Here is a 142431-nt window from a genome sequence, read left to right on the forward strand (position 1 = left end):
TCCTCGGCTGCACTGGCTCTTGGAGAGAATGGATTACACTTGCTTAATTACACCTGCTACCCATAAGTCCTCTTTGCAAATGTACATTTCTATACTCATCTTTAGATTTGTTATTTGCACCGGCACTTTTGGGGCTGATTTATAGTTTTATTCATATTTTATTCAGAGAGTCAAATACAATGAAATTTCGTTCTTATGTGCACTGTTGACGGTGTGGATTTGAATATCAATAGTATCCATAATAATAATAATAATAATAATAATAATAATAATAATAATAATAATAATAGTAAGTCATTTTATTCGGCAGAATCAGGCAAAGTGGTAATACACAGTGCAACACTCAACTTTAGTCACACTTGCAGAACTGAGCTTCCATATTCAAAATCTAGTCGTTCACCAGCAGCGTATCATCTTGGTGCACACACACTCTTTGACAGAGGCAGCCCGCAGCTGCGTGGGGGGAAACCAAGACAGAGCAGTAGGTGTGTCAGTATCACTTTTGCCGTTTCTTCCAGGAAGTAAACTTTTTGTCTTGAATTGAAGTATTTGTCAGGTGCAGTGTAGCAGAGTCTCCGGTCTGATAGAGACGTGTCGATGGTAAAGTTCTGCTGCTGGCCGCCATGTCGGATACTTTGGAGCGGTCCACGAAGATCAACTTGTTGAAGGAGCCGGTGGTGAAGAAACTCTGTGAGGTGTTGGACAAATCCAGTAATAAAGGATGGCGAAAACTGGGAGAGATAGTCGGCAATGAGAAGCGGTTTAAAGTCAGGTAGGCTGAAAGTCTGAATACAGACTGTAGAGTGTATAAAATGTAATTTATATATAATGTCGTGTTTCTGATTCCCAGCACTTTCTATTTTATGTTATAACGTGAAATGCTCTAAGACCATACTTCATTATATGTATTGAATATAATGTTACTGTCCATTTTAGAATTAAAATGCCTAGTTATTACTGTACTTAAATAGTGCAAGTCAAGTAGATGATGCCATGCATTGAATGGCAAGGTGCTGCACTGCGTTTGGAGCCTTGAAATAACTTTATTCAAAGTGTATACTCACAGATAGGAGTATGATATAATATAAGAGATACACAAAGGACACTCTAGATAATAAGAATACTTTATACTAGTCCATACCCATTGAGTGCACAGTTGCCCACGTACAGTTTCACATGGTGTGTTTTTGAGATACAGGTTATAGGAAATTAGAGACTAAATAGTCAACTGAACCCTTTAAGAAGAGCAATGTATTCAGACAGAGCTTTTGTGAATTTGATAGTACGATTGCTTTAGTACCATTGCCACATAGTGGGATAGTTAGTGGGCTAAAACTGTACATTAGTAGTTGAGGTAGCATGTTGAAAGGCAGATAGTTAAAGTGTTTATATGTTGTATTGACTTAAAAGTGGGGCACACTGGTAGTTCACATGGGACAGGTGCGGCTAGCCCTTGTTGCAGCAGCATACCATACCATGACTTAGTGATAACAAAAATTAGACAAAAAAACCCAACATTGGGCCACAGGGGGAGCCACAGCGACCGGTCGCATTTTAGCCATTTTTAAGCATTTTTTTGTTGTTATAGCGCCACCCAGTTGCCAATTAGAGTTAAATTTCTCCAGTCACCTTGAGGCGTCCTGTTCTACATATCTACCAAGTTTAGTAAAAATCCATATGGCGGTTAGGCCTAGATAAGAAATGAGCTCTCTAGCGCCCCCATTTTGTTTGATGGGGTCAGTAATGGAGGGGTCCCCTCAGATTATGTGTGGTCATATGCCTACAAAGTTGCGTGGTGATGGGTGAAACCCTTGAGATGTTATACACCTTTATGTGATGAGCCACGCCCTCCGCAATATTCATTGCCTTATAGAAGCTCAGTTTTAGTAAGTTTTCCAACTTTTGCCAAGAGGGAACTTTAGATATTGGTCCCTAGATTATGTTCACCCAGTTTCATGCAGATCAGTCAAACTTCCTAGGAAGAGATCGATTTTAAGTGTTTTTCAAAAAATTCAAAATGGAGGAAAATCTATATAACCGGAAGTTATGGGTTCTTGAGGCAAATTTCTTCCTCATGAGGAGAGGCATCTCTGTGCGACGTTTCACGTCTCTACGACATACAGGGCATGAGATATGCCCATTCAAAGTTTGACATTTCAGTTGGTTGCTATAGCGCCCCCCTTTGGCCAATTGATGTAATATTGCTTCATTCGCAGAATGACACACCCACGCACAGAGTTTTTGTCACTATATAGTAAGATAAGATTGTGTATGTATGTACACCTACAGATGAGTCAGTGATGTAGTAGATTATAATGATGTAATAAAACTATCACGTTCAAGTGATGCAGTCTGCTCCCGGGGTCATGCAGTTCAGTGGCACAAATTAAAGGACTAATCTGTAGGTTTTTGACAGGTTTAATATCACATATATAATTGAGAAATTAGAGATGCAGAGAGAGAGAGCGGCTTGGTCTTGGCAAGGTTCTGGAAACATCCATAAGCCCAAATCGGTAGAAAAAGATTTCCGCAGACTTACATCTACGCAGTAGTTCACTTTATTGATGAGTTTTTGGTCTCTTTGGCCTTCATCAGAGCGTACATAAGCATACATATTTTTTTTTTTTAAATCCTCTACCACCAGGGGTAGTGCACAGGTGTATGTTACACACTGCCAATGATGACACTAAGATTGGTTACTTTTACCTTTTGTTGCCTTATGTACGCTCTGATGAAGGTCAAATAGACCAAAAGCTCAACAATAAAGTGGAACACTGCACAGATGTAAGTGTGCGGAAATCTTTTCCTACCAATCAATTTAAGCATTTTTTCAGTCCTGTGTTTTGAAATTGTGTGCTTGAGATAATACGCTATCTTTCACATTTAGAGCACAATTATACCGCCAATCGTACTTACAAGATGTAAAGGAAAATAACATTTAAAGGTCCAAAGGATTTAGTGGCATCTCGCAGTGAGGTCGCAGAGCTAAAACTTCTCCTGTGTGCCAAGCTTGTACGACAACTATGGTGGCTGGCTGACACAAAGTAATTTTAGTATAATACTAAAATAGAAGGAAAAGACCACAATACCCTAAAGGACATAAAGTGTACAGTGACGTCCCTACTGCAGGTGTTTTATAGGAGTGAGACGTATTTGACCACTGTTGTTCGGATTATGAAAATACAATGGCACTTCTGTCATGTAGCGGCCCATCTCGACATGAGCCTGTTAAACAGTCCTAAGTGAGAGAAATGCTGCTGTAGGAACGACAACAAGAGACCAGTAATCTCAAGGAAAGTGAAATGAGATGATGGCGACATTAAGACCGTGACCAAGTGGTAGAATGGCACTGTCTGGAGCCAGTGTTTGGTTTGTCCCTTCTGGGCTACTGTAGAAACAACATGGCGGACTCCATGGAAAAGGTGACGCTCTGTATGTAGATATAAACAGCTCATTCTGAGGTAACAAAACACATTTACTCTTACTTTTGGGTGATTATAAACGAATGATTTTTTTTTTTTTTTTAGAAATATTATATACAACTTCTCTTAATAGATACCCCTGAATCCTCTTATTTTCATCAAAGACGTACCACTTGTGATGTACAGACATATCTATCTGGATCAGTATATTGATTAGATGAGCAATGATCCAGTATCATCAATGCAAAGTGAAAACATCAATACATTTCACCATCTTGAAGATGTGCCCTTCTTGTTTAATTCCCATGGCACGTTTGTGGCACTATTTCTGTTCGAGCACACTTCCTTCCTAAACATTTAAACAGTGCTAACAGCCTGGCACCAGATAACGTGAGAAACCAAGATAAAGACAATGAGGATATTTACTGATATTGTCACATATCGATCGCAGGTCCCTGAATTGAAATCGTATTGAGGCAGACTTTCTGATACCAGCAAACATGGTACTGTTGTCCAAAGAACTGATATATTGTATTGTGATGAAACTTGTGATTTACACCCTTAATCACCATTCAGTTTCACATTATTGTACGATCACCTAGTCTAGATACTGTACACTTTCAGTCCAGCTTGCCTTTATATAGTAATTACATGTTTATGCTACCTTTTGTGAAGCTGTATGTCCACATCTGCATCTTCTAAATTTGTGCAAATACACAGAGCTACGTACTACTGCATGACAGGGCTCCCACAGTCATGGAAAACCTGGAAAAGTCATGAAATTACATAATTCCCAGGCCTGGTAAACTCATGGAATTAGTAAAATCCTTTAAGGTTTTGGAAAAGTGAAGGAAGTTTGTTGTGTGTAATGAAACTGTTACAGGAAACTTCAGTGGAAAACACTGCATGTAATGTAACAGCAAATTTGTTTTCTGCCGCTGCTGACGTAACGTAGCTGTGAAATGCATCGATGTGTGACGTGTTGTTTACCTTCACATACGTCTCTTCATTTTCTCTGCGTTCAGTCTCTCCTTCCATGTGTGCCAGTTAGTTGGAATTATGTTTGAATAGGGTTTGAATCTGATATGACTGAGGGAAAATAACATTGTGACAGTGTCCCAAAGGTGCCATACCTGTACTACTACTTTTAAATTGTGGAAAGGGTCATGAAAGTGTTATAATGGATCCTTGTAAAGTCATGGAAAAGTTCTGAAATTTTGTCCATGAAAATGTGTAGGAGCAAATTCCTTGTTTCTGTCAACATATTTGTCCAATAGATTTGATTCTGATATCTGAAATGTGACATGCTGTCGTTCTCCAGCTCAGACGACATGGAGATGTGCTCTCTGAAGGTGCTGGAGCTGGAGGGAAGTCCAAGCCGCATGCTGCTGAGGCTGATGGGAGAGCGAGGCTGCACCACGGGTCACCTGGTTGACTACCTCCAAACTCTGGGTAACTCGGAGGCCCTGCAGTGCCTGAAACCATCAGGTACAGTAAATACGCCTCCAGACTGGCTATCATGTTGTCAGGTATCCAAAGTAGGCTGATGTTTGTTCTGTGTGTTGAATTTATGACTCACTTTATGGTGCAGACACTTATAGTACACTGCCAGGCAGGTTACAGTCAGTGCAACACTAGACAAGCATGCATTCAAGTATCAGTTTGGGTTTTTGAAACAGGAAACACGTTTATTCCAACATTACAATATTGGTAGTGTGGTAAGTAAAGTGAAACTGCATGTGCACTTTTGGGAAACCACAACGCCGTATAAACCCAGTTTGGTGATTTTGATACATGACATTAAATGTTCTTTGCTACAGATACATGAAACCAATTGAAAATCAGAGTGACAATTTAAAACAAAGTGTGAATTCAAAGTAAAAGTCTCCTAAATCTACAGCCCTGCAGATCCTCATTCAGCCCCAGTCGGTGGCTCTCATATCTGGACATAATCTGCGCCTGAGCTGTCACGCTGTGGGCAAATCTCCAGTACAGTACCAGTGGTTCAAGAGCAAGGAAGAGGTGAGCTTTTATCGCTGTACATCAGTATTGTCTAGTTCAGGATTCAAAGGAAATTTAGAGATAAAACAATCACAAACTGCAGTTCGAGTGTCAGATGAACAGGCCTGGGCCTGAAATCTGCTTCACTACAGCCTCTCCATTCTCCTGGCTTGAATGCCCAGAACAAAACATTTTGCAGCTATAATACTGCAGCTTTATGAACTCATGGTCCCTTTTTTGTTTGTTTGTTTTTCATTTAAAGTAGTTAAAGAAGCTGAAATAAAGATTAAAAAAACATGATATGATGTTACACAGCAAACACAGTGAGACACTCCTCTGGCAGCTCTGCATTCCCAGATTGAGAAACATATGTATATTATGTCTTTATTAGTCCATAATGTTGACATGAATAGCATACTGTAGGTTGTTTTACATATTGTGTGTCTGAAACTTTGCTGTAAAGGAAACATTTAATACTTACTGGTTCTATAAATCAAAAAGGTGAAGGTGGAAGAGGGATGTCGTCTGTTAGGTTGGTCTGGGAGGATGTATTAAAGATCGGGCAGAGGGAGACTCAGTGTGAGGTTTCAGTCTCAGGTGTTTTTCTGCCCGAGCTGATCACAGGCCTCCGGACGGTACCTAGAATGAGACATGGGAGAGGTATGCACCAGACTGAATAACAAGAGATGCGGGAAGAGGGGAAGAGAGGATGAAGGAATGTTGGTACGGATGAGGTAGGGAAGGGTAGGATGATGGATGAAGGGAGGGTGGGTTGAGAAATTGAAGACAAACAGCAGGATGGGTTGACGAGGGATAAGTTGGCTGGGTAGGTAAGCAGAGGCGTGGCCCTGCTCCCAAACCTAAGTTAACAAAACAATTTCTTTAATACAGTCTTCAAGCTTTCCAGGAGGTGTACTTGAATTTAATTGCAGTGGACAATATGTTAAATGCACAAACTCTTAACTGCAAAACCTTTCAGATACTCATCCATCCTTCCTTCCTACAGGTGTCAAAAGAGGCTCTTAAGGTTTTACTATACAGGATTTTCCCTTAATAAACATTATGTACAGACGTATACAGAAGTAATCCCTCTCAATCATCACTTATGACCCACTAGAATTGTGTGGACATATATTTTTCTGCACAGACTCTGCTTCTTTGCTGTGTTCAGGACGTTTCTGGGCGTGTACCCCCACAGTGCTCAGGTGAGGTCAGGGCTTTATTAGCTGAAAAAAAAAAAAAAAACAGCGAGGTGAAACAACAAATGAGAGTGAATCTGGGATTGGCTTTTGCATCTTATCCCAAACTACAGGCACAATCTTTGACAATTACAACCTTCAGTTGTGCTGTGTGTGTTGGACCACTAAAAGTGAAGTGGTCAAATTACTCACTGTTTCTCTTTTCCACCACAACCCAAAACAAGTTATTCAGAGCTGGTTAATTTCAAGAGGAAATGTTACATATACAGCACTTTACTTCAGCATGGCTCTCACCCTCCCCACAACGCTCTGGTCGAACAAAGGAGCACCTTCAGCCTGAGACTGATTGCTCCTAAATGCACCACTGAGCGCAACAGGAAGTCATTCTTACCTGTGGCCATTAAACTGTACAACTCCTCCCTCTGATGATCGGACTCATTTGGCTATTTATAAAACAAAACAAACAATATAACTACTCATTCGCATTTCATTTATAACGCTACAACCATTTCATTGTATATTGTATATATTTCAGATTGTCTACTTTACGATTTTATTATTTATTTTTATTTTATTGTCTACTTTAATATTTATTTTATTTTAATGTCTACTTTAATATTTTATTTTATTTATTTTCATTGTCTATTATAGTATTTTATTTATAACTTCATCTTTATCTCTTGTTTCCATTCATGCTGTATTTCTATTTCTACTTTGCACGGAGCACTGGAACAAAAACAATTTCCCCCCGGGGATTAATAAAGTATTCTGAATCTGAATCTGAATCTGAATCTTAAATCCATCCACATACTTTTACCTTTTATTTATCTGAAACTAGAGTTCGACTGCTGCTTTTGTAAAGGATGGCACTTTGTTTTGCCAGCATTCTGTCTTTAAATTCGATATTTTCTTACACAAATATTGGGCTTGGATTGCTTGCTTCTGCATAGTTTTCTTCACAACTAAAACTAAAACCCTAACAGGCATCTTATGCATTCAGTAGGATACACTCAGATACACGTATTGGACAAGATAACATTTTAAAGAGTTACTAGAGTGAGGGAAGGAGAGCTAATATGAAGAAGGGCGTAAGGAGATAAGACGTAAGCCTGCAGATGGGGAACGCTGTTTCTCTTCTGGACTGTAATAATGTTACACTTTGCTTTTTGGTAAATATGATTCATATCTTTACACATCCTCAGGTGCCAAACTGCTCCTTTCCAGACCTGGTGATAAGTCCAGTCCATCTGAAGGATGCCGGCTTTTACATCTGCAGGGTCAACAGTGGAGACACGTTTGAATTCAGCCAGTGGGCTCAGGTGGACGTCCTGAATGTCACCATGTCATGCGGTGAGATATTCAATGTGTTTAAAGGGACAGTTCACCCCCAAATCAATACATATTTTTCCTCTTACCTGTAGCGCTGTTTATCAGTCTAGATTGGTTAAGTGTGAGTTGCAGAATGTTGGAGATATCTGCCGTAGAGTTGTGAGCAGTTTAGTGTAGGAACTATTTTCTTTCTACCAAACTACACCCGCCAACTGTATCACCACGCAGAAGGAAGCTAGCTTGTTGCTAGCTCACTGAGCACCACTGAACTAAATAACGTTACAGCTTAGCCGGGGGGGACGCCATTAATGTTGAGCCTCTCATCCATAAGTAGATGCACGCTTCCTTCTGCGTGGTGATACAGTTGGCAGGTGTAGCTTGGTAGAAAGAAAATAGTTCCTACATGAAACTGCTCACAACAAGGTCTGTTGATTATCTTGAGTAACCAGGTCATGATTTCTGGAAAGAGACATTGCTGTGGAGTTTTTCAAATCTATTTTTTGGCGCTTTGAGCACCACAAGCTGAGTGCCATCTACTGTAGTTTCATTATATTCAAGAGAAGGCAGACATTTCTATGGCTGGTAAAACATGTGTTTTTCATTTATAAATGCCTTTTGTCTCTTTTGATGTGAACTACTTCAATTGTTTTACATATTTTAAAGTGTCTGCATTAGTTTAAGGACATGAAATGTTTATGTTTAGAATAAGTGACTCCTGTAGCAACTGGACCTCTCTCTGGACCCTAACTCTTATATATCCTGTGAGAATTACTAGCTGAAGCAGGAATCTTTTAACTAGATACAGTAGATAATGTACTTATGATGTGTTCTCTCCCTCCGCTACCAGGGCAGAGTTATCATTCCTTGGAGGGTCGGCTGAAGTTGGTGATCCAGCCTCAGTCCCAGCGGCTACATGTTGGGGAAAACCTGCAGCTGGAGTGTGGAGCCGTGGGACGACCGATCCCTCGGTACCAGTGGCACAGAAATGGAGTCCCGGTCCCTAACGCCACAAAGAGGAAACTCACGGTTAGGAGACATTGTATAAGTAGTACTGATACAAAAATGTAACCCTTAACTTCTTGTTTGGACTCTTTCTCCGATTATAGTTCTCAGACATCACAACGTGCAAGCGTTTTACTTACTTACTAAGGGGACGGAGTCTTAATAAAAACATCTGTGCATTTCAGATTCCTCACTCGATGCAGGATCACCACGGCAGGTATCGCTGTGAGATCAGCAGCAGCACTGAGAGAATGTGGACCAATGAGGTTAACGTCGTGATTGGTATGTCACACTTCAGTAAATTTATTGATACTGTTATTACAGCGCTGTGAGACCCGCTCTGTTGTGGTTACATCTGAGTGATTATTTGCTCTGCTCTTGACCAAAAGAACCAGGGATATCTGTCCAGATTTCAGAGGCAATGGAGTGCTCTGAAGGTAGAGTTGAAAGCAGCGGTGTATCAAATGGCAGTAGGGTAACGACAAGAGGGTTTTAACTGCATGCAAGTGTTAATTATAACTCTGTAACTGCACGTGGGTCCTGATTATTGTCACATAAACACTAACCAGTACAGTACTCACAGGGTTTGATCTACAAGGTTTCACATGCATGATTTTTTTGATTTTACTAAAATCATTACTTTTAATCAGTTGTACTCTAAATGATGGCTGTGTTCTATGTTTATCTTACTGTCAACAAATGAAATGAAAAGACCAAAACCAGAGGAACTGATCCTGTCAGCCTGTAGTATTATCTGTGTATCAAAGTGAGATGTAGCTTATTCGTCTGTGCCATTGTTGTCTGAAAAACACTATTAACTATAAACCACATATTGTTGAGTCACACTGTTGCACAGGTGACATGTTTTTTTCTTAGAATTAATACATGTACCATCCTGCCACAGCTGTAATACTCACCAGAGCAGCAAATGTGTCTGAAAATAGTCCCCAATAAATGCATGTATTGCTCTTGTTTGAGCAACATTAGCTAAACAACTACAGTGACCAGCTGTGACTGTTGAATTCTAAGTTAGTACTGATCTTTAAAATAATAATTTGGCCAATAGCCGATGCTGATACAGACAATTTTTGTTGTTGTTGTTTATTTAGCATGTCTGCCTTGATGTAGCTAGATGTGAGATGCAGAGCAACATGACAACAAACCACACACGTGCACGGCACCTGTTAACCTCTTGCGGCATGCCAGAGTCAGAACTGGCTAGTGGCTTGTCTTCCGAATCAGCAGCTTATCGTGCCTCTGCAGCTACTGTCATCTGAGTCTGACCACAAATAACTGACATAACATTTAGCCGGCAAAAAACTGATGTGACACCACAGATAAACATCTGCCAGTGCCACTGGTGAGTGACATCTTAATTGCTGACAGGCTGATGGCAGTCAACAAGGCGAATATCGGCCACGGATAAAGCAGTGCATCCCTATTGAGCTTATGTCAGAAATAAAACCATCTTTTAGTGACCTGTGGTTTTGGTTAGTTTGGTTTTGGATTCGCTGACAATAAGAAAAACATAGAATAACACCAGCCTTAATCTCTATGTTTAATTCTAATTAGTTGATTCAACTGCATGAATATTAGACACCTACTGTACATACTAATCATTTTTTCCTGAATCAGTAGAATATTTTTTATAACACCTACCTAGAAATGCTCAGCTTATGTGATGGTAATGTATTTGTATTTTTGATTCCTAGATGACATTTATGCCATTGGAGGAGGTAAGACTTATCATATCCATGAAGTATTCATACATACCTATTTGAACAGTTATTTTCCACATACAGAACTTTCTTTATAATCCTCTAATTGTGACATTGTAATTTTAGGTTCCAGTGATTTATTCCTGAATAGTATTCCAGAACAACTTTATGGTAAGTGTCTTTCAACACACTTCTTTATGTTAGTGAATTATCAGTATGACTACACTAGTTCTTCTGCTGTATCTTAGTGAATAATACATCTGATGCACAGTTCCTCTATATGTGAACTAAGCTGCTGTCGTGTCTGATATGATCTGGATCTTTGTCCTGACCTGCCGTCAGTTCCTCTGTCAATATGAAACCAAAATACAGATATGAAACTTGTAGCTTTCTTGTAACATATGATGTCGGCAGCCACACAGGTGGACACAATAACACTTTAAAGCAAAATGACGTCCAACAGCACCTCAAAAAACACATCCAGAGTTTCATCAATGTCTCTGACACCAGAAAAGAAGAATTAAAAGCAGACTGGTGACATGACATCAAACAGCTATTAATGTCATTGTATTCAAAGACAGATGACCCACTTCCTGCCTACATTTCTTTGGAAGTTTGATTTTTATCACTACCTGAAATACTGATGTAAAGATGAATCTTTTTATAGATCTTCTTCTGAAAGGGGAATTTGTTTCTCGCTTCTGTCATAAAAAAGAGGATATAGAGTAAAAGCAAGACACAAAAACACACTAACCTTTATTACAAGACTCTGCTTTGACACACATTGAGATGGATCAACCAGTGAGAAAAATCTAAGCAAACTAAACTGGCATGAAGGCAAGATTATTTTTCAGCTATAATCTTGATAAGATAAGCTATATCTTGCTTTGTACTGTACATATCTCGGTCACAATTCTTTCATAACCCAATTTTAAGGATCCTTATTAAAACATATTTGCTTATGTAATGTGTAAATAAGGAATATTAAGCGATGTAATAATGATAATGAAGTTTATTTATAGAGCACCTTTCATACAAGAAATGCAGCACAAATGTCTTTCATATAAGGGCATTATAAGCACTGAGTGCTTCACATGAAAACAGGCATAAAGGACATTTAAAACAGTTTAAAACGTGGATTAACTGGTTCATAAAGTCATAGAGTTGTAAAACAATACAACTCTATGTATATATTTACTTTATGAAGCCGACAGTAAAAAAGTTTGCAACTATAATATCAGTGGTAACTGTGTGCCGCTTTTTTTAAGCAATACTTGTGTAGCTGAGCATCCTGGGTTCACCTAACCGAATAATTAAAAGAACAATAAGTGGGACAAAAGAAAGTGTAACAGCTCCAACAGCAACCGCTGCCCATTTATTATCCTTCACATCAGTAAAGTCTCACACATGCCTGAGTCCCCTAAAACAGCAGAACGTCACCCCACAACTTTCTCTGCCCTACGGCAACTCAACAGGGACACACAATATAGAACAGTCTGTTACATTTGTATTGTTATGCCTCTGCACCAGCGACAGATGGGGCCAGAGGCATAATGTTGTCATGTCATCAGTCTGTCCTGTTCTTGTGGACATGACATTCCAAGAATACCTGAAGGCAATATCTCCAAATTTGACACAACGATTCACTTTGACTCAGCGATTAACTAATTAGATTTTGGTGGTCAAAGGTCACTGTGACCTCACAAAACATGTTTTTTACCATAACTCAAGAATTCACACGCTAATTATGACAAAATTTCAAAAATGATGAAGTGATGACATCTTATATTCAAAAGGTCAAAGGTCAAGAATAGTGTGAATCACATTTATCACTTGAACTTGTACAGTTTGCAGCATTTTTCATCTCGAGTTCTAAAAGATGTTTCATTGATGCGTCCAAGTTGTTTCCCCTCCCATAGTTTAACAGTATGGTTTTCGTCCTCTCTTGTGTCTCCTCTCAGCGACTGACAAAGTTGCCCTGCTGATCGGCAACCTGTCTTACAAGAACCACCCGCAGCTCAAGGCTCCCATGGTGGACGTGTACGACCTCACCAACCTCCTGCGGCAGCTGAACTTCCAGGTGGTTTCACTGCTGGACCTCACAGAGTCGGAGATGAGGAACGCTGTGGACGAGTTCCTGTTGCTGCTTCACAAGGGAGTCTACGGTGAGTTTAGAAACCTGTGGACGGTTCTAGATGTGATCATAGATCCGGACATATTCACTCCCCAAAACTGTAATTCAATGAATTATGTTTTTGTTAACTGAAATCCACACTTACCTCTTCAGGTCTGCTGTACTACGCTGGTCACGGATATGAGAACTACGGCAACAGTTTCATGGTGCCGGTCGACGCACCAAACCCGTACCGCTCAGCCAACTGTTTGTGTGTGCAGAGCATCCTCAAACTGATGCAGGAGAAGGAGACAGGCCTCAATGTTTTCCTGCTGGACATGTGCAGGAAGAGGTGAGTCAGTAGGTCAGTGGCTCAATTCTGTCAAATTTATTAAATATAACTGATGCTCTTATTCAGAGCCTTTTAAAATACATGTAGATAAAAAGAGTATAATTACTACTGTACATCAACAGAACACTGCATCCAAAGCTTTACTAAATATTAATATTACCACAATATGAGAATACATTAGAGTGATTATTGCACCTTTCAATCTTGTGTTTTTTAATCATTTTCCAGGAATATTCACGATGACAGCGCTCCAAACATTGTCCTCAGAGTCACAGCCAACATTGTCTTTGGATACGCTACGTAAGTTTGAAACGTCAAAGCATTCAAAACTACATTTACACACTTTATGTTTTTAGGAAATTATAAAATGTTGTATTCTTTGTGTTTTGGCTGCTCAGGTGCCAAGACGCAGAGGCCTTCGAGCTGAGCTCCAGCGGCTTCACCAATGGCGTGTTTGTCAAGTTTTTGAAGAAGCGGCTGCTGGACGATGAGAAGATCACCGTGGTGCTGGACAGAGTCGCTGAGGGTGAGAGAGGAGCACAAACACAATACATAAGAAGAACTGGTTTTAAAATGGCAGCACTTTCTTCTTAAATGAATTTGTGCCTGAGAATATCATCAGGTCACCATGGAGAACTGTGATAAAAGAATTAAAAGACCACTTTTCAGTGTTTGTTTATGAAGTCGATTGCTTTACAGTTGCAGCCACAGGAAATTAAATGTTGCTTGCTTTGCATTATTGATGTGAAATTTGTATCCGCTTGCTTGTGGGCTAATGGAGTTTCCCTTAGATCCAGGGTTATTGAAGGAAACTGACTTGAGGTTACTGTAAGATGCACTTACCATTAAACGACGTTGAGGATGTGGACAGGTCTTTAACATGAGCTCAGGGTGGGTTAATTAAATGTGCTAACATAATGAGAGTCTCACAGTGCTCGTTGCCTGGTTGGATCCAGTTTCAACTCATGTAAAGATATTTTTTGAGCTTTACAGTCCAGACAAGCTGTTGTTGAACATGTGATTTGTAACTTCTTGTGTCCAGACATGGGTCAGTTTGATGCTACGAAGGGGAAGCAGGCTCTGGAGATCCGCAGCAGTCTGTCAGAGAGGAGAGCGCTGACCGATCCTATTATGCCTGGTGACAGCGCTGATGTGGCTCACGCTCGCAGCCTCCAGTGGGCAAAGGCTCACGGTGAGCATAAAACACAAACTTAATTTTTACTTTCAGTTCGTTTGCCTGGTTGTCAGCAGGATTAAAGAAAAACGACCAGCTTGAATTTAATGAAACTTAGTGTAAGGTTGTAGCATGGACCAAGGAAGAATCCAAGAAATTTTTGATCACGCAGTGGATGCACGACTTATTTTTCACTTTTGTTAACACTGCAAGATAGCATTTGGTCTTGGTGGAATAACTGCCATCTTAAAAGCCAGCATATGGTAGTAAAGTTTAACAGTGACAAAACATCACCAACGGTAGAAGTGTAAGTAAACTGGCTCTGGGGTAGCTTATGTAACTGGTGGACTCAAGTGTTGTCTGCGTTGTGTTGATATGAAGAGGCCAGACCATGGATTTCTTTGGAGGCAATCTCTGTTTATTCCTGACAACTCTGACAGCAAGAGGTAAAAAGCAAAATCCTCCATCAATTCCGACCATATAACTCAAGCCACTACACATATTAGGTGACACAGGAATATGTCAGCATAACATACAATAAGGTTAGGCTGAAAAATGAACTTAAACATAGCTTAACAGCACTAAAACACAACACGAAAGCAATGTCACTCACCTCTCCCATGGAGTACAACAGCAAAAAGGAAGAGGTAAGGTGGGAGACACCCCTTTATAGGTGGGGCACCCCCAAAGTTATAGTATAGTTATAGTATCAAACGTTCCACATATTGACTATGAAGGCACTAAGCGTGTCAGGTGATAACAATGGAAACACATTTTGTGTAATAATAATACTTAATATTACACATATTACTGCTGTATAACTGAGCTTGTTACACCTTTACATGTAGCTGCTATGATTTGGTTTTGGAAATATATCCAGACATACATGGTGGCTGCACTTGCAGATTTACATATCATAAAGGACTTTACTTTTGACCTCTGTGAAGGTCTGCGCTCATCGAGTGCCCTTCCAGTCGAAAATTTGTTTAGTGGCCACTGGGGAGCCCCAGTACTGCACACTAAGTCAAATGTTGACTCTGGTAATTGGTGATTAAACACACAGAGCTCACACTGTTATAATCACACCTGCACTCACGGGGGCTTCCCGAGGCAACCACACTGCTGATGGAAACAAGGTTGGAAGAGCGAGAAACACCTGATGACAACATTATCACCTCTGTCGTCAGCTCAGAAATATTTGCCTATGTATATATGCGTGGGTGGGTGGGTGGGGCATCCATGTTGTAACCTCCATCACCACTTTTTTCTAACGGCTGAGTGGGAGTTTCCATTTGAAAAACATGGATAAAATCGCCAATGAACCTGAACCCGCCCTCTAATCATCTTGTGACACCTCTTCTTGGGGACACTGGGGGTATCCCGGTCCTCAGGTTGGGAATCGCTGCTGTACACGAATTTAAGATTCTAACACTTTCATTTTTCCTTTTCTTCTGGTGATTTTTGTGCCTAGTAGTAATGTCAAACTCTCCAATTCTGAGCCAAGGATTTAAGATAGAGACAACATTTTTCTGTTGTAATGTAATGTGTTGACTATGCAGAAAAGCTTTAGTATATTTTCTGAAGGAAGGTGATCCAGGCACTCTGAAAAAATATAGAAAAACCAGGAAGTAGGTATTAAAAAGCCTTCACTGTTGTAGCTAAATCATTAAAAGAGCCCACATGTTTCGACCATTGCAGGTCTTTGTCAGGGCTTTCCTGCAGTGGTCGACATATGTTGGCTCTTTTAATGATTTAACTACTACAAATAAAGGGTGTTTAATATTTCCTTCCTTGTTATATGTGCCTGGATCGCCTTACTGTCAATCCTGTTGTTTCCTTTTCTCCACAAGATTTTGATCTACTTTTGTATATACAGTGCAACCGGTCGTCTCTCTTATTTTATCACATATTTGCTGTTACATTTTTTTAATGAGAACTTGTTTTGTTTTCTGTGTGTTACTGTAGAGCTTCCTGAGAGTATGTGTCTCAACTTCGACTGCGGCGCTCAGATCAAGTTGGGCTTTGCAGCAGAGTTCTCCAATGTGCTTGTCATTTACACTCACATCGTCAAGAAGCCAGACGACATGTCATTCTGCCAGGCGCACGTCACCGACTTCTCACAGGTAAGTGTGAGTGAGGTCATGAACACTGGTCATTAAGAAAGAGCAGAGAATTTCTCATCTTTCTGACTGACAGGTGCTTTTTCCCTTCAGATTTGAGGAACTAACAGACACAAAATGCATGAGTTATAAATGCACTTGAATCTATCTTCTTGAGTGTGGGTGTGTGCATGACACCTCACACTCTGCACCAGTTATTCTGTTTTCTCACTTTTTGCTCAAGACTAGAACATCTCGCTTCAACAAAAGCACGCATTCTGAAATAATCCACATCCTAAATGCCTCACAGGTTGCACTTTAACTTATCACTTAAAGGTCATGAGCCATATGGTTGCACTATTGTATGTAATGTATTGTTATTGCATTATCGTCGCGGCAGTGTGTTTTCCAAATCAACTGTGGTTGATATGGCAATTAATTACTGATTATGAGACATGTGTTTGTGCCTTCATACTGCACACTGCCACCTGCTTTTTCTCCTCACTGCAGGACCTTGATGTGGATCCCAAAGAGATGAACAGAGAGACTCCAGAGGAGACAGGGATCTACCTTCTGTCCAGCAACCTGCCACAGCACTGTCTTTACACCAGAGTCAGCTCACTGCAGAAACTCAAGGTAAAAATACAGTGAAACTCAGACAAGTTATTCTCTTAAATTCCTATAATGTCACCAAGAAATGTGCACGGAAAAAAAACGTCTTCGTTCTGATCACAATACTTAAATGTGAAGACCAACTTTCTGTGACTTAAAAACTCAGCTAGAAAACCTAAATTTGTCAATATAACTAAGCAACCAATGAAATCTTGCCGACTAATAACCTTTCTGGTTTGGTAATATTAATACTACCATTTCTCCTCTAACCCAACATTAACAGGAGGAGTTGGTCTTCACCGTGTGCCTTCAGGGCACCTTCACCGCCATGGATGACGAATCTGTCCACTGGACCAAAAGCATCAACATTGGCAAGCCGCTGATCGCCCGCCTGGACCTGCACCGTGCCATGAGGCGAAATAGCTGCCTGCAGACGTGCATGATGCCCCACAGCCCGTCCCACAGCCCCTGCCACAGCCCGGGGCCCGAACACCGCCTCCACCTCCACCACGGGTCGCACCAGGCCCAAGACTACAGCCGCCTGTCACCACAACACCTCTACCTGGACATGTACGAGCACCACCAGGGCGCAGTGGGAGGCTGTGGGGATTCCTACTACGACAACCTCAGCCAACCTCGCTACGATGCTGCGTACGACTCAGCTGGTGGACTTTCAACCTCGCCGGAGAGGTTCAGCATCCCCATAGAGACCACTGACGACATCAACGAGCTGCAGACTGTGTTCATCAACAGTCTGCAGCTTCAACAGCCTTGAAGCTGCTGCTCAGAAGAAAAGCTTTAAATATCTGACATTGTATCTGGAACACTGCTGCTCTTCCTGTTACATGTTGTTTAGAATATTATATTCCTCCAAATATAAGCATTATTTGCCTCGACAAGCTGTATACTGACTTTTCTACTTAAAAGAGTTTTGTAAATAAATGGAAGACTGAAACAGTGTATGATTGCTGCAGTCATGTTTTGTAAATGTCTATTTACCAATAATTAACTGAAGAAAAGTAAAAGGCACTGGATGGTAATCGTCAAGATCTGACAATCTGATATTTTTTTCAGAGCTGTACCTCTTAGAAACGTTTGTTTAAAAGTATGAGCCACATGCACAAATTAAAGAGGCATTAAGATTAATAAAATAAAGGATGAAGCAATCTGCCTTCACTGCAAGAACAGCATTGTAAACATTCCTTCATGTAACTAGTCTAAAAGAAAACTTGTCAGGAAGGTGAGGCTGGAGGAGCTCCCCCTGCTGTACAGTTACAGTAAATATCTTCAGGCATTTTATAATATACAGTGGGGGAAATTAGTATCCAACACGTCAACTTACTTTTCATTAAATGTATTTCCAATGCAGCTATTCACATTAAATTAAAACCAGACCTTGATTTTAATTCAAGGTCTGGCTCCGTTCATCTTCCCTCTGATAATATAGATTCTGCTGATACTATGAGAAGAGACACAGCCCCGTATCATGATGCTTCCACCTACGAGCCTCACTGTAGGTACAGTATTTTAGGTTCATAAACAGAACTATTTCTCCTCCACACATGGTGCATCATATTGTTGATGAAAAGCTCGTTTAAAATTTGCTACACAACATTCGGAGTAGTCTGTGTGGTTAGACAAGACAAATATTGAACTTTTCAACAAAAATGTAACGTAAATAAATTAACATATTAATAAATACAGGAATATATAGTTAAAGAACAATAAATGCAGATAAAGTATAATAACTCATTAACTTACAGAAAAAAAATATATGTAGGCTAGATGTACAAAATGTAGAAATAAATTTGACGTTTTCTTTTATTTGTCCTGTTTATCATTTTTGTTTTTTATGCATTAATCTATTTCCATAGTTATTTTTAACATTTATTTATTCTTTTATTTCTGTATTTATTTATTCCTGTGTATTTCTACATTTATTCCTGTACTTCTTCATGCTTTCATGTATTTCCCTATTAATTTATACATTTATTTATTTATTCGTTTTTTTATGTACTTATTGGTTCCTTATTTATTTATTGATACGCAAGTCATTTTTCATCTTCCGCAGCCTTTCTTTATTTGTGCAGTTTTATTTAGTAAATATCAGTGTCTGGTCCCCTCAGGATGGCAGTAGAGGGCCTCTCTATCAGGACTTCCCTCTCCTCCTCCAGCTCCCTCTGATACTCTTCTCCCAACTGCTCTCTTATGTCATCTCCATGGTGGATATTTTCAACACTCTGCATCTCACACCAAAATAATATAGACTGATAAATAGCACTACAGGTAAAAGGACAAAAATGTATTTTTAATTCGGGGGTGAACTGTCCCTTTAATTGAAGGAGCATATCAAATGTAGCATGAACTGAATGTGCCTGAGGGTGAGGGTGTTGAACTGGGTGTTATTATAAATATTGCATATATGGATTGTTTCTAGGAGTGGAAAGAAGGCTGGAGTACCCTACACAAGCAGAAGCATTCTGAAAACTCTCTTTTTTGGGCCCTCTCTTTTGCCTTTATAAATGTAGAGTATAATATCTAAAATCTAGTTAAAATAGATGTCTGGATTAAGAGTATGTTCAAACAAAGCAACGATGTAAGAACACAAATCAGCTACAGTATTTAGTTTCCACCCCTGGCTGTTTTCACAATGGCTGTCAGGTCATGTCCTCTCCCATATTATGAAAGGGCACCTTGCAAGAGGCTGCACGGTAGCAACACAACAGCATCATGTTTTTAGCATACAGATCAACATTTCGTTTTTAAAGAACACGAGTGTTTATGGCGTACATGTTATGCCCATGCATAGCCATGGCCACTGCAGCACAGCAGATAGGAACCCTGTCCGATTGAATAATGGATGGAGTCAGCCACCCACAGGCTGCAGGGTGATATCATGGCTGCGTCACTTGTGCAGCTGAGGGAGGAGGGGCCGGTGGTGGTTTTTAGACGATGCAGCAGGCAGAGACAGGAGAGAGAACGCGTGAGAAACCTGGCGGCAGAGAGAGGACACAGGGACAATAATCATGTCAGCCTCCTGGAAGCATCTCTTTTTACAGATCCTCCTGCTTCTCGTCTCCTGCAGACACATCAATACAAGTAAATGACTGTTTGGGTTTAATTTTGACTCTGTGGATGTCTTGAAATGTTGTTCTACCTTCTCTGTTCCCCACACTGTGGGGTGTAACCTTGTGAGGTGTAGAAGAAAAATGTCACAGGGTTCCCACACCGTCACATTCTACTGTATCTGCCATATTTTTGATTTGAATTTCTTTACTATGTCAGGGTCAAAAATACTCTGAGACAGCAACTGCATCATCACGAGACACTGAGACTCATCATTAAAACCAAGAGCAATTACTTAGTTAAGGATTTAAAAATAAATGCCAATGTGTAAAAAAAGGTCTGATTTAAAATACTTTTTATATTAAAGAACTGTGATCATGGATATCACAGGGATTTTAACTGAGGTAAACTGATCAGTTTAATGCATTAAGTTTTATACTTGCCATTCATTTACCATCTGCTGTGGCTACGTGCTACGGAAGCCCTGAGAGGAAAGTGAGACAGTGTATTTTTGTAGTAATACATTTTCTAAATGTTCTCTCCTAAATGTATTACTTGCCAAGATAATCCTTCCTTAAAGAATATGTCAATCATGTGGAAAAAGCTATTTTTTTTTTTTTTTTTTTTTTTGGATCTATGAAAGCCAGGGGCCAGTTACACAACACACCTTGAGGTGAGATTTCCCTTGAAGTCCATGTTATGGCTTTCTTAAAATAAAATCAGCTGCACAAAACAGGTCTTCTCCTTCATGTTTCCTTAAAATGTTTGCTTAATTATGGTCTTATACTTAAGGAATCCCTTAAAGTTAGTTTAACCATTGCACAGAAGACTTAAGGTAACACAAGCTTGAGCACAAGCAAAAAAATGGTTACCTTGGAAACTGTAGTAATTTACCATTATAAAAACTTTCAATGCAGTAAATGCCTTAACAGTTTTACTGGATTCTGAGCAGCTACCTTAAGTAAGCCCCTCAGCTTAGGAAAAATTAACTCTTAGCCTAAGTGTCAGGATTAAATCATTTTTTCGCCATTCAAGTTAAAAGAGTGCTGAATTGGAAGTAGCTGGCCTGGCCGGCAGAAGTCTCTGGTGCACCTGCACTATGGTCGGCACAGTGCGGAGGCAGTGCTGACCATCTGGGTATTTTTATAAATGTCAGTTGATCATTTTAGGCTTCATGCACCACTGTACAACTTCCATAGGAATGAATGGGGCCCCGCCTCCAACGCTATATCCAGGTCTCTTTCCACATCCATTGGGTGGAGGGTGGAGAAAAAAAGTTGAAAAAAATTGTATATCACAACTTGTTTCTGCTAAAGAGCTCAGTGGCCAAAGAAAAAAAATCTTACCTTATGTAACACCGACAGCCAATTGCGGACTCACCATCTTGAATCAGCAAAAAAAGAAAGCAAATGAGGGCCAATGGTGTGGGACACAACACACCAACTATAGGGCAACAGATGCTCACTGACAGCCCCACACTGACCAACAGCTGACCATCGACTTATGTTGTGTTCTTACCAACATGCAATGCAGATTTTCTTATTCTATTACTAATGCAAGTTTGAACACTCAGACTGAGAACCTGTATACAGATAATGTTCCTGTAGAAAACAGGAGAAAAATACGACACAGGCGACAGATACTTCAGTTCAATGCAGCTTTGCTCCGTGGAATTTATTTGCCAACATGCAAAAATACCAGAAATAACACTAAATACCTAAGCTGATTACAGGTTTTTTCCCGTTTACAAGCACACATTATCTCCTTACAACAAAAACAATGGAGCCCAACCAGTTTCCTACTCTATTAATTCATCCTCATTGAGTTTATAGACTGACCTGTGTTTACATTTAGTCCACAATACTCAAGAAAACAATATGAAGAAATGTAGAATTTGCCAGTTTTTACATGTTCCCTTATTTAAACTCACACTTAGTGTAAAATTAAAAAATAAAACAGTTGCTTGTAATGACAATTGCATGTTAGTTTAGAAAAAATATATGAGCTCAAAACTTGCAAGGTAGCTTAACCTTTTAGTGAGCTAAACACATTACATTATTACATATACAGTAATTTAAAACAAGCTGTGACATCAATTTAATATTAGTTAATCCAAATTAAATGTGCTGCAGCCAAAATCCAGACCACGTTTGCGTCTTACATTGATCAATTACAAGTTTGCCACACCTGTGCAACACCGGCGCCATCTTAGGTCACATTCAAAGAACAACTGGTCTACTGGTCAGAAACCCCATATAAATACACTAATTACCCTCACAAAGTCGTCCTAACACACATATTAGACGTTTGACAACATGTGTATGTAGTATTGCAAGTTTAACATTTCACACACCTGTAGAAAACAGGAGAAAAGATAGACACAGGCGACCAACACTTTGTATCAATGCAACTTCGTTCCGTGGAGAAGCAGGAGACCGCTGAGAAGAAGAGGGTCAGCGGCGGAAGCACAGCGCCACACTGCCTCCTGCTGGTGACATTGATATGCAACTGCAAGTGTTTTTCTCACAGAAATAATATCCTGAAAATAAAAACATAAATAAACTATTTTGTATACACTATAAAACATAAAAACATTTCCAGAAAACATGACCATACATTTATTGTGCGTCACACTGACTTGCTTCATAGGCACGAATATATAAGCTGAATCATTGGATGAAGTTCCGCCAGTACGTCCTCAGCTTCACACGTCCCGGAGGATCTCAATGCTGATTGGCTATGGCGGTGCGAATCAGTTGGTCAGTGTTATCAACTCTCGCGAGAAAGCGTGTTGCGCGAAATCGCGTTACCGGCTTTGTGCCGCATAGGTGTACAGAGAGAGAGGAGGCATCCAGAAGTCCATTCATTCCAGTGGGAATCTCCGTGATATCCGACATACTCCTCCCCTCTGTAATATTTCGGTCCTGACTTTGCCTCAATACTAAAAAAAAAAGAACTTTTGTGGTGGATTTTGGAGAGACTGTATGACAGTGTGCTAGCTTAGTCAACAGGCTGCTAACTGGCTAACAGACTGTTTCAATTCAATTCAGCTTTATTTAAAGTGTAAAATCCCCATAAACATGGTCTCGAAACACTTTACAATTATACATTAGAAAAATACAAATTACAAATAAAAAATACAAATTACAAATAAGCACAATTATTTACAATAACAATTAAAATAAATAAAAGTAGGCCTATGCAAAAGTGCTATTAAGTTGTACCATATGCTTGGGAAAATAAATAGGTTTTTAGTCTAGATTTAAAGATGTCAATGGAGCCTGCCCTAACTGATTGGGGGAGCCGGGTCCAGAGAAGTAGGGGCACGGTAGGAAAATGCTCTACCACCTGCTGATTTTTTAACTTTGGGGACTGTGAGGTAGGCTAGTTAGCATTCTGTGAGCAGAGAGCACATGTTGGAAAGTATGGGATGATTAGCACAGATAAGTATGGGGGTGCTAGGCCATGTAGAGATTTGTAGGTGAGTAAAAGCAGCTTGAAGTCTGATCTGGACTGGATCGGTGAACGTCATTGTGACATTATGGCCATAATTTAACGCCATAACTCAGGGACAGAAGGAGAGACATTTGGTCAGATACTAAAACTGGTGGTGACACTAATTTTGGGTACCCACCCTGAAACTGCTGATTTTAAAGATCTTGCTGCTGGGTTGAAGATGTGTGTGGATGATGTTTTAGAATTTGTAGCTATCCATTTTGAAGCATAGTGTCATGGCTACATATGAGTCTGGACAGACATGGATGTAAACTGTAACTTGACAGGTTGGAGGGATAAATGTAGCCTGTTCTTACTGTATACTGTCAGCATTACATTTTAAGTTTGTGTGTGTTTGTTTTCCTGTCAGAGACACCTGGTCCAACGTCCCCTCCACTGGTTCCAATAAGCCCCCTGCCAACAGATGTCAGAAGTGTTGTTCTCAAAGGTAAACCTCAAATATTTTCACTGTAAACGTGGTGTTACTGCAGAGATGGGTGTTTTGTCCGCTTGTGTGTGATCAAAGCTTACACGTTCTGATTTTCCATTGCGTCTGTGCTTCAACTCTCCATGCAGGTAAAAGTCACGTGGAGAAGGTTGAACTGTTGAACCCTGTCAATCTGGCACTGGAGTGTACCTGGACAGGTGATCAGAGCAAACTACCAAACATAACTGGGTTCTGGAGAAAAGATGGGGACGAGGTTAACAACAGCCGTGTCACGACGCAGCTGGAGAACGAGCAGTATAATCTCAAACGAGTGTGAGTATGTGTTCATAATTTCATCCATTAGCTCCAGAGAATGCATTTACTGTAAAACTTCAATTAATAGCCCGGGCTATTATTTGCTTAAATCACTGAAATTAATGAGCCTATATTTGGGACAGGCCTTTAAATCCTTTCACACAAAACTGTTGCTGGATTAAAAATTAGGCTTCAGATAACATATCAGTTATGAATCAGTCATGTATCTAGCACCGACAGACATCAGAGAGGAATACGGCAGAATCACAAATTATTTACAGACATTTAAAAAAAAACAAAAAACACTTATCCTAAATTTAACATGGGATGTTTTGGTATAGAATTATATTAAGATTTATTTTTGCTTTACAGGTTCAGCATTGTCAATGAAGAAACCCTCGGGAATTACACCTGCATGTTTGGAAATGAAGCCAAAATAGACTTTGTTTTGGCAGGTACAGATCACATCCTTTCATGAGTTATATGTAGGCTGTCACATTTTACATTTCACAGCCAGTATTTGTGAATATGATTCGTGATTTATGAATATCAGTATTTACACTTTGTTTAAAGGGTATAAAATGCAGGATATAGAGATTCATTTTTATCATTACTGTTCTTTTTCCTTGTTGTCCACCAGCTCCAAAGATCGGTGAGGTGAGAGATAAGCCGATAGTCGGTTATATGGGGGACTTTACTGTGATCACGTGTAAAATGGAGGACACTAAGCCAAAGCCAAATACCTGGAACTGGTATAAAGCAAATGGCACAGAGAAGGTAGGTGTGCTGTGTTTTTTGTGTGAGATTTCTGTCACTGGTGACGTTTGAATTGCCACCAATTCAACATATGTTTTACCATCAACTTTTGTTTGTGGGGTCAGTGGAATATAGATGAACGTGTGGTTAAATCCCCTACACACTCATGGTGTAAACACAGGTGTTTTTACTTGACTCTAAGTCTAAATGAAAACACCTGAGCATGTGTGCAGAGCCTTTACATTTAACAACCCAAACCTGCCAAGTTGTATTGTCCCTACACCAAATGACTTTTTACATCTCCAGTGTTGAGTTTTACCTCAAGTTATCATGGCTCTCTTGCTCTGTGGATAAGGAGGCAAAACTGGTTGAGTGAACAAGCGTCCTTATTCAGCATGTATCTAATCTTGTGTTTCTCGGGTTCTATGTTTTTGCAGACACATAAGGAATTATTTCATATTTCTTAGATGAAGTTTGGTGTAGTATTTTCTACTACGAGCAGGTAGTCTTGCAAATAATGACTCTGCAGGATCCCCAGTCTTTGCAAAATCTTCTAGTTTGTGACTAAAAACTCACATTGTTGTCAGATGTGAGAGGTTGTCAGACTTTACTCTTTTCCAAGTATTTTCAAAGTCCCGAGTAAGGATGGCAGAGGGGATACCCACACACCAATGCAACTGGGCTGGACAGCCACAAAAAAGGTCCACAGGCTGAGATCAATGCAATTTATTTAAGACATCCATGCACAAAAGAAAGGTGCTCAAAGTGCAGGAAAAAAAAACAGCATCAAACATTTCAGTGCTACTGACAGGAATGCTTCACAGAACATATATAGACACAGACAGATTACTACCAGGTGTGATGAATCAGTCAGCAGGTGCCACTAATTAGATCAGATCCACTCTGAGGAGCAGAAGCCTGACCTATGACTATTGTACTATTTACAACATCTTTAAACACTGATGTATGATAGCAGAACAAATGTACAAAAAACACAACTATACACAGAATAAAAAGGAAAAGGACAAAGCATGTCCAAAAGAGCCATGCTGGTACATGCAGATGTCTATGAAAAGCAGGACAGGTTAAGTATTTCATTCAGGCCTAAAGGCTGCTCAGTTTTAAGAAGAAAGGTCCATCTACTTTCACACTACATGTAAGACATAAGTTAAAACTGAACATCACAGAGGACGTCAGTCATAATCTTGCCATGTCAAAAAATCCTGCAGAAATCACTTTAAAACAACTGGAAATAAACTCAACATGTATTAATATAAAATAATCTTAATTTAAAAACCCTCACATGTACTTTGTCGTTTTACTTTGACAGATTATCAAAGCCAACACCTCATGAAAAAAATACATGGTGTTTAAACAGTCATTTGATGTGTGTTCAGGAGCAGATCTTTGCTGCTGCAGAGCCTCACCGCTATGAGATTAAAAACAAAGACTGGAAGACCAGACTGGTGGTGCACAACCTGACAAAAGCTGATGGAGGCTTGTATTACTGCGGTGCGGTGTACGCCATCAGCACCTCAATGAGCCACGTGGAGCTGAAGGTCAGATATGGAAAGAACATTTACACAAATACTGTGCTCGACTTGAGTGTTTCTAGTTTAAGGGTATTTAGGCTATACGTTTACTTATATATCGAACATTTAAATTACTTGTTACCTTTTTAAGATTTTACTTAAATAAACAAATTGCAAAACATAAATCACTGTCAAAGATTAAACATTCTTGGTTTGTGACTTGCAGTTTAACAAAAACTACTCAAGGCCACTTGTCACATTTCAGTGTCTATGAGTAGTTAGCAGTTTAACCAAAAACACACTCCCCCTTTTAACTTCTCACATGGTTTCAAGATTCAAAGCCTTAAAACTCTCTCACAAGAAAAACAACCCAAAGATTAGCAATGATCACAAATTTGTGTAGCAGCCAACTTTGTTTTTATTTTTTCTTACCTAATTAATCATTTTCTGACCACTCAGATTTATCTTGTGACCCACTGGAGGACCCAGACCTCGAGGTTAGAATGGGAAAATACACTGTACAAAGTATACTGAACAAAAATATAAATGAAACACTCATGTTTTTGCTCTTGGTTTTCATAAGCTGAAATGAAATATCTAACACTTTCTCTTCGCACACTCAAGGCTTAGTTCCAACTGTAATAATCATACTGTTAAATAATATGCCACATCTGTCAGGTAGATTTAAACTAATTAGAGAGAAATAAGCCTATTGTGTGCATAGAAAATTCAAAAACAAAAGTATTGTGTTTATATTTACACTGTAGTTAAAGGTCCAGTGTGTAGGATTTAGAGGGATATATACTGGCAGAGGAGGAATATATCAACAGTTTTCTTAAGTGTATAATCACCTGAAAATAAGAATCATTATGTCTTTGTTACCTCAGAATGAGTCGTTTACATCTACATGGGAGTGGGTTCTCGTTGATGGAGATTGCGCTGCCATGTTTCTGCAGTAGTCCAGAATGGGCAAACCAAACACTGGCTCTAGATAAGGCCATTCACGTTTTCCCATTGTCATGTTGGCCTTTGTGATTATACGCTCATCTCCAACATTTATTCACTGTTTTCACCTATTTAAATCACTGGGTCCAATTATGTTGAAGAGGAAGAGACCTCTGCGAATAATTCAGCTGTCGGTAAAAACCTCCTGAATGCCTACATCTCAAGTAATCAGAGAAAAAAGGTGAGCACACATTAGCATGTGGTGGGCATGCCAAACAGCATGAACCCATTTTATTCAGTGTTCTACCGGTTTAAGTCACCTGGGGTCTCATTAATGAAACCATGCTTAGGATGTACACTAAAAAGTATGTATGGACAGCAGCCAAAAATGGTGTGTGCCAAAAAATATTCAGCAGTTTCTACATTCAGGCTTTCACCTCACTGTCTGCGTTGCCAATTTCCTGTCTCCAAAATGTTCGTAAGTAAGGGTCAAAGTTTCTCCCATCCAGTCTATTTTTATAGATCACAACTTCAGGCCTCGTTTCGTGTGTATGCAATGTTTATGAATGAGACCCCTGGTCTGTTCGTTTTGGAAAGGAAGAGACCTCTGCGAATAATTTGGTTCCCAGTTAAAACCTCCTGAATAATGAGCACTGAAGGAATTCTAACCAGGAGAAGTTTCAGCTGGTTGGTATGTGCGTTCCTCACTGCTAGACACCACTAAATCCCCCTAAATCTTACACACTGGACCTTTAAGTATACATTTCACTGACGATACTCCTGTAAGGTTTTGAATGCAGGACTTATTTTTGTAATGGAGTATTTTTACAGTCTTGTACTGTTACTGTTTCTTGAGTAAAACATCTGAACATTGTTTCCACGGCTGCTGAAGGTCATCAGTTTCTTTGAGCCTCTGAAGCCTTTCATTGCCATCATGATCGAAGTGGTCATCCTGGTCGTTGCCATTCTGCTCTACGAGAAAACTCAGGCCAAGAAAAACAACACCGCAGGTATTCAGATAGCAGGGGGATGCTCTGGATTATGTCTATCAGTGTACTGTGTGTTGTATTCACTTATAATTATCTGGCTTGTTCACAGAGAATGAGACGACTGACCAAACGAACACACTGTGAGTACTACAGGAATGATGCAAGAGATGTAAATGTTTTGAAGTTTGATGTAGTTTTTCATGATGTATATTTTGTATGTCCCCACCAGGACTCAGGGAGAAAATAACGGACCGGAGGAAAGCTCTTCAGTGAGACAGCGGAAAGTTTAAAGACCTCAAATCCAACAGATCCAACAGATCTAAGCTTCTCACAAACATGTTTTCCTTATTTACAAATGTGAAGGATTGAGCTCACGAGCAATATCTCAGCAACTATTTTATGAGTGAGTTCACCAAACAAAGTGCAATAACCACCACTCAATAATTATTCCTTTAATTACCACACAAAGTATCACTGGAAGATTTTTATTTTCAGTCTGTCGTGATGGTTTAAAGATCAAAGCATTTACCTTCTGTGTTTATAGCCTTGTGTGCACCCACTTCCTGTGGAAAAACTCACACACTCACTATGCCTTTGATACCTTATTCTCAAAAAGGAAGTGCGTTTTCTCATTTTTGGCAATAACTTGAACTTCAGCTCCTCTTTACTTCTGGTATTTATGCACCATTGTTTGTGAGCAGTGCCTTACACTCCTAAGAAGCACTTAACTAACCTGTCATACTGTGCTTGCATCAAGAGTTTGTCTTTGCAGTAACGTGTGCCTAACCTGCTCTGTGTAGAGATACATCTTTATATATGCAGACGCTTGTGTGTCTTTTTCCTGTTAATGTATCAGACGAAGGTTGGAAGGGTCATATTTTCTTGTAATCGTGTCTATCTGTGTGTCTTATGTCACTTAAACCTAACAGGTGTGTCACTCTGTGTGTAAACAAGCAAATTAAAATGACACAAACCACTGGAATATCTGTCAAAGCTGTTGTGTTAGCTGATATATAGTTAAAGAGGAAGTCCACCAATTTCACACATCAGAGTGTGTTGATGGGAGTTGGGAAGAACTGCAAATGTGAGAGTTGTGTAAGTGCTCCAGAGAGTTAAAGAAGAAGAATACTTGGAATAAAAGATGTTGTCTCTGGTTCTGCTGCATCGATTTTATCCTTTTTTTAAAAAAAGCTTTAGCTGGTAGCTTTGATCGAAAAGTAATTTTTTGTCATATTTGCTGAAACTGTCACTGCATTCACAAGAAATATTATTCCTCTGCTAACTCTATTGCCTTGTAGCGCTGCTCAGGGCATTGTCACACATGAGCGTAACTCACATTGGTTAATACTTGTGGAGACGTCCCTACATAATATAATTTAATGTGGAAGCAACATCAAACAACTTTTTAACCATCTACTTATGAACTCTTGATCTAGACGGAATATGGTAACTTTCACCACTGCTCATTTTAGAAAGAACACCACAAGGAAACATGTTCTTTGTTTAGATTATTAAAATGGATGATAGATCATAGATGTTTGTTCTCACCTGTTAGCAATCAGCCATAGCTGTTAGCTACATCGCTAACATTGGCGTGCCTTTCATTTTCCCTGCCTGGATGCAGATGGGAACCGATCTAAGCGCACATTATAGTCTTTACGCTGACATAAACATAAACTTTTTTACAGAACGTGGGTGTATGAGTTAAAACATGTCTTACAAACGTTCAAACTTCAGTTGAAAAACACAGATGACTGTATAAAGATGGACAATGCATCACCACTTCCTCCCACTGTACAAAAATGAAGTCAAAATATTCAGGATACGGTCGCTGCCATCTTGCACAGGTGATGTCATTTGGAGCCAGAGTCTGTGCAGTAGTGATCTCCCTGTTACAGTTCCCGCCAATATACACGTGCAACTGATCACAAGCACACACAGCTGTCAGTCATGATGTCAATCATCAGAAAAACCAACACCTGAAGAAAATTCAGCGTGATAAGAACAACATAAAATAACACGTACTTTCATTTTTTAAAGGGAAATTTCGGTTTATTCCAACCCGTCTCCTATTGTAGCCTAGATACAGCCGGGGCGCATAGTAGCGTCAGACCTGTTGGAAAGCAGAGCTAGATGGTAAACAAACATGGCAGCACACCGGTAAAGTAAGACAACACGTTTACATGTCGTCTTCTATATGTTCTCTGACATTTATCCTAACGATATGAGGCAGTCTTTGTGGAAAAAAAGCTTGTTTAGTGGACTAACTTTGCCCCTGAAGTATGCCCGTTCACTTACGTTTTAACAGGTCTGACGCTACTATGCGCCCTGGCTGTATCTAGGCTAACAGCTAACATGCTAACTATTATCTTTATGTCACTAGTCACTTGAAACAAATTTAGGACGATAGGAGACAGGTTGAAATAAACCGAAATTTCCCTTTAAGTTTGGCCCATGTCTCATCCGCTAACATGCAGGGGGCTGAGTTTATGAGCTATATTGCAGCCAGCCACCAGGGGGCAATAGAGATGTTTTGGCTTCGTATAAAGGGAGCTGTCATGTCTTTTTATAGTCTTTGGTAAGTACTGACAAACACACTGGTATCATTTTGAGACATATGATTTTATTTTTGCATAAATACAGTATGCACAATAATAATAATACTCATTAACGTGTATTTTTCAGTACTTTAAGTTGTTATACCCATAAGCCTGTTTACCACAGCTGCTTTCTTGAACAATACATTTTATACAATCTGACAAACCTCCTCATGTCCTCCACGTTGGGCTCTTCAAAGGCTCTTTCTCTTGATTTCTTGCGTCTTTCAACGCCTCAGATAACACACTATCTCCCATGAGATGTATTTCAAAGACAGAAACCTGAAGATCCTCTATGGCTGGTTCATGAGGAACTGAACCAGGAGCTTGATGACGCCGTCGTTCAGACCCACCACTTCTCCGTCCTGCACTTTCTCATACAGCCGCAAGCTCTCTGTGCCCCACAGCAGGTTCTTCCTGGGGTTGTTGGCGTCCGTCTCCACAGAGAGGGCCACTGTGTTGAGCTGGTAGCAGAAGAAGGAGAAGAAATGGCCGTCTGTGATCACAGCCTGGGACACGAACGGCCTGGTGACATCCTCGTGGTTCCAGAAACCTACAGAGGTGACAGAGTATGAACACCAGCAATATACATAAATGTAGACGGTGAAAGGCTCATTTGATGGCCCTACTTTGCTCTAACAGCCGTCATAAGCTGTAAAATCAACTCTGCTGCAGTGGAAGATGTTTTCTGTGTTGATGACTCACCCTGATACATGGCCTGAGCTCCCGTCCAAGCGAAGAGGCTGGCGAGCCCATTGGCTCTGAGGAAGACCTCCACCTGATCGGACTGCTGCAGCCGAGCCATCCGGTCTCTGTGGTATCGATCAGGCACCACGTGGAACTGAGTGTGACCGTAGCATGCCGGGTCTGGTAGCTTGGCACCTGTTGATGAGAACAAGAGGACGGGGTTAATGACAAAAATCATCATGCTTTTCATTTTTCTTCAATACTCTCTGTCTCTGATTGATACTAAATCATGAAAACGGTTCTGTGTAACTGACCAGGATGGACGGTGTTTTCCAGAAGAGGTCTGAGCTGCAACGGCTAGTCAGTCAAAGGGAATTAATCAGCAGGTTCAGAACGATTTCAAGTAAAATGCCAAATGTTTGATGGTTTCAGCTTTGGCTTTTTGTCTTTATTAGATAAAACAGATAGATATGACAGGCAGGAGACAAAGAGAGGACGACAAGCAACAGAGTTGATTGTTCTTTTGTCATTTTTTTACTTGGGCAAAACCCCTGACAATCTCAGGACCCAGGACAAATACCTTCACAAAGCCCCCCTTAAAAGGGCAACTGAGTTGAAATTATTCACGAAAATCATCTTTTCTTTGCGACTGCAACTTGATCAATATACAAACCATTGAAAAAAATGGACCATATACACAAAGGGATGTAACCTAGTGACTCGTTATTCTGTACCATTGTGTGGCGCTTTCCAACCCCTGTACCCAACCTTCCCATTTTCTTTCCTCCTTCAACTCAAAAACATCAACAACAATAAAGTTGTTTAAAAATTAAAAAAAGGAAATAATAATATTAATAGTAAGATAACACCAAACTAATGTGTGTTTTTAATAACAGTATCGCTAAAGACAAGAAAAAAAAACAACCATCTGACCACGACTATCGAAAATTACAGCACTGCAGGTTTGATGTTGGATTTGACTGGCTCAACAGCTGCATGTTGGCACCCCCTAGCAGCCACAACAGGTAACTGTATAATAAGGATTTAACTCAGTTACTGCAACATGTAACCAGTATACTATATGCCCAATTTTATTGCTCTGGCTGCTCTAACATGGATGAAGGGAGACACAGTGGATCATGTATCTGGTCTCACCTGTAAAGATGTTGTTGTCATACTGTCGTCTGAACAGAGGCATCAGGTTGGGAGCGAGTGTGACCTCTGGGATTTCTGCTGCGTACGAGGCCTCCAGCGGAGTGAACTACGAGGATTAATACAACAGAACAAAACAAATATGATATTTGAAGTCTCTGGTGTGTAACAGAAGTTTAGTGACATTTCATAAGATCTTTCAGTGTCTGTATGTTTGTTGAATTATTTCTATCCTTCAGTGCTGTGCAGTGATGCAGTGATTTGTTTTGAAATGCCTTTGCTGCAGTTTGGTGGGTTTGTCATTATACAGAACCCAGCAGAGGAATTTAACATATAAAACGTTTTTTTTAACACATAAACCCCAAAGTCTGAGAATGAGGTCTACCTGTGGCAGTTGTTGGGTAATCCTGATCTGACTGTGCGGGCGGTCGTCGATCTGGAACCTGGTCGGCTCCAGGTGGCGTCTGCGATGCCCCTTTGGGATGATTCTCTGTCCTCTCCTCCAGTAAAAGTTTACCTGGGGATCAATATCTGACAGAGACACACAGAAAATAAATGACTTGCAGAGGTCAAACAGTCTGTGGAATGATAATTTATGGATGCACAGTAATACTGCTGTTGGGATCTGAAACTAGACACTGTGCAGGATTTTGGTTTATGTATCCTGTTTTGGTAGATTTTGGAAATAAAGCTGGTTCTGACTGTCCACTCAGATTTGTTTTCTTGATATCTTTTTCTCTGGTCAGATATTTCTTTATTTAAATAATAAATTTGCCACTTTCAGTCTGTATTTCATTTGTACAAAGCTCTCAGCTGCTTGTGTTCAGTTTTCAAAATTAAGCAAAGTTTGGCTTTCTGTCAAACTGAAAAACATGTTTTTATTCCTCAAAGTGAGATACTGTTTGGTGAAAAAGTATTTCTATGGTATTGTTTACATAACTCAGGTACCATATTAAACAATAGTGGAAAAATGTCAGAGAAACTCTAGAATGACCAAGAATTTTTTTTGCGTCTGACCAAAAGTCTAAAATTCAATATTCAATATTATTTATACGATGTTATAAAAACAGAAGGAAGCAGCAAATCCTCACATTTTAAAAAGCCTGCACAAGAAAATATTTGCCATTTTTGCTTCAGAAAATTCAACTAGTTGTAATTTCTACTGGCGGTCAAGCCCATTAATGAACCAATCACTTCAGCACCAAAATGAAATACTACAACCAACAGCTCTGATGAACACTTAACATCAGTCGTAGCGTCAATAACCAAACATTATGGAAACATGATAATATCTGCAAATATGCATGCATAATATGATGTTAATTCCACTACAGAAGAGACTTGATGATCACTAGAATTGATATCTGTATCGGTTATTTGTCAAATAAGTTGTTACATACTGGATATCAGCAGAAACATCCATCATCATGCTGCCCTCCCAAACATCCTCTGCACTTCACTGTGCTTGTAAATTGTATATTTATATAGTTTACATACTTTAACATGTAAATATCATCACTTTCAATGTGAATGTAACCACGCTGTAAATAATGATAATAATCCAACTACATCATGTATGTGAAGCAACCTGTTGCGTTAATAATTCCATATCTATTCAAAAATGTTTTGCACTATTGTCTACAAATAGCAGTGTTTTTGTTTATATAATACCTTTTTATGTATATTTATATCTGTTTGCAGTGAGCAAATGTTCATGTTCACCTTGTTTAATTTTGTCGTCCTTGTTTTTAGCTGTACACTGTCAAATCCTATTTATGTATACATACTTACTTGGCCAATAAAGCTGATTCACATTCTGACATGTTAAGTGTTAAAGTGTGGAGGCGAAAAATATGATGTTTCTGCTCTTTTTGTTCAGTAAAAATAAGGATTAACTCCCTACATATTAAAATTCTCCAGCAACATTCACTGTACTCCTAAATATGCAGTTTTTAAAAGACACATGTGCCTGGAAATTACAATTTAAAAGGTGCTAAAGTTGGTGGCAAAGCAGCTGAATCCACCCCAGTTTGACAGGTGTGGGATTAATGGTCCGTACCCAGACTGGAGAGGCGGAACAGTGGGTTGTATTTGGCCAGACTGAAGGTGAGTCCAGTCACCAGGTTTCTCAGTAAAGGTCCAACACTCTGCTCCTGCTCTCTGTACAGGAAAAGTTTCCGCTTCTTCATGTGCCAGTGCTCCTTCAAAATCACACGGGTGACCAAGGAGCGGATGTCCGCGAACGCCTCATTATCAATGCCCGGTACTGTGGTCTGAGCTGCGGCTGGCGGCGAGCTCTCCTCCCCTTCTTCACCCCCGGTCGTCTTCTCCGGGCTCAGGGTGAATTTCTCCGGTAGACCAGGGATAATTGCGGTCTTGGTGAAGTGCTGGTACCATGTGTCTGCGTTCCGTGCGAAAGTCTGAGGGTAAACGACAAATTTCTTTCGCTGGATGCGAGTGATGAGGGGGATCTTCTCCTCCACCGGAGAGGCACATATCTTCTTCACCTGCTCCTGAGCCTGTCGCACCCGGGCGGATTTACTTTTAGCCGTGAGAGAGGTGACGATGGGGGGATACGCAGGCTCCTTAACCGCAGCCTCTGTGTGGGAAAGCCTTTGGTTTCTAAACGGAGGCAGGTTTTTAGGGAACAGCAAGGGCAGCCGTGTGCGGGAGGCCGCCATGTTTCTTTCGTGACCTCAAGTTGTACTTCCGGTGACATATGCGCTAACGGTCCCCCAGCGCCCCCTATTGCACAAAAAAAATCATACATTAAATACCATATTACACAGTGTTTTAACTGTCTAAACATATACCCCTATATATAAACTGAGAAACGTAACACTAACCATTACAGTTTATTAACATATAAGGCCTTATTATATGATTTACATTCATATTGTAGCTAATGCTAGCGTCAAAGTTAACGTTAGAGAACGTTGACGCTCTTGAAGCGACCCTTGTACTGATAAATATGTCTCCTTCAAACGCACTTAAAAATGTCGTTTATTTAAGTTAAACAGCATTATCAAAGACATTTCCAAACTTTAGACACCAGAATGTACGCAGTCAAGTGTAAGAATTGACTGAGCAATGAGCAATTAAATTCTGCCTCACAAATGATGCGATGAAGGCGCATTTTTTGGCCAGTTAATGACTTTTTATGTGAGTTTGGCATTACAGTCGTAATTTTACGCTCGATTACAACAATGTTAATAAAATGGACCATACGTAAATACCTCTATTAATCCAACAATATTATATAAATTGATATCCGGTAAAATAACAACTTTATACCTCTCTCACTTTTTGTAGCCTAGTGCAAACGGAGACCAGTCGTATTGAAAACATGATATACACCAGGTATAATGAGGTACCTGAAGGCAACACCAACGTACAGTACAGAGTTTTCGTCTGTGAGCAATATTTCTTGAGTATGTAGTGTCGTGTCAGAAAATTAAGATAAATCCCGAAATATTGACGTCGGGGCGTATAACTTTACTTTAAATATTAATATAACAATAATAGCTAGTTAGCTAGCTATGTATTTCCGTCAATTTTTGCGGACTCAGTTCGTCTGGACCCGGACGGCTCACCTCAGCCGTTTGCACCGTGTTTGTCAAGCCGAGGTAGCTGCTCTAAAAATAACCCGTCTGATTCTCATATATTTTTTCTTTTCGTTAACTTCTGCTGAGCATTTTGACAACAACTGTCCTACCAGGCCTGGTGGTGGCTGTGGGAAACCTGCAGTGCGCCACCACCAAGAGGTTTGGTATATTGTCCCCCTTATAAGTCGTTTGTTTGTATGCTGCCAGCAGTTTTCAGCTCAGAGCTTTTATTATGTTTCCTCTGTGTCATGTGTTTGTGTCTGACCCACAGAGACCACTGTGCACCAAAAGTGACGAGGTGAGACTGGCAGAGGAGGCCAGCAAGAAATATGGCTCCCCAGCTCCGACCATCTTCTCCAAAGTGATTGACAAAAGTATCCCTGCTGATATCATCTATGAGGATGACAAGGTAAACAGCCAACCTCTTTAAAACATGTTATCTCCATTGGCCTTTTCCACGTGGCGCTCAGAGATAAATCCACATTTGACTGTTGAAGTAAAGTTGTGCAATTCATATATGTTGTTTTTGTGTGTTTATCAGTGTTTGGCATTCAGGGATGTCAACCCACAGGCCCCTGTTCACTTCCTGGTTATTCCAAGAGTCCCTATTCCCAGAATAAGTGAGGTCAAAGATGATGACGCTGAGGTAAGTGTGTCCATCCATAATCTTACACTCACAGAGCCTTCCAAAACCATTGGCGTTAAAGGTCTAGGGTGTAAGCTTTAGTGGCACCTAGAGGTGAGGCTGCAACACTGAAACTTCTCCTGTGTACAAAGTGTAAAGGAGAACTACACTGGCAGACATGAAAATGTGAATGACCCTGGCTGAATCCAAATATCCAGACTTCACCGCACTTGCATACTCCTGGACTTTGCTGGCATGTCCCTTGAAAGTCTAAGAGTGCAGAGGGCTGTCCAAATCCACAGTTCAACCAGTCCACAGGGGGCCTCAAGCCGACTTTCTGCAGACTTCCAGAGAGTCTGCTTGGCGTACAGACTTCAGCAGACTTCACTGATTTAATATCTCACATTTCATTGGCATACAGACGTGACGTTTTGGGTTTTTCAACTGCCAAAAAAAAACCATGAATGTGTTAAATCATTTTTGATAGTTTGGCCTATTAAATGCTACTTGGATTTTGTAGGTCAGAAATAATATCCAACCACATCATTATACAGAAATATGTAGTAAAGGCTGTAGAGGGACTGAAAATGTATTTAATTATTGCAGCCTATCAGACTGTGCAGTGCAATAGGCTAAAAAAGATGCCAAAAAACATGAAAAGAAGGTTTCTAATGTAAATAATACCCAATTTATTGAGTTATAGTCCTGTTCGTATATACAAACATTTCTGTTTTTGAACATGTGTAGCCTGTTATATAGAGATGTATTAATACATTTTTGTTCAGTCACACAAAAAGCTACACATGGGATTTATATCTTGTTATCGGCAGAGACAGATGAGTAGGCACTATTCATCAACTTACAGGACATATACATATATGAATATGACAGCAGAGACAGTTGAATGTTGCCACGGCAACAAGTAAAACAGTCTCGAGTGTCCGTACTTTCAGACTTCACGTGATGACAGTAAATACATTACACTACAAGCAACTGAAGTCTGCAAGGGCTCAGTCTGCAAATCAAGAGATTGGACATTTGGTTGCAGCCCCATATTCCAATCCGATCGTGCATCTGTGGGACGTGCTGGTCCCCCACTTCACAGCACACAGGACTCAAAGGATCCACCGCCAACGCCCTGGTGCCAGACACCATTGAACAATCCCAGAGGTCTTGTATCCATGCCTTGAAAAGTCAGAGCCAAGTCCGATCCAAAGAAACCCAGCCATGGATTAGGGGTACCTCTGGGGTACCAGTGTGTCCCATGAATGCTCGATCAGAGTGGGATCTGGGAAATTTTGAGGCCAGGTTGATGCTTTGAGCCCTACGTCATCCTCCTCTGGCTATTCCTGAGCAGTTTTTCAGTGTGGTATGACCCTTAAATTTCCCTTAATTGAGCTACCTGGCCCAAAATATCAAGAATATACTCCCTGACCAGAAGCAAACAAGCATGTGCGTTAGGAATGTAAACATACTTTAGGGCATTTAGTGATGTATACCTGCAACACTTTTTATTGTTCGCCCAACCTTTGTTGCTGTGAACAGCGTGAACAGCTGAAAATCTTCAAACAAACACTTGGCAGACATACAGACTTTACAAAGTAAGCTTCCTGCTTGCCCTCAGGACCAGATGTGTGCATAAAATCTGTTTGCTGTCACTGTTGCAGCACGCAGCCTTAAGGGCACGTAACACTAAGCAGAGGAACAGGACGGCATCTGGTTGCCACAACAAGGAATCAACCAAACTCACCAGTAGTTAAAATTTAATGTTGGTGTTTTCAGAGAGGAGTTGTCGTACTGGAAGTCACTGACATGCCTCTAACATTAAAGTGTAGCAAGACAGTTTTATTTATATAGCACATTTCATTAAAGGTAGATTCTACACACCTTATATCAAAATACATATGTTATAAAGCAATTAAAACCAGTGTTTCTGTGATACAGCCTGAACACTTTTTGCTGCAACCACATGTTTTTTCCCCACAAAATATCTTCTATATCTAGTCACACTCTTTTTTCCCCCAACTTTCAGCTCTTAGGACATTTATTGGTTGTTGCCAAGAATGTGGCGAAGCAAGAATCTCTAAAAGAAGGATACAGAGTGGGTAAGTTACAGCAATGGCCCTACAGTCATATATGTGAAAATACAGGTGGTTTAGTTTCTTGCACATTAAATTCTCAATATGTTTCCTCCTTCTGCAGTGATCAATGATGGAAAACACGGTGCTCAGTCAGTTTACCACCTTCACATCCACGTGCTGGGGGGAAGACAGATGAAGTGGCCACCAGGATAATGGTTTCTTCTCCTTTTTAATGTGTGCGTCAGTCTTTTCAGGCTACTTTTATGTGTTTAATCCCAACAGGCATGACTTAATTATATTATGGGTGTAGTTCACATTCTCGTCCCATCATTCTGTACAAAAACTCGCTTCACCACTCAAAAAATATGACATGTAAATAATGTTGATCTCGACAAATGTAAAAATTAAATGTAAAAATAAAGATATTACGTTTGATATGCCTGCAAATAAAGACACTATTTTTGAAATGGAAAACGTAAAACTCATCTTAGTTCTTTAAGGTGATGTTGTGTAGCCTCGATAGTGAGTAAAAACGACGGCTTGATATTTGATATTATATTTGATATTTATTTCAATCGTGTAAAAATCTGACATGAACATACAAACAAGCAGACAAACAGAACACATTTACACATTCGAAAAGGAGTAGGAGGAAGTATAAACTTATTTTCCGTAGGTCTTTGGGTGAAATGAAACAGACAGCTTCCTTATATAGTATTATGACATTGTTGTCAATACATAATACTACTTCTAGCTACAAAATACGATGAGACGTTTAATGTAGACAGGCATAGTCAAAGAATATCAAGGAGTTTTTATCAGTTTTACATCTTATTTTTATGCACATGGTGCATTCGATTTTCTACTCAAATTATGGTGAGAAAAAAAGATGAATTCAAACCCACAGTAAACTCTGAGTTTATTAGAGGTTATGTTTATGTTGTAGACCTTTTGTCAGGCATCATTTATATGCAGTGTAAAACAATAACTCTGTTAGATAAGATTAGATTAGATTCAACTTTTTTATCATTGCACACGTCACAAGTGCAGAGCAACGAAATGCAGATTGCATCTAACCAGAAGTGCATAAGCAATAATTAAATAACATATGTACAGGCTGATATACAAAGCCACAGGTTGTAACAACTGATCAAGATGTAGAGTAAAATCTTAAATCACCTGAAACATATAGATTGATTACAGCATCAAAAACTGATAATAACATCATCAATATGTGACAAACTGAATAAAAATGTAAACATTTACACACATACTAAACACATAAAATAATATATTTGTATATAAAATAACTTGTGGAATACACTTTTATTTAGAGAAATAATACCCCTGTATTATTAAATATTTATATTTTTTCAAGATACATTTTTTAAATCCTGCTCTACTGAATGATGTCCCAGTATTTTGTAAAATTATAAATTAAAAATCGCTTTTTAAAATTATTTATTTTAACATTAAACAAATGGTGACTAAAAATATGCATCACAAACAAACTTAACTATATACATTACAACAGTCATAATGCATATATAGATATATACACACACTGTACATACATACATGTATGTATGCATCAGGTACAATATGTAATTGTAGTACAACAATGAACACCTCATCCTTGCAGGAAATACAAGAAAAGCAAGACAAGTTATGATATCATAGAATAATCTTAACTCAGTATCCCAATTTTTCGATACTGTCGGGAGCCCATTTATTTATATTTGATCTTTGTTCTCTACTTTTCATTATTATCTTTTCCTGCATATATTAATGTTTGAGGAATGAAATGAGACAACACAACAGTATTCAATAATATATTTTGATCGTCTTGAAATCGCAGAATAATATTAAGAGTAAAAAGTTTTTAGGAACTGTTTGTTATGTGTGAGATGGGATGGGGTGGTGCAAAAAGGGGTAGGCATGTCAAATAATTCTTTGAGCATGAGGGAGGGACTTATTTTCTAATTTTGGCTGAGAGGAGGGGCATATGAATTTGAATGGATGTATTTGGTGTTTATTTTACCACTGATTTTTAAAGAAGCTTTTCAAGTTTCCTTTAAAAATCGCCAAAATTCCACTTTTTATCACAGCCAGAAACTGTAAAAACAGAAAATATCATTTGATTTTCAAATTTCCAACAGTCCTTGAACACACAACATGCGACAAACTCTTCCATCAGAAAAAAATCAAATCAAATCTCAGTTTAAAATAGTTACGTTTCATCAAAATCAATTTATTCTACATGGGTCATTTAAAATTTTTGCCAAAACTGGGGCGTCAGTGGCTTAGTGGTAGAGCAGGCGCCCCATGTACAAGGCTGTTGCCGCAGCGGCCCGGGTTCGACTCCAGCCTGTGGCCCTTTGCTGCATGTCACTCCCCCTCTCTCTCCCCCTTCACGCTCATCTGTCCTGTCCATTAAAGGCTTAAAAATGCCCAGAAAAATATCTTTAAAAAAAAAAAAAAAATTTTGCCAAAACTATCCTTCATACAGGACAAGAGTGAAAAACCAAAGCTTTTTTTCAACTTCATCCATCTTCAACTTTTAACTTTTAGATGTCAAAGGGTACATTTTAAAAATCTTATAAATAATTCATGGTGGATGGAGGGTCATGCATTTTCCCCTAGGGAGTTCCTTATTTCTTATAGTTTTATAATTATTTAAACTATGTATTTTAGTATGAAATAACCCTGTTTAAAACACTAATATATAATAATTATATAATAATTAATAATATATAATAATTATGTAATGTTACCTGCACTACATCTCAAATGTCATTGTGTGTTGTTTGGTTTCCTATGACCTCCTCTACGCATGTCAGGCACTCATTAATCCCTGTACAATTCATTCACCACCTTCACAGATGGCATGTACCCAGATAGTAGCAGTGAGGGTCGGAGTTTGGACAGATGTGGTGTGACTGGGTGGTACGATACAGTGACCTTGGTGACCATGAGAAGGTAACTGTAGTTCGTGTGAGAACCTGGGGGGGATGGGGCTGAACTTTCCTCTATATTTACCTATTAAACAAGGTTCGCCTCCTTGAATGCAGCGCTCAGACAAATAGAAACACACAGGTCAGCAGAAAAAAAGGAAACAAGGCCTGTGCTGACACGCAAAATGACATTTTAAACTGCTTCAATCAAGTAGAAATCATTGTTTCTTACTGATTTCCCTCATGCACTTTATACATATCACAAATAATTAGACGTAGAAAGAGAAGTGGAATTATTAAATGAGTTTTTAAGAAAATTGAGTCTACCAAAGGTGTATATTTTGTGCATTATAGCACACACTGCCATCATTTTGACATGTCCATCTTGATGTGCCAATCTTGTAGAAAAAGTCAAGAGTTGCACAAGTTTTCTTCAGCTGTTGAATAACTCTTTTTATGGTCCAAAGTCTCATCTATCCTCATAAACCTGAGAGAACTTATCTAGCTTTATCATTATTTCCCCTGACAGGTCTCCTCATGCCTATCTGATAATGACTTGTCTTCATTCAGTCGATTTGGGATGATAAAAGTCTCAATAACAACCCCACACACCTGCTCGAGCTTTAAATGTTTTGGACCGTCACCAACACCAACAGGCAGTCAGCTTTTGTTGATACAAACACAACAGGCTCTGCTGCAGACTGTTTGTGTATCAGGTTCCAGGTCTTCTTCACCTCCAGGAGCCATAACCTTTGGTCAAGTTTGTTGGTGGATCTTTAACTGGTCGACACAACCTCAGGGTTGCGCAAGTCTGTAAAGCTCTGGACGTCAGGTGTGAGGACAGGGGAAGTCAGTATACATTCACACAAGTCACCTATAGGTGAGCAAAAGTCAAGCACCTGCGCCGGGTGAAGGTTGATCCAGGTCTGTCCTGCACCTGACGACTACTGTCAATCAGCTCCGTCTCCGAACAAGGTAGGAAAAGCTTTCTGATGTTACAGTGTGTGGAAAGACTTTTGTTGTAACTTGCTATGGCAACTGCTTGAGTATTTCCACATCTTTGACAGCTGTTTTTCTGCTTCAGCTGCTTTTTAATTTCACAGTAAACGACTTTGATGATTTCATTTTGAGATTTTAAGGCAGAGAAAATGAGACTGTAATCTTGTTGACAGAAGCAAACTGAACACGCCAGCCTTCAGGGAACGTACGTTTAAGACAAATACATGACTAAGAGATAGAAATAGCCACCATCTGATGTGAGCAGACTCCTTGGCTTTTTTTGTTTAGTCAACAAAGTCATTAAACCTGCCATCCACAATGATTGGCCTTAAATAAACAGCTACAAGCATGAGCTGTCTTCTCCTGATCTTTAACAAACAGCTACAAGCATGAGCTCTCCGGGATGTCACCTTTATATACCGAGATCTGTAACGTCTGTGGATTTTCAGTTTTTCAGATGGGACTGTACGACTTCTATTAATCATTTTTTACTATAAGATTCAATTTAATTTCTCAAAAGGTAACATCTGCTTTCTGGGTAATGTACAAATCCAAGTCTTGAATCTTCTTTTCATGCTTTACAGGGCACTTTCATTGATATTTGCATAATCCAGAGCAAAGACTTCACGTTGCCACACTGCAGTGTTGTAAGTCGTATGAACTTTGGTCCTGAAAAATTTTGACCAAAGTTATCTTAATAACTGGAAGTCAGACTGAGAGTGTGCTGGGTCCACAGATCTTTATCTGACACCATTGTATTACAAATGTGTCTTGAGACATGTCAGGAAATGTGCCACTTATTTTCAGTGATGGAAAGTAACTAAGTAGATTTTTCTTAAGTGTATTTCAGTACAATATTGAGATATATTTACTCACGTTTCAATGCTATGCTCCTTTGTACATCTACTCAACTATGTGGCAGAGAGAAATATTGTACTTTTTACTCCACTACATTTCTCTGACAGCTGGTGTTACTTACAGATTTTACAAACAAAACTTGATATTGTGCTATAGATTAAACAATCTAACAGCATATAAAGAAGTTAAAATGTGCTCCACCTGCACCAGCTGCAATATTAAAATGCTGCTTAAAGCATCAGTAGATATATAATATGAAATATATCAGTATAAACCTTTATTTAGTTAGGTAACTCGGTGAGATCGATATCTCATTTTCAGGAGAGACCTGAGTACATAGATAACGACACGTGTGAATGTGACGTCAAATATGAGGGCAATTTTTGAAGAAGTCCTTTATGAATAAACAAAAACAAATGCCAGTCTCTTCTAATAGAAAGAGAAGGCGAACCCACTGTTTGATAAAGAAAACAAGAATGAGAGCTATAACTGTCTCCAGTTATAATCCAAGGGCTGAATGGTAGACAGCAGTTAGGGGGATGAGAGTGGAGGCTGCCACATGGCAATAAAATACATCACTATAGTCTAGCACTGACGGAAAGATTGCTTCCACAATCTTCTTTCTACAAGATAGGACTGGTTTCTGTATAAAAAGTTTAATTCGTACTTATTTCGTGGCTTGAAGATGAATTTGTCATCAATCTAGATGCCTAAGTATTTATAATGTGTAAACTTGTTTAATGGCCGTACCACTGCCCAGTGGTGTAATGTAATAAAAGTAATAATACTTTGCTTAGGTATTTTTTGGGAGTTATATTTCTGTGAACTTCCACTCTTACCCCACTAAATTTTTAATAAAATGTATACTTTTACTCCGAGACATTTTGCCTCAGCATCTTAGTTACTTACAACAAAATAGGGACGGTAGGGAGGAAGGAAGGGACGGATGGACGGACGAATGATAACGATAATAATGTTTGAGAAATAAAATGAAAAAGCTCAAAATCTGCTTTTTGTGAGTATCAAATATAAACTTTGCCAAGGAATGAGAGAGAAGGAAAAACTCAAAGAAGACCTTGTTTTATATACGCTGCATTTTTAGGATAGTGTACATGTTACAAAGAAATAACTTCTTTTAAAATTAACAAAATTGTACTTGTACTTTTGCTACTTAAGTACATTTTGTTCATCATAAAATTACATTTGACACTGAAGTACGGTAAATATCAAATACTTAAAGACTTTTACTGACCTTAACTTCAACCAAAGTCATTTTCCTGGCAATAAAATCTGTACTTTTACTCAAGTATGGCCTTCAGATACGTCATCCTCTACTGGTGAGTGCAGTACTACTAGTTTTACTTAAGTTAAAGGTATGAGTACCTCTTCCACCACTGCCTATTTGTTTTTAACTCTTATCTCTATAGATATGGTGAACTGATTGGTTACTTTAGGCACTGTCATCATTTGAAGGTACATCTTGTGACCATAATACACAGCAGTTGAATCATTTGCACACTAGATGGCATTACCTCACTCTCTATAGTACGCACTGTACACTGGAGAGTGGAGGAAGCCCTCAATGATGATGATCTTGTGTGTTTGACAATATTTACATTTCATGTGACACTTTAAACCTTGGTTCGTCACTTAACCATGAATAACTGACATGATAGAGTGCACTGGGCTTCTGAGCGTGATTATTAAGGTGAAAGGGTTTCAATAGCGAATACGTGCTGATGTCCTGAAATGTTGTCTGGCACAATATGAAAAGTTTCGACATGTAGTGATTGCACAGGCTCTGACCTGTTGCAATGACTTTGGTGAATGTCAGTTTTGTATAAATGACGAGAGAGCGCTGCTGTTTCATAATAGATAGTCTTATCTGTGTGGAGGGTCCTCACTGAAGGAAGGGCCAGATTTTACTTCGTGTCCATTTAAGATAGTTTTCTCTGTTATTCCAGCAAATACAAGATGAGTGAACAAGAGGATTCGGTTAAAAGCAATGGTGGTGTTGCAGTCCTGGATGTTACAGATGAGAGGTATTGATACATGATCCAACACATCTTTATTATCATGTAGATTTGATCCACTTAGGACTTTTTGATTTCAAACTGTGTATCTAAAAATGTATTTTTTTCCACAGCATCTCGACCCAAAAGGAACAGACCCTGTCAGACTCCACAAACTTAAACAACCACTCCCCTCTTATCCTCAACGGCCACGCAACTAAAGCTGAGCTCAGCTCAACGTCTGAGCTGGAGGAAGCCACTGACAGACTTTCACTAGGTAAGTGTAGACACTAATCTGATGTGGGAAAAGCACCTCAAAAATGAAAAATTCTAATAACGTTCATACTGTTGGGCTGCTGATTGTAGACCAGAGTAGTTCTCAAAGGCTCTAAGACAAATCTGAGTGAGATTAACAAGACAAGAAATAAGAAAAAAGAACGTAGCTGTTCCACAAATTCTGTTTCTTTTTTCTGCCTTTGTCTTTTATTGTGAAATTCTTTGATTAGTTTTACCTTTAAAGACCTTTAAAAACTATTTAAATCATGTCTAAGAAGGCAGCATCACTCTTTGTTTTTACATGTAAAAACATATAAAACCAGGGGGCGGAGCCAGACATTGTAAACATTCAGGGCTGTTTCAGGGTCATGCTTCACTTGAAAGTTTTTTCCAACACATTCTCACTCCGACCTCGTCACTTATTGATATTTTGTCGTGGACATCCTCATACGACGTGCAGGTATCCTTGGTGCGTTGGTTGTTGACGTTCTGGGACACTGTGTCAAGTTCTGCCGGTCACATTCATTATCCTCTTTCAAAATACACTTCTGTTTTCACAGGAAATTTAACATTTACATACAGTCTCTTTCAAAATAAAGGCACTATGTCAGCAGCACGCAAATTGATGTTTTTCGTTCAACAACAAAGACACATGGTTGGGTTTAGGAAAAAAGAACAGGGTTTGGCTTAAGAATCTTATGGGACGCGAACACTGCTCTCTCAAGTGAGAGTTGGTGTTTGTTTGACACATCCAACACCCCTCTGGCCCACCCTACTCAGACTTTCGCCACCTTAAGTTTCGTCCTTGTCCCACTGCATTTCCCCCTGACGCCACCAGGAGCCATTAAACTGTAACGGCAACCAGCCACGTGTCATGCCGCATTAAAGGATGCCTTTTTTCGTCAGTTTCTAATGCCGCAAGTCACTGCCCATGCCACAGATTTCGACGACTTCAGAGTGTTTTCTATTTAATTTTTCCCAGACTGTCTTCATCATTCTGAAACTGTAACACAGCACATGTTGAGGACAATGAATTTTCACTCTTGCCACCTAAGAAGAGGCAAAAATTGTCAAATGTTACTAGATTTAAGGCCCCAGAAACCCCCACAGCTCTGCCCCTGAATGCAACCTGTGAGAAAGGGCTGTGAAATAACAACAAAAAGAACATTTGGGAAGCTCTTTGCAATGATAAAGTACATCACATTAAAAAATAGATGTAAATTACATGTATATTTTTTTAAATAAAGCAAGGTTTTAAAGGTTTTAAAATCCCTCAAGATTCTTTTGAACTTTGAACTTGAAGCAGAAAAGAGCAGCTTTCTCGTTGACAGCAGGTTTAATTATTATTTCAAAAGAGTTGTCAGCATTCTTCGCCTTTAAAACAATCAGCCGCTTTTGAAAATCCACTTAAAAACTGTCAGGAAACCAGTGTGGGGAAGCACAAAGTGATGACTGATTATTGGTTTAGTGCCAAAGCAATCCCTCCAGCAGCATTCTGGAGGAGGTTCAGGTGTGTTGTAGCCTTAAATGACTCCCAAAAATAACATTGCACAACCTTTCTATCCTTAAGGTGGAATCAGTTAACGCCCATCGATTACAGCTGTATGTCTGATCTTCAGATAGAGCAAACAGCCATAGCGATTTGAGTCACTGAAATTGAAAGGGAAGTATTTCTGTGTGTCATATAAGCAACATGCTTGTGGGTGATATAGGAATTATATTGGGTTTCATAATGGAGGAAGATAACATTGATAACACATTAAGAAGGAAAGTGATCTGAAACAGTCTAACAGTGTGTTTGAGAACCTTGTGGGCATTTTTAGATGCAGTAAAGAGGCTGTTGAGTAAAAACCACCTGAGTTACCGTATCAAATGATGCACCAAAATGGTCAGCAGTTTGGCAGAAATGTGTGACCTTTGTGAAAATAGCTGTCGTGTTGTGAAATTGTTAAAGCCAGACTGAAGTTTGGAAATTAGACCTTCACCTTTAAGTGGAGTGCTCACGGCCACATGCCTCACGGAAAAACTGCATCTGAGGTCAAAGAGCTGTAACAGCAGATAAAATGCTTGGGGGCTCAAGTTGGTTTGTGAGAAGCTGACAGAAAGATAGAACAGATTTTTCGCTTTTTGCAGAAGTACCATCCTACTGTAGAGTTTTGGTGAGATTCAGGAATAAGAAGACAGAGTGATGGCAGGAAAAGAATATAATGTTATGTATGATAAAAAAAAAAAAAAAAAGCAAAGCAAATAACAGGAGGGAATTAGAGCAGCACATTTGTGCAAAACAAACACACCATTATTGTGTCTCTGTCCTCAGAAGCTTTCATCTGCTCTACTACACTGAAACCATATTAGTTCCTCTAACCAAACCTGATTGGTAGGTAGTCACAGACATTCCTGTTTTGTCTCAGGTAACAGTATTGGCTCCTCCCGCCTGCTCTCTGCACAACCTACAAATCATGTTGCCCTGACACACCAGGTATCACAAACCCACAGGGGTAGTCCAAAGATTTCTGCAGTCCTCTCACACACCTGGTTCTACCTCTAAAGCTTGCTGTGTCTCTGTGTGGTGTGGGTGTCTTCTGACTTTCATTAATGGCGGGTAAATGCGGCTGTCCCTGTTGTCCCTATGAAGAAGAGCCCAAGGCAGTTCCCCTGCAGGCGTCGAATGCGCTGGCACCTCTTGCACCAGCTGATGAGCTATGGAGCAGCAGCAGAGACAAGGCAGTCAGGCTGAGGATGGAGGGCTCGGGTCCAGCCTCGGAGACTCCAGTGACGGTCCATCAGCGGTTCCTGGAGACGGCGGAGAAATATGGGGATCATCCAGCCTTGGCTTTCAAGAAAGAGGGTCAGTGGGTGAAGGTGTCATGGAGGCAGTACTATGAGCAGTGCCGGGCAGCAGCTAAAAGCTTCCTCAAGGTTTGTTTGTTTGCTAATTGGCTTGTTCTGCACAGTGCTGCAAAAAGTACTCAGATCTTTTACTTTAAGCTCCGATATTACACTGTAAAAATACTTAAAAGTGCAAAAATATTGGCATCATAATGCAGTTTAAGCACAAAAATCATGCAGAATGTCCCATTACAGAATAATGCATGTGCATTATTGGATTACTTAATGATGCATTAATGTGTTCAGCATTTTAATATTGCAGCTGGTAAAGATGGAGTTAATTTTAATTACTTATATGCTGCTAGGTAGTTTAATCTATAATAATATATCACTAGTTGTAGTTGATTTATATTTTGTGCTAATAATCTGAATCTGCAAATTAACTAAAGGGTTAAAATAAATCTAATGGAGTCAAAAGTACAATACTTGCCTCTGAAATGTAGTGTAGTAGAAGTATAAAGAAGCAAAATAGAAATGTACTCGGTCACATTTAATCACTGGTTCTGCATAAACTGTGTGAAAACTATTACAACAGTACGATCAGAACACATTTTTCGGTATGTTTGCTCTCTACTCCAGCACACTGTATTTTGAATGAGACACTAACTGTGTTAAGTTGGCCTTAGCAGTGGTTACTTCTGCTTTGGGTCAACAATATAGGAACTGTAGCCTTTTTATACAAACCGTAGGAACAGAAACTAGCCAGGTTAAATTAATTCATTGTATTTAACACGTTTACACACTCAAAGTTTTAAAGGAGCTAAATCATATTTAATGATATGACCCAAAGACAGACACTTGGTCATCTTTAACGATGATATTCTCCTAGACTTTTACTGCAGCCATCTTCATTGCTTTCTTGCTTCAGAGATGACATGTCTTCAGCAAATAAATATCCTGTTGGGCAGTAAAAAAGTCTTAGCTGTGTTTGTATGTTCAGGATCATTGTTCTCCTAAAACTGGAGGAGCAGGGATGAAAACATGCTACAAAGTCTACACCTAATGCAGATGTAAAGACCCTCAAACACCCTTAAAGTTAAAAGTCAATCACTCTTTCATTCAAATCAAGTGCGCTGAAGCCAAAACACTGAACATTTTCACTACATTAGCTCTTACACCTGTGTGCACCATATGCGATATTCTACATTTATAGTTTCAGGTTATTTATTATCAAATGTACAATTATAGAAGCAGTAGTTGTCAATGAAAATGTTTCAAATGCATGTCTCCAGCAATGCTAATTACATGAGAGAAAAACAAAATCAGAATCTATGACATAAAATAGTGCAAGTTAAAATAAGAACGTACAAGTATTGAAAGATAAAGTGACAAATAAGTAAACTTAGATAAAGGTAAAGTTACATTTATAAAAGTAAAACGACAAGTTAGTAAAAGTATATAAAGGTCAAATGAATATATAAAGGTTAAGTGACGAGTGCATAAAGGTATACAAAGTGACATAAACATTTCAAGTTATAAGCTGTTAGAGAGTTATAAGGTGAACTAGTATAACAGAGGTTTGTTGATTCAGTAGAGGAATTGGTGTGAGATGCACATGAACTTTATTTGAGGAGCTACAGGCCTCACAAAACTTCAAATTCCTGTTTGCACCTGTTTTGTAAACAGTACCTAGGATTGTCCTCCCTGTCTCACTGTATTCTACGTGGTGTGAGAAAGAGCTGCTGAAAATGAACACCTGGGCGTGTGAAATTCACAGCTTGTGTTTCGTCTCCTGTTTCATGGACATGTTCATATCCTATGAGGTGGAGTGGCTCTTGAAACAAGATGTAGGTCAAGAGTAATGGAGGTGCTGTGTCATTAAAGATACATGCTCTTTAAAACAAATTATTAAATAAATAAACTTGTCCTCTTTCAGTTGGGGCTGGAGCGTTACCGTGGTGTGGGGATTCTGGGATTTAACTCCCCTGAGTGGTTCATCGCAGACATTGGCTGCATCTTTGCCGGGTAAGATCACGTTTAAGGAAGTGAAGCTAATAGAATTCCATATAGACCATGTTGGGATGTCTCAGCATTGTTTTCACCTGACACTGTACATTTATTTCTGTCCACGCTTATCGACACATCTCTGTGTCCCTGCTCGTACCTGTTTGGGTTGTAGTTTATGCACCAATTCAAAGACTTACATTTACTGTGAAGCGAGGATGCAACTCCAATTTCTGCTGTAGATGAGATATACAGTAAAACAAAAGTCTAGAATTAAATCATTGATGCAGAAATTGTGTTTTAACTTCGGACTGTCAACGTTTTGGGGTATTTTACATTTTTCATGAGCTGTTTTAGTTTGGTTGACAGCTCTTGGATTGTTTTAAAATGCCATTTAGGTTGTTCCTAGGATAAAATCCTTTGTATAATTGTGTAAGAAACTGTATTTATGATTTGATGATCACGTTTTGGTTAATTTGAATATCGTGGCATGTCTTAACTCATTGTCAATAATACCTATTTTGGCCTGGACGTCCTTGAAAAATAGATTTAGCTAGGCTTGTGTGGTTAAAATAAGGTTAAAAATATACATGCAATGAAATTTGTGCATTCAACAAAGCTTTCTCTTATATCTGATTTGTGCCATAGGGGTCTGGCAACCGGAATTTACACCACCAACTCACCTGAAGCTTGTCGCTATGTGGCTGACAGCTGTGAGGCCAACGTCATGGTGGTGGAGGACAAGAAACAGCTGGACAAAATCCTGCAGGTCGGTTTATTGGTTATTAAAGTGCCTGCAATAACAGTTTGCAAAGAAAGAAAAAAATCTGACCCCACATTTCTTAGTTAAATTTGTCTTTTCCAACAGATTAAAGATCAGCTACCTCATCTGAAAGCCATCGTCCAGTACAAGGGCGAGCCACACCAGAAAGCACCATTCCTGTATTCAGTACGTTCACTCAGCAAACATACTGATGAAACAGATAAGTCATATGGTTATAAAGAATGTGATACTGTACACACAGTACTATCTGATGCTGATGCTTACTGAGATACACTTTTTTATTTTACCACAATCTCTGTATTTGTGTAGTGGGCAGAGTTCATGAAGCTGGGAGAGGACATCCCGGATGCAGAGCTGAATGCTGTGATTGACAGTCTTCGGGCCAACGAGTGTTGCACTCTCATCTATACCTCTGGAACCACTGGCAACCCTAAAGGAGTCATGTTGAGCCATGACAACGTGAGTTATCCAGACTAGAGATTTTTCTTTTCTTAGCTTTTATATTTATCACACAAATGACACAGGGCTGCAACTGAATGTTGTTTTCATTATCAATTAATCTGATATTTTTCCAAACAAGCATTTAGTTTATAAAAAAGTCAAAAGTAGGGTGGTGAAGAGAGAGTCTGTAACTGCAACTGCACAGAATCATACAAAAAGAGAAATTACACCTAATAGATAGTGCAAAGGCAAACAGATGGCGTTGGGGGAGGGAGACGAAGCGAGAATGGAATGAAATGGAAATGATTGAAGAGGAGCTGGATCGTTTACACGATATTATCATATGTGCATTATTAACACCACTTTTAAATATCCGTTACCATCAACATCAGTATTTTCCAAACACCCCTAGACAAGTATGTAAAAGTTGTAACACCATAGAACAGTAGTAAAATAGCCAAAAACATGGACACAGAGTTGAAAAAATGTGTACTTTTTTAAAAGCACAGTTTACTGCAGGCCTTTATCAATATTAAGATTCATGGTAGGAATCAAATTTTCCATCAGAATACTGGGAGATATTACAACATTTTAACATCATCCAATTAAGTGTTTATTTTTGTAAATGAAAAGAAGAGGAGGATCCAACATGGAGCCCTGTGGAACTCCAGAAACTGCTACAATATATATTCTAAGTACTATCAGGCAAGTAGCACCCATACCAGATGCTTTTACCACAAAGCTCTTCCCTCCCTAAAGAGGGTCTTTTAGTAAAATATATTTGAGGAAAATTTATTATTCCCAACCCTTTCACTGCCATATTTGGGTCAGCCCTGATGACTTAAAGATCACAGCTAACCAAGCAACAGCCGTGGCCTCCTCTACACAAGTCGACGACTGATTCTCTTCAAATGTTAAAAAAAAAAAAAAAAAAAAAAGCCTGTAACACCCTTTCATGAACGCTGGCTGGTGGATGTAAAGAACCACCTCAAACTCAAACAGCTAAACCATACTACTACAGGCTCAACCGAAACGTTTTATAGGATCTGGCACATTTTCTGCTCCGTTTTAATTTTTGCATGTGTGTGGCGGATGTGGGCTGATGCAGAAGTTGGTGTGTGTGTTGTGGGTGAGTCTGTGTGAGCAGTTTGTTTGCTATTTAGTAAAAATAATCAAGAGAAACATTTTAATAGGAAAACTGTCACATGACCCCTCTCCCATTTTTTTTAATGTGCAGCTGACATGGACGAGCCGTACTGCAGCTACTTTTGTAGATGTCAAGTACGCTGAGGAGGTGGTGGTCAGTTACCTGCCGCTCAGTCACGTGGCGGCCCAGCTCTGCGACATATGGATGGGCGTTAGTTATGGCATTACCACCTACTTTGCAGAACCAGACGCCCTCAAGGTAAGAATGCCTACTGTAGTACATGCATATAATATTTAATGAAAGTTTCCAATTTTGATTATAATCCCTTAAATTAACTTTTTCCAGGGCTCCTTAGTAAACACAATGAAAGAGGCTCGTCCAACTTGTTTTATGGGGGTTCCTCGTGTGTGGGAGAAGATGCAGGACAAGATGAAAGCTATGGCTGCAAAGGCATCCCCAATGAAGAGATCAGTGGGGGACTGGGCCAAGTCCATAGGCCTGCAATACAACTACAGTGTCATGAACGGGTGAGACAGCAGCAAGGATCCTTTGTTAGAATTCAGCAAGAACACATCATTTACTTGCTGATGACAGTACCCATTTTTATCCTGTGGTGGTGTGTGGCACTACACGTCTTTACTGAATGACTGCTTAAGTTCTTTAAAGGCACCACGCCACAGTGGTGGAATACGTACTTTTACTTAAAGCTGGGGTGGGCAGATATCCGGAATAAGAAAAACCTGGCAGAATTTGAAAATACACCCTCCTCTTGCAGCTTTCCTCCTCTGTCCTAAGCCCCTCCCACCAGACAACCTCAGGTATATGCACGCACTTCATACAGTCACCCAGTGTTTCCCATACATGGAATTTATTTAATCTTATGTCATTTTAGAGTTACACACATCTCTTTCACTCAACCCCTATTTGCCTTGCTGTCTCTGTTTATCAGACCACAAATGAAGCAAGAATTAGTAAGCTAGCCATCCCACATTCCCTCCGCCTCGCTCCCTGCTGCCGTGCACTGCTTCCGCAGGAGGAGAGTGGGCAGCAGCTTGGGAGACGGACATTTGGTTGGCAGCTGTAGTGGCTCAAATTCAGCCAGCCCAAACCCCCCGGCACCAGGTGTCACTGCGGGCTAGTGGTCAGCAGCAGTGCCGGGTCTTACCTTTGTAACAACAGCAGAATGTTTGCTGATCTGTTGGGGAGTTGGGGCTGTCCACTCCACCAGGAGCTGGGGTTTGCGCTGGCTGGATACAGGATGCTATGGTTGCTGATAGGAGTCTGTCTCCGGAGCTGCTGCCCGCTCTCCTCCCAGCTAGATGGTCTGTAGCAGCAGGGAGTGAGGCAGAGGACACAATGTGATTCGAGGCTCTCCAAAGCCTGAAAACAGAGCCAAGAGGAGGTGCAGAAGTCCAGTGTTCTCTCAGACCACTTACAATATACTCAAAGTATAGTTTTTCCCAGTGAGGCCAAAATTAAACTGCCTACCCCAGCTTTAACTACTAACTAATCAATTACAAGCAAAAGTCTTATATTCAAGATTTTACCTATGTAAAAGGTTAAAGTATTTAAGTAAAATTACTTGTTGGGGAGAGTTATATCACTATGTATACATATATCATATCATTGGAATGTTAATAATGGATTTTCAGCATGTAAGCAGCATTTAAATGATGTGTTAAATTTGTTTTACTTGCTATTGGATAGTTAAATCTATAGCACAGTAGCATATTTTATAAATTGATCACATTTTGTTTGTAAAATTTTGATATGTAACGGAACTCAAGCTGGCAGATAAATGTAGTGGAGTAAAATATATCCCTTTGACCATGTTCTTAAGTAAATTTTACTTTATTTTTTGGGTCACAGGGAGAATCAGGTGCCGTGGGGCTTCATGCTGGCCAATAATCTGGTCTTCAAGAAAGTCCGTGCTGCGTTGGGTTTAGACCGCTGCAAGTTCTGCTTCACAGGAGCTGCCCCCATAACCAAAGACACTCTGGAGTACTTCATGAGCCTGAACATCCCTTTGCTGGAGCTATACGGCATGAGTGAAAGCACCGGCCCTCACACCATCTCCCAAAATGACAATTACCGGATCACAAGGTCAGCAGCAGAGCATTACACGTTAGCTGTGACTAAAGTGTGTTGTTAATATGGATGTGAATACTACAGGGTGCTGTGACAAATTGTTTGTGATTTGACCTAAAGGGGAGCTTCAAAGATTTTACACATTTCTGTTTACAAGTGATGTCACTTTCAGTCAGTTGTAGTTGAAGACTACAGGTTTGGAGAAAAAAATCTGGCATTGTGGCATTGGAAGGAAGTGACCTTACTTGACCTTTGCGGCTATTAGCATAAAACAAATGAATAAAATAAGAATCTGGGGGAACAGGACTGTATTCTGAGGTCACACTTTGCCACTCAGTCCAACTTCTCATTTTCATCAGACCAAAATAATTCTGGATTTTTGATAAGCATTAAGATTTTTACGGAGTCCCATCCAAATCTATTATCTAACTGTTGGCGCTTAAGTTGCATTATGGGTAATGTAGGCTGTTCCACTTAACTACGATTCTACTAAATCGATGGAGGAGTGTTTTAAAAGTTGCACTTGCCAATATTATCATAGATTTAATCCTAAATGAAAAAGTACCATCTCTAATAACTGGTTCAAGCCATGTGAAAACTTTGCACTCGTTCATGAGGTCTCCTCACAATAGTGTGCAACATTTTGCGATAGTATATGGGGTATGTTTGTTCCGGTTTTGAATCCTGTGTTTTAAAGCAATTTGGGTTGCATCTTTGCATAAACAGTGCTATATAAGTAAAGTAATTATTATTATAGCTTTTCTTGAGACATTAATTTGTTTTAAGAGGCCACAAGCCCAAAAAAAGTTGGGAACCACATGTTTAGATAATCACAAACCATCCAGGTTTGTGTATTTTACCTAGAATTGTTTCTCAAAGTTCACTGACATTATGTTCTTTCTATGTACTAAATTTTGGGGTGGGGTGCAGTTGCAGTGCAACTTTTGGTCACGTCAGGTCTAAGTGAGCACGTTGTTGACTTATGATTTGTCTCTCCAGCTGTGGAAAGTTGATGGCAGGCTGCAAGACAAAGCTGGAGAACCCAGATGAGCACGGGAGTGGAGAGATTTGTTTCTGGGGTCGGCACGTCTTCATGGGCTACCTGAACATGCCGGAAAAAACAGCGGAGGCTCTTGACCAGGACGGCTGGCTGCACTCTGGAGATCTGGGAAGACATGACCAGAACGACTTCCTGTACATCACAGGAAGGATCAAGGGTAAGCTGTGGTCTCATTGGTTGGAAACCACATGAATACACTGCTTAAGCCACCATTTACACATTGATCCATCAGTATTACCAAACTAATAATGTCATATTTATTAACATATTAGTCACAGGGTACATTTTTGTCTGCAGAACAAATAGTAGTAATATTAGTAATATTTTGGATGCAGGACTTTAATTAATTAACTTTGATTTCTACTGCAGTTCTCTTACACTGTTGTATTGGTACTGTTACATTAGTAAAGGATCTAAGTACTTTACTACGTACTTGAAAGTACTCAACAATGAGAATTTGGCACATGCAAGTGAACTTTTTCAGGACAATTTATCTAATCTGATAAGTCTGTGGATATTCTCATTTATCCAGGTCAATTCCATTTTGGCAACAGTTAAATCGTAGGCAACTGGACATTTGATTTTGTCTAGAAGACGTTTCGCCTCTTATCCAAGCGGCTTCATCAGTTCTCAACGCATCGGTCTGACTAGTCCTCACTAGTCTGACAAACAGTGGAGTAAGACTCAGGTTTTTAACCTCTGTGGAGGTGTACACCCACCACCCTCATAAGACAATATGACAATATTATATAATTTTATATATTATATTATATAATATTATATATTATATAATAATTCTTCACTGCATTGGACAGCATATACCAAGTTGCTTTTTTGAGTGTTGGTCTTGGTATATGCTGTCCAATGCAGTGAAGAATGCAAGGACTCATACATTGGTGAAACCAAACAACTATTAAACAAGCGCATGGCTCAACACAGAAGGGCAAACTCCTCAGGTCCAGTTTCTGCTGTTTATTTACATCTAAAGGAGAAGGCTCACTCCTTTGAGGACAGCAATGTGAAAATCTTGGACAGAGAGGACAGATGGTTCGAAGAGGGTGAAAGAATCCATCTACGTCAAAATAGAGAAGCCGTCTCTAAATAGGGGAGGTGGCCTGAGACACCACCTATCCCCCATTTACAATGCGGCCCTTGCTGCTGTACCTAAGAGATTGAACAACAAAGACTGCCCGAAACTAACCTCAAGTGGCTCAAAGAAACACAACGACAGTCGTTCACTGGTAACCACACATTATGCCTAACGACTGTTGCTCACCAGTGGCCCCACTCACTCCTAACGACTGTCGTTCACTAGTGTGACTCACCTGACCCAAACAATGGTCCAGTGAAACTCCACTAACGAAGTATTGTCTTATGAGGGTGGTGGGTGTACACCTCCACAGAGGTTAAAAACCTGAGTCTTACTCCACTGTTTGTCAGACTAGTGAGGACTAGTCAGACCGATGCGTTGAGAACTGATGAAGCCGCTTGGATAAGAGGCGAAACGTCTTCTAGACAAAATCAAATGTCCAGTTGCCTACGATTTAATTGTTGCCAAAATCTAATCTGATACAAAAACATAACTTTACAGTACGTTCTATGCAGTCTTGTTACCTTTACTGTAACTTCTTCAACATTTGGGGTTTTATTTTGTTTTGCTTTTTTTATTAGTTAGCAGTGAAAGGAAGTTGGCCTTAAAGGAACACATAAGCCATTTTAAACCAGGACCTTATTTTTCCATGTTTTTGTGTCAAAGTGAGTAATGGAAAGAACAATTTTTGAGATTGGTTCGATATGAAGACAGGCTGCTGCAGTCGGCAACCATCAGAGTTTTTGTTTTTGCCACCGACAGGTTCAGGTTGTTATGTAAGTGTCTGATATCATTATGGAAAGGATCCTCCTGAGAAATTAAATGTTTTTCTGTACTTTAAGCTGATTCAGTCTGTTTGATGTTGTGTGTAACCATACTTCACATGCTGAACATTTCAAACTGTGTGGACCTTGAACTAATGGCTAAGAACAAATTTGGATCCTGTGGCTGGACCAGTTGGGAACCAATGCTTGAGCACATTCTTCCAGGCACCCCTCTCTCAACTCACACTAATGTTTTCACTATTGTGTTTCCTGCAACAAGTCACCTCTCACGAGATTTCGGAATGGCACTTCTCCTTGAGCGAAGCCTGGTTACGCACAATAACAAACTGATTGGATCAAGATAAGGAAAAACATGTAATTTATCTGTAGGATCCTCCCTCCAATGTTGTCAGACACCTAAAATATCAATTTGAGCCTGTCAGTGGCAAAACAAGCAATTTTAATGGACGTAATTTGATGGTGCACGATATTTTTCCCCTGTGAGTTCTTAATGAGACAAAATTTGCGCATAAAATTGAGGAAAACAACCCAATGCAGTGTTTTGTCAAAAACTTTGTTAAATTTTAACACTGGACTCTGAACATTGTCAAACAGGTGACACACTTTTGAAACTTAACTGTGTTTTTTGCACAGAACTGATCATCACCGCTGGTGGAGAGAACATCCCTCCTGTGCCCATCGAGGACGCAGTGAAGGCCGAGGTGCCCATCATCAGCAATGCCATGCTGCTCGGAGACAAACTCAAGTTCCTCTCCATGTTCCTCACTCTCAAAGTAACCAGACCTCCATTCCTGCACACAGTCACAGCTGCTAAAAAAACCCCAAAAAAAACGAGCAAAATAATGAGCCTCTCTGTTTCCACAGTGTGTCGTGGATGACAATGGCGAGCCCACAGAAGAGCTGAGCCCCGAGGCTTTGAGCTTCTGCCAGCAGCACAATGTCAAGGCGACCACGGTGTCGGAGATCATAGCCAATAAGGAGCCAGCTATCTACAAAGCCATCCAGGAGGGCATGGAGCGCGTTAATGCCAGAGCAACGTCCAACGCCCAGAAGGTCCAGAAGTGGGTCATACTGGAGCAAGACTTCTCCGTCAGCGGAGGAGAACTGGGTGAGTTTTATTTCCTTCCTCTTGGTTTAAAAACTGGAGCAAAGGTCTCAGTGTGACGCTGTTGTTTCAGGACTATTGACTATTGCTGTCAATCAAGTTTAATCAGCTTTTAATCTAAGTCATGTCATCATCAGATATGTTTTGTGGCTGTACCGCATGCCAGAGAACATTCCAATGAAGTTTTGTTTGAGAGAGATCAAATCTGTCCCTTTAAATCTTTTAAAGCTGCAGTGGATCAAATGTTGCATGGGTGTCGCTCAGCAGAAACTGAATCTTTAGCTTAAGATTTAATTTGAATTAACCTGCTTTTCCTGTCTGTGCAGGACCCACCATGAAACTGAGGCGACCCATTGTTGTGAAGATGTACCAGGAGAAAATAGACACACTGTATGCAGAGGCAACAAAAAAACAATAGACTGCTCTGCAAAGAGACGAGACAATACTGAAGAGAGGTTTGAGGCATGTTTATGTGCTCAGACATCATACAGAGAAATGTTTAAGTTTAATGCGTAACCCTTCATCTATGGTCCGATTGGGTCTGAAAACTTAGATTTAAAGAAAAATAATGATGCGCTTTATTTCTCTATCTCCAATCTTTTTTTCACCTGAATATTAAAAGTGTAAAAGAGATTTATAATTTAATGGGAAAAAAATCTTTATTCCTAAATGTGTTGTTTTTAATGGAATAGAAGTTTGTGCTGCTATGTTTTGATATGTTTCTGTTGACTGTTCCAAGTTGATATTTTAGCTGAACTGAATGTACATACGGTTTCACAGCAGCTGTGCACATTTTGTAAATAAAACAAATCAGAGCCAAAATCCTGCCATTTACTATATGGCATATACAGGTGAATTATACACTATCAAACTGGTGTAAGTAATCATTTTTACAGTTTATGAAGGAAATTTTGTGAATCCACTGTTGGCCGAAAAGATGAAACCCTCTTGTATTGGTCATGAGCATGCCGGTATGTATTTTTTTTTTTTTTTTTTTGAGGCAGCAATATCTATTTAAAGATTTTACAGAATTAATTGCCAGTTTCTAGTCTTGCATTGTGAGATAATCCTCATCTGACAAAGCTGCAGACATTCCCTCTTAAAGACTGGAGGTGATGTCTGAATAAGTATTTTTATAATAACAATGTCAGTTGTTTAGTAATCTCTCTAATCACAGGTGCAAATTGTAAAGCTTATATTTTAATTTGTGCTTCTCCATGTACAGTTTGACAAATATTGAAATGGTTATTTTCTGATAGATGTTTCATGACTGTCAATAAAAAGTGATTTGTCAAAATTGTGTGCTATTTTATTTTTAATTTTTATTTTTATTCATCCCTTCTTGTGTATTGGATGTGTACAGTGATAAGAGGGATCTGAGAGCTACTGCTGTGCTACAGTTTTGCTGTAAATTATCAAGCAGCATGGCGCAAAACAGAGAAAGACAGCTGCAATAAGCAAATTCAATTCAATTTTGATTGTATTTATAAAGCCCAATATCACAAATCACAGTTTGCCTGAGAGGGCTTTACAGCAAACGACATCCCTCTGTTCTTTGGACTATCACAGCAGATAAGAAAAAACTCCCCCCAAAAACCTTTTAATGGGAAAAAAGGGTGGAAACCTCAGGAGGAGGCATCTATGCTTATCTTAAAAGTCAAAGTTTGAGCAATATTGTGATCAATCTAATTGTAAGTGATTCATTTTTCAGTCAGTTTTGCATCTAATTGTTTTATTCATTTTCCCGTAAACGCTTATTCTGTTAAGGGTCACTTGGGGGCTGGGGCCTATCCTAGCTGATTGGGCGAGAGGCGGGGTACACCCTGGACAGGTTGCCAGACAGGGCTGACACAGAGAGACAAACAACAACTCACATTCACACCTACAGGCAATTAAGGGTTTTTTCATGCGTGGTCCTTTTCAACCCTCAAGGGGGGATTCTGTGAAGTGTTGTAAAGTTTAACTGAATCGGTTTCACTATAACTCGCAGCATTCATAGACAAAGCACTTTATCTGGACACATTTTCCCCACAAATACAACATGCTGATGTTATTAGCACAAGGTTATGGCATTTTACATTGTATAAATTAACCTAGCAGCTAGCTAGCTAGCTTCTTATATGAAACCAAGGACAACAGCAACATTTAACAAAGGAAACATTACATAATTTGGCTCTATTATAACTCACAAGGTTCACTGTCAAAACAACTGTCATATACTTAACACGTTTTCCAAACAAATATAACATGCTAACGTAGGATTAAGAATAACATGCTAACCTGAAGCATAAATTACACACTTAAAAAGATTTAGAATGCTACTTTTGTGGAGGCTTTATTGTCTTCACAATTTATTGTTTCATATCTGTGAACTAAAAGTAAATAAAAGCAGAATAAAACTCAGGCACCACATGTATGCTTCTCTCAAAAGTAATGTCTGTTACCTTTTCACATTATTTGGGGGGCTTTTTTCATCTTTAGAGGGTTTAACAGGTTAGTAACTGGGTGATGAATGTTTTTACTCAGGCTTCACTCATTTATCGAGAATGTGATGTTAAAGTCACACTGTGTTACATTTTTTTGTTCAGAGGATCGCGCTGTATTATTGTGCCTGCTACATTGCGTAAGCAACAGTATTTGGACAACTTAATCAAGATGAACAGCATAGATCCTGGATTACAGACGCACATGTACTACGTCTACTCACATACCCAGACACACTTATATTTGGACTGAGTGCATACACTTCAGTAATAGAGATAACAGAGCGCAGTCCTCAGAACATGACAGCTCCATCCCCTAGAGTGTGACCTATCTTCACATTCTCTATCACTGATAACTTCATTACCCAAAGGATCAAGTTTGACAGGGGTCAGTTTGGGATGGTGTACAGTGACAGTGCCACAGGCAACAGCTACAAGCAAACATGGACAAAATATATAAACTACATCATTGAACAGGGCTTAAAAACCAAAACGTCTCGTGACTGTGCCGCATGCCAGACAACATTCCTGTCAAGTTTGTTTTGATAGGGATCAAATCTCTTCCTCTACAGACCATTTAAAAGCTGAAGTAGGTCAAAGGTGATGTGGGTGTCGCTCAGCAGAAACAAAATTATTTAACTTGAGATTAAGATCACATTAGCCTGCTTTTCCCACAGCACCCACCATGAAACTGTGGAGGCCCATTGTTGTCTGAATGTGACAAGTTCAAGAGAGGTTTCTAAGGAATGTAAGGAATCTAAGTAGAAAAACATATTGATTCCTGATTGTGTTGTATTGAATGTAATAGAGGTTTGTGCCGCTACGTTTCTGTTCCAAGTCGATATTTAGGTTGTCAGATTTACATACAGTTTCACAGCAGCTGTGCACATTGTGTAAATAAAGAGCAAAAGTCTGCTTTGTGCATATACAGGTGAAATGTACACTATCACACTGAGAAAAACTGCATGGTGTCAGTCAAAGAGTACATTTTGTGAAAGATGAAACATCTAGAAAAATTCCCTTTACACTCACAAACATATCAGATTGCATTCTTGGACAACTGGTTGTGTTACTAGAGCAGTGTTTAAGGTAAAGTTACAAAGGCATTTCACTTAAAACTGTTTTGGTTCAGTCGACAGTAATGAGATTAAATCGAAACATCTTATCCTCCAATGTTGTCTGAATATTTAAACTGTTTGGGCTAATGGCTGCATGCTCACGATTGGCTCTTTGGTATCTGACCGAGTGCACTGATGATACTGAAATCAAGTCGAACACATATGGGACATCAACACACTCATAACTCTTCACCCATCACTGCATCACTGAACACAAGGAGGCGGACACATAACTGGCCCTGTTTTACCTGACCTTTTAATCCAATTTTAAATGTTTCATCATTTTCTACCGGGCATACTTTAGGTCAATATAGAATAATTAATATAAAATGAGTCTTTTCCTGACCCGTGATCAACCAACAAAGTTTCCTGCATATTAGCGTAAATGTATGAATCATGCTTTTATAAAAACACTCCTCTGCTGTGAACGACTTGAGACTCTCACAACCTCGCTTAAATGCAGCAGTAAAGATTTTAACCACACAGGACAAATAAAAAGAAAATACATCAAGACTTTCACCTCACTCTTCACATACCTCTCAGCATGGTGCACCACATACCACACCCTAAGGCCAGTCAGTTGTTTACATTTTACAACATACACCTGCATTTACATCCGCTTTGGGTGTGGCCCAACATGCTGTATACTTGACCTGGAATTCCCCCCTTGCAGTTGCATGCCATGCCAGTTCAGACTGGAATGCAGCCATGACAGTTGACAATGCTTCAATATGGATGTTGCAGCAAAGAAGCTAAATATTCTAAAGTAAGGGGTGACTGTGGCTCAGAGGTAGAGTAGGTCATCCACTAAATGGAAGATCAGCTGTTCAATCCCCGGCTCCACAGCTGTTGAAGTATCCTCGAGCAAGATACTGAACCCGTCTATGTGTGAGTGTGTTAAAAGAGTAGCAGGTAGCTCCTTGTATGGTAGCCTCGACCACCAGTGTGTGTGTGTGTGAATGGGTGAATGTGACTCAGATGTGGTTGCATGGCCCATTTACATGCCTCACATATCTTCAACCCAGCAGCGCAGAGGATTTCTACAATCACCACAGTTTGGTGGACACCCAAGATAAGTGTCACCAGTTCAGTATGTGACCAAATGTCTCACCTTCTGGAGTTATGGTGCTGAGTAATGGCCAGAAAAGTGTTTTCGCAGAACATTAGACATTTGTGTCAAATAGACTAATAGATTTGTGCCAAAAACAGGTTTTATTTTACAACCAAAATGTTATCAGTTCATCCTTGACATGGACTTTTATGTCAAATTTGAGAATATTCGCTCAAGGCGTTCTTGAGCCATTGAAGAATGGTACAGACAAATGTACAGATGTACAACTTGAAAACGTGATTCCTCTGGCTGTCACTGGCGCTGAGGCATAAAAATCTGACATCATATTAGTGCAACATTTTCTGTCATGGCCAGTGGTCGAATTGTTAATTTTTAACAAGGGGGATGCAATGTAGCTTTGATTTTTTTTGCGTGCACACATCATCAAATATGACAGCACAGATGTGCAAAATTAATCAAGATAAAGAAAAATGGCATGACCTATACCTGCTGCCTTTAAAAAACACAAATAATGCAGTACAGACAAAAAACATTTTAGAGTATAAATATGAGTAGATCTGAAATAGCTGTGAAAATTAATCTTAGAGTCATTCTTATCCTATAGACTTTTCCTTAGCCAGTTATAATCTCTCCTTACCTGTGAAGCCCTGTCCCTCTTCTATCTACTGCAATAATAAATATGTGCAAAGCAAAATTTATAATAGGATTAAGAATAGTAGTGGTGACATAGCTGTGGAAATTAATCGCAGAGTCACTTTTGTGCTCTAGATATTTTCTCTCAGCCAGTTACAATCTCTCCTCACCTGTGAAGACCCTGCATGATCATCCTTGCTGGCCTCTGGTCCACTGTCTCCTCCCTGACCCTGCTCTTTATATTGTATTGAAACTAGCTAGCAAGGTATTTAAAATAGGTAACAATAACATTAGTATTCTTGTTAACTACATACATTGGCATCTATTAATTAGTCATCATTTAGCTAACACTATCCACATGCAACAGCATTAGTCAACTTACACAGTTTGTTTGGAAGAAACTGTGCAAGATTTTTTGCTTCTTGCTGGCTGGTTTGCTGAACATACAGCAGCACTGCTCAGTCTGCAGCCCACCTCGCATCTGTGTGTGAGTGATTCTGATTACAACATGACAGCGTCTGTATGCGCCTGGCACAGTCTACTCATGGTGCGTTTAAAGACGGCTCTGAAAAACATGTTAACACATGTTAAAAAACGAATTGAACGTCCGTACCTACACACACACACACACACACACACACACACACACAGATTCTAGATTAACAAGGGGGATGCTTTTTGGTCAATTTTCTAACAAAGAGGATGGCATCCTCTCTCATCCCCCCTCAATTCGACCACTGGTCATGGCGGAGTGAAGGGACCGCTGGCAAAGCTGCTGCCACACCTCTGTCGTTTTGTTGCTCTTGTTCTGTATGTTATATTATACTCTGTAAGTTGACCTTGGGTGTTTTGAAAGATGCCTTTTAAATAAAATGTATTATTATTAATTATTGCCATGTGTGATTAGCATAGATTTGCCCTTTAAACACAATAATTATGCAATGTTGTAACCAGATTAAACAGCTAATGAGCCATCTATGGTGTTGAAGATCTTCGTGTGGGCTTTAATCAGAGGTCAAATTGCTGAATAGTTGGTAACACATCAATCACACAATGCACAGATGTTCTCAAACTGCAGTTCCAGCACAAATCACCCTTAATCAGTTTTGTTAAGTGCATGTTTATTTTATGGAACTGATACAGCACATAATGTGGAATTAAGTACTCATGTGAGTACACTGTGCAACAGCAGCTGGAAGTAAAAGTGTAGTGGAAGTATTGTTGGTGCAACGCTGCCCCCATGTGGCTGAAATTATGTACTTCATTCACATGTATAAGTGCAGTGAACATTCATGAAGCAATAATAATTGGTTACCACTGATGGTAGACACACCAACATGATTAAATGGTAAACTTATTAATGAAGGTTTACAGACATATAAAAATAAGAATATGTTAAAGGAACAGTGCGCCCCAGAATCAAAAATACATATTTTACTTCTTACATGTAGCGCCATTTATTTACGTAGATTATTTTGGTGTGACTTGCTGAGTGTTGGAGATATTGGCTGAACAGATGTCTGCCTTCTCTCCAATATGTGCCTCGATGGCACTCGGCTTGTGGTGCTCAAAGCGCCAAAATAAATACATTTTAAAAACTCAAAGGAAAAATATGTATTTTTTGATTCTGGGGTGAACTTTGACATTAGGCTAAACAAGAGTAGATAAAAAGACATTCATCAGACAGGTTAGGCTGTATTAGGCAGTTCTACTGTAATATTCAGTAGCAGGCTGTGAAGACAGGACGTAAAGGGCGAGTTCAAACCAATAAAACAAAGAAACACCTTTTCCTTTTTAGCTCTAGTTGTATCTAACCATGAAGATAGCTTTGGCATTATTTGCCCAGGGGTCAAGATATCAGTTCTGTAATTTCTGCTGTTGCCACAGTAAAATCGAGGTGAAATGAATTTTGTTTGTTGTGCTCACAGCATTGAAAATTAGATTTAAAAAACTCTGTGTAATTCACTGAACATGAAGTTACAGTGAAACCTGTTTAAGGTGTGGTCTGTGAAATAATGGATTTTTTTTTTTTAGGCCACTTACTCTGCAAACGCAACACTGACACATCATCACCTAAAAACTGGCAGTTGCTTATGTACATATTAAGAGGATACAGAAACACATGAGCGTTTATTTGGGAGAAAAAAAAAAAAGAATAGGAGTCCATGATACTCCATTTGGCTCCGTTTCGGACTCAACCAACTTCCAAAGGAAAATGTGGCTTAAAGATAAAAAACATCGACTGACCAGCTCACTCAGCATTAAAGTCCACAGTACAGTACAGGAAGGCGGTCCAAAAATGCATCGGAGGGCTCTGACGGTAGTTAAAAATCCTTTATTAACACATGGACAACCAATGCGTTTCGACAAGATAGTCTTCATCAGGGTTCAGGATTTTTAACTACAGTCAGAATGCGTCCGATGCATTTTTGGACCGCCTACTTTTATGATGAACTTTTACACTGAGTGAGCTGGTCAGTTGTTTTTTATCTTTAAGTGACTCTTTTCCTAATTCTTGAGGAGCATACAATGAATTTATCAGAGCTATTATTGTAGTGAGGATGAATAAAAACAGTGAAGTTGTGAGCTGTAAATCCAAAACAGAAAGCTTTCCTTTGCCTCTGTTGTATCAGGGGCAGAAGCAGAAAACTCAAAGGCGGATACTTTAAAACCTAGACAACTTTAGAAAAATATGGCTAGATATAACTTAAGATTGGTGAACCCCCCTTCATTAATGCCAACGCTGGCGTCTTCTCTCTTATTTGGTCGTCATGGAAACTCCCTTCTTGACCCAGGCGTTGCTGTTGAGCAGAGAGAGCATGAAGCGAGCCACGTCTCCTCTTGCCACAGAGCTGCCCACAGGGTGACCACTGCTGTCAGGCACAAAGTATCCCTCATGGGTCAGAAACTCCTGAGCTGTGGAGGACACGGAGAGGAAAAAACTGGGAGTCAGAGGTCATTACAACAACAACTTTTTCATTTGGTCTTTAAAGGAATAGTTTCGATTTTGGGAGTGAGGTTGTGTGAAGTACTTACTTTCATACTGACTGTATAAAAACATTTTTCTCACATGCCTCCACGTGAACTTGTGCAGTAAAATTCAAGTCTCATTTATCTAGTTGTATGTTCAGTACTCCAGCCCTTTCTGACAGGGAACTGAACTTGAACTGAAACTTATCTGTGCTCTCGTTAAAGCCAGACTCGCGTCACATAAACAGCAATTTTACCTCGCTGAACACAAGAGCTGCTGGTCTACTGCTGTGTTATTGTGTGACTTTGATGAATCCGAACTCACCCTTTAAAACACAAAGAAGGGCTCAGAAAGGGCTTTCCACATGAGACTTGTGTGGGAGTTTGTTGACGGATGTTTTGACATAGTTTTGCGGATGGCTATGACTCCAACTCATGAAGAATTTCCTCTGTTTTTGTGTCATGCGAGAGAAACATTTTCTTCACAAATTCATTGTTACACAGGGTGAGTTATTGATGATTTGGTGAGATATTCCTTTGAGTACAGTGCTTGTAAAGTAAAAGGCACAAAACAGTGTACCCTTTATGGAAACATGCTGACACCTCAAGGGAAGGATGAGCATTAACACAAAAAAGGTCCTTTCATTTGATTAAATGCTGCATAAAGTAATGACAGTGCATGAGCTTAAACTATGTCAAACTAGACCCAGAGGGCTTCTTCAGGGCTTTACACAATGAAGCTCTGCTGTTCTTGGTGTCGTCACCCTCGCTCTGACAGCCTTCTATTTTCGTTAGCTCTTAAGTCTGTTCATAGATTTGTTGCTACCCCTCTTACGCAACTGCTTGTCTGCTTTTTACCTGAGGCGGGCAGGTTCTTGAGACCAGGTGGGCGAACCACAGTCCAGTTAATGTCGCTGGTCTTCTGCAGAAACTGCTCCATCTCATGCATGTTGGTGAGGATGCTTCGGATCATCGGCAGCAGGAGGAAGCGGATGAGATACGATGACTGCGTTCCAGAGTTAGCTAACAACAAGAGACAAAAAAATACAGCGAAATTATTCTCTTCAACCTCTCACAATTCATCAAAAATGTGCAAGGAACAAAACTTGACCAGCTTTAATGTTATACATACATCCATTTGTGCTAATATTAAATAAAAATAAAAAGTGTATAAACTTAGTCCACTGATAAAGATTGTGAAGTATTGTTTAAACTCCAGGAAAATACATAAATTGGTAAATGAAATTAGCTGAAAAGGTAGCTGTAAATGTTTGATTGAAAGCCACAGACTCCTAGTTGACATCTGAAAGTCGTGATAAGTTATTTCGAGAAGATGTTGGTTCACCAAGAGTAATTTATATCGACACAAAACAACTCTAAGAGCACCCAAAATTGCAATGTAAGAGCATAAGAACAATCAGGTGGACTTCTTCCATCAACAAATCATAAGAGACCCCACAGACGACATCATCACGTGTGCTGCACTCACAGTCAGTGTACCAGGAGGTCATGGTGATGATCCTGTTGACCCGCACCTCTCGCATGGCGTTCACCATAGCGTTCATGGACTGAGAGTAGCCCGTTACCGGCGAGAAAAAGGAGATTGAGAAGCCAAGGCAGGACATGATGACATCCTGTCCTTTAAAGTGAGGCTTCAGACTGTCTGCTGAGAAAATATCAGCTTCCACCACCTGAAAGCAGCAGACAGGGAAACACAAATATATATATGTATATTTATTTATTAACACAGATCACAAACAGTGCATAATCATCAGTTTGTGATCACACACAAGTATTTTTTATTCATTTAAGGGCTCAAGATTGAGGCATTTTATTGATGTATTTTAGCACATGATGCATTTCAAATTGCAGGATTTATAATTGATTTATTTTCATAAAGAATGAATAGTTAGTCTGTGGCATTCAGCCCCAGGCCAACCGTTTCTGCTGGAGACTACACTAAGAAAATCTTTACAAATTGGTCATAAATGCAGAGTCTCGTTAAAAAATAAGTTTTATCCAATTTAACCTTAACTGACCTGAGACATTAAGAAAATAACTAGATAAGGGAATTCCCATATTTTCCCATTTATCATGTGATCCTGCTGATGGATTTATTTAAAGCTCTGTCTTTTAGCATTTCCACCTTGCCCATTTTTATCCCAGGTTTGCTTTTTATATTCTCAAGATAAGTGTCAGCTCAACACAGTCTCACATAAAGACCCCAGCTGGCCACCAACGTAATTAAAAGTTGATACCTGGTTGTTTTTAAGTTTGTGAGTGTTGCTAAGTCACTAAAATCCAACTTCTTCCAAATGTCTCATGCCAATGTCATCTTGACGTGAAATAACAATATTTAGTCGTAAGGTATGAAGTACAAATCCCAACACCTGCACAATGAGTTAATGGTAAAATGAAATGAAATTCTAACGTCATTTGACATTTAAAGTATCTTAACCCTGATTTTAATTCCAACCAAAATTTAACATCTGTCTAACGTAACAGTCCAAAGCCTTTCTGATGTCATTTTGACATCCAGTGCCAACTGGAATGTGAAATGGATACGACCTCTTGATGCATTATGTGGCGGTGGGCATGAAATGTGCCAGTGCAAAGTCTTTTAACGGTCACAACTTGGTTTGGAGAACAAAAAAAAATACTTGGTTAGGCCGAAGAAGATGTTGTGGTTTTGGCTAAAATATTACATACGAGATGTAAGTGATGAAAACATACGTACTTATAAAATCTGTTAAGTCCTGTATCTACGATGACTTTTGGTTTCACATGGGACAGTCTATGTTTGTTTGTTTTTTTTGCCTTTATTAGAACAGTCATGAAAGCATGAAACGGGGAGAGAGGGCCGGGATGACGTGCAGTGGACGACTGCAGGCTGGAATTGAACCTGCAGCAAGGACATTGCCTCAGTATGTGGGACGCTTGCTCTACCCACTAAGCCACCAGGCACTTCTCACTCTTTACACTTAATTCCTATGTCCACCATGATGAAAGATCCTCACTGACTTTGCACTGGCATTGTTTCATGTTGCCAGCAGGTAATTTTAACACATTTTGTTGCCCACCACCACGTAATGCATTGTTAAGATTTTGTGTCCATTTCACATATTTCTTTGAGATCGGGCTGGTCAGAAGATTTCTAGTCCTTGCTGCTGTTTCGGTAGAAGCTACCTTCCCCCAGCTCCCAATAACGGCCTTTTTACTTGCTTTCAATACAAATATCTGTCGCTTTCCATCACACTTTCTTGAGGTAAAGTACAATATAACACTTAAATCCTAATATTTGTTTTAGCACTTTACATACAGTTTCCCAAAACACAATTCAAATGATGCTCTCTCTGCATTTCACTTTGGGTGTGAGCACTACATTTTGTAACAAAAGTTACTCAAACAGAGGAAAAAAGGTGCATTTGTTGGGGCGACTTTCAGCTGCAAACTAATACATATTTTGTGGAGTATTTACAGGATGGTGTATGTGTACAGCACACTGCCACTGTTCATCGCACTGATCGAAAATGTTACCCCGTGCAGCAGTGTGACTCATTAAAGTGTTATTAATAGAGCGCAATAATGGAGCTCTTTGGCACAGAGGAATAAAATTTATCAGCTGATACTTGATACTCTTTTGCTCAGAAACATAAAGAGTACTCAAGGTTTTACCTCATACAACCCTCATTTGGACACAATAAAACATACATTATGAGACTGATCTTTGAACCCACCACGCAGAGAGCAGCAAAGACAGCACAACACAAACACAGTGTTACATTACCTTGAGATTATCATGATGCACGGTGAGTTTTCCTGGGTTCCTGACGATGGCAGTGACTGTGTGGCCCTGCTGCAGCGCCTGGTTGACCAGATACTGTCCAGTCTGCCCAGTGGCTCCCAGCACGGCGATCTTCATACTCAGACTCTGACAAACACACACACACACACACACAGAGAGCTCACTCAGGGCTGAAGCTTATCACTGGACGACGTGGTGAATGCTCTGACCTCTCTACTGACTGACGTCAACTAACTGTGGGGAGTTCCCTCCCTGTTCGCAAGTGTAAAAAATGATGACCATGGTGAATCTAAAAAGCTCGCCCTGAGGAATTTAGGTTTGTCATATGATGGGTTTTATGTTAAAAATGTAGATTAGTGCTACACAGAATCCTTGTCTATACATTGGACACTAATACAGGAAAAATCTAAAGAAGTTAAATCATGGACAATGAAGAAAACCTGTGGGAGTTTTGCAACACTTTAAATTTGGGTGCCAACTAATGACTGTTTGAAAAAAGCCAGAGTATAGTGAAATATGCCCGCACAAGTTAAAGATGGCATCTTGAAATAACTTACTCAAATCCAATTCAAGAGTTAGGTTGGTCTTTTTCAGCCTGGACACTATTTCCCATGTTTTTGTGACAGAATGATAAATGGGAACAAATTCTGAAACTGGTCCAGTACTGAGAAAAAACGCTGCAGCTGGCAGCTGCGATACAGGCTGCAATGTAACTACTTGGGGCATGTTCACACTGCCAGTTTATGTCTACTACAACTGCTTTTGCCACTGACAGGCTGAGATTGTTATTAGATATGTCTGACAACATTACAGAAAGGATCCCTACAGACAACGGCCTTTATGTTAAAGAGTAAGATTCTCTTTGTTTAACCAGAAACAGCCCTAAAACCGGCATTGCCAATTCCACCAGAAAACGCACAAAAGCTGTCTTGGTTTGTCTTTCCACTGTTCCAACAATCACTAACTGGTCTGACTGAAATAAAACCTAAATTCACCCAGTTAGATGTGAAAATATGCTGGCTATCTATCCATGGCCATTTTTGTCCGCTAATCCGAAGCTGGGCGCATTTGCAGCAGGTTGAGCAAACTTTCCAGATGTCCCCCTCCCAACTCTGTATATGCTAAAATTACTATTTATTTAAATGGAGTTTGGTGTGTTTAGTGATACTGGACCAGTCATAAAAATGTGTTATTCTTATTAGTTACTAGGACAAAAAAGCATTGGAAAATGGATGCAAATTGAACATTTGAGAGCTTGGATACATAAAATATTTGGCAATTTTTGCTCAATAAATCATTTAAAACAGTTATTAGATCACCAAATTGGTGCAGATTATTTTTTGTGTCACTTACTACAGGTGCAGGAATGCAACCTGCTATTATTTGCAAGATGACTGATACATCTTTAAATACCAGTACAAACATTACAAAAGAATTATCTTTTTATGACGCAAACAGTTTAGTAACAGGCAGATGAAGACCTCTATCTGATGACGCAAGAGGAACAAACACTGGGAGTCTTTGTTGAATCCAACTGCGTCGAATGGATTATTACTGCAGGAGTGGAGGATGACGAGCTTGCTGGTCAGATGCTCTAAAGATATTTATCAGATAAAGTTGAACTTTATCTGATAAATTGATTGCGTTCAACATGGAGCCACGTCCTGCACTGTAACAGCAGCTGTGCAAAGACTTACAAGAATTTGCTGTAATTATTGTTTTTTGGCAGAGTTTTACTTTCCATTTTATGTCATTCTTTTAAAAGCCTATCCCAGCTGACGTTGAACGGGAGGCAGGGTACACTGTGGACAGATCACCAGACTATCACAGGGCTGACACAGAGAGACAGACAACCATTCATGCTCACATTCACACCTACGGACAATTTAGAGTCACCAGTTAACCTGCATGTCTTTGGACTGTGGGAGGAAGCCAGAGTACCCAGAGAAAACCACCACCACCGTGCCGCCCCCTCATTTATATGTTCTTTTTATATTTTATCTTCATGCCTTTTTATGTTTTATGTAAAGTACGTTGCGTTTCCTTGTTGTTAAAGGTTCAATACAAATAAACTTAATATGTGACTGAATCCTGGTGAAAGCAGGTGGCATGTTACATATTTTAAAAAGTCTCATTTATAGATGACAGAATTAAAAATACATGATCAGATAAAGCTACAGTCAATCATGTAAATGGTGCATTAAGACCATCTTTACCATATTTAGAGTAGTTGTGTACAAATTCAAAACATGCAATTGCATTCTATAATAATTAAATTCCTTTAAAAATCTCCATGATTCAACTTTGAAACAATATAGTATGTTTAATAGCTCTGCTGTAATACTCTTGTAAATATTAACTTGAGTTTCAACGTTAACTAAGCAAATGTAAACCTTTGAACTACTAGTTAATGCTGATATGCAAGTGCAAGAAACTACTTAGGACAAACAGCAGTACTATTACTTCTTCAAAGAAATTATGTTAATCAACTTTCCCACTTGTTGCTCCTCTTTTGTCAGTCACAGGAATTCAGTTCTAATATGTGGTTGTAAACCTAAACTTAGACAGTATAGTCTCATGGATATAGTCTTACATGTGCTACACCAAACCTTGCATGCCCTTTGATCTCAAAGGGTCAAAGGTCACTTGATACTCCACTACAACTCCTGGCATTTACAACACGCCAGTTCCCAGAGAAAAAAAAAAGTATGTGATACTTGAACAAGGTAAAGAATGATTCCCATTTTATATAACTGCTGTTTCACTGACTCCCTAAGGCACATCCTGTCCTGTAAAATTTGTCAGATCAATGTAGAAATGATTTGCTTGGATGATGATATAAGGCTGGAAGTGACTCTGATGTGTAATTAACTAAGTAGCATGAAGTAAAAGGAAAGGAAACAGTGATGCTGTTATGAAAATTAAATAACCTAAAGCAAGTTTGACTTCAGCAGCTACCAGTGCCACCCCACTTTTACCTCATACCTACCAATACAGCAGTAGACTATGAAAGCACACATACAGAATTAAGTGAGAGTCCTAAAAACCTCTGACATTTTAAAAAGGATAAAACACCAGCATGGAAAATGAATTAGTACTGAAAGTATGTGAACTTTCTATGACGATAAGGCTGACTTCACTTTGGTTCTGCACGGACAACAATACCATACTGTTAGGACATTCTTAGGTCTTTAAATACAGGGACTGGATCAAAGTTTAAAGTTTTTACATGCAGTTAAATCCTTGTTTAGCTCACTTGTTTAATGCTTGTGGACACTGGCCAACTTTTGATAATGATCAGTAGAGAATCAGGAAGTGCTGTTTCCCCGTCCAACTTACGTATTCATATTGCTTTATAAACACAGAAGCCATATACAAATTAAGAATGACAAAGGCTCACATTTGTCACTGTAGGGTCAATGATTATGCCAACTTTTAAAACAGACAAGCTACATATTGTAAAGTTTATGTGCCCAGTGCCCTCAGCTCAATATCCTTCTAATATGACTCATCAAAGAGATAAATTGTCAGGCTCCGTCATATCTTAGAGAGCTCATAGTGCCGTATTATCCCACCAGAACACTGCGCTCTGAGAACGCAGAGTTACTCGTGGTCCCTAAAGTCTCCAAAAGTAGATCAGGAGCCAGAGCCTTCAGCTATCAGGCTCCTCTCCTGTGGAATCATCTTCCTGTTGCGGTCCGGGAGGCAGACACCGTCTCCACATTTAAGACTAGACTTAAGACTTTCCTCTTTCTACCGTTTTTTTCCCCCCCGTTAAAGTTTTTTTTGGGGGGGAGTTTTTCCTTATCCGCTGTGAGGGTCCTAAGGACAGAGGGATGTCGTATGCTGTAAAGCCCTGTGAGGCAAACTGTGATTTGTGATATTGGGCTTTATAAATAAAACTGATTGATTGGATTGATTGGTATATATTACCACCAATGTTTTTCTCAATGTCAAATGTTCAGTGTATATTTCTCTGGGTCAGTGTGTGGAAATCACCCACCAACAGCTGATGTTATAATACTTGAATACCTCTCATTTATAGGCTAGACTGTTTGTTGATTTTAGACATTGATCTGCATTTGAAACATCCATATAACCTCGTTATTTTGCATTTTTAATCATGAGGTTAGCCCTCAGCAATTTCTTATAATGTAAGTTTATATCAAGAGACACAGGACCCTGGGATCATACATGATGCCATATTAAGTTAAATTCACATTTCACTGTAACTGTTTAAACAAAACCTGAGCATTGTGACTAACCTTAATAAAATTAGGATTTAAAGCAGCACTGTTGCAAGTAGATGGCATTTATTTTAAGTGCCTAATGAACTGGCAACTGCGTGGTGACCTAACATACTGAACTTGATATGACTCCCAGTTCAACCAGGCTGCACCAATGTTTTCGCCAATTTCAAACTCGCACCTTTGATAAAACGTGTTTATTTATCCAGCAAGCGGAGAAACATACGTTTTTCTCACATTTCCCCAAAGCATGACAGTTCGGCGTTAATTATTATTCACATAAAAGAGAGGACAGCACGTTTATAGCTGTCAGGAAGTTCTGGCTAGCTAATAAACAAACATTAGATAACTCACCTCCGCCATACTTGTCCAGAGAGTGAGGCGTTCAAGAGTGGTAGCGTTCAAGTATGTTTGTAAAGCAATAGTTTTTGAAAGGTTGTTCAGTTTATACATTTATAATAGATTAAAATTGCGTTTTGATGACACGAAGGATGATTGATTACATTTCAAGTACGTTTCTAAGCGACTGAAAACTTCATCCAAAAATATATATTTTAACGTGAAATTAGCACCCAGCTAACCCGTTAGTTAGCATACATGTAGCTATGCTATCTGATAAGCCGTTCCTCAGAGAATTAGCTAACTGCTAATCAGTGACAATGAATTTGTTCATCATTTAAAAACAACCCAAATTAGATGGTTACAGCGTCTTTAATTTAATATAACGTAAAAAAAACGTATATTTTAAGGCGAAATTAGCACCCAGCTAAACCGTTGGTTAACATGCATATACCTGTACCTATGCTAACTGATTAGCCGTTCCCCAGAAAATTAGCTAACTGCTAATCAGTGACAATTCATTTGTTCATCAATTAAAAATAACCCAAATTAGATGGTTACAGCTTCTCAAATTTAATGTAATGTTTTCTTGCTTCTCATTGTTTCATATCAAGTTGAAATCTATTTTGTTTTTGTCTCTTTGTCAGAAAAAATGATAATATGAAGACCAAACTCTGGACTCTGGTAACCTTTGATGTGCATTTATTAGCATATTTTTAGACAAATATTTAATAGATTTATCAACTTTTTAAAAAGCAATCCACAATTACTGATGACTTCCATATTTACCTACTGATACCTGTGTGTTTCAGAGATTTACTGTATGGAGTAACTTTGAGTAATCAATTATCACTTTTTATTGGGTTTTCATTGGGAGAAACATTTGAGGGGTAAAAAGACACAAAAAGATAAATAACTGACCACCAAAATGACAAAAACACAAGCATACATAAGTTGAAGGAACTGTGTAAGATTTAGGGTGAAATAGTGGCATCTACCGTGAGGATTTTGGATGGCAACCAGCTAAAACTTCTCCACATTAGAGTTACTTCAGTGTTCATTGTTAAGGAGGTTTTTACCAGGAGCCAAATTATCCGCAGAGGTCTCTTTGACTCCAAAACAAGAGGACCAAGTGATGAAAGAAACAGTAAAAGCACTAAATAAAGCAGTTTAATGTTAAAAGGCAGTGTTTCTCTGACGCTGTTTGGCATGATGCACACAGGCTGCTTGCCCAGCATCTGCTATGACTGCTGATTACCTAATGTGTGCTCATCTTACCTCTGAACCAGACATTCAGAAGGTTTTTACCGGGAGCTGTATTATCTGCAGAGGCCTCCTCCTCTCCAAAACAAACACAACAGGCGATTTAAACCATTAAAAATGCTGAATACATCAGTCATGTTACAAATCTGTTTCCCCGACACTATTTGGGATGTCAGAGAAGGACTGCCATCCCAGCACCTTCTAATCTGTGCTCACCTTTTTTTCTGTGTAAGATGCAGATGTTCAGCAGGTTTTTACCAGGAGCCACATTGTCTTCCTCTCCAAGACAAACAGACACAATTATTTAAACTGGTAGAAACACTTAATAAAGCATTTTTACATTCAAAAAAAAAAAATCACTGTTTTTCCAACAATGTCATTGCGGAGGGGCTTCAAACTACAGTGGCCGACGTGAAAACGGCCTATGTAGAGCCAGTGTTTGCTTTGCCTGTTCTGGGCCACTGTAGAAAGGTGGTGGCTCAACATGGCAGGCTTCCTAGACAAGGACCCACTTTCTGTGTCAGCAGCTCTTTATAAGGTAACAAAAACACAACAATTCTTATTCTCAGTTGATTATGCACTAAAGAAAACGTACTTACTATTTAAATTAAATTTCTGCCATTATATCCCCCTAAATTCTACACACTGGGCCTTTAAAGTCATAAAAATGATTATACTAATGAAAGGTATGGGGCAGTATATCTTGTTTTTGGGGAGGTGTTGTGCTTTTCTTTCAGCCTGCCATGAACAGACCTGACACTGGACCATTTCACTGCTGAAAATGAAACATGGAGGTTCCCTCATTTGACTCCTCATTAGGTAAGATTGCAGAAGAAACACAAATCACAGTCATCAAATCCTGCTGGCGAATATGCCTGAGTCTCAATCCAATATAAACACATCTGACCACACACGCACACACAATCCTGGGCTCCAAGTAAAGCACCTGTAATCAAAAACAAGACCAAAAACAGATGCAGGCCTCCCTCTCATCACCCATGCTTCCCTCTGCTCTTTGCCATCCTCCTATATAAAGACCAGTCTAGTCGCATCAAGTCATTAGCTCAAGTAATCCACTTGTGGCTTGGTGCCTTGATTATGCGATCACACCGAGAGACTAAACCAGCTTCAGCACAGACTGAGGGAGCGTCACACACGAGGCCTCTGTGGTGAGTTACTGCTGAAGGTGCTGTTGTCATTCATCTACCTACAATATGATGAGCGGTCTGATAGATATCCTGCAGTTCTTGACCTGAACCTGGTGGACTGGTGGAGGATGAAACAGAGCAAATGGCTGTTTAAATACTCATCAAAACTGAGAGCCAAACAACTTGGGAGCTGGTGACTGGATAGAGGAGGTGACCACGTAAGTAAACCACTGATTTTAAGATGTCGTAGTAGAGTTTTTAGATATAGTAAAACTACAAATGGAGCAGAGAAATTGCGAAAATTAGATGTCATAGGTCTTGGTTTTTCTCTGAACCATCCTCTGAACCTGGTTCAAGTCCTTCTCACAGTTTATTTTAGTCCACTTAAAATGCCAGGTTTTGATTTTGAACTGATGGCTTTGGCTTGCTGCTAAATATCTTTACATGTGACGAAAGCCACCCATCTGTTGCTTTAAGTAGTCCGAAGCCAGCTCTGCAAAGCAAGAAAGTTACATGCGTTTGTTCAGATTGAATAGCTCAGTCTTTTATTTGGTTTTGCAAATTGTAAACAGAAATTAAGGCATCATTTGTTTACTTAAAACAACAGATAGTCATCTAGAAATTATTAAATTTGGCCATTTCATCAAAAAAACTTCACGCCATTAAGATTTTTCCTGCCTCCTCACTTTGATAAATTGCTTAATGTAAGCCTTCGTAGAATTCAGATAAAACAGTCCTGTACCATAGGATTGAGGCCAATCGAAGAGGTCAGAAGTGAACCAGCAGATAATGAGATTAGAAGGTCAAACGTCCTACTGCTTCAGCTTCCCCACTGCTGATGAGCTACGCGCAACTTTCCGTTGTGTGAATGAACCGGTCTCCTGGAGAGAGGAGATATTTTTAAAATGGGTGTGGAGAGTCTGAAAATGTTGGTATAGTCATGTATGTGTCTCCAAAAAGTCGTGTATTCCCCTTTAGAGAGCAGTGTTGGATTCATCTAGTGGTTGCACATGAACAGTACAGTTAAATACATGCTTATAGATCAACTCCAGCAGCTTGTAGCTGATGTCATGATTGTTTGGTGCTCTGAACAGGAACAGTCATGGGATGTGGCGTCACGAAGTCCGACCATTTCCACAAAACATCTGGAAAAGGTAACCATTATATTTGAAACATAGACTGGTAAACCTGTTTAGCAAATTTAACCGTCTCAGGTTTAATTGTCACCACAACGTCCCTCTTGTTGTCTACCTTGTTCTTGCAACCCAATCGCCAGAATAAATGTTGGTATTGCACATTTCTGCCAAAAAAAAAAAAGTATTTCAGAAAAGTATTTCTGAAAGTATAGCTTTCTTTATGTTTCAATCTCATGCTCTGGTTAATTTCTAGTCAGGTGTAGGTACAGAAACCAGTTTATTAGGGTCAGGAAACATCATGTTTTGGCTTAAAATACCCAAATATTACAGCCTCTCATTAAAAAATACCTGCTTTTGTTGGTCTTGAACTTGTCTGATATCTTGGCAGCCATCTCGCCAAGATGTCATGCCACCCACTATCCCCTCCTGATGAGAAACTTAGCTCATATACATGTAATCTGTCATACGTATGAAATGTACAAATGTAACATATCAGTGGTTTGCAGAAGCGTACAATGCAAACATTTTATTCTGGTGACTGGACTGTTTTTGTGTGCTTTTCACTTCAACTGTTATCTCCCTATTATATGTGTTATCTATTAATGTTTCTGTATTTCTTTTTGTCTCTGTGCTCTGCTGCATTAAGCCGTCACAAGTAAGCCACAGCTGTCTTACCTTGTTTGTTGTGTTGTTGTTGTTGTTGTTGATGTTGAACATAAGCTTAAACCACACATATCTGGGTTAGAGCAGCTGGAGGAAAAACTGAATGTCCGACTTAAGCAGAAAAAAGTTCTTTTGGATATTGTACTTAAGTAGAACTAAAGTAAACAATTTTCAAATACTTAAAGTACTTGCAGTGAAATTGTATTTTGTCAAAATAAAAATATCCAAGGTAAACTAATAAACCAACACTCAGGCTCACTGGTCACAAGAGAGTGAATATTATTTGTGTCCTCTCTGCCCCAAATAATCTCATTTCATCTCACATCAAAAACAAGACCTTTAACAAATGCAATTTTTTGTCAAAATGTTCTTTTAATCACTAAACAACACAATTAAAAAAATGATAGCATAAGCCTATATGATCATGTCATTGCAGTGTGATTCTACTTAAGAAACTGATACATCGCTGGCGTAAGAAATGTCAAGATGATATAATCTGATCCACCTGTATCTCAGCAGTGCTTGACATTCTCTGTTTGTGTTTCAGCTATAAAATCTGCCATCCTGATTCAGCGATGGTACCGTCAGTATGTCGCCCGCACAGAGATGAGACGGAGATACACCTGGCACATCTTCCAGTCCATCGAGTACTCCGGCGAACAGGCTCAGATAAAAGTGAGAAACCACCAGAGACGATCCTGTACACATTCTGCTTGTTTGTTAAATTGAAAAATAACGGCTCAACTTTTACGTCTCCTCCCTGTGCAGCTTTACAACTTTCTCGGCTACCTCATGGACAATTTCACACCTACAAGCAATGAACGTAAGAGTTTACATGTCAAATGACAAACTGTTTTTGCTCAGGAATTTCCTTCTGTAATCTCTGAGTTTAAACTTGTCCTAACCTTCCTTGCAGGGAATTTGATCTCACACATCTTCAGAGAGAACGAGATCTGTCGTGATGCAGAGTGGGAGAGGTACTTCTGCTACAAGAACATCGAAGTGCCAGAGATTTACTCAGGACCTCACCTCACCTTCCCTCTGACGGTGGAGCAGGCGGTTGGGCTGGTGGAGGCCTTCAGGAACAAGAAAGTAGGTGCAAACCTCTGCTTTAAAAACCTCCTTCAAAGCTGATGTTCAGGCTCACTGGTTTTATCTTACTGCACAAGATCAAGCTTAGTAGGAAAATGAGGCGGAAACTAGTCATGATTAGAATTTTAAATCCCAATAGTATGCTTAAATTTGACAAAAATAAATTACATTTTACTGTGAACTGAGTTTAAAAAGCAGGAAAGCAAGATATAATGATGGAGGTGGACTGTTGATAGTCTCAGGTCCACAACAAATATCATTTGCCCTAATTTGTACTTTATATTTTAACTACAAGAGAAGATACTCATACTTATGTGTATGAAACTGACCACTACAATCACGTTCATGAGCTTAAGATGGAGTGTGATTGTCTCCTCAACAAGGTTTTTTTGGTGCTGAGTAGAATTTCCACAAACAAAACAAGTGCATCTTTAAATTAAGCTGATGCTGCTAATCGACAAACTTATCATAATTGAATTTCTGGCATTTTTCTACTCATTTAATTAGTCTTTGAGTCTACTGAAGAGCAGTATTTGAATAAAATGTATTATCAATGCATAAATCACAATATGGCAGCAGTTATCAAACATTGAAATATAAATATCCGTTCATGTGCCTGAGATCTTCTTGCTAACGAGTCTTTCTCCCAGTAGCAGCTGCATTCACGTTACGTCCTCCAGTTGCTGCTTGAGACGTGGAAACAGCTCCGGATGTTGCCAAATATCAACCGTGTCTCCACCTGCCGCAGCAAAGAAATCACTATTTGTGGTGAGATTTGATCATTTTATCAAAACGCCTAAAATGCTCAGGTTACAGCGTCTTAGTCATAAATACTCGCTGATTGTATTAATCTCCTGTTTGAGTGAATTGATTCGCTTATATGTCAGTTGTGAAACATTCATCGCTGATGTTTTAAGCATTTATGAAATATCTGATGTTTTATTGTTAAAACTTAAAGTCATTTTAAAACAATTGTGTCTCAGTTGTAAAACTTAAAAAACCTTATGAGAGAAATGTTGACAGTTCCTTTCTATTTGATTGTTATTTGATAATTTAAAGATGTCCTCTTCATTACAGGTGATTTGCATGGACAACTGGAAGACCTGCTGCTGATTTTCTACAAGGTCAGGACTTCATCCTCTAAGATCTTATTTAAGATTTAAAATTTAAGAAACGCTGAAATAACTAAATTGAAAATGTTCTGGTTTCTTTTTGGCTCATGGGCTACAGTTACAGTTCTCAATTTGAAAGACACGTACATGGATAGACAATTTTATTAAATTTTATTTTAATCAAAATACTCTCCTCCTGTACTTTGGCACCCTAAAGTAAATCAGCAGTGCTGCAATATTGTCTGAAACACTATGATAACGTCTTTCAGTGTCTCGTTTTGTTTGGCCAAAATTCCAAAAACACAAAAATAGTTCATTTTTGATTATGTGAAATGGAGAAAAATGGCAAATTCTTACATTTAAATAATTTGAACAATCAACTTATTATCAAATTTTCTGCTAATTATTACCTATTGATGAACTAATTGATATATCTGCTACTTGTTTTTTTTAGTTTATGTGTAAAGAATAGTTTGAAACTTTTGAAGTGGGGTTGTGTGAGGTACTTATCAGTATATTACCTACTGCAGATGTCTGTCAGCCGGTTTGGAGAGGCAGGCAGGAGTACCAACACGGAAGCTAAATCATGTACAGCTGTTGACTCCACTTCAAAATATCTGAATAGTCCCTTTAAAACAAAGATGTTTAGTTGCAACCTGCTCTGTTTTTTACACTGAATCAATTAGTGAGTGAGAGAGGATCTGTGCTGTCTGTCCTCTCATTTGTTTACAGTCAGATTACAAACGGACCCTTTAACACAGCTTTTTTTGTTTCCATTAAAGAACGGCATGCCGTCCTTGGAGAAGCCCTACGTGTTTAACGGAGACTTTGTAGACCGAGGCAAAGACTCCATCGAGATCCTCATTATCCTGTTTTCATTTCTGCTCGTCTATCCGAGTGACGTCTACCTCAACAGAGGAAACCACGAAGACCACATAGTCAACCTGAGGTAAGGAACCTGGGGTAAAACTAAGTCTAACTGGAGGACAGTGAATCTTCACTTTCTGACTGTTACATTGTGTTTCTCTGGCTGATGCAGGTACGGCTTCACGAAGGAGGTGTTGACGAAATACAAGGTAGATTCATATCACCATACAAACATCAACACGCTCCTTTGTCTTTCTGTTTACCACTCACTATTAACTCCTGATCTCTGCTGATCAAACCAGCCAGCAGAGCCAACATGTGTCCTAATCTCTTCTATCTTTGGAGCAGCAAAATTAAATTGGTTCCAGTCACCTTCGCCTACACATTCCCAGTAAAGCTTGATATAGGCTAGATTCCTTCCCAACACAACACTGGTCACTCCTCCTCGCGGCTAAGAGGATTTGAGGTTATTTAATCAGACGACTGCAGGACATCTGACCCTGTTGGCTTCCTCGCCCTCCCTGGCCCAAACATGTACCACATAATTCAGGTTTTCTGCCCTTTATTAGGATAAAAGAAAGTTTCAATTCCTGCTGCACTATCAGCAATAATCTGATTGAAAATTTGATTTATAAACATCAAACTTTTAATATGAAACAACATCTTTAAACTGGAGCTACAAGTCTCAATAACCAATCAAATAAAAACAACTATGCCATCAAAAACTGACAATGAAAACATCCCTAAAAGTACCTTAAAGGGACAGTTCACCCCAAAATCACAAATACATATTTTCCTTCTTACTTGTAGTGCTATTTATCAGTCTCGATGGTTTGGTGTGAGTTGCAGAGTGTTGGAGATATCGGCCTTCTTCTAAACTACACCTGCCAACTGAATCACCGCATGGCAGGAAGTGTGCATCTACAGCTAGCTCACTGAGCACCATTGAGCTTACATTACAGCTCAGCCGAGGAGGACGACATTAATGTTTACATCTTGCACAAACTTCTTGTCCATGAGTATATTCATGCTTCCTTCTGCCCAGCAATTCGGTTGGTGGGTGTAGTTTGGTAGAAAGAAAATATACAAACTTCAGGATACAGTGCCCTCCAAAAGTATTGGAACAGTGAGTCCAATTCGTTTACTTTTGTTGTAGACTGAAAACATTTGGGTTTGACATCAAAAGATGAATATGAGACAAGAGATCAACATTTCAGCTTTTATTTCCAGGTATTTACATCTGGATCTGATACACAACTTAGAAGATAGCATTATTTGTAATGGAACACAAAATTTTTAGGTGAGCGAAAGTATTGGAACATATAAACTTAAAATAGATTAAAATGAATGAGACTTAATATTTAGCTGCAAATCCTTTGCTTTCAACAACTGCATCAAGCCTGTGACCCACTGACATCACCAAACTTTTGCATTCTTCTTTTGTGATGCTTTTCCAGGCTTTCACCGCAGCCTCTTTCAGTTGTTGTTTGTTTTGGGGGGTTACTCCCTTCAGTCTCCTCTTCAGCAGGTAAAATGCATGCTCTATTGGGTTTAAGTCTGGAGACTGACTTGGCCAGTCTAAAACCTTCCTCTTCTTGCCCCTGATGAACTCTTTTGGCACTGTTTTGGCAGTGTGTTTTGGGTCGTTATCTTGCTGCATGATGAAGGATCTCCCAATCAGTTTGGTTGCATCTTTCTTTAAATTAGCAGACAAAATGTTTCTGTAGACTTCTGAGTTAATTTTGCTGCTGCCATCATGTGTTACATCATCAATGAAGATGAAAGAGTCCGTCCCAGAAGAAGCCATGCAAGCCCAAGCCATGACATTACCTCCACCGTGTTTCACAGATGAGCTTGTATGTTTGGGACCATGAGCAGATCCTTTCTTTCTCCAAACTTTCGCCTTTCCGTCACTTTGGAAAAAGTTAATCTTTGTCTCATCAGTCCATAAAACTTTTTCCCAGACTTTTTGAGGCTCATCTCTGTACCTTTTGGCAAATTCCAGCCTGGCCTTCCTATTCTTCTTACTAATGAGTGGTTTGCATCTTCTGGTGTAGCCTCTGTACTTTTGTTCATGAAGTCTTCTGCGAACAGTAGATTGTGATACCTTCACTCCTGCCCTCTGGAGGTTGTTGCTGATGTCACTAACAGTTGTTTTAGGGTCTTTCTTTACAGCTCTCACAATGTTTCTGTCATCAGCTGCTGATGTTTTCCTTGGTCTACCTGTTCGTCTGGTGCTTAGTACACCAGTGGTTTCTTTCTTCTTCAGGACATTCCAAATGGTTGTACTGGCTATGGCCAATGTTTGTGCAATGGCTCTGTTTGATTGTCCATCTTCTCTCAGATTCACAATTGCTTCTTTTTCACCCATAGACAGCTCTCTGGTTTTCATGTTGGTTCCACCTCTAAATGCAGTCTGCACAGGCAAAATCTATTGTACCCAATCTGAAACTGAGCTCAGACATTCAGTGCTATTTATTGTTTGAATAATCAATGTAATTGGGAGACACCTGGGCAACAAAACACACCTGTCAGTGACATGTTCCAATACTTTTGCTCTCATGAAAAATGGGTGGGTTCAAACAAAAGGTGCTATCTTCTAAGTTGTGTATCAGATCCAGATGTAAATACCTGGAAATAAAAGCTGAAATGTTGATCTCCTGTCCCATATTCATCTTTTGATGTCAAACCCAAATATTTTCAGTCTACAACAAAAATAAAGGAATTGGACTCACTGTTCCAATACTTTTGGAGGGCACTGTAGCCTATAAGACACACAACGGCTTATGCCTTCTTAAAATTTGACTGCAAACTTAGAGAAGATGAAAAAGAAGAGAGAATGAAGAAATTTATTTTCTGTTTATCCTCAGATGCACGGCAAACGTATCCTGAAGCTGCTGCAGAAGATTTTCAGCTGGTTGCCGTTAGCGACAGTAATCGATCAGAAGGTGCTTGTACTCCACGGAGGGATTTCAGACAGTACAGACCTCAGCCTCCTCGCCAGATTGGACAGACACAATGTGAGCTGTGATGAATGCTTTCATTTTTAGATTATCAGACACAGATATTGTTTTCAAAGTCTCTGACATCTCTGCTCTCGTCTTTTTTTCCCCCAGTACGTTTCAGCGCTGAGGCCTCCAAAGAAGAGATACCACAGCTCAGCGGGGTTGTCCATCGACTCGGACATGGACGAGGAGGTCTGGTCCAACCACCGGATCTTCCAGCGTCGGACTTCCCTCACGTTTCCCAAACCCCTGGGGACCCGCGACAGCTTCCAGAACCGCTCGCTGCAGGACTTCTCTGACCGGATCAAAGTGAACACGGTGGATGAGGTGGAGATCAACAAGAGGAGACAGTCCATTTTCAACGCAGCGATCAACAAACCAGAAAATGAGTTGTCTTCGTCTTTGTCCAATGAGTCTATCAACAGTGATCATTCCAAAGACGAGTGGAAACAGGTGATGAAGGAGCAGAGCAGTGTTTGCTCAGATACTTTGAGATTGATTAATGTTCTATTTAATCTGTTTGCTGAAAAGCTGACTGATCCTGTCATTGTCTTTAAGTTTGGCTTTTCTCACCTTTAGTGCTGCCAAACTTATTTTAGTCATTCTTGCTATTGATCTTTACTCCAATACTGTAATGATAAACCTTATTCAGTTCAATAAAAGTCAGTAAAATGAGATAAATGAAGCATAAAATGAAATGTGGCAGAGCTCCATGAGCGATAAACAAATATATACAGTATATACTAAGGAGAAATAATATGACAGTAAAGAGAGGCACAACAGTGCACGTTTGTAGATCTGGTAGAAATGTGTACTCATGATGTTTTATTTAACCAACTCAGTAACGTTTTTGAATTCATTTTAGTTACATTATCTTGTCATGATCAGTGTGTAAAGGTGCAGACAAGACACTCAAAAAAAGAGAAAACACACACAGAGAAACTTTAAAACAGCCACTTATCTTTTAAAATGTTCATAGTCCTCAGGTTAAATATCAAAATACTCTTATTTTTGAGATAGGCCTAACTCAGTGGAATGCAGTAATATTTTGTATTTAGAGTACGAAATATTACAAGTGACTTCTGAACTCAGACTGTATGGCACTTTGGTTGAACTAAGTCAACAAACAGAAAACGATCTAATTCCAAAATGCTACATATTCGCTTTACGAAACGTTTCCCTCCTAAATTCCAGTAATTTATCAGTGCAATGTCAAATCAGTTCATTCCAGTTTTATTTATAAAGCCCCAAATCACAATTTAACTCAGGGGGCTTTACAGCATGTCATCAGTATTTTAAAAAGACTTAACTAAGATTACTTAGACAAAAGCTTTCATCCACATCCTCCACTGAGAAAGACTATGACTTTTTCCAAGGTCAAGAATATGTTTTATACTCAACTAGATCAGACAAGATTACACTAACTTGTCAGTTTCCTCTTAAATGTTACACTTTCTTGCTCTTGTTTGACTTACACTGTAGAAATACATCCGAGTGCAATGTTAATAGGGCTGTAACACCCAATTATTTTTATCAGAAATTAAGCTGAAGATTAGTTTTCCTAACAGCTTATTAATCATTTGTTCGAGGTCCATCACAATTTCCTGCAGCCCCAGGTGGCATCCTCATTGCTTGTTTTGCCCAAACATCTGTCCAACATAAGACAAACGCAAACTAAAAATCTTTACATTAAAGAATCAATTTAGGGGGCATTGTTTGCTTTAAAAATGTCTTTAATGATTAATCAATGATCAAAATAGTTGCAGATTAATTCTCTGTCAGTCATTTAAAGGAATACTTCACCCATAAAATGGCAATTTGTGTATCAGTTACTTACCTTACGTTGATTTTTTAAAGACAACTTTGTATTTCTCGCATGCCTCTGGTGAACAAAGAATCCAAAAATGGAGAAAATTGTGTACTAATTGCAGTAAAAGGGGTCTGCGTTTAACAACAGGAAAACTTTACCAATACATTTCTTTTAATAACTCTCACACAACTCGTGCAGTATAATACAAGTCTCATTTATCCAGCTGTATGCTCAGTACTTCCAAAACATATGCACTTTCGCCAAGCAGCAACCTGCAGGGCTGGAACATGAAGCCTACATGAAAGCGCCAAAAACCGCAGTTCTTTGAATGGTTACTTGAGGCTGGCTCCAGAGGCCAGTCACCATAGACCCTCATGCTAAAATGCCCAGCTTTACAGCAGAAATAAACATGCTTACAGCCTCGTCTCTACAGCTAATTTTCCTGTTAATGACAACTGTACAGGGGGTGAATTTTTATATAACTTACCTGTTTATATTTTATTAAGGCTAAAGTTACGCATAATCAAGGGTAGGCCGCTTTGAGTGAGGCTGTCTGCAGATAGTGTCCTCGGCTTGTAGGTCAGATCCACCCCTCCACAGTGGCAGCCTCTCACCAAAATATGCTCACTTCTGGCTCCAAAAAAGATGGTGACAGCCAGAATGCTCATCTCGAGGCTTCAAAATGGGAGTCCACAAACCACCGGGTGATGTCACAGTAGCTACTTACTCTATTTTAAGTTTAAACCATAACATTTAAAACACTTCTGCATAAACATAGATGAGTTGCACACCTGGGCAAGCATGTGCATTTGATCTCACCCATGCTTCTACTTCAATGTGGAAGTGTTTTAAATATTACGGTTTTAGCAGTTTGCTGTTTTAACAGCAGAACTGAGCAAACAACTGGATAAATGGGACTTGGATTATACTGCACGAGTAGTGTGAAAGTCTGTAAACAGATGTTTTGATATAGTTTTGATGTTTAAATGTCTCAGTTTCTGGATTCGTCATTTGTTAGATTCTTTTGGAGGCATGCAAGATGTTTTCTGTACAATTTCGATGTAAAACAGGGTGAGTAATTGATATACAACTGGTCGTGGTCATTTTGTGGGCGAGGTATTCCTTTAATCAACAAATAATTTCAACTCTAATTATTATAAAGTCTCAAGGTTACCTGTGGAGGTTTTTATGGGAACATCACTATATAATGCCTCATAACAAGAGTTGTCAGTGTTTTTAAATGATGTACATCTCATTTAGGAATGAAGGTTTATTGGTGTTGTTTGTTGTTCTCAGGTCTTAAAGTGTCCCATGTGAGATATTTAATTAGTGACATTGTCAAGTGGAAAAAAAGTTATTTTGATTCAGAAGTCGTGGCCTTTGCACCTCGACTCTGTTCCAGGGGACTAAATAAGTCTTGAGTCACAGCCTGATAAACACTCGTCAGTGATCAGCACTCACCTGCTGCGGATTGTTGCCTGCATGGAGCTTTAACATGCTTTAATCCATTGCGTCATCAGTCCCTCTGCCGTAAGTTCACCTCCGTCACCACCTGTAAGCACAGGCTGCTGAAGTCAATGGTCTCAGCTGACTCTGGTACTTGGTGCTGGTTCAGGTGCAAACATGCTCAATCATTGTCAGTCACTCAGGGTGACTTGTGTGAAGTGATGCGTTCAGGTGTTCGTGTACCAGTGTAAACATGAGTAATAGCAGATCATGAACAATGCTTGAAATAACTTAGAAATTTATAATTAAAAGACATTATTTTTTAATTTCTCCCTCCTGTCTCTACTCTACGTCCATAGATTTTGGACCTGCTGTGGAGCGACCCAATGAACCAGGACGGCTGCATGCCCAACGAGGTGCGGGGCGGAGGCTGCTACTGGGGCCCCGACGTCACTGAGGACTTCCTGAACAAACACGGCCTGCAGCTCATCATCCGCTCCCACGAGTGTAAACAGGATGGTTACGAGTTCTGCCACAACCGTAATGTGAGCTCAGATACTGACGGTACACAGATGCTCCAATGTTTTCCTGAATTCACTAAAACATTTTCTGTCATTTTACTCAGGTCCTCACTCTGTTCTCCGCCTCCAATTACTACGATGTGGGAAGCAACAGGGGGGCGTATGTGAAGTTGGGTCCAGACCTTGTGCCTCATTTACTTCAGTACCAGGCCAGCAGCATGATCAGAGAGCTCACCATAAGACAAAGGTGCAAAACTACCACCACTATCAATATTCATCTCAACAATGTACAAGTGTTTCTGTTGGTATTTTTTTTTTTTTGCATTTTATCAGTTAATTGTCTACAAAATGTCAGAAAATTGTGAGAAATGCCTGCCACACTTTCCCAGAGCCAAAGGCAACATCTCCAACAGCTTGTTTTGTCCAACAAACAGTTCAAAACATAAAATTTGTACAGTTAGACAAAATACAGAAAGTTAGCAACTATTTGCACTTAAGAGACTGGGAACAAAAACAACATAAAGCAAGGCTTCCACATTTTGGTCAATATACATATTTGCTTTTTTACAGAGTGACATGAGAAGATTAATATTTCATGTGTGTCTGTGTAGTAACACGCTACAACTAGCTTATCTAATCTTAGCATAATAATTGAAAGCATGAGAAACAGCTAGCCTGGCTTTGCCAAAAGGCAACAAAATCCACCTCCCAGCAGCTTTTAATCTCATTAATTAACACTTTAGATCTTGTTTGTTTAGCTGTTTTGTTTACCTGCAGACAGAGCCAGTATTTGTGCTAGGCTAAGATAATTGTCTGCTGGCTTTGATGTCTTTGAAACCTGGAGTGACTTCACTTTTCTTGTGCTGCTTTTAGACACCTTTTGCAGTATTTAAACCTATCAACTCTGAGCAAATTGGTGCGAATTTTCTTTTTTTTAAATTTTCTCTTTTGACTAATTTCTTGCAAATTTTTTGGGTCATTTCTTCTTTCGTTGCTCATTGCCTTCTTTCCATGTATTTAAAAGAAATCAGTGGAGTTTGCTCAGGTTTCAAAGGGTTAACGTACAGACATGAGAGCGATGTTGATCTTCTCATGTAACTTTTGGCAAGAAAGTGATTATTTCCACAAAATGTCACAACAATTTCTTAAAAAGATTTATCTGTAATCAATATCGTTGTCAAATTAGCCTCTTGTCATTTTACTTACTGTTCAGGCACAAATATCATCACACAAATATATGTACATACAGTACAGGCCAAAAGTTTGGACACACCTTCTCATTCAATGCGTTTTCTTTATTTTCATGACTATTTACATTGTAGATTCTCACTGAAGGCATCAAAACTATGAATGAACACATGTGGAGTTATGTACTTAACAAAAAAAGGTGAAATAACTGAAAATATGTTTTATATTCTAGTTTCTTCAAAATAGCCACCCTTTGCTCTGATTACTGCTTTGCACACTCTTGGCATTCTCTCCATGAGCTTCAAGAGGTAGTCACCTGAAATGGTTTCCACTTCACAGGTGTGCCTTATCAGGGTTAATTAGTGGAATTTCTTGCTTTATCAATGGGGTTGGGACCATCAGTTGTGTTGTGCAGAAGTCAGGTTAATACACAGCCGACAGCCCTATTGGACAACTGTTAAAATTCATATTATGGCAAGAACCAATCAGCTAACTAAAGAAAAACGAGTGGCCATCATTACTTTAAGAAATGAAGGTCAGTCAGTCCGGAAAATTGCAAAAACTTTAAATGTGTCCCCAAGTGGAGTCGCAAACCATCAAGCGCTACAACGAAACTGGCACACATGAGGACCGACCCAGAAAAGGAAGACCAAGAGTCACCTCTGCTTCTGAGGATAAGTTCATCCGAGTCACCAGCCTCAGAAATCGCAAGTTAACAGCAGCTCAGATCAGAGACCAGATGAATGCCACACAGAGTTCTAGCAGCAGACCCATCTCTAGAACAACTGTTAAGAGGAGACTGCGCGAATCAGGCCTTCATGGTCAAATAGCTGCTAGGAAACCACTGCTAAGGAGAGGCAACAAGCAGAAGAGATTTGTTTGGGCCAAGAAACACAAGGAATGGACATTAGACCAGTGGAAATCTGTGCTTTGGTCTGATGAGTCCAAATTTGAGATCTTTGGTTCCAACCGTGTCTTTGTGAGACGAAAAGGTGAACGGATGGATTCCACATGCCTGGTTCCCACTGTGAAGCATGGAGGAGGAGGTGTGATGGTGTGGGGGTGTTTTGCTGGTGACACTGTTGGGGATTTATTCAAAATTGAAGGCACACTGAACCAGCATGGCTACCACAGCATCCTGCAGCGACATGCCATCCCATCCGGTTTGCGTTTAGTTGGACGATCATTTATTTTTCAACAGGACAATGACCCCAAACACACCTCCAGGCTGTGTAAGGGCTATTTGACCAAGAAGGAGAGTGATGGAGTGCTGCGGCAGATGACCTGGCCTCCACAGTCACCGGACCTGAACCCAATCGAGATGGTTTGGGGTGAGCTGGACTGCAGAGTGAAGGCAAAGGGCCAACAAGTGCTAAACACCTCTGGGAACTCCTTCAAGACTGTTGGAAAACCATTTCAGGTGACTACCTCTTGAAGCTCATGGAGAGAATGCCAAGAGTGTGCAAAGCAGTAATCAGAGCAAAGGGTGGCTATTTTGAAGAAACTAGAATATAAAACATGTTTTCAGTTATTTCACCTTTTTTTGTTAAGTACATAACTCCACATGTGTTCATTCATAGTTTTGATGCCTTCAGTGAGAATCTACAATGTAAATAGTCATGAAAATAAAGAAAACGCATTGAACGAGAAGGTGTGTCCAAACTTTTGGCCTGTACTATATCTACTCTAGTAATAGCACATGGATATTTTAAGACAGCAGAATTATCTTCTGCAACTGTTGCTGGATTAGACAAGAAATTTTAAATGAGAGTTCAAATTCCTTGATTAGGGCTGCACAATTAATCAAATGTTTATCTTGCTCATGATTTTGGCCACCCACAATTAAATGAACATGATCGACTGTGATATTGGTATTTAAAATGTGTGTTCTGCTTACAGAAAAATTCCTAAACTAACAACCACGGTAGCTGTCATGCCGCAGCAAGTGCAGCTAACTTGTTCAACCATCTGAAAAAACACTACAGACTGCCGAATGATGAATTCATGAAGGCCATGAAGAATGTTATTGCTAACCATTGTGGACTGAAATAACCAGTGAAATCACAGTCCATTTGGCCGAGGATGTGTGTCCATTAAACAGTTTATTATTATATTGCCTCTAAGAGATGTGCTGTAAAAAAGGACCAGTCTTATTTTGATGCAAAGATTAGTATGTTAGCAGGAATGTAGCACAATGTGGAAACAAAAGAAGTGCTGTGTTTATTTAAATGTGAAAATAATAGTATTTATCATTTTAGCTATAATCATGCAGCCCTATCCAAGACATAATGATCTGTTTAATATCGAAGTTTATTATCTGTTGCATTTGTTGTTTTCTTGTCTGCAGTGTCGGGCAAACCGAGCGCTCAGCCCTCAGAGTCCTGCGGGAGCAGCTGTTTGCGCACAAATCTGACCTCATCTGTGCCTTCAAAAAGTTCGACAGCGAGAACACAGGTGTGTAGTGTGACGTGAGTCAGTTCAGCCCTCAAAGGATCAGGTGTTCCTTAATGCTACTGCAGATCTACTTCCCCATGGAGTGCTGATGCGTGAGCTCACACCTTTTAATCCCCATTCATTGGAAAACAAACCCTGTGGGCCAGCCAAGTCCTTCAAGGAACATCTGACAGTTTCACAGAAACTGTTCTCAAGTACATAATAAGTAAATAGGGGGTCACTCTACTAATCAACTCAGTGAAGATGTTTCTGTAATGTGCTCTGTGTGTTATTCTTGGTGTTAGAAATAGTAGTTAAAATCTTAGTGGACCGGGGATCATTTTTCAAGAGAGAGAGGGTGGTCTTGAAGTTACAATGAGATGTGTCTGACCAAAAATTCAATGAAAAAGTTTGTTGTGGTTGGCGCTTTTGCACTTCGTAGTTAACTCTTGTTATGCCCCACCCTTAGGCGGCCCTATGGGGCTAACAAAACTCCATCACTGACCCAATAATAATCACATGAACACCATTAAAACAATCAAATCCATGGGATTTATTAGAATGAAAACAAGCAGACAAGACAACGAAAATCCCACGGTGAGAGGCAGCAGTCCACACACCAGAGACCTCTCTCCTCTGCTGCTGGCACAGGAGCTCTTAAGCACCTCCTCCATGCCAGGTGCGCTGCACCGCATTAACTAATGCAGCACACCTGGGCAGATCTACAAGGGAGGGAAAAGGAACAGCAACACAGAACACATACACAAGCCGTAAAACTCTTCACACCTGCCTATATTCACAGTTTTGAAAAGTTTTGCAAAAGTGAACACAGCGTTTTGTTTTGTTTTGTTTTGTTTTGTTTTGTTTTTTACAAATTGCAAAGGTAGAAATTAAGCTTGTTCATCGTTTCACAGAGTGAAGGTTGATATATTGAAAAAAAGCAGCATTTCCACCAAACACTCTCAATATAGTGCTGTTAGAACTAGTATGTAACCTGTACAGACCTGTCCCTTAACTGCAGATCTGTTTAAATGTTTACAGTGCAGACAGTACTATTAAATGTAGGCGGCCATTTTCATGGGATAGTCATGGTCGTGTCACTGCTTCATCCAGCTCTCCCTGTATTTCCTCTTCACTGGAGATGAAGAGTGTTTAGAGTCTCTGTTGCAATCGATAGGATATTTAAAAAAAAGTATGTCTGTGAATTGAGTGCTTTTAGCGCACCAGTCAGTGGACTGCAGTGTTTCTAGCTCCACCTTTTGGTATCTGATCAGCGTGCTAGGTACCTCAACGGAGGGGGGACAAAAAAACGGGAGGGAATGGCGCGATTCAATTGGTACCATCCACAATTTTTGACAAAAATAACCATTTGAAATAACTGAACTGAACCAGTCTGCTTGGTGGAAACAAGGCTAAAGACTCGCTTTGGATCAGAGTCTGAGCAGTTTTAGAATTTAGAGGTTTATACTTAACATTTAAAATTTTTTTTAAAAACGATACAATACATCAGACAATTTTGATAAGCATCCCTTTCATTTGTTCACAGTTGAAGAATAAACTTGTCAATGATTTTTTATAAACATTGTAAAGACCACACTGTGTCAAAATTACCTCAAACATGTCCAAACATGTTAATGTGTAACATGTCCACCTCTGTCAGGTCTTGTGTCTCTGAACGACTGGGCCTCTGCAGTGGAGAGCGTGATGCACCTCAGTCTGCCCTGGAGGATGCTGCGCTATCAGCTGTTCACCAGTAAGAGCAGTGATGGCATGATAAATTACTACGAGTGGTTCAACGAGCTCGCCATCAAAGGACCCAACACGGATGTAAGTAACCCAGCTGGGGATCCATTGTGATCACAGAAATACTAATGTGATTTAAGGATGTTGTATATGCTGGTACATATCTTTTGCTGAGTCAGACTCACCCTAACACACTAACTCAAACACACCTAAATACTGTTTATCTTGCAGCACATTGACCAGAGTCTGCTGGAGACTTTGTATCGCCATCGCTCCACCTTGGAGACCATCTTCAGGATCGTAGACACAGACAACTCAGGTAAAACAATTTATTCAACACTGAAAAAAGTTACATGCAGGGCCATCACGATCATGAAATTTTAGTTTACGATTTATTGTCATACAAATATTTGTGATTGGCAATTTCATTGTCTTTATTTCTGTTCATTTTATGCCACTTAGAGGTGTTGTTTTGTTTTTTTTGCTTTTCAATTAGACCTGGATCCATGTTGTTACTTTCAGTGGCTGCTCATGGAATAATGTGATTGTTGGCAAAGGAGTGCCAGTTGAATCCTAAAGACTTTATAGATACCAGGAACTGAAAAAAGTTAACTTAATTAATTGTCTTCTATTCAAATAAACACAAGAAGTTTGTGCTCTAGTTTGCTGAAACAAACTAAATCAAATACCTTGAAACTGTTGTGTAGGCCACCCTAATGTTATGAAGATGTTTTTCAAGGCAGTTCAAGGAATACTTTACCCACAACATCATCATTTGTGTGTCAATTAATAACCTTGTATTGCCTTGAATTTGTGAAGAGAACATTCTTGATAAATTAAAGGGGGGCGTGTTTAAAAACAGCACAACAATTCAAAACATTAATTTACAAGCTCTCACACAACTCGTGCAGTATAATCCTCGTCTCATTTATCCAGTCAGATGCCCAGTACCTCCCAAAAACATTCAGTTTTAGTAAAACCGTGATATTTAAAACACATCAACATATGTGTAACACAACTGAGCAAGTGCTTGTGTTTGAAATCTGCACATGCATTCCACTTAATCCCAGTTTCCACCAGACACTTTCAGTATACCTTTGGAACCAAAACTAACCCTTAAGACATGGTACCTAGACCGTAGTGTTTCCACCTCAGATAGTACTCTTAAATGTGGCCGGGGTTGTTGTCACTCACTGTTCCGTCCAGCATTCACTGTATTCTCTTGTAGATGGCATCTCTGCTCCTTGTTTGTTGTCCACAGAATGTGGATGGACGCCAACATTTTCAGAACAAAATAGAACAGGCTACAGTGAGAGTCTCTCTCGATGTAAAATAGCAGGTTTGTGCATTTAGTCAAACATAGCCAGCCGCAGCCCACAGGAATGACGCTTCGCAATGCTTTTTTTTTCTCCGAGTGAGGATTAGAATATATGTAGTTCACATAATCCAGTCGAAATTTAAACATCTGAAGATCCACGTATCACTAAAAGTCTGTGTCATCCAAGAGGGACAAAAAAACAACTAAAGTAATAGTCAAACTGAAATTTAAACTGTGCTGATGGATTTGTGTTGTCAACTCCTCCAGACCTGAAGATGATGCTCACTTCAGGGCTAACCTCCTTCACTTCACCCTGCAGATGGGCAACAAGAGAGGGAAACTTTACTTGGGTCTTAAGCAGCTGCATTTATTCAGAGACAAACTGTACATTTACTACCACTTCGAAACGTATACTGCAACCTCTACTGCTTATACTGCTTCCTGCACCTTAAAATGTCAGTCTATGTTTCCACAGTTTTGTTTCTGGGATGAAAAACTGTGCCAGCTCACAGAGACAATCCATTGAGACAGTCTGCTTCAGTGGAGGTGTAAAGTGTGTCAGGGCTCTGTAAAGTGTTTGTTGTGACCAGATAGAGACGTTTACTGAGTTCAGCCTCCTTTAATCCACCTGTAGCGTGCAAAAGAGGCTACATCAGGTTACGGCCTCCTGAATCCTCCCAGTTAAGATGAGGATTAACCCACTGATCTACTGGTCTCCCCATCCCCCACTCCGGAACACACACACACAGGAACACACACACACACTTTACTCTATCAGCATCTGTTTCTATTACTGCATCTCTAATCTCCTCTTTTCCACCCATCATCTTTAACCTTGAACCTCCTCCTCCTCACAGGCTTCATCACCATCGAGGACTTCCGGCAGACCTGGAAGCTGCTGAGCGTCTACCTAAAGATGGAGATCACGGACGACGCCATCTCCGACCTGGCCGTCACTATTGACCGCAACAATGACGGCAGCATTGACATCGAAGAGTTCATGGAGGCCTTCCGCCTCACAGACAAGAAGAGCCGGCTGGAGCGAGGGCGCAGCATGTTCATGGGGACGGGCACTGACCTCACCAAGCTGGAGGGAGATCCCAACATTTGAGCAGAGAGACTGGGAACAGAGAGCGACCTCAGCTCAGACTCAGAGGGTAGGGGGAGGGAGGAAGGTGAGATGAAGCCAACGCAAGCTGCTTTAATGACGCACATTGAGACGTAGGATGCTGCCGAGCAACAGTAGATCACATGGGATTAGAGGGAGGATAGAGTTCAGGGTATTTGACAGCGAATGTTCATTTCGCATTTTGATGCAGTTTTATCTACTGAGGAAGAGACTGAAACACGACTGCATCACGTCTCATTTGTTAAGTGGGAAGCATATAAAACTGTTGCAAAGCAAAATCCACAAACATAGAAACAAAAAGGCGTCATATTTACACTGCACGATTATTACAAGAATAATAATAATAATAATAGATGTTGCATTAAAATCCATTTCTTTCATTGTTTTCAACATGTTTTGACTCGTGAAAGGTAAAAGATAAAAAGAGTAACACCTGCACACTGACACAGATGTTTTTAAATGGACGGCATTAATCGATTTTCATTACCGCAGAACCTTCCTATATATACAAATAGGCTCAGCACAGAGACAATTATACATAACATTAATCAAGTAATATCTAAAAAAACATCGAATGCAGTTGTAAATTACACAAAAATAAACATGACAATATTGCACATAACAAACAGCATTTAAAATGTATTTAACTAGAAACCCTACAGTCATATTAGGGCCGCAACTAATTATTTTTATGATTGATTTATCTGCCAATTGATCACTTGTGTTTACTATTTGGTCCATATAACATCAGAAAAATGTTTATTACCATTTACTTGATGCAAAGGTGATGTCACTAAATGCCTTGTTTTGTCTGACCAGAAAACCAAAACCTTAGTTTAGTTTATTATGGTCATTTTCTATCTTATAAAACTCAAATATGCACCATACAGTCTATGATATGCACAAGAAAATAAATAAATAATTGAATAATTATTTGCAATGCAGTGACAACTTTTGCTGACTGAAGTAAACTGAAACCTTAGCCTAAACCCTCTTTACATGTATTGTTTTGTACCTTTCCGTTTAGATTGATACAATGAAAATGAAAGAAACAAGCAAATCAATATACCTGTATATATTTTATATATATATATATATATATATATATATATATATATATAAACGTCCCAAATATTACATTTACTATGATGTTTGAACAAGAAATAAGAGCAAATGTTCTCATTTGACAACCATAAATCAGGGAATCTTTGTCTTTCACTTAAAAAAAATTACTCAAGCAATTCATTATTAATCAAAATAGTTGGGCCTTAATTTTCTTAATCGATAAATTGACTAATTGTTGCCGCTCTGCTCCATAAAATGTGAAAAAATGCCCATCACAATTTCCCAGATGCCTTCTCAAATGGCTTGTTTTGTTCAACCAACAGCCCAAAACCAGCAATATTCAGTTTACAGTGTTAAAAAAAATGGAGCACATCCTCACATTTTGATCCCAGTGAACCATTTTCACTTGAAAAAAATGACATCTGAAAATGATGATTATTTTTCTGTTGACTCCCTAAAATTATTCAGTGTGCAGGTGTTAATCTGTTCATTTCCAGTAGCCTTGTATCAACATGTGAGGTGCGAATAACTACACGCCTCCTAAAGACTTTATAGAAACCAGACACTTATAAAAACAAACCAAAAAACAGTATGTGATAATAAACTTTATTATATATATATATTATAATTGTGCAGCTCTCCATTAGCTGCACTAAGTAATTGCAACCATTATGTTGCTGGTGCCTTAGCAGTAGAAGCGCTTTTACTTCTAGAGACGCACTGATGATGTTTTGTATCAGTGCCAACCGCCAATGATGCACCCGGGTCCCTCCCCGTCTCAGATGGGATTGGAACCCTCACCTTGTACAGAACGGAGAACTCGTGTTTTCTTTCATTTGACTTTTAGGATGGCTACCTCCAAAGTGTTGCTTTGAAGCCCAGAAGCTGTGTTTTAAAGGGATAGTTTGATATTTTGAGAAGTCAGATGAGAGGATTGATACTACTCTCATGTCTGTTCAACCTGGTATCAATCTTTTTGTCTAACTATCCTTTAAGATACAGAGACAACATGGGGTTTTAGGGTTTTTCTGTTAAAACTTCTCAGTTTCCATTGTTAGATAAAGTTCCCACGTTGTTTGAAGTCATTATTATAACTCAACCAAAAAAGAGACGAGGAAACAGTGTGCGTATGTGTAAAGTTGCTCTGTATGTAAAATGTAAATTTTAATGTATGTGTGGGGTTTTTTTCTAGCATGTTGACCATGTAAAACGTTCACTGTAAATACATCTCACATTCAAATTTGAAGCATGCATTGTGTGTGTCTGTGTTTGAGGTAAGTGATGTTTATGAATTACAATTTTAAGAACCATAAATGACTCAAAAGTGGTAAACTGGGGAAAATATAACTCTGAGAAATAATCTCCCTGGCCTTTAGAACATTTGCAATACTGGGAACATGGAGCATTTAGTTTTAACGCCTATTTTTTAATTCAATATTTCCTATGAATTTCTTCTTTAAATTCTCATTTATATTTATATATATCCCCTAAATTATTGAGCTTTACTCATCAAACAACAACACATTTTCACATGATAATATGCTATAGGGTGGCAACTAACAGTTATTTTCATTAACAATTAATCAGCTAATACTTCTCCCAATTAACTGGTTAATCACTGTTTTTAAAATCTCATGAAATAATGAAGAATATTTATTATAATTTACTGCTAAGAGCTTGTTTTTTTTACCAATATTCAATCTGCTTTATCATTATCTTAACATTCTAATTTATGACAAAGGATGAAATCCTCTCTTTAGAGGCTGGAACAAGTAAATGATTGGAAATTGTTCTTTATAAATGATTCAGTCATCACAACAGTTGGAGATTAATTTTCTGACAATCAAGAATTTTTTTAGCAGTAAAATAAAACAAAATGTTACAAATTAAAAGATAAAAGTGAAGCTAATTGTCCATTTTTTACACAATATATTTTCTTAAGTTCTAATTGAACATTTCAGTTGATTTCCATTAAGAATTAAGGCCACGCACTTTAAATTCTTACACATATTTATTTAATGTAGATCACCTGAACTTTTCCAACCAACCAATCCTGCAAATTTTAGTCAATAATGAAAGTTTTATTTATTTATTTATCTTTACATTAAACATCTCAGTCATTCAATTTCATCTCATATAGCTCATACAGATTATTAACAGTATTATGTTGTGTCATTATCCCTCCTGAACAGTCAGATTAGTTTTCAGAATCACCAGCAGGGGGCGCAAAAGACCATTCAGTACAGTTTGTTATAAACCAGAGGTCCACCTCATCTGAACTGATGACTGAGACATAATGAAAGACTGAGAGTCATTTAAGACATATTAAGTATCCACAAAAATTGGCTCGTAAGAGTATCATTTATCAAAGATTAATACAAAAGAGCAAACACACAAACTGCTAACTGGGATTCCTGAAGGCATGACATCATGAATCTGAGCTGCAGCAACAGCTCGTGGAAACTCTCAGGGTTTTAACTGCATTATCTCCCTGTAAGCCTCTGTGGCTGGGACATTAGTTTTACATTCACATGATTATCTTTGAAGTGGGTGGATATTAAAACATGCTCGGAGCTGCCTGCAGTTTAAAATGAGGTTGGATTAAAAAGCATTTACACACACGGTCATTATTTACCTGGAGAGGAGAGTTTGCCCTCAGAGTCAACATGTTTTGGAGCAAGTCCTGGCTCTGTCCAACTTTAAATCCACCTATCATCATCTGTAAAGCTCTTTCAACACTTAGATCTTGTTGGTTTCACACAAAAAGTGTAAAAATAACAAGTTGCAGTTAGAGATGTCTGACACATAAATCACTGTAATGCCTGTAAAATATGATTTTCATTTCTATACTGTGGATTTCTACAGATTGAATTAAAGAGACATAAAGTGTTAGTGAACTTAGTTAGTGAGGTGCTGGTAGGCTGGCTTTTGATACCTTGGGCCCAGCCATGCTAGCTGTTTCCCTCTGTTTCCAGTCTTTATGCTAAGCTAAGCTAACTGTCTCCAGGCTGTAGCTTCCTTTTAACAAACATGAGAGTGGCGGCACAATGGTCAAGTGGTTAGCATTGTTGTTTCACAGAGGGTTCCTGTTCTAACCCAAGGTACAGGTTCAAAACCTGGGGTGAGGGAGTTTGCATGTTCTCCCTGTGTCAGCGTGAGGGCTGGAGCCTATCCCAGCTGATACTGGGCGAGAGGCGGGGTACACCCTGGACAGGTCACCAGACTATCACAGGGCTGACACATAGAGACAGACAACCATTCATGCTCACGTTCACACCTATGGGCAATTTAGAGTCACCAATGGACCTTTTTCACAGCAGACATTTTGATTCGTCTTAGTAGAAAAGGCAAAGGTGAAAGTGAAATCATTAAGGATGGCTGAGTTCCATTCAGTGTCACAGTAAGCTATTAACAGTTAGCCAACATGGACAATACCAGGGTCTCCCCTTATTGGAATGCAGCTGTCATTAGTGTTACTGAAGACACCTGTGTTGCTCCTACTCTGATGTGTCAAAACGTCTGCTGTTAAAAAGGCCTATTAACCTGCATGTCTTTGGACTGTGGGAGGAAGGTGGAGTACCCTGAAAAAACCCACGCTGACACAGGAGAGCATTGGCTGAGTAAGCGTGTACACATACAAGAAATGTAACGTACAACAGATAACATTTGTAGACAGTAAGACAATAGTGCAATGGTGCACAGCGCAAACAGTGCTGGAATAAATATGGAATTATCAATGTAACATGTTACTTAATATACATGAGGTAGCATGTGTCACAGTTATGATATTTACATGTTAAAAACAGTGTATTTACAGGGGCATGCAAAAGGTGAAACAGGTCACAATCTTGTTTACTGAGAAGAGAGGGTCACCTCTAAAGCTCGGTCTATTGTCTCAGACTCAACATCCAGAGGATTTGCCTCCCAAAATGCAGCACAAGCGTTACAGATCATCCTTTGTTCCAAGTGCTTGCTCTTACCTTAAAAAGCAGTGACCACTAATTGCCCATGATTTACCCCAGTGACAGTGTGTGATACTGGATTCTGTGTGTTATGTATTGTACTGTCTGCTTTACTTTACTTATGACTACTGTCTGTATCCTAAATTGCCCCTAGGGGACATTACAGTTTTACCTTACCGTGAATGGTTAGGTAAGTAGAAGATGAGCTTATCTCCAAAAAGCCTTAAGTTGAAGATGTTTTGTTTTGTGAGTGAGATTAGTGTATTATTTTTGTTTTGTACGATTTTAGAGTGGAAAAAAACGAAAGGTGTACCATGCATAAGTTTGGGCACCCCAAGACATCTGAGCTCTCAGACAGCTCTCACCAGGGCCTCAGACCTTAATTAGCTTGTTAGGGCTCTGGCTTGTTCGCAGTCATCGTCAGGAAAAGCCAGATGATGCATATTTCAAAACTTTATAAACACTCTGACTCCTGAAACCTTGTCTTGTCAATCAGCAACCATGGGCTCCTCTAAACAGCTGCCTAGCAATCTGAAAACTAAAATAATTGATACCCACAGAGCAGGAGAAGACTTTCAGAACATAGCCAAGTGTTTTCAGGTAGCTGTTTCCTCAGTTTGTAATATAATTGAGAAATGGCAGTTAACAGGAACTATGGAGGTCACAGCTTTTGGAGACAACTGCTCATAGGATTGTTGAAAGGCAAATCAGAACTCCTGTTTGACTGCAAAAGACCTGCAGAAAGATTTATCAGACTCTGGAGTAGTGGTGCACTGTTCTACTGTGCAGCGATATATATATGACGGTCATGGCAGAGTCATCAGGAGAAATCTTTCCTGCCTCCTCACCGCAAAATTCAGCTTCAGAAGGTGCCAAAGGAACATTTAAACAAACCTGATGCTTTTTGGATACAAATCCAAAAAGCCCAAACCTTTTCATGCTGCTGTAAACTATAAAAAAATATATAATTTACAGGTACAATAAAGTACAGTGGATGTTTGGTGTTACAGGGATGATCACCTGTTTTGTTTGTTAAATCATAATCTGCAAAGTCACGACAGTTATTAGATAAATGCATTGGAGTAAACTTATAAAGCAGCATAGACAGTGCCTGTCCTCGGCTGCTTTTCACACCCTGCCACCACCACCACCATCACCCCCTACAGAGAGACTCACACACTGGTGATAAGTGGGACAAAAGAAGGAGGCAGTTAGACCTATTTTTTCCACTGTATCGGAGGAGGGGGCACATCTATTGTTCACTGTCCGCAGGTGGTCTTACTGTTGTAAAGCTGCTGGAGCTTCGCCTTAATGGAGACATAAAAGATTCTCAGTCAACTGGAGCGTCTCAAAGCGCTGGCTGTGATAGTTAGAGCGTCCACTGAAGGCCTAGCTGCACCTTTAAGTAACAATAAAGTGTCTTAAAGGGTATAATTAGTCTATAAGATAGTGTTAGATATGATGAATGTGTGGAGCTCAGTGTTTCTGTGTAGGTTTGTGTCATTTGAGATGCATAGAGCAACCCTTTTAACCCTAATGTAACATTTTTTCCTGTAAGTATCTCCAAAGTTATCTTTTAAAGGTGCATTATATGAAAAAATAAGGCTTGTAAATTGGCACAGAACAAGAAAATGTTAGAAAATCTACACAATTACATGTGCAAAAAGTGAGCATTTTCATCATAAGATCATCTCATTTTATCTTATATATTATTTTGCATGTTTTTGTGCGCTCACTAAAGAACTCTCAGAGATTACACAAGCAATTATTTGGAATTAATTCCTCAGAAATGTACCCACTGACCACAGTGTCTACAGTTTTTAAGTAATGATTTAACTCAGGTACTACTCTTGGTAATAATTGACAAACTGCTTAAAGTTTAAGCAACAGTGTAAACCTTTAAGCCTACAACTCAAACAATCAGGAGAAGAGTAAAAGCAGGAAGTGCTCATATGAACTATTTGGGTGAAGTCAACAGGCCCTCAGGGGTGAAGCTTTGACAAATGATGTGTCACATTAAGAGCTGAAACCACTTCAGTCAACAGAAAAATAGTAATTATTTTGATGATTGATTGATTGTTTTTAGACATTGTTCAGTGATAAAAGCACAGAACAATGTCTGGTTTCATGAGACAATGTGCTACTGTTTTTGTCAAGCGTCATTTTTAACTGAATATTTGTGGGTTTGGGAATTTTGGTTGAAAAAAATAAGGCATCTGAAAACATCTCTTGTGCTGTGGAAAGTCTGATCTTTCATAGGTAAATTGATTATGTAGAAAATAGCACAAGATAAATCTAAGTGGTCGTCAGATGACTAACAAGATGAAGGAGAAGAAAAGAAACTTATTTTATGGTAAAATACTGGATAGTTTTACCTCTTCAGGCCTCGAAAACTATCTAAATATTATACTATTTTTAGCGTTCTGAAAATGTCACTAACACTTTTAATGAAAAAGGCACAAAATGAGTTGGAATAAAATCGCTAGTTATATAAACACTTTTATTATGGCCATCTCACATATTTCTGCTGTATTTGTGCGTATGAAAAGAGGAACAATATTTTTACGACCATGAACTTTTCATTTCAGTGGTGATTACTAGACCTCTGTGTCATTTCTCTTGTATTCTGGGTTCCTGGCAGCTTTATACTTTATTAAATTGATCTGACTTTGTTCTGAGAAAGAACAAAGACAGTTCAAAAGGTGCAAAACAAAAGACAAAAATGAACCTGAACTCCAGAGGGTACAAGAAGGCACTTGTACCAGAATTGATTACACAATCAGCGGAAAAGAGACGCAGTGTCAGCAACAAGAGCGACGACTCTACTGAAGGTTGATCAAGTCCCAAAATGTGAATAGTGTGCACTTAGAACTGAAGGAAAGAGTAGTGCGTACGGGTTGACGCCTGCAGACCCTGAAACGATAATCTCAAGGGCAGAAACACATGATGATGTGAGTTCTCCGATGAGTTCAGATGAGGAGAACAAAACTTCCCCCTGAGGCCACAAGTTTGAGCACAGCTGCAGCTTTGTACACATTATACACCCATGTGGATTTGAGATGAATGACAGAAACGTGTGACCTTCTGTTCTTCCTAAATACCTGCTGGAGCTTGTTGCGGTTCAGCTGAAGGTTTCACATGTGGGAGGAGGGTTTAAAAGGAGCGGCAAGAGTCATAAACATATATCATTGCTGCATAAAAGGAGGATTTTCGATTGAGGGTTGAATTTATCGAATGTTTATTCATAAAAGTACGTCTGTGAGTCCTTGTTCTTTAAGCTATCGTTGTTTGTCCAATTATTCAAAGGAAAAATAAATAAACTTTATGAAAGTACTTTAGCCCAGCACACACGCCCATTACAAATTGCTTAGTCATCGTTATAAAAACATGTCAAGACTGCATTTAATCAGACTTTAGAAAAGAAACAAAAATTCTGAAAAGGACCTTGGACCCATTCCCGTCCATCGTTGTCAAGGCTTGTCTCACCACTCTCTGCCTAGTCATCATCAAAACCATAAACTCCTCCCACCCATAGCTCCCCTCAGCCACTTTGATACTCAAAATCCTTGGACTTGACCCTGACATCCCAATAGCCTCCAGCCCTTTTCCGCCCGCCTTTCCTGTCAAAGGATAGACGTGTTGCCACTCAGCTGAAATCCCACCCTGACATCTATGAGCCTTTCCAGTGTGGTTTCCACCCAAAACATGACACTGAGACTGCTTTGATTAAAGTCACTAGTCATTCTCAGACTCTGGTTTTATCACCACCGTCATCTTTCTTGTCCTCAGTGCTGCTTTTGATACAGTTAACCATGCATCACAAGCCTCAGATCCACCCATGGTAAAACCAGCACTGCCCTCCCTTAATTCCAGTCATACCTCCTCAACAGACATCAATTAATCTCTATCAACGATTGCAGATCGACCATAGTTCCTGTCACCCATGGTGTCCCCCAGGGTTCAGTGCTTGATCCCCTTACCTTCATCCTTAACATGCTGCTGCTTGGACACATCCTCCTCCACCATGACCTCCAGTTTCACTGTTAATGCCAATGATACACCAAAACAGTCTTCTTCCACTTCTATAACAATTACCTGCCTCCAACCTCCGCTGTCACTTACTGCTGCAGGAACAACCATGCACTTGTAACATCCAGGCTGGCCAGCTGCAACAAAATCATCTATGGTACCACAAACAAAGTCCTTAAAAAACTCCAGTATGTATGGTCACAAACTGGCTCATGTGACAAGTAACAAGTCCATACAAAAGATTTAGTTCAGACAAGCATCATCTATTAAACTAAGACTAAGTTAAATAAACAATAGAATGTGTAGGTCAGCAAAGTCAGTAATGAAATCCATGCCTGGATGTGTGTCAGGTGTGCTGCGGAGGTGCTGAAGGTGCAAACCAAAAACCAATGAGGCAGGGTGGACATCTGCTGCAGAAAGGAAGAGAGTGAGTGAAAACATGAGGCAGCTTTCATAGCCTGGAAGGCCCAGGTGAATGGCCCTCCCATGTCAGCCAACTGCCAGATGAGGTTGGTTGAAACATCCTCCAAGACGGTGGGAGGGGCGTCACAGTATACAACTCTCCTGCTCACGTGACCACATCACCCCAATCCTCCACAACCTTGACTGGCTCCCAGGTTGGATTAAACATAGGATAAACATTAAGATTATAACTCGTTACTACGTTTATTTAAATTCAAACCTGTGTAGGTTGAGAAAATTCGTTTTTTGAACACTGGACAATTTAATTGTTATATATCTGGGAAGCCAAACTAAACTAAACTAAAATAAAATACAGCTTCAAATATTTAAATTTTATAATATTCAAATATTAATTATACCAAAAAAAGGTAATCTACTTTAACTTTAAAAGTGGGAAATTCAAACCACATAACCACGTATGAGACTGTTCTAATACTCAGTCATTATATCCTCATTACTGATGATTATTTATTAAAACTCATTGTTTAAATATCCTGTATCAGCAACAATAGTCAAATCTACAATATCATCACAATATCAAGAGGTATTTGATAAAATTCTCCTTATATCTGATTTTCTCCATATTTTATAACCACACACTGATCCATATTCTCTCTCCGACAGTTGTACAAAAGACAGCAGACGACTGTGTGAACTTTGCACTTGACTGCAACTTTTATTTTTTTGCAAATACACTATAAATGTTTACAAAAGCACTGTAGAAACATCTGTGCAGTGTAAATTATCAAAACTAAAAATGGATATTACTTTGAATTCATTTTGCACCTCACATGACAAGAAGGATTGTCATTTTCAGCAGCAAAACAAATCGGTATATCTCAAGAGGAAACGTCTGTTAGTGACTTCAGAACATCGAAATCAGGGGGGGATACGTTTTTCTTTTTTTACACCGAAGAGCAAATGAAGGGAAAGTAAAAAGAAAGGATGGTATGGCACTAGTGCTCATCCCTGAAGGAGGGCTTCATTCATCAAGATAGGGTACACAGCATCATCGCTTTACTCAGTCATCAAGATAATCAGCCTTCCAGTAAAACAAACAAACAAACAAACAAAAATATCACTCCAGTTTTGACAGAAATCGGCTCCACAAACACAAATGTACTCACACAAATTCTCAAACACCCGAATCTTAAACTTTCATGAACACTCTCACAGACATTTTACAGGTCTCTGACAGCCCCCAGTGTCACATACGGGTCCATCTTTTTACACTTTTTTTGTACTTAAAAAGTGAAAATAAATTGAAATGTTCAAAAATGAAATGTTGAATATTAAAAAAAAAAAAAAACAACTAAATCACACTACGGAAAAAAATACTTCTATACAACTAACAAAAAAATAAATCACAAATTCAGGGGAAAGAAAATACATAAATATTGTGTGGCCCCTAACAAAACAATTTATTTTACACAACTCTGTATTGCTTTGTCTTACATAATACTGAGATCTGCTCACAGAGAGCATTGATTACTTTTGTTTGCTCTTGCATCAGGTGACAAAAAAAGCAATACCCATCAAACTACCATCACGTGAAATTTCTGTTTTCTTGCCTTGATGTAAAAAGGCACATACACATATGAGTTCACGCAACACTGCTGCAAATACTTCACATAAGTGGTGGCACGATTTAAAGAAACAAACAAACAAAAAAAAAAGTAGGCAGGGGTTTTTTGTGGCACAACCATTATCACAGAGGAGAGTAAACATGGCGCCCGGGCAGATCTATGTGGGTTATCTTTGGTCAAGCAGGGATGAGCCAATAGGCTTGAAGGATTGGACTCAAAGGTCAGTGTAGTAGAAGTCAGACAGTGGAGGAGTGATGGCTCAGGTGTGTTTGAACAGACGCTGTACAAGCAACACACACACGCACGACTCTCGGGATTAAGGTCTCTAAGGTTCAAGTTTTTCATAGAGGTGGATAACGAATGAGTTTGCACAAGGCGGTGGTCTCTTGCATGTAGGTGGGATAAAGAAAAGGCCTTTAGTGAATTGATTTAATACTTTCGACCTCTCCACCACAGTGTTATTAATCCCAGACTTCTGACATATGAAGTGGCTCACCTCCAGCGAACTGTTACTATAATAAAACCCCAACAATACACGTGATATGGTCAAGATCATCTGCTTATAAGAGGAATGAGTGTGTTAAGTGTGATAAATTTTACAAAGTGTTGCTAGTGATAACTGTAACTGCTAATTCCAATAAATGGCAGCAAGCTTTAGGCTTTGTATCTTGTGCTCGGGTGTCAAAGAGGTTGGCGACACAGGAAGGCCTTGAAGAAAAAGCCTCTGCAGACCAACCTGGAGAAGAATACGAGCACGTTGTGTACACATACTGTATGTACAATACAAGTCCATAGGTTATGGCATTTTGTTTTTTAGCAGCAATAACAAATACAAAAGTATATCAAAAGAAGACACTCCATGTGCTGAAAAGCAAATAACACAGAGGCGTGGATGTGTGTTTAGAACATCCTTCATAACCAATACTAGCGAGGACAAACCATTGAAATGTATTGAACATATGGACCACCTGCACTGAAATGAACAGGACAAATAAAACAACAATGAAAATACATGGGGCACAATTTCCAGGCAAAGTGCAGGGAATTTTTTCCACGCTGACAGTATTATGGCCTTAAATTCACTTCCCATTTGCGACTACCACTGAGACAAGACAAGTGTGTTGGACATAAAAATGAAAACACATGAAACTAAGACAAACAGTGATTCAAGTGCTGTGTGCTGCGGTTTTGCCTGAATGCCTACAGCTCCTTGGCAAACTGAATGACTGCACAGCGGCGAGTGGTGCACAGGGCTTCCTCAACAAAACCCCCAATGATTCCCCCTTTTTTTTTTTTTTTTTTTTAATAGTCATGGCACTTTGACAGTGTCTTTGACAGATCAGCTGTAAATATATATAATAATAAGAGGACAAAAAAACCTGGTAGCCTTTGTGTGAGGACTGGTTTTAGCAATCCAAATTGTGCTTTCTCTAATAAGTAACAGTGTAGACGTGCAGGAGCGGTCAACACCAGAGCAAAGTTAGTGTCTTTCAGCACACCTTGAAGGACTGCTTGCTGGATTTGGTCAGAGGTATCTCAACATTTCCCCTTTAACATTATGTACAATAATGACAGAAGAGATTTCCAGCTTATTTGAACAATGTATGAACACGAAGAACACGCTGAACCATTATAAGGCAGAAAGCAGGTTCAAGTCTCCCTTGTAAGTTCTGTGGGTGTTTTTTCTTTCCTTTTTGTTTTGAATGTGTGATGAAGTCTAAGAGAGGTGCAGCTACAGGTGGCAATTCTAATAATTTCACAGCTAAGTGGTCGCCACCTTTGCTAATGATGACTTGGAAATGTAGCTGGATGTCTTTTAACTAGTGTTCTGTAGAGGAGGAGGGGGAGATCCAGGTGTCACTACACTGTGCCTGCATCAAGAAAAATAGTTGCCCATTGTCCATCAAAACAGGACACTGAAGTGTAAAGGTGCACACACACTTTCACTAACTGATACTGGAAGTGTGCATGTGGGTGCACTAATATATCTTAGGAAAAAAAAGGCAAAAGTTTGGCTCAGTGTTTTTCTTTTTACAAAAACGATATGCTAAGTTCACTTTTGTTAGCAAAACCATTTTATCCTCCAAGCGCAGGAGCTCTAAGTTTTGTCCTATTCAGTTGACAGGGGGGCTTTTTTTAAAAAAAATCTGTTGGCTTGAAGTTTCCTCTTATGGGGAGGAAAAGAGCAAGAATGCAACGGTAACAACACCCACTGTTGTTCAGGTGAATACTAAAACTCTCTTTGAGCGACATCAGCCGGCAGCGTCTGCTCAGAAGATCATGCATCCTTGTGCGACAGCGACACCTATGCTACCGGGTTCCCTCAGAAGAATTATGGAAAAAAAGGCTTGTCCTGGCCGAGCCCGCCCAGAGTCCCTTCATCATCTTCAAAGGCCGACCAGGACAGAGATGAGGAATAAGAGTGTGGGAGTTTGTTGTGTTGCAGTACGGCAGGCAGTGAGGGCCATGCTCAGCAGGTACAGTAGAGGAGGACAGACAGTCATAAGTGGGCTCAGCGAGAGGAGCAATGTCTTTGTCAACTAAACGTTTACTGGGGCTTGTGTCCCACCCCTTTCCCTATCCTCCCCACCACCCCCAAAATAAGTGAAAAAGAGCCCGCTGTGTGTGCAAACCCCCGCCCGTGGTAATATAACACCCCTGTGCTGCTCCCTCAGCCCCCTTCCTGAGCTCCACACTTGGGGAGGGGATCCTCGATCAACACTTCTTGTCCTCCACTGTAGACATGGCGATGTAGGAGCCGTTCCTCATCGGCTGGTTGGTTGCCGTTTCTGACGGCTCGTCAGGTTTGTCGCTGACCTGAGTGTAGGCCGTGTCGTCTTTCGCCGTCTGGACGGGAGGATGGAAAGTGTTAGTACAAACCACTGAAGTGACAACACGACCAAATATTATTTTGTAATGAATACTGACATCAAAATGTGAATTTATGCTTTGAGTGAAATGCTCACAGTAAACCACATCAATCTGAATATTCACAACCACCACAGAAAACTTTTTAACTTAAGAAAAATAAAGAATTAACACTGTGAGGCGAAAATTTTAAAAAGCAACATAATGACCCGTAAAGTTAATTAAAAATGACAATAATCGGAGATGATGGATAACAAATTAAAAAAGGAGAATTGCAAACAAGGCAAAAATGAAGACTTACAGTAAAAGAATGAAAAGCTTCAGTAAAATCAATACGTTTTACTTCATTCTAAAACAGAAAAGGAAAAAAGGGGGGGGTTACAGAAAATTAAAATTAGAACATGGTTAATAAAACTTCTTCACATTGCAATTAAGCATGTTTTAACATTTTCTCAATGCTATGCTAACTGTCTATGCTTTAATGCATGTGTGCATGAATAGCTTTTGGAAAATATTCACATTCTTAATGAGAGTTAGATAAAAAGATTGACACAACTCCTATGTCTGTATACTAAATATGAAACTACAGCCAGAGGACAGCTAGCTTAGCTTATTTTAGCTTAAGGACTGGAAACAGGGGCAAACTGCTAGCCCTGGCTCTGTTCCAAAGGCTACAAAATCCAAATATCAGCACCTCTAAGGCTAAGGAATTAGCATGCTAAATCTGGTTTGTTAAAAATGCACAAAAACAGTGTTAAAAGACAGATTTTCAGGACAGACCCAGGCCAGCTGTTTCCAGTCTTTCAGCTAAGCTAAGCTAACTGTCTTCTGACTTAAGCATAAATGCATGAGAAGGATCTCAATCTGCTTGTCTAACTCTCCACAAAAAAGCAAATATTTGCCAAAAATATCAAACTATTCCATTAACATGCTTCAAGTGACTCTCTGCACAGTCAATAACCTGAACTTAAGTAATCTGAGGCCGATGACTGTCAGGGCTCACATCTACATCCTGCACTACTAAAGATAAGAGAGGTGAACACGTGTTGTACATTGTTCTCAGGGCTATTCTGGTTCAATGCACTTTGCTACTCATTAATGCTAAGCTAGCCAATAGCTGCACTGACTAAACGGGAACTGAGAGCCTGGTTACACCTAGTATTAACATGTGTCTTGGGCACAAGTGGACATGACCAACATGATGCATTAGCCCCATTCACACTGCCTGTTCAAGGTGGGAATGTCACGCTGTTAATCCGCCTCACCATTCTGTATATAAAAGTACAATCACGGGATGGGTTGGCAGAGCTGTCTCGCCTTTAAACCATTTTGAGGACACGTTATGTGCTATGTATGCTAGCAGAAGTTAGCAGCTAACTCGATAAACAAGTACCAACAAAAAATATACGCAAATTAGGGAGACAATGAACTCCAGGAGCTCCTTACCCTCCAAGCAGAGGACAAGATCAGCCACCATGTAACAGGGACGGTAAATGATCATTATTGCTACGTTATGCCATTAAAGAGTTGCCGATGCGTCTGTTATATGTCACACTAGAATCACGCACTGGAGGTCATTTGGTCCTGTATAAAAAAAATGCAAATCTGGCGTTAACGGTGGGTTCTTGTTGCCGTCCTATCGTGGGGATCTCTGTGTAAAAAGGGCTACTGTCATCCAATCACTCAAACCATTTGCTGAGGTGGTCTGGGACGCATCTGAGCAGGTATCTTTTGTAATAAACGCTAATGTGTCCTGATGCACCCTGACAAGGACGACATCATCGGTGCAGAATGTGATGGTTGTTTTGGTGACAGCGCAGAAACGCTCGATGACTTGCTGGTTTTACGATGAGCTGGACAAAATGTTGCGGGACCATCCATCGATTTGCCCTATATTAGGAGACATGTTGAGTCCTGTTGACAGCAATATCTCCAGTGGTGCCAACACATCCGCTAAGGTGACTAGCAAGCCGCGCGACTGGATGTAATAACAGTTTGCAGGGCCCTTTGACCTTTCAGTGTAAAAGACACAGGCAGTAATGTGATCTGTGGCCACCTGGTGATAGACACATGTGTGAACAACAATATGTCTAGGCTGTCCACTTGTGTTCGGATCACTAAAAACACACGTTAATCCAGGTCTAAACAGGCTCTAGGATCCTTAATACAAAGATGCAATGACTGTTAGCAAACATTCAGCAAAGGAAAAAAAAGCACCACTGGATCAAGAATTGTAGAAAAACTGCTCATGCTGGCTTTACGGTGCAGAAACCATGCAATGCGTTAGTAAAGATGTTCGTAGCTTGGAGTTAAGCCTGCAGCAGCTCAGTGTGGAAACTGTTAGCCATGCAAAAACCCACTCTAAAAAACTGCAGCATTTACTGTGACATATTACCACTATCTATTATCAGTCTCATCTACACTGTGAGCTAATGTCAGCAGGTAGCACACACGTTCCATACTGTGTGGATTAATACTACAGTTCAGTCCACAGCAATACAGAGGGGGAATTTCTTACCTTCTTCTGGCGGTTTCGGCAAAACAAGACGACAAGGACCAGCAGCAGGATGATGCCCATGCCCACGATGAGCAAAGGGAAGTTTGACACAACTGTCACAATGAGGAGCAGCGTCCTCATCTGGGAGGCAGACTCATCATCAATAGTCGCCGTCTGGAGTCGAGAGAGATGATTATTAATTTGTGGTTCACTTATAGTCATGTGAACAGGTTGGTTTCAGATTGTACCGATAAATGTCCTCACCTCATTGACAAACATGATGGGGAAAATGGTCTCGTTGATGAACCTGGTTTTGCTGAGAGAGCAGAGAGAGAGAAATGGAGGTCAGAGAGGACATCTGGCTCAACATGTGGCCGAAATGAGGACACAAATGTGGCAACAGCGAAGTGTGTCAGAGTTCAACAAAGTTCGACTTACGGGAAGCCTTGGACTCTTTTCAGGATGATATTGAGCTGAGCTCTCTTGCAGGCACGAATGGGCACTCCTGTAGTCTAAAACACGGAAATTAAAATATGTTACTTTTACAGCTAAGAAACTTTTTCTCTTTTGCTAGTTTCTTACAATATTTAATTCTGTTTGTTAAAAAAAATATAGTTTTTTAAAAATAACTTAAGTTGACCAAAAAACATATGAAGGACCTTCAGTGCAAACAAAAACAAACAGAGCTATCACTATAAATCAAAACACCTTTCGTAATTTAGATAAAGACAGTCATAAACCAACAGATCACGGTTCAACCCAGATTTCTCCACATGGCTCTAATCTGTCGGTATATTAAGTATCAGTTGTACCGGTTGCAGGTCGAGGTACGTCTCGTGTTCCTCCTTGTTGGGGTTGAGCCCATCAACGGCGTTGATGTACTTAGGGTCTGCTTGGTAAAAGTGGGGGAAAGACACCACGATGGGAGCACCTAGAAGGAAAAAATGAGGCAAACATGAGTGTTTGTATCCTCAGATGACTCTAAATAACAAGGGCTGTAAAAAAGATTAAAGACACGTGAGATAAGATTAAAGGTACTTTGTAGGGGAGTGGATGTACAGGTACAAAGAGGTGACATTTTAAAGGGCAACCCTGAATGCCTGACCCCTTCAGTGAGGGGATCTAGTGGCTCTGTTATGTTGTGGGGGTCATTTTGCTGGCATGGTTTAGGTACACTTTTCCCCTTAGAGAGAAGGATCAATACAAATCAATACAAAGGCCCAATCCTATTTCTTATTCTTACCCCTACCCTTCTTTTTCAAGTGTCCCTTTGCCCCTAGGAACAGAGTTACAAGTGTTGTGGTTGAAATATTTGACTATGAAATGGGACAACCCTTTCAGACTATGATACATCATCTGGATCATCATCGTCACTGATGGCATAAGTGTATACAGAAGCGACCATGGCAATCATTTTATTACCACAATGACAGGACTTTGTTCACAACTTAAGTTTTACGGCAACAATCAGATCAAAAAAGTCTTCAAATAAAAAAGAACACCATGCACCTACATACCCTGCCAGTCTGTACTGATATTAGAGGAACAGTAACAAGTGCAGCAACTTCACTGCTGGACTTCAGCGCTCTGCACCACCATCATGAAAACACTGAATAAGAGTAAATGTGTTTTGGAGGATTGATCTTCATCCCTCCAGTGGTTTAGATTTGTATATTCAATGCCAAGACACACTGAAGCTGTTCTGGCAGCACAACACCTCACTAACACTTTTATTTATTTATACCATCTGTAAATCTTTAACTGATAAAGGGCAGCAGATAGTGAGATTGAGTTAGGGTTTGATAATCGAGTAGCTTACACAGTAAAAACAAGTGTTCCTGCAGCAGTAAACATCTTCTTTTTATCTTTCCTTTTCATCATTTATCTTTTTCATCCTTTATTTATTCACTTAACAGCTCAATTGTACTTTCTTTAAAGTTATATTTCCACATACAAAAGGTCTAAATGCTGTTTTGAAGCCACTTAAAGGAATAAATAACCTGGTGAAGAAATGCTGACACTTTTATCTATTTGTTATTTTGTGGCATTAAAGTAGCCACATTTAAATATGCTTAGATAAAAAAGGGGCTATAAGCAACATCATTGGTTTTTGTTTTTTTGGCACGAAACTGCTGCAGCAGATGTTTTTACACAGAAATCTAAAAATTGTTCCATTTATGTACGCTGTGAGAGACCATATGGAAAAGACACTGAGATGACTTCATTTTTTAACCACATGCAGTTTCAAAATGAAACCACTTTGCACATGACATGACAACAGGGCTTGATCGTGATTGGCTCCCATAGAAGCACCACAAAAATCACTCCAATCAGGCGCGTTTGCCTCATATGAATCAGAGAAGCGGAGACAGACAACCAATCAGGTTATAGCTACATCATGCATATACTTATGTGTTTCCTCCCACTGTGACTGTACCTTGGAACAAAAAATACTAATCTTAAAAAAAACTGCCTGTAAATCAATCCAACAGCAGTGTAGTACAGTTACAGTGGCATATCTGCAGTGATACTACACTGTCCTCATGTGTCAGCCCTTATCAGAGCAATCACACTCCGCTCAATGACCACCATAAAATACTTCAATAGCCTCCACACACAGACAGCACAGTTAATCATTGAACCGTGTATTGAGTAAAAATCTGGCGTGCTCAAACAGTTGGGAATGTCAGATACCAGGCAGGGGGACGAGGCTCATGACTGAAAGGACATTTTTTGGGGGTAGAAACAGGAGGGGGGAACTGGGTAACTGGGTCAGACTCTCTGGCAACCGGGGGAGGGAAAACAGGGCAGTGCCTTACCTTCTCGACAAACGCTGACTTTAAGCACGCCGGTGCCGAGACAGTCTCCAGCTGGCACACAGAAGCCCGCATTTGTGGGGTTGTCTTTGGGGCTCATGAGGACGTCATTTGGGGGTGCAAATCGGTACGCCTGGATGCCTTTCACCTCCACGTCTTCCACGTAGGCTAGATGGATAGACCTACGGAAACGAAACAGTGACTACTTTAGGGAATCATAAAGTAAGGACCACACTTTTTTGTCAAGAAGTGTAAATGAAGAACCATGATGAAGATGAAAACAGCCGTCATCTTTTTCTTCAGACCCAGATACATCAAACCGATATCAAAGAACTAGTGGAGACAAAGTTTTTGTTGCCTTCCATCACTTGTGTCTTGGCCAAAATGTTGCACTTGAACACACCACAAAAAAGACTACAGCCACCAGCATTCTGCGCATTTGCAGAGGAAATAACTCCCCATAGCAGCAAGATGTGGTAGTTTGTATTTGTCATTCAAAAAGGGAAACCATAATACAGACAGGATGAATTCGAGATGTTATTTAGCCAGTTAGCACATTAACATAACCGGTATGAGCTTGTTTCCATTCAAGAGCTTAACAGCTAAAAAATAATATTATCTACTATGACAAGTTTGTTTCGATCTCTTGCCCTCTTGAGTTTAGCCGTCTTCTGGTTGTCTTCTCGTGCACTAGGCTGAACTGTCGGACGGATTTCTCTCACTGATTGGCTCCAATGCTGATTAAACATTTAATAGTCGACAAGGGCGACAAGGGCCGACAAAGGCCGACTAGTGCCAACGGTATGGGACACAGCAAAAACTATGGTGATAGACCGCCATCAATGGCCCAACACTGACAAACAGCCGACCTTTTGCTTGGTGCGTTAGGGCCCTGATAGAATCAGGCAGCAGTTGACAGCAGACAGAAAACACCTGGATGGCATGGGATCAACAGAATTGCAGGACGGTAAAATGGAACATGCATGACAATATGTTGTGATGGTGATAAAATACTGTTTACAAAGAACGGCATAAAATATAGCAAAATAATTTTGTATTTTTATGTAATTATTCTCGTGATGTCCAGTAACTGTCAAGATTGTGCGCATTTTCTCCTTGTGTGAGGGAGCTACGTAACATTTGGATGTAGATTCAGGAAGTTAAGATATTTTAACTCAGCAGCATTACAGCTGCTGACACACTTCATTGACCGCTCCTAATTTTAACACCCTGCTCTTGTCTGCTAAAATGATATCCAGTTTGCCGGCTAAGTGATCACAACACTATTCTTTAATCTGTTTGCCAGTTACAGTTATAAAAGTAAATAAGAGTCATAACGACTTCCTGTAAAATCATTGTTTAAAGCCACCCAAGTATGTCCAAGGCATGCTCTTGACTTCCCGTGCATGTGTTTGAGTTCAATGACAGCCTTATCTCAAGTTGTAATATCCACAACTTGAGTCCTTATCAGCACATTGTGTATGGCTCAGCTGCAATTTCCTAACTTAACGTCACAGGGAGTTCTGGTCCTCACCCTGCCGGGATACTTTGGCTGTAAACAAATGTGATACCACACAAGTAACATGTGCATACCTGCAGAGATCAGCAGCAAAGATGTAGAGAAGCTCATTCCTGTTAATCAGAGGGTGGAAGACTGCGCCGTCCGTTCCATTGATCATGTTGCTCTGATTGGAAGACCACCACGACATCTTGCTATTAATAAAACAGAAAACAGGTGGTTTTAGTGTTGGGTTAGCTGTTCCAAAGACTGAATTCTCTTTTACTTTACTGTTTGAGGTTGAAATGGGTGTAAATTTATCCAATGTTTTTACCCCCCCGCCCCAAAAAAAGAAGAATAGATTCAGCCCAAAGTCAAAAAATGAGGACAGTATGTGCAGCAGAACTTTGTTTCTTCCTTCAAACCACATTTATCATCTTAGGACATCACAGATTCATCTTTTGACCCTCTGGAATATAAAATCACACACAGAGACCACTTTCCTGCAGAATGAGTACTTTTACTTTTTATTCTTTAAATGGAAAATTCGCCCCCTTTTATACAGATGTCCAATCAGTGTTGATGGCAAATGTAGTAAATTGAATCAATAAATTCCTCAGTGTGTGCTACCTTTACTGAGAAAGCAGAGTTTCCCTGCTCGCAGAGCCATGCCAGCAGTATCTACATGTACCAGAATGTGTTGTGTGCAAGCCTTGACCTCCCTTTGCTGCATTCTTACAAGCGTATACTCGACTTTGAATAAATATGGTTGAATATCTGAGTCAGCCAACACACTGTAAAATGTATCCTCTGCAGTCGTATTTTGGGGTGCCATTTTTGCTGTAGCTAGTTTGCAATACAAGAGCAGAGAACAAGAAGCTCTGTTTTTAAACTGCATTCGTAGCACGACTCATGGCTACACAGAGGCGATATCCAGCCTGTAGTTCTTCCTGCATCCAACTACATCACTGTCACGTCAGATGACAGCACCAGGTGCAGGAAGAAAATCAGATTTGCAGCTGCAAACTCAGCTTTCTCTGTCAATATAACACGCACTGAAGAATTTGTTACTTCAATCAACTACATCTACCATCAACTACTGGACATCCATGTAAAAGGTGGCGAATTTCCCCTCGGGGATCAATAAAGTATTTCTGATTTTCCCTTTAAGTATACATGTTGCTGCCAGTAATAAAGGATTAAATTTAAATACAAGACTTTTACTTGTTACGGAGTGTTTTTACGCCATTGTATCACTTCTTTTATTTAACTGGAGGCTCTGAATACTCCTCCACTACTAAACTCTGTCGTTATATGCTGGTTACAAAGTACAAAGTCACGTCGGGTATCCAAACATTCATTTTGCAATCATGTTCTACATAAAGCCAGGGGAGCAAAAGCTTTCTCCTTTGGACTTCACAGTGCAGGTTGTGTAACTATTGTAGGTGAATGTGAATATCATGACTGACAGGAAGCAGAAGCCATGTGCTGACAAGAAGGAGCGTTTCCCATCTCTAAGGAAAGCCGGAAAAGGGGAACAAAAAGTTGCCTGATTTGAGTCTTTACCTCAGGCCATTCCACGTGTCGATCTTGCCGTAATCCAAGTAGTTCTCCTCACCAGTGTGGAACACAAACTCTCCTTCATGAGTGCCATTTTTCTGCGGAAAACAAGACGGTGTTCAGAGAAAGCTGCTGTGACGGAGAACTGCTCAGGATGCAGCTGAGACAGTGTTTATGTCTGTTGACAAAGGGCAATGGGTATTGTGAAAGAAAAACTGCTTTGTGTTCGTCATTAGTATGGCCCTTAGTGTTTTCTCTCACCAGACTCTGACACAGTAAGGCATTAGTCATCGACAGAAGAACACAAAAACCTAGAGAGCATGCTTTACATGTAGGCCTGCAACTATTTATTATTTTCATTGCAGATTAAACTGCCAATTATTGTCTAGAATACTCAATTGATGATTTTGTCTATAAAATGCCAATTTTCTACTTCTATTTTTTTCATTTACATGTCTTCACATTGCTAATTTTGTCCGAACAACAGTCCAAATCACACAGATACTCAGTTTAATATCGTATATGACAAAGAGCGGCATCCGACTCTCACATTTAGGAGGCTGTAAACGGTGAATCTTTGCTTGAAAACTACTGAAACAATTAGTGTACTTTCTACTGATCAATTAAATAATAGCTCTATATTTTTAAAAAAAAATGTAGCACTTAGGATCACAAGGCTGCTGTTGTCATGGCCTGTACCAAGTTGCAGACGTTGCTCTATAAACAGGAAGTACAAGCATCTTCCATCAGCATGTGGCCAATCTCACTTCTCCTGCCACAGGCCTGTCTGTTTTTTTTAGTAACCCCTGACAACTAACACGCAACAAGCCTTGTCAAGGTTTTTGCACTACAGTAACGCCAAGCGTGACTCTAAACATATCGTCAGGAAGGGGAGTAAATCTTTTTCTTGCCACCACACTCACCTTCCACATCAGCCCAAAATATTCGTCCACTTCAGGCTTCATGCTGTGGACCTTCGTGAGAAGAGGGTCTTTGAAGCCCCACAGGACCTCGTGGACAGTGCGGGTCATGAACATATCAACGCCCAGGCTGTTGATGTACATGGAAACAAATGTTCGCAGAAAGAAGGAGTAGGAGTTCAGCTCGTTCATGATCGCCTGAGGATAAAAAAAAAACAGAGAATGGAAAGATTGGATTGGGTTCTGTTGGCAAAACTTAATGTCTTCTTGGTGGGAAAATCTCATGCTAAATGCTGCATTTAAGTTCACTTGTCTTGTTTGTCTTGGTCCAATATGACTGAAGTTTGTATGTTCAATATGTCAAAGTGTCACAATAAAACTAAGAGGACAATGGGTTGGAATGTGTTTGGGGAATCATAAAAAAACACATGCCAATCACATGACTCAAACATACATCTAAGAGACATGATTACTGGATGCTGCGGGTCATAATAGCTGACATTATCCTGTCCAGACACAATGTCTTACCACAAACGGGATGTTGACGGTCCTGATGATGTCGACCTCGGGGTCACCGGCTGACTTCTCAGGCACAAACACAAAAGTTTTAGGGTTGAGGGCATAAAGCTTGGTGCCGTTCTCCAGGAAAGTTACATTCTCCCGCGGCCTGTATTCCCTGTTGTGGAAACGACAGTTGGTCCAGATGTCGTTTGTTATGATTTCACACAGCACTAACAAAATGATGCCAAAAGAACCAGATGCAAGATGTCATTCCTTAAACATGGATCTGGCCCAGAAAACCAGAAGGCCCAACCCTAAATGAACCTGCATAAGTTTCTGTCCAGTTTTGGGCACAAGCCTGATTAAAAACCCAAATTTCCACTGTTAAAAAAACAACAACAGACATTTGTGACACAGGGGCAATCTAGGAATATACCATTTAGTTCGGAGCAGAACTGTCGTGGCAGAACGTACTCTGGAGATGAGAAGGTGAAACTTAACTATTTCATACAAAAATAGAGCACTGTAACACTGTGAAATTGGTGAGAACCCACTCAAACCTGGGGGAATGATGAGAAATTACGGCCTTGGCCAGGTCAGGCCCAATTGGGTTTGGACAGAGAATCAAAGCTCTAAACTCTTTGGGTCTTGATATTAAACTTACCTGTAAGTATAGGGTCCAATCTGTTTAACAGCTGCTTTCCCACCCATCATGAATTCTTCTGCATTCGTCACATTGAAGAAGTAATACTCCATATAAACAGGAGGAGGTGGATTCTTCCACGATTCAAACACTTGGCTCTTCTCTGTCAAAGTGATTTCCTATCAACAAAGAGCAAAAACAATACACATTCAGATTAAGACAAACAGCAGCAGAGATCCTTACTGAGTTTCGAGAGCTTTGCCACTCAGATTTTACACTTTGGTGGTTTTATTCGCATTTGGCCACTTTCAGGGCTCTTCACTGTTCTGAACGAGTGCCATCTGAGAGCACACATGGCACTTTTCTGCAAGGAGCTGGTGCCGAGCCAAATAACTCTGAAATCCAGAGGGAAGCAGAGAAAAGTCCTTCATAGCTGCGAAAAAAGAGTCAGGACAGGCAGAATTTTTAGCAAAACTGCACCCAGTCTCTGACCTCAGCAAGCTTGGGCAAGTCTGACTCTGGGCTACTACTCAGCCCACGCATCACAGCAACATGTTGCAATAATAATACATGACATTTCTGCAACATTAGCCGTCAAACGACATGTTGATTGTCAGATGAGTGTTTGTATCCTGACTACGCAAGGCAGAGAAACCACAAGAAATGTAGAGGGAGGCTTAACTCTGAGTGGTCCCACGCATGTTTTGACTGTGATCATGTGGAGAAAAACAAGCCTGAAAGTTGAGGCCAGTAGCAGGTAGCCTTTTGTGACATAGCCATGTTGCCACATGTCTGAACATGTGTGCCGCAGACTATTTATCAGCTGTACAGGAAAACAGCACAACCTCAAGGCGACTTCCAATGTGTTAACTAGAAGTGTTTGTTACCGAGGGAAATAAACAAGCTTTTCCATCTTCAAGGTGTATTTTTAAACTTGGGAAAGGATAAGTGGCCCACTTCCTCCTGTGTCTTTTTCATGGAGAGTTCCTGAAAACCTTCCGTCCCCTGAGTACAGCAAGATGCACTTGAGAGAGGCTATACATTGTCTTCTGCAGTCAGTCGCTGTTGAGAAGCTGTAGTTTAAGGTGTGGCCAGCACTTCCTGTTTGGGTTTCAACTTCCGACCTTCAAAAGATGTTTTTTGGTCTATATAGAACGGTTTCTATGGTTTTGATGCATCATTTCTCCTTTGCTGCTTGCCATGTTAGATTTTGAAAGGGTTGAACCAAAATATCTGCCCTGATAGTCTGATAAGGATTATGGAAAGGCTACAGTCACACGTAACTCACGTATATGTGATCATGAATTATATCCTTTACCCTGGTACCCTTTGGACATTTAACAAAAAATATTTGACCAGTTAAGGGCTGCAACTTATGATTACTTCCATTATCAATGATTCTGACGGCCTCATGTCATTTTGCAGAAGTGGCCCCGGGACAAAGCAATGAGAGTATCTCTGCTGTCAAATGTTCAAATGTACTGAAAAATTCCCATCTCTATGTCTCAGAGCCCAAAATGACGTCTTCACACATCTTGTTTTGTTCAGTTAACGGGACAAAACCACAAGACATTCAGTTTACAATGATATAAAAACAGAAAAGCAGCAAATCCTCACACTGATGAGGAAAAGTGATCGATTAATTGACTAATCACTCCAGCTCTAAAGGGATTTGTTGTGCTCAGCACATTTATGAGCCTGTATTGTTCTCTGAATGTCTGTTTTTTGTTACTACAAATCAAGAATTGCAGATGTTGCATTGCACAATGTTAGATTCAACACAGGAAACTATCACAGTCAATTATCTGTTGGGTTGACGTCGCAGCTGCGTAACTACTTCCAAAAAAATGGACTTTGAGGTATTTAAGAAGTGGGAGTCCTCTGAGTCTTCAGGATCATTTACTCTGCTTCTTAATTAAAAGCTGTAGTGAAACCAGGTGATGCAACAGAGATGTATGCCTGTCATGAGCAGTCAGCAGCGCACTACATGATGTTATAGAACATCATACTAAACCAGCAGAAATGACCTAATTTGCTCCCTTTTGAAAAACAGAATACAAACTGTCACTCTTGAAACAGGCGTTGGCCTCGTCTGGCATTTTCCCCCCGCAGTGTAAAGTGTGACTGTAGCCTGCATGAATCCCTGTGTTTGCCCACCTTGAACAAAGGTCTCTCAAAAGGCCTTCATCTGAGTTATATGGACATCATTTATCTCTCTGAAACAAACCTTGATCTATCACACACATGAAAAACATGCGAGGGACAGAGTGGAAAGGTTTGTCGGTGTAATGAAAATACAGTGTTACTCATTCACTGGTTGAGAGGCTGTATGAGATAGAGAGACTCAAGCTAAACAGAGTGAACTGGTCCTTAGTCAAACACCTTCAGGCACAGCTAAGGTGTGGCGTGACAAGATCCTGGTTTGAACGGCAGGTGACAAAAAACTTAATGCATAATAAAAACATAGAAAGTGGTGCATCATTGGCATATTGTGAGCTGAAACATGCTGTGTTGTACCAGCATTACGTTGTTCTTTAATGCTTTAAAGCTCAATCAGTCATAGTAGCTTGAAAAGTCTCCTCTCTCATACAGAGCTGGGAGGAGGAGTGGCACGAGTGGGTGTTTTCTTTTTTAGTTTCCTTGTCTTAGCAGAACAACTCGGGATAGGCTGCGGCTGGAAGAACAACAAGGCACAACGAGGGTGCACGCTCGCAGGCAGAAATCTTGCCCCCGAGGCCAAGAAGTCTGTCAAATTCCTCGCATGGCTGTATTGCTGCCTCCCTCCACACCCAGTTCAGCAGACATACAGAGTCTATGTCCTGGAGGTAGATCGTCCTACACAACTAGGCTGCATCATTATTACAGACAGCCACATTCAGACATCAGATTAGGTAGATTTGTGGAGTCAGTTCAGTATGTCCGGCCCAGACTGTGGCTAAAGAGGATTAGTAATGCTGTCATTTCATGTAATCGCCGGCCACATCAGAATTATGTCCCCCGTTGATGAACTTTGACCAACTCTTTTAATTTGGGTCCCCTGGGACGCTGCCGTGTCTCAGAATGAGACACAAATGAGCCCCCGACCTAAATTTAACAGCAGGAGGGGGAAACTGTGTCAGAGAGGAGGCTGTTTGTGAGTCCCACACTTGGACAAATAGTGTGTCAAGCTTTTCGGCAGAGCTTTTTCTTTAAGTACGCAGGGCACTTTAATAAGAAGCGGAGAGATTTTAAAGTACAGAGTTTGCGCAGCGCATCCAACAGAGTGATTCATGTCAGTAAGAGGAATGTGAGGTATTTTGAAGGGAATAGAGCAGCAGCAGCATATCTGCAGGGTAGGATAGGGTGTCAGCTGCCACCACCCCATCACCCCTGCATGCCCTAACTTAAATGGGGCACCAGTCCACAGAAATGTAGACACATCACTGCATGAGTCCAGCCACACTTCTATGTAATTTAAATCAAAACCAGTATCAGGAAATAATGTTTATCCAGATTCCAAAAGGTCAATGAGCTCACTGAAATAAAACCTGTGTCTCGGTCAGAGATTAAGCTTTAAGTGATTTGTGAGCTGTGAAGAGTCAGAACAGAACAGTATTGCAATTTGATGAGAATATGTAGAGGATTCCTGATGCATTTGAAGGACTCACACTTTATATTCTCAAACATTTGCCCTTGAAATAGCTTTAATTCAACATTTGTCTGTGTTTTGGACACATAAGGGCAGCTTGTCTGGTTTATACAAGCTGCACTCTTGAGTATCAGTGAGGTGGATGCCTGCCATTCATGCTCCCCTCACCACATCATGTAAAACTTGCCACAGATCCACCACTGGAAGTCCCTGACTTGCCTGTCCACTCACCCAGGCTCCCTTCCCCCATTCCTCCAGACACGGGCACACCTCCCCCCTAACAACTCACCGTGTCCCCACTGGCTGAGATGCCTACTACTACTACTCACTACTATTACTACTACTACTACTACTACTACTACTGGTAACCCTCCTCTGATAGTCAACCGTCATGGAGTCAGTATATCAAGGATGGATCAACAGAAATGTGTCACCGGGTCATGCGCAAAGCGCTGGGCAGATTTATCTAAACGCTTCAGTATGAGCATGCAGAGAGAACATATCGTGCTTTTTCCTCATTTCTCCAGGCTCCCTTTCATTCAGGAAAAATAAATTGAATCCTGTAATGACTCGTGATATGGTATAAACGCCAAAGGGATGTGACAGGAGATAGAAAATGCCATTAAAATGGGGTAAGGTCATGATGAACTCACCCCTGAGAGTCACACAATCATAATTCCCCTTTTGGGAGTTAAGGGGATTTCTACCTGCAGCCTGCAGCCTGCAGCGTAGCGTCTATTTCAGGGTCTTTGAGTAACGTTTAAAACATACATGCTGATTTGTCATCATGTCTTGGATAAAAAACCCGAAGCTGCACGTAATGGGACTTACACGCCGCACAACCTCGGATCATGCGGATTCATGATAGCGCTGAGCTGGAGCTGCACACTGCAGCAAAATATAATTTGCCACTTAGGTAAAGAGTTAAATTAAGACAATTAACACACTGGGTTATATCTGCATGTAGGCTACTGACCAGCAGTGAGGTGCTGAATGATAGACCTCTGCAGATGAAATGCTTTAACATTTAAAACCCCCTCAAGTGTGACAGACAGAGAAGTGTGAAAAGAAGGGAAACATTTAAATAAAGACAATAGCTTTTTAAGAGAAGAGTAGATTCAAGCTCACCTTTTTTAACCGGCTGTGGATCATTGTTTGGAAGACTTGAGCCACGACCAGGGCGATCCCCACTATCAGGAGGTGAGCGCACACGATCCCGGTGGCGTAAATGGCACAGGATCTCCGAGTCATGATGCCGGGCGGATGTGTTGTCCTCTCGGGGCAGATAAAAAAACTTCACTGAAGTCGGTGATAACTTCCCAAGAAAAAAAAAATAAAGAATCAAACTAAAGATAGCGATGTTTGGGGATGGCGAGAGCTCGGATATCCGCCGTCTCCTGAGCAGCAGCTGGGCTTCAAAGTTCTCTGATCACCGCCCGGTGGTAGTGTGGTGGTGTTCCCGGTGTGGCTGCGGGTAGAAAAAATACAAAAAATATTGGCACTTTTCATCAACAAAAATGAACTCTTAAAGAAAGAGGGAGAACTGAGCTGCTCGGAGGCGGTGGTGAAATGAAACAGCAGCTCTCAGCACATCGCAGAAGAAGAGCTGTCCACCTCCTCCCCTTCCTCTACGCATTAATGAAGCCGGTCAGGCGAAAAGCGTCGTTTTGGGGAGGCTGCATGGGCGGTGGGTGTGTGTAAGACAGAAATAATGAAGGGCAGTGATGGTGCTTTGCTTACATGGCTGATGTCACCCTTTAAGAAAATACAAATCAACTAAAAAACACAACTTTCTTTCATGTTTATTTGTCTATTTATTTGCTTTTAAGTAACTCGAGGGCGTGTTTTTTAATGCCTCACATGTGTGGTCGTGCTTTAAATTACTGGCATGTATGAGCAAGAGGATTATGAATGAATTAGCGGCAGCATGCTCCCTAGCATGGTAGTATGTCACCTGGCGACTCTTTAATGAGCTTACCGGGAGTGTTTGTGCACATGTTTAGGGAAACTTACTTAAAATGGCGCTTTAAAATACACATATGTTATCCCGTTGTCTTCCACTAACTACACCCACAGTCAAAGCGAAGATTGAGAGATCCGTTACCTTTTATAAGAGATCCGCTCCCTCGCCTCATCGTGTCTCCTTAAATAAGCTCAGCGTGGACATGAATAATATTCCATTCAACTGACCAACGATCGTTGACGCGAGCCCTTTGTTCGAGCTCCCATTGGCTACTGGCCTCCCGGACCACCGTCTCGAGACCACCCCTCTGCGCGCTGATTGGCCAGACGCTGGTGAGTGTGATGCTGAATTTGATCGACTGATTTCGGGGCGGGGCTCTTATAAAGGGGGAACAGACGGCGTGATGCTACCCGCAGACAGAAAGGATGTTGAGCGGAGAGCGCTGAAAACCACACATGATGTTGCTGTGGAGGAAAAACAGAGAAATGTGGTTGATTAATGGCCGGCATTATGGTCATCACGAGGCGCGCGACCACTTTATATTGACATACATAAATCACATGAGTATGGAAAGTCCGCTGCATGGAGAGAAAATGTCACTGCAGAGGAGGAGTTTAACTGTCAACAGTGTTGTTGACAAAACTGAGTTTAACCCTGAGACAAGGTGTTAACAGACCAGCACAAAACATTAACTTTACCTTTGTTGAGCAGAGGACACTAAGACATATTTTCAATATAAAAAACTACATTTCAAAGAATGTAATTTGTGCTCTACATGTTGCAGTTAATCAGGATGTTGCTCCAACTTGAATTAATTGGCATGAAGTGATATCTCTCACTGGAATGTGAACAGCAGAGATGTCTGATCAAGTCTGTTAGTATTCAGTATCCTCCAACCGAATCCAACCCATCTTTATTTTCTTTTTATTGGCCTACGGGCTGACAGCACACTGACTCTAAAGCAGCATTTCATGAAAAGCCCTGAAAACCTGTTTTCAAAGTCTACACATGAGCGATGCTGACTTTATGAACACAATATTTAGGTACTTTACAGGTGGGATTTTCTGTATTTTGCGATTACTGGTTTGGTGGAAAAGCAGTGGGAAAGGATGTTTTGTCATTTCTGCGAACCACTTTAAACTTAAAATAACAAAGCAATCTAACAGTGCTGAAAAGCTCTACTTTAAGAAGACAGAACCTTCATGTATAGGCTCTTTTTTGTAGTCTCACCTGCAAAGAGTCACTTAAAAATGACTAAGCCACACACAATGCCACCATCTTGCTCCTCCTGATTTAGGCCTTCATGTCTTTCTGTGGATGCATAAAAAGGACAGGATACAGCGTTGGAGGTGAGGCCTGTTCATTCCTATTAAAGCTGCTTAAAAAACAGCAGGCACATCTAAAACCGACAAATACTGGGTACTGGACAGTAGAACAAATACAAAAATACAAAAGCAGGTCCACACATGAAGGGCTGGTGCCCAAAACCTCACATGTAGTGATATGATTAAAATTTCCAAAAGGAGCAGTTTCTGGTGCCCGGACCTGCTTTTGTATTTCATTGGTGCATCAAGCCAGAAAAGTTCCACTTCTCTGGTATAAAATTACCTAGCTCTTCTGCATCATGGGGCCCACAAAGCAAGTACACAATAGACTATTCCACAGTTTGACAACTGGCCTCAAACCCTGGCACTGTCCCTGGGAGCTTTAGTGGCCATGAAGCCAAAATAGTTTGGTTCCTGATGTAAAACTACCTGGGTCTTCCACATGGGCCCATAGTGCAGGTGCACTAGAGACACCTGTTGCCCAAGCTGACTAACTTCTGGTTTAGCCAACCACTAACTTGAATAGAAATAAAATTATTTCACTTTTCTAGACTTTTAAAATGTTATTGGACTGCATGGATCAAATTTTGATTTTGAAAGGAATCATTTTGTGGGTGGTGTGACGCTAAAGGAAGTGTATCCATTGATTGACAGACATCTCTTCCCCAATATAAGTCTATGGGAAGACTTTTAATTTGTGGTTTGGTCACCATTTTCAAAGCCCTGGGCTATTCCTGGGGCCTTGAGTGGCACATGAAGTCCAAAAAATTTGACTCTGCATCCATGCGCCTATATAGCAAGTACTAGCACTAGATTTTACAATCTTTAGGACTTAATCAGTTAAATAAGGGCTATTTAAGTGTTTCTACTGGGAAGCTGATTTTTGAAAGTGTATCTATTGATTTGCAGAAGTCTCTGTCACAAAGTCAGTCTATGACAAAAAGTCTTTTTGGGCCCCATGGCGTCAGACGATAGACTTGGAAGTTGTAATTCCACAGTATGGCCACTGTATCAAATTGGCTTCAAGGTCTGGCGCTGTGCCTGGGGGCTTCATCTGTTCCCAGGTTCCCATTGTCTAATGATACATTCCTGTTCAGCAGTCATTTCAAATACAAATGCAGTAGGTTTTGACAGTTACATTCATACGTGACTGACTATATGTGACGTTCTGCTTTCATGAAAGTAGTTCCTTATTTTCAAATGTGTTATACTCTGTAATATTCTGATTGTGTAAGGAAGTGACGGTATAAGTTCTCAATGTGACATGCAGAAGAAGAAACAGCAATGACATTATCTTTGCAGCTACACTTGGAAAAAATCCATTTGTTTCAGCAGAGCAAACAGGGATCTGTGCGACACAGCGCTCGTCTGCTGGTTTCACAGTTTCCTCAGAGCTCTGATATTGATTTGTGATCAAAGCAGATTTTTCTGTGTTCATTTTTCACTACGATTTGATTCGAGCAGCACTAGTACAGTGATGCTTTGGTCACAATGGCGCTGGATAAAGTATGACATGAATCTTTGAATGGGAAAATCAGGGTAGCATCTAAATGTAGTGTCACAGCAATGGGCTTGTAGCTGTTGAAGTATTTTAGAAAATTCACGTCACGTCAACCAGTGCAGTCTAATGCATGTTGAAATTAAAGATGTTTCACACCTTTAAATGCCATCCTTCGTCACAACGTCAAGCTCATAAATGTGTTAGCAGCATTTCATTGAAAGACGATCACTTTTTTAATGTCAGCAAAGGTCAAAGGTGACATTTTTCTGGGATTCTTTGCTGCCTTTCTGTGGCACTCAGAGCATGTCACCAGTGTAGAGCTGAAACAGGACACTGGGAATTGTGAGCCACCACCGGGCTTATTTACAGACAACAACAGCTGCTTATCTCAAGAGCTTTTACCCAGAATTCTAGCCGACGCGATGCTGGTTCAGATAAGGAGAAGGGAAGAAAGCTGGATAAATCTGTCTCCACTCCCCAGTTCAAACAGTCATTCACAGATTCCCCCAGCTCATTCAGTGGGATCTATTTGGGGTTTGGTTGGTGGCCAACAGGTTAGGATAGGCTACATCCTGCCATAAAGTATTTAGCAGAAATAGAAGGACAGAAAGGTAAGCAAGGTCATGCAGCTACCTCTTTTATAATCCATTCATGAATAAAGCAGGACAAAGGACTACAGATTTTCCCCAGGAAGTGATATACATCATATCGTTTGATGTTGCTTACTGGAAGGAACTGACTGGGCCGGACTCTCAGCATTAATGTAATTGAGTGTTACCTCATTGTGCTAAGCCTTATAGCAATCCCAGAGGATGGGGGCTCCAGGAGGGGGGCAGCATCTGTTCAAACAAGAGAAGTAAAAAATGCTAAAGAAAATCATCAGGGGGGAAGGATAACAGTCAAGTAATGCAGCAACATTGTTTCTGCCAAAAGAAAGGGCGGGAGGGTGAAGAGGGGTAAAACAGTTCAACCTTTGTAATGGTTTCTTTTTATGTTTGGTCAGCAGAGCGACACTGATTTTTTTTTCTGTTTTTTTGCTGTTGGACTTGTTGGAAGCTGAAGACACCCGCCTTTGAAGGCCTACACAAAGCTATTTGATGACCAGAGATCGTCTTTTATGTGAATATCTCTATGTACAGCATCATGAAAGGGGTTCATGGGGAGAAGAAGGCGAGCATTCATGCATACCACAACAAGAAGACTTTTCATGCGGAGGGTAAATAATTTTGGACAAGTTCTTCGAACTAGTGTTTGTTTTCCCTACAAATCATTCATTGTGTTCGGCACATTTTGACCTCCACGAGGAGAAAAAAAAAAAAAAAAAAGCACCGATAGCTTTTGGTTTGCACTTTGAAGACGTAGCTAAAGTGCAAATGTGCCTCAACAGCAAGCACATTTATTTGGAAACAAATGTCCATTCATGAGTTTGGGAAAGAAAGTATTCTCTGAATGTTTCATACATTCTGCACAGTCAGCTTTTCGGACTCGTCTGTGATAATAGTGCAAAATGGGTTACGTGTTGACTCGTGGGCTTCACATTGTGTTTAGGAGCAATTTAAAGTCACCATCCTCACACGCCCAATAATTAAGATAAGAGTTCAGCTGAGAGTGAACTCACTTGGTGAGCAGAACGTTGGTGTCCAGTTAAAAGGAGTTTGACTGCAGACACGCTCACAACTTTAGCGTAACCTAAGTATTTTTCAACCTGGAGCCTTTTTACCGCATTTTGTGTCTAAGTGACTAATTGAGACATTTTTGTTGAAACTGGCCCAGAATTGAGCAAGTGTGCTGCAGCCAGCAGCCGTGAAACAGGCTGCACTGTAACCATTTGGTCATTTGTGCACCCAGTGGTGTGAAGCAGTTATGATGGGCCCCAGTGCACACTCTCATGGCAGGCCCTATAGTGCATGCTACAGTGCACATACTGTCTCACCACATGATCAGAGACTTGTCACTGGATAACATCAACATACATTTTACCCAGCAATCATCATTGTGTATCTGCATATAACAAAAAATACCAAAGAAAATAAAAAATCAAGAAGCTATTAAGTTAATTTAACAATTTTAATAGTTGATTTACAGTTAAAGATTACGCTTCACATTTTTTAATAGATGCTATTCACTTTTTTTTACAAAAGACAAAAAATATGGAAATGGGTTTGCCTTTTTCAAGGGCATATATAGCAAAGGACACTGTTTTCATTTTAATGAGTGTTCCTCTTTGAACACAGGCATATTTTCTTTTTTTTTTCTTTTTAGCATTTTTGCCTTTAATTGACAGGACAGTTAAGTGTGAAAGGGGGAGAGAGAGAGGGGGGATGACACGCAACAAAGGGCCACAGGCCGGACCCGAACCCAGGCCGCTGCGGCAACAGCCTTGTACATGGGGCGCCTGCTCCACCACTAAGCCACCGACGCCCCAACACAGGCATATTTTCAAGCTGGCAAACGCTCTCCGTCCGGGCGCCCCACCTCACGGACCCCAGTGCAACCACACTGCCTGCAGTGTCTACATTTATGGCCCTGTGTACACTGTCAGTTTATGTCCACTAAATGTGCTTGCTACTGACAGATTAAATATTCTGACAACATTATGGAAAGGATCCTACAGAGACAGACCTCCGTGTCAGTTCGTTTTTGTTTAACCGACAACGGCCCTGAAGTTGCCTTCGGCAAACCCACCAGACATCATTTAAATAAACAATTATTTTAGTGTGTATAGAGTCAGCATATTTTCACACCTAACTGGGTGAATTATATATATATATATTTTTTTTTTAACTAAACCAGAGTTGGTGATGGTTGGGACAGTGGGAAGACAAATCAATATGATTTTTGTGGTTTTGTTTGTTTGTTTCTCTCGACTTTGAATGAAGTGTGCACTGATGATAAAATATGCAATTTCAGGGCTGTTCCTGGTTAAACAAAAAGGATTTTACTCTTCAACAGAAAGGTCTGTCTCTGTAGGGATCCTTTCCAAAATGTCGCCAGACACTTACAAAAACAATCTCAGTCTGTTAGTGGCAAAAACAAGCTCTTTTAGTGGACGTAAATTAATGATGCACAATTGCCTGTGGATGTTACATTGCATCTTGTTTTGGGGCTGCCAGCTGCAGCGGTCTTGCTCAATACTGGACCAGTTTCAAAGTAGCTGTCGCCATTAAAACATTGTAAGATAGTGTCCGGGTTGAAAAATACTTAAGTTATCCTTTAACAGTAAATCCTGTTTGAGGTTTGATGGGTGGAAGGACTGTAAACTTTGCAGAGGCCAAATGTTAACACCTTGAACCTGACAAATAAGACAGATGATAAATAACACACGCAGTATGCAAACATATTCTTCAAATTACCATTTGTTAGACTGTATTCATCTGCAGCGCTAAACAAATAGGATGGCCAACGCCCTGCCTCACAAAGCTATCTGAGGTTATGAACGTGAGTCAACGAGGCAACAAGGATAATAGAGGTGTGTTTGAATTGAGATAATTACTAATATGATAACTGACATTCTGCAGTCCTGCCATCAGCTTTGTGAGGCTGTACTTAGACACGGCGGTGCTCTGAGCTAAATGCTAACATCGGTATGAACATTCTTGCTGTGGCCTAGGATGTTTTGTTGCAACCTGTCTGTGTTTTTCCACTGGCTTTTAGGCTCCAAACGTGGGTGTTTTGTAGCCACCCATCGTGTGTTTCCACTGGCTTTTTAGGCTCCAAACGTGGGTGTTTTGTAGCAATCCATCAGTGGGGATAGAGCTATGAACACTGGTTGTTTATCACTGAGACAGAGGTACAACAACCAATATCCCCAAAAGTTTTTTTTGTGCCTAAAACTAACCACATTAACCACAGCAGTGTTGAAAACTGACCTTTCAATGCTACTAAATTGCATTTTACCTTACTACACTGGGATCTGTACCAACTTAAAATGGTACAGTTTTAACCTTAGTTTTTGTCACAAAAGAGCTTCCAACTCTATGTTTAAACTATCTCAGAGCTGCATGGCAATCATGACCAAATGAAGGCAGCTTTTCTCAAACATGAAATTGAGAAGTGGTATTTTTACTTGACAGCAACAATCTTCTGTCTGTAGGATGAAGTAAATAAGTAAAATCCAACCACATCATCTGACAGTCACATTCCATCATCTGTCCTCCCTATCTCACAGCTCCCTCCTCATATCAACACACAGAAACAACATTAACTCTTTCTGTAAATACTGCTTGACATGGTAAGCGGTGTCCTCCACCCCTGACGGCTGCACCACGGTGGAGCCTGGTACTGAACATTAAGTCATGGTACTTTGGAGGCTGAGACAGTCTTTGTAAGGCCACAGACTGATATAGAGGCATAGTTGTGGGAGTGGAGACTTGTGAGGAGTGGCAGACCTTTTCACTGGAGGTGATTAATGCAAACTGAGCCATTAAGAGCTATGGGAAGTGTACACTGCACTGAATTTATTTCTGGGTTCAACCATTCCTGGCTCTCCTTGGAGAGGATCACAGTGACCGAAAGAACTCGCTGTGCTGTAGCAGACAAACGAAATGTTAGGTAATACGAGAAATCCGGGATTCAGTGTCCTATACTACTAGTACTGTGCACGAATAGGATTTTGAGGCACTTTACGGAAGTATTTTCATTTTGTGCAACTTTCTACTCCGCCAATTTCAGAGTGAAAAATTAGACTTTCCACTTTATTTATCTGACAGCTTTTCAAATTAAGATATTAAAAAATGTATTATAATCTTATGAAATATGTTAAAGATTAAACTTGTTGCTCACCTGTGAAAACGTTACACTGGTTACTTCTTTTTATATATCACTCACTCATTGAGTCTCTCTTTCAAACTTGGTGCAGACTAATTTGGATCGGTGTTTGAGCACTGCTTGGGCGGAGACTGACAGTATTCTGTTGTGGGACATCATTGTATCTCACCGTATCATTGTTTTGTAATTGTATCACTTCCAATAAGAGCCAGAGCCGATAAATACCCATGACTACTGAAGAGTCATTTGACCCTGGAGCGTATTCCCCTTGTAACCTTGCCCATTACATTAAAAAGCCACATGTTAGCAGGTTATAGTGGGTGTTTTGTGCAGTGGAAAATGGGCTATAGTTTCATTTAGATAATGGTTTGAGGCTCAAAGAGGAAAAAATATCCAATAATTCACAAAAAAGCACAGACTGAAGAAAAGTCAGAAAAATGAATACAAATTTCTGAAGCAGAAACAAACAGAACGCCAGCAAAATGAACAGAAACGGCCGCATTTCAGCTACAAAACTAGAATCAGCGTCAACATTAAATAAGCAAATCTATCTGTGAGTGCCTGCTGTTCATTTTTGGATCTTCGGCACAATCCTAAACCTCTGCATATGGTTCAAGTTGTTTGCCGCTATTTTTGTCAAATTTCTGAAGCACACCTCACTTTTGTGTGCCTTTATCATTTCACATCTCCAGAAATTATAGACCAATATAAAGTCATGGAATCAGCTCCACTTCAACCAGCTACAACAGTAAAATCCTACGAGCACCAGTAATGCATCAGTAAGCTATTATCGAGAAATGTGACATATCACTCAAATAAATATTTGACTGGTTCAACCTAAAAAAATTAAGGTAACAATTTGCATGCATCTTTTTAATTAGTTACAACTCTAGTATTATTGAGTAAATCCTATGTGTCTCTTTTAATCTGAAAAACTCAATTAGTTTAGTACGACCAATTTGCTTTGACGTCGAAAAGTTCAATTATGTTGACTCAACTTAATATTTATCCAAAAATTGTGTTGATATTTATTGGTCGAACCATTTATTTAAGATATTCTAACTTATTTATTCTAATTTCATCCTACTCAAAAAATGTTTTTGTTAAAATGATTCGTCAACTGACTAAAACAAGTTAATGAAACTAGCAGAATTTTTGTATGATGAAAAACTTCATTATTTTAAGTGTTATCCACCAACCCCGTAAGTCATTTTTTAGAGTGCAGAAACAGTATTATTTCTTGTATTAGAGTATTTTTACATTGTGGTATTGGTACTTTTCCTGAAGTACATGATCTAAGTATTATTCTACCACTGATACAGTAAACCTATAACAGTGCAACATAAACATCCCATGCTCTGCTCTAAAGAACAATCAAGGTATTTCTTTGTCATTGTACGTCTTGTATATACTTTCTCATGGCACAACTTTCTTGATTATTTACTCAGCAGAGGTTAAGTGATGGACTGACCACAGAATTCCTTTGTCTACGTAGGTGTGGTTCATTTCCCACCATTCAACTAATGTGTTTTGTAACAGGAGACAGGGACTCATTGTTTCTGCAAGGAGCCACAAAGTGTTAACTCAAGAATTTGAGGAGACACTGCTAAAACACCACATTACAATGGCAGAAAAATAATACTGTTGATCTCCATATCAACATATTCTGAAACAATGTTCGTTATGATTTCAGTTTTTTCCACAGTGACCCGGTTTAGCCCTGCTATCCCCAGGCTCCAGCGGAGAGTTATGCAACAATGTATGCATTGTTGAACTGGACATAGCCTGACAGAGCCAGCCCACAAATTTACTTCGCTCATTTAAATGTGAAGTGAAAAGTGAGGTTGCAGAATGCACTCTGGCTGGATGATGGATCACAGCAAACAATGACAGTAGATTATGAATAAAGCCGTGCAGAGGTACCAGGGATGGTAAAAAGTTTTAAATATGAAAACAGAGGCCTACATGGAAGTCTTAAAAACACGGTGATATTATCTGGCTGCAGTTAGTCGATTAATCAGGCATTTCATTGACAGAAAAAGTGTCATCTTTGTATCAAGCAAAAATGGCAAATGTTCTCCAGTTTCAGCTTCTGAATGTGAGAATTTTGCCTTTTTTTGGTTTCATATTTATAATTATAAACTGAACATCTTTCATTTTGGTCTGCTGGTGGTACAAAATAAGCTATTTTGCTAAGCTATTATAAGATATAATCCTCACATTAATAAATATTTAAACTGATTGTTAATTGTGCCCATTTATATCATAATTTTTAATAGTCGTATTGAGACACAGCCCTATTGCGGGAAGGAAACGAGTTAAGAGCCACTTAAACAACACACAGAATAACTATAGATATAAATAGCCTCATCAAGTAGGGTCATGACTGTTTATGTCCTGATTTATATGTCTGTGTTTGACTTTTCTTGTTTTAAAACAAAGGAAAACATGAAGGAAGTAATTTTTATTAAATCTGTTATTATATTCTGCAGGTGCAGGTTGTTGCGGTTCCAACTGTGAATAAAGGTCAGGGAAATAAATTTGCCTATAGTTGACAGGACCTTAACCATAAAACACTGAGAACACCGAAGAAGCTGGGAGACCTGTCGTGCCACACCTGTGTGGGATCCTGTACAGATAGCGTGTTGGGAGGTTTGCACATCCTCTCTGGCGTATTGTTTCTTCAGTTGCTCAACATCCTTAAGGCTGTGAAAGGCTGTTAAAAATGGCAGTAAAGTTCTTTTCACTGGGAAGCCAGCGTGCTGCCAAACCCTCTGATTTGACCATAAACAAAAACATTTCCTGTGTATTACACCAGTTTCCCTCAATTGTACTTATTCTGCTGAAGAGAAGTAGAAAGTCTCTGGAGGAAAATTAATGTGGTTCCATTGCTTTGTTTTGATATTATATTGTGCATGTGTGGAATAAATAAACAAAAACAATGAATGCACATCATAAAACAAATAAACAAAACTAGCTTTCCTTGAACTTTTCTGGATAAGATGAATGCATATAAAGTGTTGAAATAACTAAACTATTAAACTGACATTGTGGATTTTTTATGGATCAGTTTATAAATATGGGATTTGTTTTCAAATTGTTCAAATACACTCCCTCTGCTGTGACCACATTAAGCATATCAGCAGTTTGCATGTGTAAACTAGATACGGTCCTCCACATCCTATTATCTACTCCCTGATTTTTTTTTTTTTCCCAAAGGGGCTGCGCCTTCCCAAGTCAGGCCATCTTCACGCAACCATTTAGAGAGCTGTTTGTAGACAATGAGAGATTACCTAGGTGTCGTATTTCAATATTTATAAATCAGGAAATCCTTCTTAAGAGGAAAGAACGGTACAGTAAGTAAAACCTGGAGTACACAAAGTTTCAGGCGTTTCCTCACTGCAATCACGTAGATAGATAAGAACATGGCAAGGAACAAAACAGTTTCTACGGGCACGCAGGCCACATTACTGCTGTCGGATAAAAAAAAATGCAACTTAGAAGGCAGCTTTATTTATAGCTTGAGCACCATGTATGTTTGAATTTATCCAGGCAGGAATAAATCACTTATATTAGCTTAAGAATGGCACATTTTTCCCATTCCTCAGAAGGCCAGGTAGCTTTTAATGCGAGGTAAAAACATAAAAATAACCACAAATAGGCTTTGTTTCATGACTGCAGTTTGGTTCACTGGTCTTCTCTTGTAAAAAGCTTATTTTAGGTACCCATATGAGAACACCAGGCCCAAGCTGGTAGTTTCACAGCAAGGATACACACTAACTGCCAAGTTCAAATGTCATGTACAGTTCATCTCAATGAGTGCTAGTTTTGAAGCGTGCTGATGTTTTTAAAACAGAAAATTCAAGTTATCAGTAAACCAGAAAAGGGAAGCAAAATGCCTGACCTGGCAATTGGAATAGGCAGGTCACTGTATGTCACCCTGTCTGACTCAAGTATGTGGGGGAAAGCTGTTAAAACACTCCTCTGGGAGTCACATGAGTGAAGTTCCACCTTCAGTAAGTTGAAATTCCTCAGAGAAGTGGCACTGCATTGACGTGATGTCGTCATGGGTACGTTATCCATTCATACTGTAGGTCTGTGTTGCTGCTGCATCATGTCAGTGGCTCAGAGCGGTCCTGTGACAGCACGAGGAATCTATAGGCCAGAGAAAGAGGCTCAGGACGACTGGAGCGATAAACAGACCCATTCACAGGCTACAGAAGCTCATACACATACATCATGCTAAGGGCTGCTGGGGTTGACATATATGACATGCAGTTATCTGCCCTTTCCATCAGCTAATGGTTTCTTTTCAATGTGTTTTTCCAAAGCATTAAAACAAAGCTCTTATCAGAAGCTATCAGTGCTCTCAACACTGTCTTTAATTTAGTAAAAACTGAACAGGTGCTATTGCTCTTACTGCTCCATTAACAACAGGATCTTGTAGGCAAGTTATGCAAAATTTAACATGGGTGTACAATGAAATAAAGCTGTCAAGTCTCAAAGTTGTATTCAAATGTCACAGTTTTATGGTTGCACTGAAGCTGGCTGTGTCGCTGGCAAACAAACGAATTGCAACAGCGCATTAGACAGTTCACTGACTGCATTGAAACTGTTTACTAAGTTAGTTTGTTGCTATAAATAGGGATCACCAGTGCTGAAAGAGAGGAAACAGTAGCCCCTCTGTCCCAGCAGTGATTTCCCTGGTGTTTGAACAGCAGGAGAGTCGGGGGACCTGAACTCGGGCTAATTAGCTAATTCATCGGCCCTGAAGGGAATGACATGTGATTAGATACAGTCAACAACAATCACTTTTCTATGCGAGAGATGTTGTCATGAATTTCTCCACGATCTGAGCAGCTGCACACGATAATAGCAGGAAAATATGTGTGGAGTAAACAGCAGTAAGTACTGTAAGAAGAAGAAAATCAAAAGCAAAGGCAGATAGTTGAGCACATTAAGCTGTGTGGTGGAATACAAATGTGTCGGCTACGTTTACATGAATACTGTCCCTAACTACACATTTAGAAAGGCTACCTTTATTTAATTGAGTATTTCCTTTTTATTGTACTTGATGCTGGGCGAATATTTTGCTTTGTACCCCACAACTTTTTTGCAGATTATGGCTTTACATAAAAAGATATAACAGTCGTATAAATATTAGAACAAGTGCACAAAAGTAAAAAAAAAAAACCAAAACAGCGACTACATTGAAATTAGGTGTATACAGTAAAAATAAGCAGTGTTGGGAAGATTACTTTTGAAATGTAATAGGTCACCCTATTAAAAATGTAATAAGTAATGTAACTTTTTAAAATACTTCTTCAAAGTAATGTAATTTATTACATTTAATATGTTCTAACAGATGTTTTAAATTGGGAAATAAGGCTGAAAAATGTCTGGAAACAGGCTCTGCCAAAATGAGACATTCCTGATAACTCCACATGAAGTAAGTTACATTCACTTATTCACATTATTTATTTATTTATTTATTTATGTATTTATTTTTAAATGATTACATCTTGTAGCCAGTCACAATAGGACAGGCCCTGATCAGGTCGTTATTTTCTGCAACTGCCTGTTCCTCTAAAGGTTTTATGTGTATGTCGATATCTGTATCTTACTTGTGCATATGTATACTTTTGTTCCTCTTTTTCTTTTGTAATACTGTATAGCAGTTTATGTTGTAAAAAAACACTAAAAATATGTTTAGAAAATAAATATATAACTGAAAAGAATATAGTCAAATGTAACCTCTTTGCAATCATCAGCCTTTCAATAAGTAACTGTAATTCAATTACGCATTTTTTCTCAGTAACTGTAGACATGTAACTAGTTACTGCCCAACACTAAAATATGTTTATATTAATATAACACCTGAGTACATTTATTTTTGATATTTTTATAGTTCATTTGGCTGATAATACTTGCACACGTTTGAGTAAAATTTCCAATGCAGGGGTTTTACCTGTGGAGTATGTTTATATTCTGGTATTAGGCCTATTATTTAAACAAGGGGCCGCTATAGTAAATCTTCCACCCCTGACAATTAAATATTTTTATTTACAGTGATTTCAGATGATGGTGGCATGGGCACTGTTCAGGATGGCATTAACTAAACAAATTCTCTAACAAGGAGAGCCCCCTAGTGCTCAAATACTCACACAGTAGGGTCAAACTAGAGGAATTTTGACTCATTTTTTAGGGATTATAACTTCCATAAATGTGCTCCTGGTTTGTGCTCTAATACTGTAAGACTAAATAAACAGGTTAGCTTGCCTAAAACCATAAAACAACTATAACTGTCACTTAAACAACACAACAGCTGCCACCACATAAGTAAATACTAAATAAATGTGCCTTTAAGTTATCAAATAATGTTATCACCTTTCATACACTTCACAGTCCACTGTATAAAGTTGCTCTGCACCTAGCCGGGTTAGGGACTGTTTACTGTGATGTAAAAAGGGGGAGACATGTAAGGTATTTTTTTAAGCACAGGGAAGGGACTTATGTTTTTATTTCGGCTCAGGGGAGGGGCATATAAATTCAAATGGTTGCATTTTGTAAATTT

At 39.8% G+C, this 142431-nt stretch overlaps 9 protein-coding genes and 1 long non-coding RNA gene across 19 annotated transcripts in view; 5 read left to right on the top strand and 5 right to left on the bottom strand.

Annotated features, from left to right (window-relative positions):
• Positions 1-391: 391 nt before the first annotated feature.
• Positions 392-18213, top strand: malt1 (MALT paracaspase 1). Of its 2 annotated transcripts, XM_049578417.1 has the most exons (17): positions 392-772; positions 4744-4910; positions 5323-5444; positions 7825-7972; positions 8799-8977; positions 9139-9235; positions 9343-9390; positions 10666-10689; positions 10798-10842; positions 12633-12836; positions 12959-13136; positions 13365-13436; positions 13535-13662; positions 14179-14328; positions 16276-16433; positions 16920-17045; positions 17305-18213. In XM_049578417.1, exons 1-17 carry the CDS (start codon positions 624-626, stop codon positions 17794-17796), a joined length of 2487 nt encoding a protein of 828 aa, XP_049434374.1. In that variant the 5' UTR covers positions 392-623; the 3' UTR covers positions 17797-18213. The 2 variants fall into 2 exon arrangements, with proteins under 2 accessions (XP_049434374.1, XP_049434375.1); XM_049578418.1 differs by lacking the exon at positions 9343-9390.
• A 1726-nt stretch (positions 18214-19939) lies between these two features.
• On the bottom strand, positions 19940-22619 carry LOC125890043 (uncharacterized). The gene is made up of 3 exons (XR_007449498.1): positions 22441-22619; positions 21434-21470; positions 19940-20013 (listed from the first exon to the last, which is right to left on the bottom strand). It is a non-coding gene; the product is annotated as an uncharacterized LOC125890043 (long non-coding RNA).
• emb (embigin) lies at positions 19958-29928 on the top strand. The gene is made up of 9 exons (XM_049578430.1): positions 19958-20120; positions 23953-24030; positions 24159-24342; positions 24697-24779; positions 24965-25101; positions 26478-26639; positions 28450-28567; positions 28656-28686; positions 28776-29928. The coding sequence occupies exons 1-9, from the start codon at positions 20048-20050 to the stop codon at positions 28834-28836; spliced, it is 927 nt and encodes a 308-aa protein (XP_049434387.1). The 5' UTR covers positions 19958-20047; the 3' UTR covers positions 28837-29928.
• A 1221-nt stretch (positions 29929-31149) lies between these two features.
• mrps30 (mitochondrial ribosomal protein S30) lies at positions 31150-35695 on the bottom strand. The gene is made up of 5 exons (XM_049578425.1): positions 35042-35695; positions 33368-33513; positions 32986-33091; positions 31849-32025; positions 31150-31696 (listed from the first exon to the last, which is right to left on the bottom strand). The coding sequence occupies exons 1-5, from the start codon at positions 35661-35663 to the stop codon at positions 31437-31439; spliced, it is 1311 nt and encodes a 436-aa protein (XP_049434382.1). The 5' UTR covers positions 35664-35695; the 3' UTR covers positions 31150-31436.
• A 631-nt stretch (positions 35696-36326) lies between these two features.
• Positions 36327-39767, top strand: hint2 (histidine triad nucleotide binding protein 2). 2 transcript variants are annotated; one of them, XM_049578432.1, is made up of 5 exons: positions 36327-36746; positions 36859-36996; positions 37129-37233; positions 39245-39317; positions 39415-39767. In XM_049578432.1, the coding sequence occupies exons 1-5, from the start codon at positions 36522-36524 to the stop codon at positions 39504-39506; spliced, it is 633 nt and encodes a 210-aa protein (XP_049434389.1). In that variant the 5' UTR covers positions 36327-36521; the 3' UTR covers positions 39507-39767. The 2 variants fall into 2 exon arrangements, with proteins under 2 accessions (XP_049434389.1, XP_049434390.1); XM_049578433.1 differs by having other exon boundaries at positions 36336-36608.
• A 3154-nt stretch (positions 39768-42921) lies between these two features.
• Positions 42922-60527, top strand: LOC125890044 (long-chain-fatty-acid--CoA ligase ACSBG2-like). 2 transcript variants are annotated; one of them, XM_049578436.1, is made up of 15 exons: positions 42922-43222; positions 46069-46146; positions 46251-46393; positions 49031-49311; positions 51158-51246; positions 51874-51994; positions 52094-52174; positions 52319-52468; positions 53688-53855; positions 53943-54124; positions 55467-55700; positions 56685-56902; positions 59254-59393; positions 59485-59728; positions 60052-60527. In XM_049578436.1, the coding sequence occupies exons 2-15, from the start codon at positions 46079-46081 to the stop codon at positions 60141-60143; spliced, it is 2211 nt and encodes a 736-aa protein (XP_049434393.1). In that variant the 5' UTR covers positions 42922-43222; positions 46069-46078; the 3' UTR covers positions 60144-60527. The 2 variants fall into 2 exon arrangements, with proteins under 2 accessions (XP_049434393.1, XP_049434392.1); XM_049578435.1 differs by having other exon boundaries at positions 42924-43222; positions 49028-49311.
• A 6937-nt stretch (positions 60528-67464) lies between these two features.
• Positions 67465-76542, bottom strand: LOC125890480 (flavin reductase (NADPH)-like). Its single transcript, XM_049579155.1, has 5 exons — positions 76408-76542; positions 71789-71932; positions 69491-69692; positions 68860-69024; positions 67465-67947 (listed from the first exon to the last, which is right to left on the bottom strand). Exons 1-5 carry the CDS (start codon positions 76504-76506, stop codon positions 67790-67792), a joined length of 768 nt encoding a protein of 255 aa, XP_049435112.1. The 5' UTR covers positions 76507-76542; the 3' UTR covers positions 67465-67789.
• On the top strand, positions 76408-100542 carry ppef2a (protein phosphatase with EF-hand domain 2a). 6 transcript variants are annotated; one of them, XM_049579150.1, is made up of 19 exons: positions 76408-76458; positions 77040-78474; positions 78692-79021; positions 79898-79957; positions 81150-81277; positions 81371-81425; positions 81519-81694; positions 82348-82462; positions 82772-82818; positions 83589-83755; positions 83846-83882; positions 86544-86693; positions 86790-87131; positions 90294-90479; positions 90560-90702; positions 93991-94097; positions 95737-95903; positions 96051-96138; positions 97995-100542. In XM_049579150.1, the coding sequence occupies exons 4-19, from the start codon at positions 79906-79908 to the stop codon at positions 98246-98248; spliced, it is 2214 nt and encodes a 737-aa protein (XP_049435107.1). In that variant the 5' UTR covers positions 76408-76458; positions 77040-78474; positions 78692-79021; positions 79898-79905; the 3' UTR covers positions 98249-100542. The 6 variants fall into 6 exon arrangements, with proteins under 6 accessions (XP_049435107.1, XP_049435105.1, XP_049435109.1 ...); XM_049579148.1 differs by lacking the exon at positions 76408-76458 and adding an exon at positions 76496-76563; XM_049579152.1 differs by lacking the exon at positions 76408-76458 and having other exon boundaries at positions 76660-78474; positions 78692-78824; positions 78889-79021.
• A 7893-nt stretch (positions 100543-108435) lies between these two features.
• scarb2a (scavenger receptor class B, member 2a) lies at positions 108436-127935 on the bottom strand. 2 transcript variants are annotated; one of them, XM_049577811.1, is made up of 13 exons: positions 127430-127934; positions 122695-122852; positions 122058-122205; positions 121533-121727; positions 120616-120707; positions 119145-119264; positions 117555-117733; positions 115548-115666; positions 115174-115247; positions 115000-115051; positions 114757-114909; positions 112540-112587; positions 108436-112217 (listed from the first exon to the last, which is right to left on the bottom strand). In XM_049577811.1, exons 1-13 carry the CDS (start codon positions 127550-127552, stop codon positions 112086-112088), a joined length of 1593 nt encoding a protein of 530 aa, XP_049433768.1. In that variant the 5' UTR covers positions 127553-127934; the 3' UTR covers positions 108436-112085. The 2 variants fall into 2 exon arrangements, with proteins under 2 accessions (XP_049433768.1, XP_049433769.1); XM_049577812.1 differs by lacking the exon at positions 112540-112587 and having other exon boundaries at positions 127430-127935.
• Positions 127936-139702: 11767 nt separating this feature from the next.
• LOC125889729 (coiled-coil domain-containing protein 158-like) overlaps positions 139703-142431 on the bottom strand; it is a 23444-nt gene continuing 20715 nt past the window's right edge. Inside the window, exon 21 of the mRNA XM_049577809.1 lies at positions 139703-140012. Within this exon, the coding sequence (XP_049433766.1) occupies positions 139970-140012 (43 nt within the window). The 3' untranslated portion in view covers positions 139703-139969. The remainder of the gene's footprint in view (positions 140013-142431) is intronic.

The sequence above is a fragment of the Epinephelus fuscoguttatus genome, linkage group LG6 (genome assembly GCF_011397635.1).
Source record: "Epinephelus fuscoguttatus linkage group LG6, E.fuscoguttatus.final_Chr_v1".
Taxonomy (NCBI): Eukaryota; Metazoa; Chordata; class Actinopteri; order Perciformes; family Serranidae; genus Epinephelus; species Epinephelus fuscoguttatus.

Excerpts from the sequence above, each read along its gene's own strand:
- malt1 (XM_049578417.1), top strand. The coding sequence starts at position 624 with ATGTCGGATACTTTGGAGCGGTCCACGAAGATCAACTTGTTGAAGGAG. Across the intron at positions 5,445-7,824 it reads GGTTCAAGAGCAAGGAAGAG|GTGCCAAACTGCTCCTTTCC; the intron begins GTGAGCTTTTAT and ends ACACATCCTCAG. Across the intron at positions 10,690-10,797 it reads CATTTATGCCATTGGAGGAG|GTTCCAGTGATTTATTCCTG; the intron begins GTAAGACTTATC and ends TTGTAATTTTAG.
- emb (XM_049578430.1), top strand. The coding sequence starts at position 20,048 with ATGTCAGCCTCCTGGAAGCATCTCTTTTTACAGATCCTCCTGCTTCTC. Across the intron at positions 24,343-24,696 it reads CAGTATAATCTCAAACGAGT|GTTCAGCATTGTCAATGAAG; the intron begins GTGAGTATGTGT and ends TTTGCTTTACAG. Across the intron at positions 24,780-24,964 it reads AATAGACTTTGTTTTGGCAG|CTCCAAAGATCGGTGAGGTG; the intron begins GTACAGATCACA and ends GTTGTCCACCAG.
- mrps30 (XM_049578425.1), bottom strand. The coding sequence starts at position 35,663 with ATGGCGGCCTCCCGCACACGGCTGCCCTTGCTGTTCCCTAAAAACCTG. Across the intron at positions 32,026-32,985 it reads TGACAACAACATCTTTACAG|GTGCCAAGCTACCAGACCCG; the intron begins GTGAGACCAGAT and ends TCTCATCAACAG. Across the intron at positions 31,697-31,848 it reads AGCTCAGGCCATGTATCAGG|GTTTCTGGAACCACGAGGAT; the intron begins GTGAGTCATCAA and ends TCACCTCTGTAG.
- hint2 (XM_049578432.1), top strand. The coding sequence starts at position 36,522 with ATGTATTTCCGTCAATTTTTGCGGACTCAGTTCGTCTGGACCCGGACG. Across the intron at positions 36,747-36,858 it reads CAGTGCGCCACCACCAAGAG|AGACCACTGTGCACCAAAAG; the intron begins GTTTGGTATATT and ends TCTGACCCACAG. Across the intron at positions 39,318-39,414 it reads AAAAGAAGGATACAGAGTGG|TGATCAATGATGGAAAACAC; the intron begins GTAAGTTACAGC and ends CTCCTTCTGCAG.
- LOC125890044 (XM_049578435.1), top strand. The coding sequence starts at position 46,079 with ATGAGTGAACAAGAGGATTCGGTTAAAAGCAATGGTGGTGTTGCAGTC. Across the intron at positions 46,394-49,027 it reads CACTGACAGACTTTCACTAG|AAGAGCCCAAGGCAGTTCCC; the intron begins GTAAGTGTAGAC and ends GTCCCTATGAAG. Across the intron at positions 59,394-59,484 it reads CCATGTTCCTCACTCTCAAA|TGTGTCGTGGATGACAATGG; the intron begins GTAACCAGACCT and ends CTGTTTCCACAG.
- LOC125890480 (XM_049579155.1), bottom strand. The coding sequence starts at position 76,506 with ATGTATAAACTGAACAACCTTTCAAAAACTATTGCTTTACAAACATAC. Across the intron at positions 71,933-76,407 it reads TCTGGACAAGTATGGCGGAG|AGTCTGAGTATGAAGATCGC; the intron begins GTGAGTTATCTA and ends TGTGTTTGTCAG. Across the intron at positions 67,948-68,859 it reads CAAGAACCTGCCCGCCTCAG|CTCAGGAGTTTCTGACCCAT; the intron begins GTAAAAAGCAGA and ends TGTCCTCCACAG.
- ppef2a (XM_049579150.1), top strand. The coding sequence starts at position 79,906 with ATGGGATGTGGCGTCACGAAGTCCGACCATTTCCACAAAACATCTGGA. Across the intron at positions 82,819-83,588 it reads TGCTGCTGATTTTCTACAAG|AACGGCATGCCGTCCTTGGA; the intron begins GTCAGGACTTCA and ends TTTCCATTAAAG. Across the intron at positions 87,132-90,293 it reads CCAAAGACGAGTGGAAACAG|ATTTTGGACCTGCTGTGGAG; the intron begins GTGATGAAGGAG and ends CTACGTCCATAG.
- scarb2a (XM_049577811.1), bottom strand. The coding sequence starts at position 127,552 with ATGACTCGGAGATCCTGTGCCATTTACGCCACCGGGATCGTGTGCGCT. Across the intron at positions 121,728-122,057 it reads CCGTCAACATCCCGTTTGTG|GCGATCATGAACGAGCTGAA; the intron begins GTAAGACATTGT and ends TTTTATCCTCAG. Across the intron at positions 115,052-115,173 it reads AAAAGAGTCCAAGGCTTCCC|CAAAACCAGGTTCATCAACG; the intron begins GTAAGTCGAACT and ends CTGCTCTCTCAG.